The 121,159-nt window shown below is 42.5% G+C and overlaps 9 protein-coding genes and 1 pseudogene across 13 annotated transcripts; 5 read left to right on the plus strand and 5 right to left on the minus strand.

Annotated features, from left to right (window-relative positions):
* The first annotated feature begins 437 nt into the window (after nucleotides 1-437).
* Nucleotides 438-15,735, plus strand: LOC146631230 (integrin alpha-L-like). Its single transcript, XM_085356656.1, has 9 exons — nucleotides 438-441; nucleotides 1,149-1,288; nucleotides 1,493-1,639; nucleotides 1,752-1,949; nucleotides 6,924-7,048; nucleotides 7,137-7,276; nucleotides 7,374-7,504; nucleotides 14,566-14,682; nucleotides 14,868-15,735. The coding sequence occupies exons 1-9, from the start codon at nucleotides 438-440 to the stop codon at nucleotides 14,877-14,879; spliced, it is 1,014 nt and encodes a 337-aa protein (XP_085212782.1). The 3' UTR covers nucleotides 14,880-15,735.
* A 988-nt stretch (nucleotides 15,736-16,723) lies between these two features.
* LOC146631231 (uncharacterized) lies at nucleotides 16,724-23,003 on the minus strand (annotated as a pseudogene). The gene is made up of 10 exons (XR_014906242.1): nucleotides 22,735-23,003; nucleotides 22,591-22,657; nucleotides 21,669-21,959; nucleotides 21,329-21,439; nucleotides 20,905-21,231; nucleotides 20,666-20,802; nucleotides 18,844-20,366; nucleotides 18,672-18,764; nucleotides 18,489-18,562; nucleotides 16,724-17,170 (listed from the first exon to the last, which is right to left on the minus strand). The product of XR_014906242.1 is annotated as an uncharacterized LOC146631231 (transcript).
* Nucleotides 23,004-24,280: 1,277 nt separating this feature from the next.
* LOC146631232 (group XIIB secretory phospholipase A2-like protein) lies at nucleotides 24,281-28,672 on the plus strand. Its single transcript, XM_085355207.1, has 4 exons — nucleotides 24,281-24,620; nucleotides 26,283-26,371; nucleotides 27,663-27,828; nucleotides 27,963-28,672. Exons 1-4 carry the CDS (start codon nucleotides 24,353-24,355, stop codon nucleotides 28,079-28,081), a joined length of 642 nt encoding a protein of 213 aa, XP_085211333.1. The 5' UTR covers nucleotides 24,281-24,352; the 3' UTR covers nucleotides 28,082-28,672.
* Nucleotides 28,673-30,347: 1,675 nt separating this feature from the next.
* LOC146631233 (uncharacterized) lies at nucleotides 30,348-37,670 on the minus strand. The gene is made up of 7 exons (XM_085356446.1): nucleotides 37,515-37,670; nucleotides 36,673-37,160; nucleotides 36,176-36,313; nucleotides 34,941-35,093; nucleotides 32,201-34,759; nucleotides 31,055-31,155; nucleotides 30,348-30,424 (listed from the first exon to the last, which is right to left on the minus strand). The coding sequence occupies exons 2-6, from the start codon at nucleotides 37,138-37,140 to the stop codon at nucleotides 31,060-31,062; spliced, it is 3,414 nt and encodes a 1,137-aa protein (XP_085212572.1). The 5' UTR covers nucleotides 37,141-37,160; nucleotides 37,515-37,670; the 3' UTR covers nucleotides 30,348-30,424; nucleotides 31,055-31,059.
* A 1,586-nt stretch (nucleotides 37,671-39,256) lies between these two features.
* LOC146631234 (uncharacterized) lies at nucleotides 39,257-44,004 on the minus strand. Its single transcript, XM_085356447.1, has 4 exons — nucleotides 43,869-44,004; nucleotides 42,376-43,004; nucleotides 42,138-42,245; nucleotides 39,257-41,078 (listed from the first exon to the last, which is right to left on the minus strand). Exons 2-4 carry the CDS (start codon nucleotides 42,994-42,996, stop codon nucleotides 39,873-39,875), a joined length of 1,935 nt encoding a protein of 644 aa, XP_085212573.1. The 5' UTR covers nucleotides 42,997-43,004; nucleotides 43,869-44,004; the 3' UTR covers nucleotides 39,257-39,872.
* A 5,873-nt stretch (nucleotides 44,005-49,877) lies between these two features.
* Nucleotides 49,878-61,454, minus strand: scrn2 (secernin 2). Of its 3 annotated transcripts, none has more exons than XM_085356449.1 (9): nucleotides 61,407-61,454; nucleotides 60,123-60,285; nucleotides 58,520-58,701; nucleotides 57,922-58,121; nucleotides 55,585-55,800; nucleotides 55,327-55,492; nucleotides 54,066-54,246; nucleotides 51,793-51,949; nucleotides 49,878-50,258 (listed from the first exon to the last, which is right to left on the minus strand). In XM_085356449.1, the coding sequence occupies exons 2-8, from the start codon at nucleotides 60,282-60,284 to the stop codon at nucleotides 51,797-51,799; spliced, it is 1,260 nt and encodes a 419-aa protein (XP_085212575.1). In that variant the 5' UTR covers nucleotide 60,285; nucleotides 61,407-61,454; the 3' UTR covers nucleotides 49,878-50,258; nucleotides 51,793-51,796. The 3 variants fall into 3 exon arrangements, with proteins under 3 accessions (XP_085212575.1, XP_085212574.1, XP_085212576.1); XM_085356448.1 differs by lacking the exon at nucleotides 61,407-61,454 and adding an exon at nucleotides 60,972-61,015; XM_085356450.1 differs by lacking the exon at nucleotides 49,878-50,258 and having other exon boundaries at nucleotides 51,889-51,949; nucleotides 54,043-54,246.
* A 20,235-nt stretch (nucleotides 61,455-81,689) lies between these two features.
* Nucleotides 81,690-82,610, plus strand: sp6 (Sp6 transcription factor). Its single transcript, XM_085356451.1, has one exon. It carries the CDS (start codon nucleotides 81,690-81,692, stop codon nucleotides 82,608-82,610), a length of 921 nt encoding a protein of 306 aa, XP_085212577.1.
* Nucleotides 82,611-89,286: 6,676 nt separating this feature from the next.
* Nucleotides 89,287-92,764, plus strand: cwc25 (CWC25 spliceosome associated protein). Of its 2 annotated transcripts, none has more exons than XM_085356452.1 (9): nucleotides 89,287-89,423; nucleotides 89,910-90,082; nucleotides 90,179-90,415; nucleotides 90,507-90,576; nucleotides 90,708-90,868; nucleotides 90,974-91,046; nucleotides 91,742-91,950; nucleotides 92,217-92,384; nucleotides 92,493-92,764. In XM_085356452.1, exons 1-9 carry the CDS (start codon nucleotides 89,406-89,408, stop codon nucleotides 92,602-92,604), a joined length of 1,221 nt encoding a protein of 406 aa, XP_085212578.1. In that variant the 5' UTR covers nucleotides 89,287-89,405; the 3' UTR covers nucleotides 92,605-92,764. The 2 variants fall into 2 exon arrangements, with proteins under 2 accessions (XP_085212578.1, XP_085212579.1); XM_085356453.1 differs by having other exon boundaries at nucleotides 90,708-90,856.
* A 2,358-nt stretch (nucleotides 92,765-95,122) lies between these two features.
* On the plus strand, nucleotides 95,123-98,983 carry psmb3 (proteasome 20S subunit beta 3). The gene is made up of 6 exons (XM_085356454.1): nucleotides 95,123-95,243; nucleotides 96,462-96,646; nucleotides 97,271-97,378; nucleotides 97,604-97,781; nucleotides 98,024-98,118; nucleotides 98,792-98,983. The coding sequence occupies exons 1-6, from the start codon at nucleotides 95,241-95,243 to the stop codon at nucleotides 98,838-98,840; spliced, it is 618 nt and encodes a 205-aa protein (XP_085212580.1). The 5' UTR covers nucleotides 95,123-95,240; the 3' UTR covers nucleotides 98,841-98,983.
* Nucleotides 98,984-99,515: 532 nt separating this feature from the next.
* LOC146631239 (phosphatidylinositol 5-phosphate 4-kinase type-2 beta-like) lies at nucleotides 99,516-115,461 on the minus strand. The gene is made up of 10 exons (XM_085355208.1): nucleotides 114,888-115,461; nucleotides 109,429-109,526; nucleotides 106,875-106,971; nucleotides 106,635-106,787; nucleotides 105,453-105,599; nucleotides 103,661-103,699; nucleotides 103,191-103,304; nucleotides 101,922-102,183; nucleotides 101,704-101,807; nucleotides 99,516-101,312 (listed from the first exon to the last, which is right to left on the minus strand). The coding sequence occupies exons 1-10, from the start codon at nucleotides 115,029-115,031 to the stop codon at nucleotides 101,232-101,234; spliced, it is 1,239 nt and encodes a 412-aa protein (XP_085211334.1). The 5' UTR covers nucleotides 115,032-115,461; the 3' UTR covers nucleotides 99,516-101,231.
* Between the last annotated feature and the right edge of the window lie 5,698 nt (nucleotides 115,462-121,159).

Raw genomic sequence — 121,159 nt, forward strand, 5'->3', positions numbered from 1 at the left:
TCATGTTGTGGAAAATGTGTCACACTTTATCCTCCGATCCTCTGGATGCTCAAATTAGAACACAGTATTTGTAGTATGTTTTTGTCACAAGCTTCTTTGTATGTAGACAAAAGTTCGTAAGAAGCCAATACACTTAATCAGATGTGTATTGTGTATCAGGACCCCCTCTCACCACATCGTCCCAATTTTGATTTACGGCCTCAGTCGAACCGTTTCTGTAACTTTCTAAAACCGATGATCTCAAATTCAGTGTGTTACCATTGCCAACCAAACGTTTTACACAAGATGAAATCATGATATTTTTTTTTTATGACGTGCTGCAGCCACCTCCGTATGTCTGGCTTTCAACATTGATATGACAGCCACCCGCATCTTTACTACAGAACAAAAAGATTTCTTCCAAAACAAGGTGCTTCAGTTACTGTCTGACAAGAACAATGGGTGAGTATCAAAGCTAATCTAAAGATGCAAAGTATCAAAATATTAAATCATATTTGCATCATTAATGTGGTGTACAGCTTTTCTGTGCAAATCAGTGCATGTTTTTTGTTGTCTTATTTCTGTCTGATCAGATCTCACTAAGGCACAATAGAACTTTTTATTTAATGTTTCTCATAGAGGATGGGGACAGGAAATGGACTGGAAAGAAAGTAGGGGAAAAATTTAGCTGGGATTTGATGATCAGAGCACGTTTGATGTCCCAAAAGTGCAAAGATAAAATGAAAGGTCATGTAACTCTAGTTGCTGTCTTAAACTTGGGTAAAAGTAAAGATTACCTTTGTCCTGATCGAGGGAAAAATAAATAACGCCCACACAGCATATTTACTTTCATTGACCCCAAGAGTATTCGTGGTTGTTGTCAATGTGGTCCAGGGGCGTTTTCAGAGACGGTGCCCGTGTTGTTGCTACTGTCCAAGTAATTGAATTCAAATTCAACTGAAAGGTTAAAGTGACATACAGTGGCTTGCAAAAGTATTCGACCCCTTTGAACTTTTCCACATTTTGTCACATTACAGCCACAAACATGAATCAATTTTATTGGAATTCCAGGTGAAAGACCAACACAAAGTGGTGCACACGTGAGAAGTGGAACGAAAATCATACATGATTCCAAACATTTTTTACAGATAAATAAATAAATGTTGCAGGAAATTCCATTTCCATCGGAAAGAAAAACGGTGTTCCTTTGTATTTCGTGGGTTTACCAGAGTTTGAGCAAACAGGACAGATCGTTTTCAGACACCACTGCATACACTGGACAGAAGTGCAGAAAATTCGTGGAGAACAGGTTGGTAACTGGAAATATCATGATTTTTAAAAATATTCAGATTTGAGCTAAAGCATGGAAATATTTGTGCCAAAACTTTTGTAAAAGTTTGGATTTTGTGTCATATTAAGAGGACAGCTCTTAATAACTGTACTACTTTGAAGCTGTGTCTTTGGGTTTGGTTTTGACTTTCTAAATCATCCTTTACACTCAAAACATTTTTAGATTGGTTCCTACTTCGGTGCTGAGCTGTGCTCATTAGATGTTGATTCAGATGGGAGCACTGACTTCCTGCTGGTAGGAGCTCCACAGTTTCATCTGCCTCAGGTGAAGAAAGAAGGCCGGGTCTACATCTACTCTGTGAGTGATGAGGTGAGCTATAATAAAAACTAAGATCCAGTGTGACACTGTGTGAGCTTTAAAGCTGATAAAATACATGCATGTGTTTTCATAGTCCATTATTAACATCCTCGTTTCCTATTAGACTGTACTGGAAAGTAACCAGGATGTGACGGGACCATCTATGGGTAGATTTGGCACCACCATATCCAGTCTTCCAGACCTGAATGGAGATGGACTCCGAGACGTAGCTGTCGGAGCTCCGCTTGAGGATGATAAGAGCGGGGCTGTGTATATCTACCATGGCAACAGGCAGAGAGGGATAGTCAGCACTTTCAGCCAGGTGACACCGACAATACTACTGTGCAAAGGTCTTGAGCCACATGTCATGTCTTTATATTCTGCTTTTAAAATGCTAAGTAGGTGTAGTGATTTCTTGCAAACATGTGCAAAATACATGGAAATACGATATAAGAGGCAAAAATAGAGTTTGTACAGTTATAACAAGCTTTGGACTGCCTCTATTCTTTTACACAGCCCGAACTCTCTTAGGCAGGTCATTTCTTTCTTGCAATTGGTAGTCTTCAGGATTAGTTCCTTAAAGGACATTCAAAGCTTCTCTTTGGATGTTGGCTGCCTTTTGTTCTCTATAAAGATGATCCCACACTGCTTCAGTAATGTTGAGGTCCAGGCTCTGGGGAAACCAGTTGATGACTGTTAGTGTTCCACTGTGTGCTTTTCTATAAAGGTATACTTTTACTGTGTTGGCAGCGTGTTTGAGATCATTGTGATGCTAAAAAAAAAAAAAAGAAAAAAAAAAAAAAAAAGGTAGCCATCGGCAATCAGGCGCTTTCCAGGTGGATCAAAATCTGACTGTACTCTTCCGTGTTCATAATTCTGTAAATTGTGACAAATCGTGAACCCGACTGGCCATTTAACGACAGCCCCGAACCATAACAGAGCCTCCACTGTGTTAGTTCAAAAGAAATCTTTCTGTCCAACTCTGTTATCTTTGACATTTTTGAAGATTCCACTGAAAATATTGTGTGGAATTTCCTGCAACTCTAAAAAAAAAAAAAAAAAAAAAAAAATCAAACGACACGTGTCAAAAGAAATTGAATTAGAAGAACAATTTAGATAATTTCAGTCTTTGAGTTTTGTTTATGCTTTAATGATTCACAGGTCAGTGTTTGTCACGGCTGGCGGAGTGAGCCGTGTGGAGTGGAGGAAAAGGAGGACCCAAAATGCAGCAAACTGATGATACGAGTGAAGTTTATTTACACGGTGGCAGTGGCAAAAACAGGCAATGAAGCATGAGTAATGACAAACCTAAACTGGGAGAAACTAAAGAGCAAACCTGAAATCTTACAAAACGGAGAGCGGAGCAGAGAGACGCAGACCAAGGACCAGGATACCAAGAAACACAGACGAGCCGACAACGAACACAGACCGACACCCACTATACACACACACACACACACACACACACACACACACAGGAGGGAAGAACAGCTGATCTGAATACACATGATGACTGGAGGACACAAGCTGAACACAATGACAACAGACACAGACTTTCAGAACAAAACAGGAAATCTAGAACCCGAACCGGACACAAGGGGGGAGGACACAGAATAACTAGAACAGAGGGAAATAATCACAAAACACAAAACGCTGGGTCAACGACCCAGGACCATGACAGTACCCCCCCTCCAAGGGCTGGCTCCAGACAGCCCAAAACAAAAACAGACGACCAACCCAGGGCGGGCGGCGGGGGCCCAGGACGGAGGGACCAACACAAGCTCCAGCGAACCGGGAGAATTGTCCAAAACAAAAACACACATGCTGGAGCACGAGAACAAAACACAGTTCAGGAGGCCGGCCCGGAGGCTGACAACTCAGAAGTCCAGGACAGTTCATCTTCTGAGGCCGGCCACGTCGGCGACGTAGATCCATAAGCCGACCGAGCGGAAGGCAGCGGTGGCGGAGTGGAGGCAGTTCAGGGGGCCGACCGTGCACACGGCAGCGGCGGCGACGGGGAAACCGTTCAGGCGGCCGACCGTGCGGACAGCAACGGCGACGATGACACAAGTCTGGAGGCCGACCGCGCGGAAGGCAGCGGCGGCGTCTAGGAGGTCGTCCATATTGACGATGACGCTCCACCAGCGGCCTGGTAGATGACCGCCGATGTCGAGGCGGCAGTTCGGGACCCGAAGGTGGCGTGGCCGTCGCAGCACCAGACGAGACCGAAGCGGAGGCCGGACCAGACGAGGCCGAAGCTGAAGCAGAGGCCGGACCAGGCGAGGCAGATGACGAGGCTGAAGCAGAGGCCGGACCAGGCGAGGCAGATGACGAGGCTGAAGCAGAGGCCGGACCAGGCGAGGCAGATGACGAGGCTGAAGCAGAGGCCGGACCAGGCGAGGCAGATGACGAGGCTGAAGCAGAGGCCGGACCAGGCGAGGCAGATGACGAGGCTGAAGCAGAGGCCGGACCAGGCGAGGCAGATGACGAGGCTGAAGCAGAGGCCGGACCAGGCGAGGCAGATGACGAGGCTGAAGCAGAGGCCGGACCAGGCGAGGCAGATGACGAGGCTGAAGCAGAGGCCGGACCCGGCGAGGCAGATGACGAGGCTGAAGCAGAGGCCGGACCCGGCGAGGCAGATGATGAGGCTGAAGCAGAGGCCGGACCCGGCGAGGCAGATGACGAGGCTGCAGCCGGGCCAGGCGAGGCAGATGACGAGGCTGCACCGGGCGAGGATGAAGGCTCGGAGGCTGCAGCTGGCGAGGATGATGAGGCTGCAGTTGGCAGCTGGACGGGCTCCTCGGGCCCCCCAGCTGACGAGTCTTGAGGCTGGACGGGCTCCTCGGGCCCCCCAGCTGACGAGTCTTGAGGCTGGACGGGCTCCTCGGGCCCCCCAGCTGACGAGACAGGAGGCTGGCTAGGTTCTCCTGAACCTCCAGCCGATGAGTCTTGAGGCTGGACGGGCTCCTCGGGCCATCCAGCTGGCGAGACAGGAAGCTGGGCGGGCTCCTCGGGCCCCCCAGCTGACGAGGCAGGAGGCTGGACGGGCTCCTCGGGCCCCCCAGCTGACGAGGCAGGAGGCTGGACGGGCTCCTCGGGCCCCCCAGCAGGCGAAGCAGGAGGCTGGACGGGCTCCTCGGGCCCCCCAGCGAAAACAGTCTCTGGACCAGTGGGCACCGGGGCCCCTGGAACACACAGGTCAGAACCAGTAGGCGCACGGGCCTCTGGCAGGCACAGTTCAGAACCAGCAGGCGCACGGGCCTCTGGCAAACACAAAGCAGACTGCAGCTGCACAGAGCATCGACTCAGCTCAGGCAGCGACAGCCGGATACAGTCCTCAGCTGGCTTCTTAATCTCCAGGGGTCCAGAGTCGGCCGGGGGCTGGGACCCAGCCTCTGGGGAGGCCCTGGAGTGTGTCACAGTCTCTGGGCTGGCCAGCTTTTGAGGACTGATTACAATATTATGTGGTGTGTCTCTCTGCTTGACATGAACAGGTGAAAAATAGTTCTTTCCGGGTTGGATGGACTTAACTTGTTGTGCAGGAGGAGTTGGTGACAACGATGGCTGAATAGGTGATAATAAGGCGGATGAGTCTCTTGTCAACTGAGCTATTGACTGAGCTATGGATTGTAACCAAGTGTCTAATAGGTCTGGCTGTGACTGTAATGGGGGTGACGGTTGAGTGGCTAACTGAGCTAGTGGCTGCTGGGCAGCTAACTGAGCTACCGGCAGGGCAGCCGACTCAAAAAACACAGCCCCGGAATAAACAGACACACAGTCCAAAACAGAAAAAGGGTCCTTTTCACTCACCACAGCTGGCAGTTCCAAAGTCCTAGTCTTCGGCTGTGGGGTGATGCGCCGACGGCGCGATCGTCGCTTCCTCCCGGGCAAAACCTCCGGCGGGCCGGGCAAAACCTCCGGCGGGCCGGTTCGTTGAGTATGAAGTCCTGTGCGAGCGGGTGAAGAGAGTCCAGCAGCCAGGAGTGAGCAGAGATGAGCTGCTGTAGCCTGGCTTCTACAGCGCGGAGACACTCTTCCCCCTCATGCTCGAGCCATAGGTTAACCAACCTGGAAACAGAGTCAATTAGTTCCTTCCGAAGCTCCTCGGGAGGTGCGGATGCCGCTGGGTCCATGTTTGGTCGGCTCGTACTGTCACGGCTGGCGGAGTGAGCCGTGTGGAGTGGAGGAAAAGGAGGACCCAAAATGCAGCAAACTGATGATACGAGTGAAGTTTATTTACACGGTGGCAGTGGCAAAAACAGGCAATGAAGCATGAGTAATGACAAACCTAAACTGGGAGAAACTAAAGAGCAAACCTGAAATCTTACAAAACGGAGAGCGGAGCAGAGAGACGCAGACCAAGGACCAGGATACCAAGAAACACAGACGAGCCGACAACGAACACAGACCGACACCCACTATATATACACACACACACACACACACACAAGGTAATCGGGTAATCGCACACAGGAGGGAAGAACAGCTGATCTGAATACACATGATGACTGGAGGACACAAGCTGAACACAATGACAACAGACACAGACTTTCAGAACAAAACAGGAAATCTAGAACCCGAACCGGACACAAGGGGGGAGGACACAGAATAACTAGAACAGAGGGAAATAATCACAAAACACAAAACGCTGGGTCAACGACCCAGGACCATGACAGTGTTAGGTGGTTTTAAAAATGAAAAAAATGATCAGGTACAAGAACTGGACCGAAAATGAATTAAAAATGTTTTTTTTTTAAAAAAAGCCTTTAAAAGACCTTTATTACTTACGTTATTATCAAAGATTCAGGAGGAAAATTATTTCTATAACCTTCAAATCTTATAAACCATCAGAAAACTGAGGCACAAATGATGGATCTGCACAACACTGTTGCCCCTCCATGCTTGCCTCTTGATTGTTTTAGTAATGCTGTAATATAACTTCAAAGATATGACAACCTGCCCAAAGAACTTTGTGTCCAACACTAGTTCAAATGGTGGGTTTAGAACATGTAGAATCTCTGTTTCTCTGTCAGACTCCACAACCTGCCAGCCTAAATGTATTCAAGTCAAAATATTGTAGAATAACGACTGAACGACGTGCAGAGCCTTTTCTCTTTTTTGTCTGTGCTTATGGAGTTGTGTTCGTACACTCTCAAAACCCTCTGTGCATTTGCATTGAAGTTTAATTATCTGCAGCATGATAATATTATCAGACTTACACTTATGAGAGCACACAGACATGTAATGTCATCTGAAAGAGGTATTTAGACTCGGCTCTAATATCTTCTTATTTCAGAGAATCATGGGAAAAAATATCGACCATGGGCTGAAGTTCTTTGGAAGGGCCATCTTTGGGGACCTCGGGGAGGATGGACTCCCGGGTGTTGTGGTTGAATCACGTGGTGCAGCTGTTGTATTCAGGTGAATATTATATGAACACTGCACCTATAAAAGAAGCTAAGCGACAGAAGAAGCGACAATCTATTTAAGTTCATTCGCTTCCTTTCAGATCCAAGCCGGTCTTCAACGTCTTGGCTCGTCTGTCTTTTCACCCTGAGAACCTTGACGCCCTGAGTCCAGATAAAAATGTAGCTTTGGTTAAAATAACGGCATGCTTTGAAAAGGTCGAAGCAACAAAGAGCAAAGCAGGTAAGTTTGTCGTGATGAGCGGACAAATGTGGAACATTTAAACTGTTTTTTAAAAATCCAGATTAATGTGTATTTATTTAATGTGACTTTTTTTCAGGGCCAGTGAGCTCAGCATTGAACATCACATACACACTTAATGTGACGAGTCAAGCAAGTCAAAGTATGTTCAGTCAGACCCTGAAGCTGAGAGATGAAAACACCTGCGTCAGCTACTCCATCAACAGAGCAGTAAGAATGCTGAACATCATCTGTTTATTTATTCACTCTCTGATGACTTTAACACATCGTTCAATCACCACTTTTCCTTAAAGCGCCAGTTTTGTGAGCTGTTTTAAGCCATAGCACGCACTATGGACATGTCACATAAGATTCTGAATTTAGCCGAGCCTCAAAGGGCTTGGTGCCATATAAAAGACATTTTACATGATTATTTTACACTTTACATTTACCTGACTGACTGCCCCTCGCAAGCTTGGGGTTTAAACCATTGAGAAAAGGTGGGCGGGGATTTGTCTACAAGTCCTTTTCTTTTTCCACGCCCTTTAGGGTTTGCCACAGGAAATCATTTGACTGCAAGCTTTGGACATGCTTAATTAAAGGCATTATATATCGCCCTTAATATCAATAATCAGGTTTATTTATATTGTACCAAATCACAATCACCTCAATAAAGATCCTACAGAAAACACCAGCAATCATGCAGCTTCCTATGAGTTGGCACTCTGCAGCAGTGGAAAGCAACACTTCCCTTTCAACAGGAACAAACCTCAGGCACAACCAGTGGAGGGACAGCCATAGATCTCCTGTTACTGGTTGGGGGTGAGGGGAGGGAGACAGGACAAGCTGTGGAAAACAGACAGAGATTAATAATAACTAATGATTAAATGCAGAGTGCTGAAGAATGAAGAGGTGCTTGCGGAACAAAATCCCAGCAGCATAGTCCTAATGCAGCGTAACTAAGGGAGGATTCAGGGTCACCTGATCCAACCGTAACTATAAGCTAGGGGCAGGCAGACCCTGATCCTGTATCCAGAGACCAAAACACCACAGACAACAGCAGGATAATGTCGTCTTTTTAATTTAATTTAATTTAATTTAATTTTTAAAAAATCAAACAAATGGGTATTAAAATGGGTAAATCTGCTCATTTAGCAGCAGTGTGTGTGAAATGTTAGGTGGATAAGATGAGGCGATTTGTAGCTACATTAAAAAAATGAAATAAAAAAAAATCCCAATGAATCTACCTGAATGATGCAAACGGAAGTGAAAAACTCATTTTCATCAGTATTAATGCTTAGTTTTTAAGGGTTACTCTAAGCAGTGGCAGTCCTAGCCAGGTGGCGGAGGGCTTTCACCTCAGAATCTCATCTCTGCTTTTCGCGGATGATGTGGTTCTGTTGGCTTCATCGGGTGAGGGCCTCCAGCTTGCGCTGGAACAGTTTGCAGCTGAGTGTGAAGCAGCGGGAATGAGGATCAGCACCTCCAAATCTGAGGCCATGGTTCTCAGCCACAAAAGGGTGGAGTGCCCACTCCGGGTCGGGGATGAGTTCCTGCCCCAAGTGGAGGAGTTCAAGTATCTCGGGGTCTTGTTCGCGAGTGATGGGAGAAGGGAGCCGGAGATCGACAGACGGATTGGTGCTGCGGCTGCAGTGATGCGGACGCTGCACCGGTCCGTCGTGGTGAAAAGAGAGCTGAGTGTAAAAGCGAAGCTCTCAGTTTACCGGTCGATCTACGTCCCTACCCTCACCTATGGCCACGAGCTGTGGGTAGTGACCGAAAGAACAAGATCTCGGATACAAGCGGCGGAAATGAGCTTCCTCCGAAGGGTGGCTGGCCTCTCCCTTAGAGATAGGGTGAGAAGTTCGGCCATCCGGGAGGGGCTCAGAGTAGAGCCGCTGCTGCTCCACATCGAAAGGAGCCAGCTGAGGTGGTTCGGACATCTGACAAGGATGCCTCCTGGGTGAGGTGTTCCAGGCATGTCCCACCGGGAGGAGGCCCCGGGGCAGACCCAGGACACGCTGGAGCGATTATATCTCTTGGCTGGCCTGGGAACGCCTTGGTGTTCCCCCGGATAAGCTACTTGTGTCAAGCCAGCCTCCAATTCGAGACTTGCAGTCAAGCCAGCCTCCAGTTTGTTTTACGTTCCCTGTGTATTCAAAGTATTACGGGAATGGATGTGGAAACCGGATTTCAAAATAAAAGCCAACTTCGAGTGAATTAACAGATATGTTAAGAACATAATAACATATAATTTAGTTTTGTTTTTTTTGTTTTTTTACAAACTCTAATGTTAGATCTATATGACACAGCCTTGTACCCTAATTGTGCCCTGTCACTATCAAGGCCATCTTATTTTGGATTTCAAAGTAAAAGCCCTGTGAATCTTCATTTTTGAACTACTCTTTCAATGACTTAATAATGCTCTTAAAAGCAAAAGTCGTATTTCCAAATACTATTTGAACTTTATATCAACACTTTCCAACCACAGTCTTTTTCACAGTGATACCATATCAATATCAAGTCAGTCTGATTTTGCCTTTCATAGTAATGGCCCTTTGAAATTGCCGATATTTGACTTAATCTTCTAACGATTCAAAATGCTCTAAAATGAAAAATTCTTGTTTCCACAGGGTAAGTCCACTTTAGATCAACAGTATACAGACCCACAGTGATACCATATCAATATCAAGTCATTCTGATTATGCCTTCCAAAATAAATGCCCTTTCAAATTGAGCATATACGACCTACTTTTTTAACGATTTCAAAATGTTCTTAAACAGAATTTTGCGGTTTCCACAGGATAATTTCACTTTAGGTCAACAGTATACAACCTCACGATGTTACCATATCAATATCAAGTCATTCTGATTTTGCTTTCAAAAATAAAAGCTTTTTCAAACTGCCCATATCTGACTTGCTCCTGGAACAATTTCAAAATGCTCTAAAATGGCAAATTCCTGTTTCCACAGGCTAATTCCACTCCAGATCAACAGTATACAGCCCCACAGTGATACCATATCAATATCAAGTCATTCTGATTTTGCCTTCCAAAGTAAAAGCCTTTTCAAATTGTCCATAATTGACCTACCTTTCAGTGATTTCAAAATGCTCTAAAATGGAAAATTCCTGTTTCCACAGGGTAATTCCACCTTAGATCAACAGTATACAGCCCCACAGTGATACCATATCAATATCAAGTCATTCTGATTATGCCTTCCAAAATAAAAGACTTTTTAAATTGTCCATAATTGACCTAACTTTCAGTGATTTCAAAATGCTCTAAAATGGAAATTTCCTGTTTCCACAGGGTAATTCCACTCCAGATCAACAGTATACAGCCCCACAGTGATACCATATTAATATCAAGTCATTCTGATGATGCCTTCCAAAATAATGGCCTGTTGAAAATGCCCATAATTTACCTAACTTTCAGTGATTTCAGAATGCTCTAAAAAGGAAGATTTCAGTTTCCACAGGGTAATTCCACTTTAGATCAACAGTATACAACCTCACAATGTTACCATGTCAATTTCAAGTCAGTCTGATTTTGCTTTTCAAAATAAAAGCTTTTTCAATTTGCCCATATATGACTTACTCTTGGAGCGAATTCAAAATGCTCTAAGATGGAAAATTGCTGTTTCCACAGCATAATTCCACTTTAGATCAATAGTATCCAACCCCACAGTGATACCATATCAATATCAAATCAGTCTGATGTTGCCTTCCAAAATAAAAGACTTTTCAAATTGCCGATATATGACCTACTCTTTTAAAGAATTCAGAACGCTCTAAAAATGAAAATTGCTCTTTCCACAGGATGAATCCATGTTAGATCAAAAGTGTACAACCACACCATGGTACTATGTCAATTTCAAGTCATTCTGATTTTGCCTTCCAAAATAATGGCCTGTTGAAAATGCCCATAACTTACCTAACTTTCAGTGATTTCAGAATGCTCTAAAAAGGAAATTTTCTGTTTCCACAGAATAATTTCACTTTAAATCAACAGTATACAACCTCACGATGTTACCATGTCAATTTCAAGTCATTCTGATTTTGCTTTCCAAAATAAAAGCCTTTTCAAATTGCCCATATACGACCTACTCTTTTAACGATTTCAAAATGCTCTTAAATGAAAAATTCATGTTTCAACAGGAGAATTCCACTTTAGATCAACAGTATACAACCCCACAGAGATACGATGTTAAGATCAAGTTACTCTGATTTTGCCTTCCAAAATAAAAGTATTTTCAAATTGCCCGTAGACGACCTACTCTTTTAACGATTTCAAAATGCTCTTAAATTGAAAGATGCTGTTTCCACAGGATAATTCCACTTTAGATCAACAGTATCCAACCCGACAGTAAAACCATGTAAATTTCATGTTGGTCTGATTTCGCCTTTCAAATTAATGGCCCGTCGAATTTGTCCATATGTGATATACTCTTTGCAAGAGTAAAAACTTGTACCTCTTGTGCATAAGGTTCTTTTTGGGGGGGGTTGTTGCCGATGCCCATGATGCCACCCCCCACCATGATGCCGTCCTGGGCAACCGCCCATGTCGCCCGTATCAAAAACCGCTACTGACTCTAAGACTTATCAAATAACAGTGCTTGAGTTTGTTACCATCGTAGTATTTTTAGGCTTTGAAATACCGCGGTAAAGTGAGCCATCATTTGTGAGCCGCGGTCAAGCCAGCCGCCTCCTATCCGCCGCATAAATTTCCTTGCGCTTTTACACCAGTCTTTACGGTAGCGCCTTTTCCTTTATATCCCACACGCGCGCACACAAATTACAATGGAACAGCCCAATACAGTCAATACAATTATGGAAATTTCAGAAATTCATTAAAAATCATCCTGAGTAGTTGAGGTCCAACTTTCAACAGATTCCTTCTCTGGGACACCTACTGTACCTGTGTGCCAAGTTTCAGCCAGATTCACTGTAATATTCCTCAGAAATTAATGGAAACTTCTATTCAACCTAATACAGTCAATACAATAGGATTATGTCAATTTTCAAAAATTCATTAAAAATCATCCTGAGTAGTTGAGGTCCAACTTTCAACACATCCCTCCTCTGGGACACCTACTGTACCTGTGTGCCAAGTTCCATCCAGATTTACTGTAAAATTCCTCAGAAAATAAAGGAAACTTATATTCAATCTACTACAGCCAATACACTACAATTATGTCAATTTTCAAAAATTGATTAAAAATCATCCTGAGTAGTTGAGGTCCAACAACAACATAGACATCTATATTTGCTCAGAAACTCTACTTCATTGATAAGATGAATCCACTACAAATAGTCTTCTGAAAAAATATTTTTCAATTTGTTTCAATTTTTAAAAATATGTTCTTAAAGATTACCGCAAGGTTTAGAATGGAATATGTTTTACTTACTATACAGCGGGTGAGATGATGTAATTTAAAAGCAGACTAAAAAGCAGGACATAGAGGACAACAAAACTGTGATGAACTAAAAGAGAGCCCTTTATTGTGGCTGATGGAAGAAACTTGAACATACAACAAGGCAAAAGCAATAGGTTACAATAACTGTAATTAATCCTGAAATGGGCGAGACTAAAATACGACTGTTATTAATATTACTGTGACTATGTCAACACTACTACAGACCTGAACATGATGGCGACCAGCAGTATGAGATAAAATATTAAGGGGTACACCCAAGACTTGAACATGAGAAAGGAAAACAGACTCTTAAAACAGGAAACATGACGAATGTATACCTCACATTAACAAACAAGGGCGATTGGAATGAATTGTAATGGTAGGTGACACGAAACGATCTATTTAAACAAAGCAGTAAAGAATGAGCAACTATGAGCTGTCAGGGAGAATTAGAAGAACGTAACAAAGTATCGCCAAATTAAAAGTACTAACTAATAACAGCAAAAACAAGAATTACATACATTGATCAATAGTAATCTTAATCAACAAATACCAAAACTAATGCAAAAAGGGTTGGGTCACAAACCCAAACTGCGAGAATCACATTATTTTCTAAACTTAGTGTAATTTTTTAGAAAAGGTATTAAAATGAAAAAGAATGCAATACAAAATCTAAACGAACAAGCTCTATTTACATTTCTGAAATACATAACCTACATATGTACAGAAAAATCAGAATCGGAGAAGCTTTATTAATTTGACGGTGAAATTGAATAAAAGTTTCCTGTAATTTCTGTGGAATATTACAGTGAATCTGGCTGAAACTTGGCACACAGGTACAGTAGGTGTCCCGGAGAAGGAATCTGTTGAAAGTTGGACCTCAACTACTATGGATGATTTTTAATGAATTTTTGAAAATTGACATAATTCTATTGTATTGACTGTATTAGATTGAATAAAAGTTTCCTGTAATTTCTGAGGAATATTACAGTGAATCTGGATGGAACTTGGCACACAGGTACAGTAGGTGTCCTAGAGGAGGGATGTGTTGAAAGTTGGACCTCAACTACTCAGGATGATTTTTAATGAATTTTTGAAAATTTCCATAATTGTAGTGTATTGGCTGTATTGAATTGTATATAAATGTCCTTTAATTTCTGAGGAATATTACAGTGAATCTGGATGGAACTTGGCACACAGGTACAGTAGGTGTCCCAGAGAAGGAATCTGTTGAAAGTTGGACCTCAACTACTCAGGATGATTTTTAATGAATTTTTGAATATTGACATAATTCTATTGTACTGACTGTATTAGATTGAATAAATGTTTCCATTAATTTCTGAGGAATATTACAGTGAATCTGGATGGAACTTGGCACACAGGTACAGTAGGTGTCCCAGAGGAGGGATGTGTTGAAAGTTGGACCTCAACTATTCAGGATGATTTTTAATGAATTTTTGAAATAAACATAATTGTAGTGTATTGACTGTATTGCACTGAATATGAGTTTACTGTGATTTCTGAGTAATATTACAGTAAATCTGGGTAAAACCTGGCCCAGAGGTAAAGTAGGTGTCCGAGAAGAGGATTGTGTTGAAAGCTTGGCATCAACTTTTAAGAATGATTTTTAATGAATTTTTGAATATGCAACCAGACTGTCACGATGGCTGTATTGAGCTGTTCCATTGTAATTTGTGTGTCTAGGCTTTCAATCAGGATATAAAGCGAAAAGGCGCTACCGTAAAGACTGGTGTAAAAGCGCAAGGAAATTTATGCGGCGGATAGGAGGCGGCTGGCTTGACCGCGGCTCACAAATGACGGCTCACTTTACCGCGGTTTTGAAACGATGATGACAACGACTTTGTTTCTTACAGAACTATGTGGATGACACATCAACACCTCTCAGGATCAGACTTAACTTCCTTCAACCTGACAGCGAGAGCGCGAGCGCCGTCCTGAGCGTGGACTCTGAAAGAGAGGCTGCCCTTGAGGTAAGTTCAGTCGCCCGTACAGTCTGTATTTACATGCTTATTGTATACAACCAAAGATACAGCTATAGTCATGTCCTATTATATTTACCAAGAGTATTTAGTAGGATTTAATATGAGGTTTGAAGCTTTTTTCTGACCTGCGGTTTAAGTTTGACCTGTTTTGTTTTTTCTTTTACTTTTTACAGATTCCCATTTAAAAATAATGCAGAAGAAGAAGTGAGAGCTGAACTGTTCAAGAACGTATTTCTGATTTTTAGCAAGTAAAAAACATGTTATTATCATGGAGTAATTAAAAGACTTATTGATGAAAACAATGAGAAATAACTTTGTCTTTAAATGTAAAACTTTTCAATTCGTTCTTTCCTAATTTTTAGTTATTTAATTTAGATTCAGTTTTGTTTTATTTACACCCCACATAATCACAGCAACAGTCACCTAAAGCCCATAAAGACTCTGCACAAAATAGAGATGAATGCAGAGAAAACCCCAACAATAAAAACTACCCCCCATTAACAAGCACATGGCAACAGTTGGAAGGAAAAGCTCTCCTTCAACAGGAAGAAGCCTCCAGCATAACCAGGCTCAGGGAGGGGCAGCCAGCTGCTGTGACCAGCTGTGGGTGAGGGAAGGAGGGAAGGACAAAAGACGTGCTGTGGAAGAGAGCCGGAGATTAATAATGACTCATAATTAAAAGCTGAGAGGTGTGTAAACACACAGAGAGTGAGGAAGAAACATCATGAGAAGCTATCAGCAGCCTGGGCCTTCAGTTAACCAGAATCTATCGTTGTTTCACAGAGACACTCTGCTGATGTGTTTAAACGTTTGTCTTGTCAAATGCAAAAACAATAAAATAAAACATATCAAAGCCTGTCACATCACACAGCACTGTCACTAAGCTCCTGGCCCGTTTCTATGCATTAAAATTACTGCCATCTTGTGGCCACAGTCAGCTACTGTCGCTGAAAATCTGAACTCTAAAGCATAAACGTGTCAGTTCCTGCCTCTCAATATAAAAAAAGGAAAAACTGTTTGTGCACTAAATAAAACGTTACACTTACCTTGAGGATTTTTCATTTTGTTTTGTTCGTTCTTATTTTTCCACCCTTATCTTTATCTATCTTATTTCCCATTTACCTTTTTTTACTTCCATCTTGGGAATTTGTTTGTACCTTTTATTTATTCCTTTAAATTTTACCTTTTATAATAATTTTATTCAGACTTGTTTCCCATGTTTGTGTTGTAGAAGCACATGTGGTTGTCTCCTTTGATAATCAGCACCCAGATTTGATCCACCGCCACCCTGGTGTTAGTCATGTTCCTGTTCCACTTGGCTATCTTCAGTACTGGATGACAAGCTGGGTTTAAAGATTAATGAGCTTCATTTTATTTATTTTACCTGCATCGTTAGGATTGAATGAAGAATCCTCCAGAAGGGGAAAAAAATGTCTTCCACCAAGAATACCCATATGAACACGTGTTTTATGTATGTTTTTTCATTTAACTATGCACTTAGTTGCATAGATGTTCATCTCTTTTTTACGCTTCCTGAATCATGACCTGAACTAATGCTGTCAACATTTTATTTGAGAAAAAAACTTTTAAAAAAACTGGCAAATATTCACTGAAAATGGAAACAACAAATGCTAAACATCAGACAATTTGGAATATATGCATAAAGTTTACTTACAGTATCAAAGTAGAAGATTTTACACCTTTACCAAAACGTTTGAGGCACAAATGAGTGTTTGGGGTTATTTAATTAAAATAAACACGTTTTTAATAAAAAATCTCTACAGTGAGCTAAATTTAAGTCACAGGAATGTATAAAAATGTTGAAAGAAAATAACACACAATGAGCCTGTTAAAACACAGGATTTACTTAAATGTGTCAGATGCTGAACACAGTTACGCGACTGATCACAAAGCAAAAAATAAAAAAAACACTGCAGGAAAAAAGTGTCAGTTTTAGTGTCATTTTCAAAAAAAACCCAAAAGACTGACAGGACTGTGCAAACACTGGTAATCTGGTTTGATGCACCGATGTGATTTAGTCAAAACTTTGGTGATGCATGGATGAACAAGCAAACGTGCAGGTTTAGTGCACACTCACAGTCCCATCACTAGTATGATTTTCGCTATGATTGCATCTAACAGAGGAAACCCAACGTTAACGTCCCAGGTGGAAAACAGCGCTGTCCAGAGTCTTAAAAAGGTCCTTCAGTGGAGTCACCCCCACCCTCCCACGCCCCCTCTTTTCTTTCCTAGAGCAGTGCATCTCTCTCGGGTCGGTGTGGTGGTTGATCTCCGGTGTTGCTGGTTCCAGTGGCAGCTTGTACGTGCCAGAGTTTCTAACCTGAGGTTCGGTCACACCTGGACTGCTGAGGGTCGGCCCTGCTGTTACCTCTGAGGAGTTCTGAGGAGTTTGAAAAGAAAGCTGGTCGTCTGTTGAGCGTGCAGACGCCTTCACGGTGGGCCGACTGCTGGACGTCTGAGGAGCAGAGCACAAAGAAATAAATAGAAAAACTCACAATATTCAGGTGTAAATCATCTCTGATCAGTGTCTGTGTAAAAACTCTCACACGAACACTAAACCGCTGAAATAAACAGACTTCAGAGGCCAAACTGCTTTTTTACAGCAGTAACTACCAACTCCAAACAGGGCCCCTCACCATTTGAAAAATACTAACTAAATACTAACCAAACAATGCTGAAATGCAGTATTATATTTGACTGCCGATGAACAATAATATGAAAGGTGAAACCTTTTTGGATTTTGAACAGTTGGCCCTGCAGCCATGCCAGCCCATTGTGACCAATTTGTCACATTTTTATTTTGTATTTTTCTCTCCAATTATTCGATTAGCTTAATGCATACGTACCTAAATCTTAAAACAGATAAATGTGTACAATCACCACTGAAAATAAACAGACAATAAATGTGAGCAGTAACAAAACTTAAGTTAAAAGCTGTATTTTCTTCCTACCAGTCTCAAAAATATAGTCTTTCATCAAATTTATGGGAAATTTAAGTCATTTTATGCTCTTAATTTTGTTGATTTTTCAGGCTTTAAAACTTTTGAAGAACTCTCGGGAACCTTGTCGATGTAAAGAATTACTGCCTGTGGAGGCTGATGAGGCTGAAGAGAGCATCTCTGGACCCAGTGGAGGTGGTGAGTGACAGGAGAACGGCGGCTAAGCTGTCATCCCTGATGGACAACATCTCCCACCCCATGCAGCAGACTGTGACAGCACTGAGCAGCTCCTTCAGTGGGAGACTGCGGCACCCACGGTGTGGGACGGAGAGATTTCGCAGGTCTTTCCTCCCCACTGCTGTCAGACTCCATAATAAAGACTTTAACTGATCAAGCACACACATCCATACATATGCAATAATACTAAGTGCAATAATCCTTTCTGTCATCGTTGTATTTTTACTCAGTTGTATATAGTATTTGTATTCTATTTTTATCTTATTGTATATTTATTTTATTTTATTCTATTCTGTACAGTTGTGTACTGTATTTATTCTTATTGTATTCTAATTTTTGCCTCATAACTTTTGCACTGTCCACTTCCTGCTGTGACAAAACAAATTTCCCACGTGTGGGACTAATAAAGGTTATCTTATCTTATCTTATCTTACTTCTCTTCCACACTAACAGTCTTGCAGATAAAGAAGTACAGTTTGAACTGATCCTGATTCTTTGAAAACAGCAGATTCTTTCTGCTTCTTCTTCTTCTTTCTGCTCAGTTTGGGGGCGTGGCCTAAACCTAAACTGTTTTATGTTAAACATGCATTCACGTACCCGATGCTTCTTTTCTTCGTGCTGTTGTTTTCCAAAAGTGTGCCCGACGCGACCTTTGTTGCTCATTTCTAGTTCTGAAATTTAAAAAAAAACAAAAAAAAAACAAACAGATTTCTGTTTCATTCCACTAAAATTTTATTTAAAGTATTTAATGTTTTTAGGGGGCGTGAATAAACGGCGCACCACTGATCTGAATGCCGCCCCGCTGCTCTCCATCCTCCTGGTATGGGCTCAGGCTCACAAACAGGGATTTCAGGACTGAATCCTTAGGCGCCCCTATGGCAGACGTTAAGAGCACATTTCAGACACACAAATGGACATTAGACATTTTTGTACGTGTTGAGCGCATCCTTACTTGTGGGCGATGAGACGTGAGGCAGTTGCTGCTGTGCCGGAGTTTCAGATGGATTCGGACCACCCGGAGCTGGACTGGAGGAAGTCTCCTTGATTGAATCCTGCACGATGCTGCAAGCTGGATCTGCTGGCTGCTTCACAGGATCAGGCTCAGCTTCAGAGGTTGTGGAGCAACTATCAGGACTTTGTTTAACATCAGTTTGGACCTGGCACGAAGGAGCCAACTCTACATTAGAAACGCTTTGAAAAGGACTTTCAGCTGACGCCTGACTGCAGGGAGGCAAACTCAAAGTCTCAGAGAGGGGGTTTGCAAAAAGGCTGAGGAAGGAAGCAGCAGAGGTTTTCTCAGGTTTGACTTCAGTTTTTAAATGTCCTTCTTTGCTGGTGAAATGTGCAGGCTGTGAGGCTCTCACTGGGTCAGGTGTCGGTGTCACGCTCTCAGCGATTGGGTTTTTAAAAAGGCAACTGAAGGGGATTTTCTGAGTCTTTTTACGTCCAGCTGAACAATCGGATAGAGTTGGAGTCTCCCCGCTGCACTCCGGTGACATTTTAGCAGAACAGCGTTTCTGTGTACCGGGTTGGAAGACAGATTTGGTCTTTCTTTGGTACCGAGGGATCTCAGCAAGCTGCTTTGCTGCAAAATGGTGAACGGCAATGTTTGCAGAGTCACTCGTCTTAATGGAGCCATCTGCAGGTTCAACAGGAGCAGAAGTTCTGCTTTTAAACTCTGAGACGCCTGAAGAGGGAGAAATACCCGAGAGATGTTTAGGAGGACGGGTGTTATCTGTAGGAAGCTGTGAGCTTTCATTCATGTCCGATTTGCTTTTGGAAGATGCAGGATTATCTTCATCTATAACAGGAGGATGCAAACGCTCCAGTTTAACTTCATGAAAAGCCATTTCAGCAGATTTCAGGGACTCTGGTATAGCTCCACATTGCTGAGTACCAGAGGAAAGAATAAGATCAGAGCTAGAAATCAGGCTGTCGTGCACTTGTAGGGAAGACAGGCTCTTGTACATTTTCTTGAAGGGTTTGTTTGGCTCATGTTTGATACTCAGTGAGACTTTTTGTACTTGATGTTGTGAACTTAAGAGAGGATCCTGGATTTCCTCAGTTTTTACACTTGAAGCAGTGAGTCTTTGACCAAGGGTGTAATTTTCCACTGATTTTAAGGACCTGAGGACAGCATCAACAGAATAGGGAACTTCCTTTTGTGTTGTGGAGCCTAAAGTGGCCTCGGTGGTGGTCTCTGCGGCAGAAGGGGTAGTAGATTCTTTGCTTTCAGGAGTATTATAGAAGCTAGGGAAAGACCTGTACAGCTGAGGTCCAAGCATGGCTTCCACTGAATAACAAACTGGCTCCGGGCAGTTACTGCTGGTTGATGAAGGGCTGTGAGGTCGGGCGGTGTCTGCTGCACACCGAAGAACAGCTTCATCTGTAACTGTGGCCATTTCTTGTATCTGGTGTACTGAGGGTTCCCCTTCTGTAGCTGTAGCTGCATCTGCGCTGCGGTAAAAGTTAGGCCTGAAAAATAAAAATGTCCAGTGAAGGTAACGTGCATGGATTATCAGAAAAATTCCTGTTAAAGGCTAAAAGCATCGTAACAACTTAAGTTCCTCTTAGAATACAGCAGCGAGTCGTGTTCAGATTAATGTTTGCTGCTCTGTAGTCCAGAGAAAATGTAATCCATCTTTTATGTACAGTCTATGCCTGCACATAAAAGCCCATCTTCTGTGTCGTCGGTCTCATATTCATGAACTAATCCTTCAATTACACTTACTGCACGTGAGGATGAGGACATGTTTAAATTCAGAGGTGCATACCTGAGCGGGTCCATGAAAACACTGGGGGTCCCCTTTGTTTCTGTCATTCCTGCCTCCTCTTTGCTCGCCGGCTGTCCCGGAGGCTCATGCTCAGCTTTTTTTGCAAGCTCAGAGAGGTCACGTTGCCATTTTAATAACTGCAGTGAAAAGAAGCAAAGCATTTACATTTGATTTCAGCACAAAGCAATGCATGCAAAACATTTTGAGACCATTTTCATGCCTGACTTCTCCGTGCACACCTCATCCAACAGTTTTCCTGTGACGTCAGTAAGCGGCTCGTGAGAAAACTTGCAGTCTTCTCCTTGATAGCATTTTCCTTTTCTATGGAAAAACTTGCAAGGAAAAGACTGTGCAGCTTGGTATAGGAAATACAAGACAGCCAACAACCTCCGCTTTCATTTGGTTAACGAGATGTGTTTGTGGCAGCTTACAACAGTATATCAAAGGATATTGTGCATGTACGGACAGCTCTCCCCTTTTGTGCAGAAGCCTTGGATGTAAAATTTACAGACTTCTTTGATGAGATCGTTGTAACCCTGAATATGCTCCAGCTGGCAACTCTCAGCCTGTATCCAGGAAAGGAAAGAAAGCACATTTTTCATTTTTGCAGTCTGAAAAAAGAGATTCGGGTAAAGTTAAATAACCAGCTGTGATGCAACCTGCCTTTAGGCATCGTCCGTAAAGAAAATGTCGACAAAGTAACCGCCCGTCCACCAACAGCGCATTCTGGTCCTTGAACTCCTGAGTCATGAACCTTGGCTTCACTTGAAAGTCCTAAAAGAAAGGAGACGAGTTAAATTTGATTCCACTGAAGGATTACTTGAATTAATGTGTCCGCTTCAATAAATATTCCAACTAACGCCGAAGGATCCGAGTATCTGTTTGTACTGATGGCGTGACATGAAATGGCAAGCCAATCCATCATAAACTCAAGCTGCTGCAGCTCTAACCAGCTGATGGTGGATGGCGTTTGTAATTAAAGCCATCCTGGAGTCTTGCTTACCATCATGTCATTTTCATGTCCTCTTCCGCCTCTCCCACCTCTTCCAGACATCGGTCTTCCTTGTCCACGGGAAAATCTCCCTCTCCGTCCCTCCTTGTGCTGATATGGATCTTTCTGTCCATCCTTCTTCTTCAGATGTTTCTGCCTTTGAGATTGACGGCCTCTGTTACTGAAGCCTTTGCTCAGTCTTTGCTCACCATCGCTGTTCTGCATTAAACACACTTTGTCCTTTGTGTTATCAGCTTTGGCGTTACTTCGAGTTCTGGGTCCCTGGGCTTGGACACACGGCTTCTGCAGAAAAATAAACACATAAAAATTTGATATAAAAAAAAATAAAAGTTCTACATTTTATTTTATTAGCAGCTACTGGCTGCTCCTTGGCCACAAAGGCTCACCACAGCAGGTAGGTTGGTAGAGTTTTACACCAAATGTTCACATTATAGCACTCTTCAAGCTCTTCCCTTATCCTGCATGTTGTTGAACAGCGAGAGATCATGCAAACCAGACACTCTTCAAGAAGCTCCTTTCCACCACTCCTTCAGGCACTACCCACACCAAAACAGAGCGTCTACAGCATCACTGCCAGTGCTTCCCCAATTCATCTCCTGTCTTCTCTTTCCCTTACTCATGAAGGAGCAGCTCATTTTCATCCCAGCTACCACACATTTGATACTAACCCCCCAACACTTTGATGCCAAACCCACCAGTGGAAGCTGGAGGTCACCGATTGATGAAGCGAACACATCTACATCATGATACATTAAAAGAAACAGCGCTTATCTGACACTGGCCCTCCTGTTTTTAAGCAACTCTCTTATGATTGGCTGTCGTAGAGACAGGATGGGTTGAACTCAAACTATGACAAACTAAAATATATTGTTTTAATGTGTTATGTCAAACCTTAATGCCAAGGTTAGCTCACCTTTTTGTGAGATCCAAACAGCTCGCACTGAGTTTTCCTCTTTCTCCCACCTCCCCCAGGCTCATTCCTGCCAAACAGAGAGAGTGAGTGATGAAGAGGAGGCCATAAAAACAGATCTAACCCCGGTAAACTTTCATTAAGTACCGCTGCGTGACGGCAGGCTGACCCGCACTCTTCACTCCTTCATCCACAGCGGAGAGCCTCGAGAACAGGTTCGCAAAAACCATCTTACTCCTAGTAATGTGCGTCTCTGTGTGTACAGAGCTCGGTCCGGAGTTATAAAGGTCCGATATCGAAAAACAAACAGGAAATAAACGTCTTTCACTTTACGCCGTCACGCGGATCACTTTATCAGAGGTCGCTCCAGCGATCGGGGTTTCGCTTGTGTACATGACGGGACGTTATTCAGCCGTTCACATTTAATTCCGTGTAAAAAAAAACAAAACCATTTAATTCCGTGTTCGATATTTACGTCACTCCACGTCACTTCCATACGACAGGGTCATTGGGTTAACGCTACGGACGCTTGTCGCCGCCTAGCGGTGAAGATTTGTATCGTCTTGTGTTAAACCTTGCAGTAATGGCACAGCCCTGAAACCTTTTGGATTCTCACTTGATAACAGCGCATTTTTTGAAGTTATTTACCATATTTGATCGGACAGTAATATAAAATACCAAGCCAAGTGTGTTAGACTGTCTCTCACAGAGTGATACTGAAATAAACAATCAGTGCAATCTGAGTTATCCACCTTTGTTACTTTTTTTAAAAATGTAAGATACATTATTAAAACCATGATGTTATGAAGTATGTAAGATAGTTGACAATTCAGTTTAACTGGTCCAACCCTGGTCTCAGAGGTTCAAGGAGTCCAGCAGGTTGGGAAATCAAGAGAGCAGGAAGGATGTAGAAGAGCTGAGCATCATAAAGACCAGACAGAGGTGACAGCTTAAAAGTGGTTGTTGTGGCACACTGGCCCTAACGTTTAAAAGTTGAATTAACACTGTCAGCATGTGAGCGTGCCAGACAGAAGCGGGCTTACATCATCATGCAGGTGAATCAAAGAAAGCAGTACTTTAGACAGCATTGAACCAATACGTACACACACCTAACCTCAGATCTTGTGCCACATAAAGCACCTGGCCAAAAATATTAACTCCAGCTCAATGTACAGGGTGGGCCATTTACATGGATACACCATAATAACATGGGAATGGTTGGTGATGTTAAAGTCCTGTTTGTGGCACATTAGTATATGTGAGGGGGCAAACTCCTCAAGATGGGTGGTGACCATTTAGAAGTCGGCCATCTTGGATACAACTGTTGTTTTTTCAATAGGAAGAGGGCCACGTGACACATCAAACTTATTGGTAATGTCACAAGAAAAACAATGGTGTGCTTGGTTTCAACGTAACTTTGTTCTTTCATGAGTTATTGACAAGTTTCTGACCACTTATAAAATGTGTTCAATGTGCTGCCCGTTGTGTTGGATTGTCAATGCAATGTGTCTGCTTTGTGTGTGATTGGATCACCTTGTGTGAGCTACTGAACAAACGCACTTTGTCATCCGTCAACAGGAACAGCACAAGTTCAGATATGCTAAAAAGATGAGATAGAAGCCGGACTTTGTTCCTCCACATATGAGGCCGTCCCTGAGTCAGGTTTAAAGTTCAGGTCACGCAGACAGTTTCAGTATTACCTCACTGAGTGTCGCTCCCTCACTCTCTGAACTCTCTGTTCACACTGAGCTGCCTGTATCACAGGATGACCCGCTGGGCTCTTCTCGCTCCCGTCCTGCTGCTCCTGCTGGGCCTGTTCATCCACAGCGCTCTCAGTCAGGAGGCCGGAGACCCAGCAAATGCACCACCTGCACAGGGCCAAGCAGCTGACAGCACACAGGGAGAGGATGAAGATGGGGACTGGGGACTAGGGACCCTCCGCGACAGCTTTGAGGCCGTCGGCGGATACTTTGACTCCATGCTGGAGTTCATGGGCGGACGTGACGGAGTGTGCCAATACCGCTGCAGATATGGTAGGTCTGCTAGGTGAACATGTGGTATTACATAGTCTGGTATAAGGCCATGTATGCATCTGTGTTTGTATTATTGTAGGGCCTTTATAATAAAAAGCATACATAAATAAAATTATTGATAAACAGCAAAGCTAGATACCTGCACTGGAAATGGTCAGAGTTTCAAATTACGAGGTCAGTAAAGATAAAACGCTTCAGGCTGCTCTAAACATTCAGTTTCAGGCAGCTTTTTTTTCTACTGCTGGCTCTGTATGATGTCATCCCTCATCTGCGGTCTGTGACGAGCAGCAAATTAAATCCCCGATCCTGAAAAAGTTTGAACAGCTGTGTAAAGTGTACATAACAAGAGAATGGAAGGATTTGTAAGTCTCAAAAACTCCTATTATATTCAGAATAGAACATTTGACGCTGAACGTTACACATTTTTAAACTGACAAAATGCAACATTTTGAGAAAAATGTTACGTTCATGTTAATTTGGTGGCAGGAACAAATCATAGAAAGGTTAGCAGTTCAGCACCCGAAGCCATGCTGCTGGAACAGCTTGTGGTTTAGTGTTGTTTTGCTGAAATATGCTTGGCCTTCCCTGAAAAAGGCATCATCCTGATGGGGGAAGCATGTGTTTCTCTATAACCTGTCGATACCTTTCAGTATTCATGGTGCATTTCCAGATGTGCAAGCTGCCAGATCCAAAGCCACTGATGCACCTGAGCGTCAGAGATGCAGGCTTTAGGACTGAGCACTGATGGCTGAACAAACCAGACAGTCCTGTCCTCTATAGTGTGGAGGACACGGCATCCATGTTTTCTAAAAATAATGTCACATTTTGATGAATCTGACCACAGAAGAGTTTTTATCTTGGCCTCAGTCCATTTCAAACGTGCTCTGTCCCAAAGAAGACAGCAGATGATGTTCAGCTTTGCCCCTTCCCTCCTTATTCTCTGAATGTTTTAATGATAATCTGAGTCGTCAAGATTTTATGTTGTGTACATTACTCTGAGATTGTTTCAGACTGGCGCCCCACGTTCTTACACGTTCTTGCATGTTGGAGAGTCTCTGTCTCGAGCAAGTAGACAACGGTCTTAAACGAACTCTGCCTCCTTTTTTGAAGCATTTAATATTTAAAGCTTGAACAAAGCCGCTCTTCACCTTTGAACAGCCAGCTCTTTTAATTGTAAGAATGCCCTAAAACTGAACCCTTTATGAATACGATCATGATTCCAGTAATCATCTTATGATATTTCTAATAAACACAAATCAGCTGATTACAAATGTGCCCAGTTAGTAAGTATGTACGCACAGCTTTTGCAGATCCTCCTCTCTCACTCTGTCAGTTATCTCACCTGATAACTTCTTGATCACCTCCTTCTCTCGGCGCTAATAGGATTTATTCAGAAAGGTCTTGTACACGCTGATATTTGTCGCGGTTGTTATCTGAGCCTGGAAATGGACTGTGAACTCTGATAGGAGAGGTTTTATGTGCTGACTGGGTCAAACATCAAGTGATGTGCAACATGTCATCTATGTGCAAACATGGATCTATTTTAAATCCACGGGGGTATCAAACAGAGCCCAGCACAGTCCTGCTGGCCTGTTGCAAAACATGACCTACATTTTAATTAATTTTAATTGATTTATTTATTAATTGCTATTTCTCCCTCAGGTAAAGCTCCTGTTCCTCGTTCGGGCTACCAGATGCCAGAACCAAATGGATGTAGCTCCTACTTCTTCGGTCTTCCTATTCCAGAAGGGGTAGGTCTCTTCTGTCTGTTTAGAGCAAATTTATTTGGAAATCATCAATACTGTTATGAAAAGCTGGATCCATCTTCACAAGGCGCTTATAGAGTTTGGGTGGAGGACAATCGAGGCCCCATAGAGAGTAATGAGCATTTGCTTCTAATCAGAAAAAGTGTAAGCCAGTTTCAAGAGCTGCTGGAGCTTCGTCTTCTTTAGACTTCATGTGTCTCTCTGTGAATCTTGAACATTAGAAGCCTCTGCTCTGTTTCTACACATTTTATTGTTTTCAGTAACCAGGACATGATTTTAGAAACATTGTTAGTGTGTTGCTCGTACATATCTTAGGATTGAGCTCCGCGCGGTGGGGCAGGCACCAAAACAGATGAACAAACAGCAAGAGAGCAAACCTTAAATTAAAAAGAGCACACGTTTAGGTTTCAAACTCCAGGAGCAGGTTTCTGGGTATTATTGATAATAAAACAAAAATATGTGACTTTCCATAACTGAGCTGTGTACAGTTAATATTTTGTCTTATCCCTGTTCTTTTACAACGCTGTGTTCGTTTGTGCAGCTCGGAGGAAATCTCGTTTTGATGAAAAATTGCTTCCAGCTTGTTATGTTACTTCAGCACAGCTGGAAACAGGAGACTTGTGATTTTTACACTTTATTGATTCTGGGAGCTAAATGTCTGCTCAGCTCTACTCAAGAAAACAACTCGAGCGACGCATGATGCTCAGTTCAGCATTATTTATTTATTTATTGGTGTCTGCTAAAGTCTACATCTTTACTGTGTCTTCTAAGTAAAGAAGTGAAGTGATGAAGTGACAGCAGTTAAGACAGGAGGAAGGCTCTGTCTGCAAAGTAGTATATGCACTACATACATGCCAACACCGACTGTATATTACAACTATTAATTAGTGGAGTTTCCATGAAGGAACAGCAAAGCAGGAGGCTGTGGGAGATGCTTTTAAAATCCAGGAGAACTTGGGAAAAACAGGAGTGTATGCAAGTAGACTGGAGGAAAAAGAGGGTGAACTCCACCTTTAATAAAGGCACTCAATCTAAAAGCATCTGAGGTGTTTACTAAAGAAATATTACTTTGTTTATGTAATAAAAAAGTACACAAAAAGTCCACACAGAGAGGCGACAGCAGAGCTGTAAAAATTCGTCCGATGAAAACCAAATAAAACCTGATCTCAGAACAAACAACAAACCTATTTCTGATGGAGCTAATAATGTTCAATCATTATCCAGTGTGACCCTGCACTTGTACACAAACACATTGATCTTTCCTGCTGTGTGTCAGATGGACATGGGCATCCCTGCCATGACTAAGTGCTGCAATCAGCTGGATATGTGTTACGACACCTGCGGCTCCAACAAGTATCGCTGCGACTCCAAGTTCCGCTGGTGCCTCCACAGCATCTGCTCGGACCTCAAGAAGAGCCTCGGCTTCGTGTCCAAAGTGGAAAGTCAGTAATATTTTAACCTTCCTTTCATGCACCGTCATGTTCTTCTTCGTGATATTTTAATCACTGATCTCTGACTGTAATCCGAGTACATCAGCTTCCGTTGATCCTGTGCTGTCCTGTTTCTTATTTCTCAGCATGTGAGACTGTAGCAGACACCTTCTTCAACACAGTGTGGACTTTAGGCTGCAGACCGTACATGAACAGCCAGAGGGGAGCATGCTACTGCCCGGGAGAGGAGAAGGACGAACTTTAGATGAACAACTGGATCTTCTGTGTTTATAAAACAGTGTCAGCAGCGACCGCATTCCCAGGTGATTTTGCTCTGAGTTGTGGTGTTGCAAAGGTGGAGTAATTTATTAGGAAGTTCTTGCTTTTATCTTTTTTGAATTCCTCATGAAAACTGTATTTGTGTACATGTAGAGTTGGTTTAAAACAGTCTTTAACGATACATGACGGAGTTTCAGAGACAGTAACTGGTTCACAGCACACAGCTGCCATTGAGTGTGTGCTGCCTTCTTTTATTTGATGGCGCATTACTGACAAAGTCAGCCCTTAGTTAAAACCATAAAAATACAGGAGAAATTTTGTCTGTATGTATGTGAAGTTTCTTCCTGTTAAAAGGGAGTTTTCCCTTCCCACTGTCACCAAGTGCTTGCTCACAGGCTTTAATGCGATTGTTGGAGTTTCTTTCTAACATTGTCGGGTCTTTACCTATAATATAAAGCGCCTTGAGGCGACTGTTGTGGAGAATTGGTACTGTAGAAATAGAACTGACGTGAACTGAATTTCTTTTGCATTAAAAACAGTTTCAAAGATAAACAAACACTAAACCTTTTGTCGTTCCATCATTTGCTTTGCACACTGAAGGACTGGACAGATGTTTTCACACATCTATTAGTGCTAGGTGTAACTTGCCACTGTAATCACATTACATTTTTTGGTCAGGCAGTAATATGATTCTGCATGAGCAGTGATAAATTACAGCAATGCAATCACATTACAGACACTAGTAATCAAGCAATTACGTTATCACTCACAGTGCGGAGGGTCTTTAATTACCTATAATGGACGTCAAGTGTGTCAAGTTTGTCCTTTTAACACAAAGAGCACATTTATCTCAGTTTTCATCTTATCTGTTTAATTTGCTGATAAAGTCTTGTGTGCTGAAACACTTCAGGTCAAACACGACAATGCTGTGATTATAACGGTATTCTAAATTTTATTTAAAATGTGGGTGACTTGGAATTTTGTGATGTTTTCTTCATCTCAGGCCACTTGTTAACCAGTTCCCAAGTAACTCAAGTTTCAAACCTTCCCCGAACATGAACACGACTCAGGTTACTTCCTTTATGAAAGACATGTTCAACATAATGTGAAAAACAGACCAGAAGGTGGCGCTACATAAAAAGCCTGAGGATCCTTCCACCATCAGCTGTAATTTATGTTATTTAGGAACTCAGCCACAAGCTGTCAGACCATGTGAAGCTACAGAGAGGAGTCAGAGGCTGTGTCCCAATTCAGGGTCTGCACGCTTGAAGTACGCGCACTACGCGTACTACGTACGGTGCGTACTATAAGTACGAGAAGTGCGGAAGTGAGAGGCTTGTGAAATGGGACGCTTCGTCGCGCTGTTCAGGTTGCCTAGCAACCATGATACTAACCGCGAGACACGTTACATACAGCTTTGTTTGACAGAAATGAAGGAGAAAAATGTTTTGTTTGCGGCAAAATTATCCACACCCACCGCCGCGCTGTGAATTGTGGGATATATGGGACCACGAAGCGTGGACCGGACCACGCTTGATATTTGGGGAAATCGACGGCGCATTTGGAGTATGCATTTGAAGCACACTTCGAATTGGGACAGCCGTCGTCGCGTGGCGGTGACGTAACCGCACTTGAAATGCGTACTTCAAGCGTGCAGACCCTGAATTGGGACACAGCCAGAGTCACCAACACCTTGCCAACTAACCGCAGAGGTCCAACCCTCCTCTGTATGTCTCAGTGTTTGTGCAGCTGCTGTAGGTCTGTGGACTCAGTGGACGTTTTTATTTGTTCTTTTAAGAAACAAATAAAAACGTTTTTGTTTTTTTAGACTTGCATTTAGCTAACACTTTTCTTTATGCTTTCTTGTGAAGCTGGCAAGTGATTCTTGTCTTGAAGGGTGCTATATAAATGAAATGTTCTTACTATGTGGCCCAGTGGTTTTGTCCATATTGTGTAAATGTACAGTTAGTTATGGGTCATCAACATGCACGCCTGTTTTTGTAAGATTTCTTTATTAGTGTGACAGAGTGAATGTAAAACTGGAAACTGTACAGGCTGAAACATTTTTAACGATGAAAATATAAATTTCTCATTAACAAACTACAGTACGGCCTACAAAAAATAGTTCTTGTAATCAACATTAAACAAAACTGGTGACATTCACAGAAGCACAGAGCTAAAACATGAAAGCAGACCAATAATGAACTGTGCAAAAATCTATTTCAGATGACAGAAAGGCGTTGGAGGTCAGGGACAAATGTAGAGGAAGAATTAAACATTACATGTGAACAAGGCTGAAAAAATAAAAATCTTCACCGGACACAGACGCCTGGAAAAAGGGGGAAAAATAGTTAGCAGACAGGATCAAACACATTTACATCAGCAAGCAGTTAAAGAAAAATGTAAATTCAACAAGAATTTTTCAGGACTTAAAGACATGCAGCTCTTTTTCACTGAAGCTGTGCTAATGCTGAAACCACTGCTGATAGTGGCTCTGCTGCATGAAATCAGCACTTGCTGCCAACAGATTTCATTAAAAAAAAATTGAACCCCAGTTCTGCAAACAACTGCACGTAACCATCAGCACGTAAACCTTTGGAAAAGTGAGCTGGTTCTCTCCAAAGGAAGAACTGGAGCCGCACTGGGACATGCAACGCTACTGAGAGCAATAACCTGCAAAAATATGCCGGCTGTAACAAAAGTTGATTTTTTTTACAGACAGAAGGTTCAACAAACATTCCAATTTCAACAAATTTACATTTCTGAAATGATTTCATGGTTCAGGCTTTAATATTACAGTCACGCTGCACGAGCTGTGCGTGATTGTTCAGCCAGTGCTCAAAAACAAAGATGGAGAACTGTAACCTGCAGAACCAGAATAACCTTTTAACTATGAATCATAGGAAACGTGCCAGGCTGAAGTGGAATTATCCTTTAATTTTCCTTTGAATATACTTACTTCGTTCAGTCTATCTCAGAGATCAGGGAGTTTGCCGGCTGCATGACTTTGGACTGAGGCATCTGGCTCGTGTTCTTTACCTTCTGGTTAAAAGCTTCAAGCTAGAAAAATAACCAAAGAGAAAAACGATTTATGATGACACGATGATGACGGCTGTCACAACAGGAAACTCGGAGCATAAAGCAGGGAAACAATTCCAGATTATAGCAGCGATAATGTAAAACATAACGAAAGACTGAGATCAGGATTATGAAACTGAGATTCAGATGAAGTAATGATACTCAGAAAAGTATATCTAAGGTTTTAAATGACATGATTGACAACTGTTACAGATGCAGGGCATCAGTCATGTCTTCAAATGTTTAAAATTCTAAAAATGGAAATGATTTTAGTGACGTGTGACAGCGTCTGCTTATGCTTAAAATACATATTGACACATCTTAAGTGTCTCAGACTGAGTACTGGGAATTCTGCTGAAGTTGATCCTCAGACCAAAAACACACATCAAAGAAATACTTTGAGCTTCCTACAGTTTTAGTTTTAGTAAAGAAAAAAATAAAGTAATAATCCATCCCCAGAATTAGATCTTTTTTCATTTTTTGCATAACAAAATTTAATAAAGTTGGGCTAAATTTTACCATCGTACTACTAAACGTTTCTGATTTAGAAGAATCTTAAAGTATATATGGAGCATTTTATTATGTAAAATACATTCATAAGTACAGGAGATAAAACACATGAAATTTTTAGGGCTGATAAAGCAGACAAAGCATCCATGGTACCAATACTCTGTTCCTCTATGCCACAGATATCACATCAGTGAGAATCTGACACATCCAAGATACTGATTCTCACACTGGGATTAAGAATTCCATGCTGATATCTCCTGCACTTAAGAAGTTATGAGGGTCAAAAATATATTTTAAAAAAAGAAAACAAATTTGAACCCCTTCTAACTGAAAATGTTCACTGGATGAAGGTAACAGCATGCATGGCTTCATTAAATATACTGAAGTAATTGTGCTCAGTGTCCTCTGAGTCACTACATTTCATTATCAACAACAACAAGCAAGGCAAATAATGGCACAACCTAACCTCTTAGCATGGCATGGCCTCAAGAGCTGGCCAAACCGACTGAACACCAACCTTTTTCCTCAGGTTCGCCTTTATTTCCTCCTCTGTTAGCTGCGGCTTCTCCTCTTTTAACTCCTCAGTGCAGGGGTCATTACCCACAGTCTTGGTGCATACCTTTGAGTCCTGTGGTGCCAGTGGTGTCTTCAGTGCATTATTGTGTTTCTCTAAAATACTTTTGGGATTCCTGAAATCTCCCATAAGTTTTTTGCGACCCCGTCTCCAGTTGTGTCCACCTGTGAGGCTCTGAGAGGATGCCTGCTCGGTATTGATGACTCTCAGGCAGCGAGAAACAGAGGCTGACCCATCTTGGCCTTCGCTCACAGACAGGTCCGGGTTTGGAAATGAGGCACTGTTTGTAAGAAGGCTGGGATCAGGGAAAGCCATGTTAGGTGCCACTACAGAGCCAGGAAAGTGCGGGTAAGGTTGGCTGCTGGCAGAAAGAGAGGGAGGAGTGTTGTACTGATTGTATGACCAGTAAGGATTTGTAGCACCGCTGTAGTGGCCACTCTGGCTAAGAGCAAAATGCGAGTACTGAGACAAAATGTAGTCTGGATATGGAGAAGCAGCAGGATGAGGAAACACGGGATTTTGTGAATATGGATAAGCAGAAAAATGTTTTGAGTCTTTTCGCTCTCTGTCCCTCAGTGTTTCTCTGCTGTTCCATCGATCTCTGTGTTTCAGTCTCTCTCTGCTTCTTTCTCGCGAGCGGCTTCGTTCGGCCTTCCGCCTCCGTTTCAAATCTCTGCTGCGAGAGCGTCGACGGCATGAGGGGCTCGGGCTAGAGCTTCTAGAGGTTGACCTGGAGGAAGATGAGGACGAGGAATTTCTGTGATCTCTAAGAGAGCGCCTCTGCTGTGTCTCGTCCTCCCCTCTGCTCTCAGTCCTCCTCCTCCCTTCACTCTTCCTCACCCTCCCTTCGCTCTTGCTCCCATGCATTCTCTCCTGACTCTGGTCTGTTTTGCTGCTCCGCAGAGGAGAGCCTGATGAGGACTTCCTGCGATCTCGGTCACGAGAGTGCTTCTGGCGGCTCTCGTGCTCCTCTTTGCTGTTCACACGTTCGTTTTTTCTCCCGCACAGCCTCTCCTGAGTGCGGTTTGCCAGTTTGCTCAGCTCGTCCACGTCCAGGTTCCATCCCAGAGTTTTAAGAATGCTCTGCAGCTGTTCATGCTGCTCACTCACCGATGAGGTTTCTTCCTCCTCCTTCTTCTTCAGTGCCACCGGAGACTTTAATCGATTACTAGAGCCCAAACTGTGGTCTCTTTTGCTCTTCTTCTTCTTCTCCTCCTCCTCACCAGGTAAGAAGAGCCTCTCTCGAGTAGATGAGTCAGTCTTTTTCTCTCTACTGTTGGTCTTGTTGAGGCCTGCCAGCAGGTTTCTACCATTTGACTCGCTGTCACTGTCATCACCGAGCCCGGGAATTAGGGCACCACTCTTTAAATGCTGGCTCTTACTGTCCTGGTTGAGACCCTTCAGCAAGGGTCCACTTTTCAACGACTGGCTCTTGCTTGCCCAGTTGAGGTTCAGCCTAATGGGCTTAGTGTTTGAGAGTTGGTTCTCACTGGGTGATGTGGCTCCAGTATTTAACTGTTGGCTTTCATTGGCTTGGCTGAGGCCCGTCAGCCGGACTCCACTGTCTGACCGCACACTGTCTTTGGCTTTGTTGAGTCCAGGCTGTGGAGCACCACTGCCAGTACCTTCACTGGACTGGCTGAGGCCCCTCAGCGAGGCTCCAGTATTTAATCGTTGGCTTTCCTTTGACTGGTTGAGGCCCGGTTCACCTTCATTGGCTGTACTGAGTAGACTCTCATTTTTCTGACTGAGATCCTTCAGTGAGGATCCACTCTTCGATCGATGGCTCTCACTTTCCCATCCGTGGCTTAGAAGAATGGGTCTAGTTTTTGAGTGCTGGTTCTCGCTAGGTAGGCTGAAGCCTGACAGTGAGGCTCCGGTATTTAACTGTTGGCTTTCACTGGCGTGGTTGAAGTCTGTCAGCAGGGCTCCACTGCCTGCCCGCTCACTGTCACTGGTTTTGCTGAGTACTGGCTGTGAGGCACCGCTGCCAATACTCTTGCTGGGATGGCTGAAGCCTTTCAACGAGGCTTCAGTCTTCGACCACTGGCTCTCACTGGCCTGGCTGAGTAACAGAATGGCTCTACTGTTTGAGCACTGGTTTTCACTGGGTGGGCTGAGACCTTGCAGTGAGGCACCACTAAACAACCGTTGGCTTTCCTTTCTCTGGGTGGGGCTCGGCTCAATGTCATTGTCCATGCTGAGTATACTTTCACTGGGCTGTCTGAGGCCCAGCAGCGAAGCTCCACTATTCAGCTGTTGCTTCTCAGTCCTAAAGGGTGGATCTGATTTGCTCTCCATGTCAGGGATCTGAATGTTCAGGGGCTCCTCACCTAAAGGAAGATCCTCTCTATCATTGCTCATAATCTTGTTAAACTTTTCGATGTCCACGCCTTTGTTGAGGATGCTGAGGAAGCGCTCAAAACCCTTGTTGACATTATTTTCATCCTTTGCTGGTGAAGAAATGCTTCGGCCGAGAGGTGGCAGTGACACACCAGGGACCTGAGAAGGAAAAAAAGAGATTACTGTGTCATTACTCAGAGAAGAGTAGAAAAGTAAAGCATTCTCATGTTGATCAAAGCTTCTTCTTATTTTATGATTCATTCATATAATACTGCATGTAAGTGGAGGTATGGTGTGGTTGAAATACAAAGAAAAAGCAGAAAAGCATCAACTGTACAACCTCGCCACAGTCATCCTCAGGTTTGAGCAAGTTGATGTCGACTCCTTTGTTGAGCACGCTGAGGAAGCACTCGAAACCCTTGTTGATGACGTCCTCTCTCTTAGCCGGTGATGTAACGCTTGGGCTGGAAAGAGGCCACGCAACGTCAGGGCCCTGAGAAAGGTCAGAAATTCACTTTACTGTTGAACCAGCAGATTCGTGGTGAGAAGCTCAGATGCTGTCATAAAAAGTATAATTACATGCTGCCATGATCCAGGTCTCAGGTAAACACGTCTGAAATTGTTCTCAGCACTTCCAAATCATCAGCCACTCAAAAGATAATGGCCATATTTCAGCGTTTTATAGCACATTAATAATGTTAAGACAAAAGATAACATTAGCATTTACTACTTCATTGCCATGACACAACAGAAAGACTGTCAACTGCTGGATCAACAACATAAGGACTGTACAGTAACAGCAGCTGGTTATTCCTCTGTTACAGAGGCACCTTGAACGCCTTCGTCACAAACAAACACTAACACCACAAACACATTGTAATTTGGGGGAAAACACTGTTATTCACACACATCCTGGTGGCGGTCAGAGGGCCTGGTGGCGCCAGTGTCCGGCAGCCTCGCCTCTGTCAGTGCGCCCCAGGGCAGCTGTGGCTACAATGTAGCTGCCATCACCAGTGTGTGAATGGGTGAATGACTAAATGTAGCGTAAAGCGCTTTGGGGTCCTTAGGGACTAAGTAAAGCGCTATACAAATGCAGGACATTTACATCCATCCGAAATGTTTGTTCCAATCACTTCAGCTGTGAGGGCTTTGTGTGGCACGATATTAACCCCCGATTCTTTTGTCCCTGTGATAGAACAGAGAAAACCGACTCAGTGTGTTAAAACATCTATATTTCTTTTTATTCAATAATCTTCCGGAAGAGAGAGACCCCTGCACAGCTCAAACGCCAGCTGCAGGATCTCTAACATTAGAATCATAAACTGTGCCTCATATAGGTTTTATTTTGGTACTTTACACGTCACACAGTTTCAAACATTGCTTATATGGAAAGTTCCTCTTTTCTGTGTCTTATCTATTAATATATCTGTGCACTAAAACTTCCTGTTTTTCAGTCTGGCTGAGCACTTTGTGAGTCAAAAGTGGCCTTGCTCTACAAGACTTCATTATTAAAGTACATAAAACAATATAATAGGAAAATAAGGATACTAAGGATATTGATTTCATGACACATACCTGTTCACTGTAAGGTGGTACAACAGTGTGTCTCTTCTTCATTAGAACCTTCACTCTGAGCTTCAGAGGATGCTGTTCCTGCAGCACACCGCCTTTGCTCGGGCAGGAGGAGCTCCTTCTCTCTCTGGCCGACTGCACCTGAATAATAGAAAAAGAAAGCTTTACACATGAACGAGATTTTTGAAATTGTGACAGTGAGTCAGTACGAGTCTACAAGTGATGAGGTTTCATTTCTTTTATTTTATATTAGGCCCTGTGTTTTTCAGCACTGAAAATCTCATGTAGATATTCCCTGTATAAAAAAAATAAGGCAAAAATCCTATGTACCCTACTTCATCTAAATCTCAAGTATTTATAATATGAAGGTCATATTTTTTGTTATCCAAATAAACAAAAACAAAAAAAAGAACAAAAACATCTGATTCTAAGGGGATCAGGTGGGTCGTGAAAAAAAAAGAAACACACTTTACTCTGAGAGTCTATTCAGTGCTCCTCACCTTTGAGAAATAGCTGAGGTATTGTCGCTGCATCAGAATCTCCTTCACTCTGTCTCTTAGAGTTTGACCTACACACATAGCCGGAGGCTCGTCACCGGAAACACCTGGTGGTGTCTCCACAAACCGCGTTTTCGTGGCGAGTGTAGCTTTCTTGTGCATAATTCTCTCCTCCATCTCTCTGAGGAGCTGCTTGTTTCTTGCTAGCTCTACATCCTCTTCACTGTATGGCAGCGGCTCTCCGTCCGGGTCCTCCACCTCTGGGACTTTACTATGAACATGATGAGATGAAGAACTGAGCTCTTTCCACCTCACATCACTCCTATGTGGTTCAGGAACAGTATATCTCGAGTGTTCGTGGTAAGTGTCCCACTCTCTGTAACCTCTGGAGGCATTCCCCATGCTGTGGCGGCTTGGCTCCAGAAGTCTCTGGAGTCTGTGGACAGCATCTTTCCACTCACGTTGATTCATTCTGCAGTCTCTCCAAGTGTCTAAAGCAGAAACAGTAAGTAAGAAATATGCAGCAAGTATGGGTAAAGATAGATGTGTATGTATATTGTGAAGCCATTACATCCTCCCATAATGTAAACACAAAGACATAAAGGCTATTTTGGACCAGCTTCGAGCTTTCATGTTGTCTTTATGCTTGTTTCACAGCAAAACCCTCAGCGTTAGCTTACATGAACGCTCCTAATGAGCAAACACAGAGCCAACCAAAGTAACCAAGTAACAACCAAACCCGGCAGCCGTCACATCACACTCGTTAACGTGTGGACAGTCGGTCTAACATACTGTAAGGTGTTTACACAACTTAGCATCGTTGCTAAAAAAGACTGGTCACCTACTATTGCCGTGGAAAACGAGAGCTTCTTCTTTTACATCGTGGAAAGATTTTTCATTTTTAAGCTAAGAGCCACTCGGACCAAGAACAGTGAAACTCCAACATTAATGACGTTTCGGTAGAAAAAATGGGAACCATTAAAGCTAAACGAGCTTTTGGTGTTAACAGAAAGAGGCCATTACTGATCACATTGCTTCGGTGGTGTAGGTGAGTGAAATGTGACAGCAGCGCCCCCTGCAGGACAGAGTACTGACACTGCAGGAGAAAAACAGGTCAGGTGGTCGTAAGCGCCCCCCTCCAAAAAAAAAAAAAAGATTCCTGGGCTGCAAAGAATTATCATTTTATAAATTTACTTACCAAATAAAACTATTTATAAAAATAAATGCATTTAGAAGCAAAAACATTTCACTATCGCTGTTTAAAGATTGCCCTTCAGACTCCAGCCTCAGATGGTTTTAAACTAACTACTCCGCACCTTTTAGCTGTTTGTAAATGCTCTCTACATCAGTTTATTTTTTTTATTTTTTAACTATGACGATGTATTGAACCATTATTCCTGAGATTAAACCTTAGAGAAAAAATTGCAGTTGCAACATGCCTTTTTCTTCACTCAGTATATTTCCCTTCATTATATACACACATTCATTCAGTCATTTATCCTCTACTGTCCTCCTTCAGGGTCGTGAGGGTCTGGAGCCTAAAAGCTCTGATTTGATCTTTTCTGTTTGAAGTTAGTATTTTGCTTCAAAGCATTTTGTATACACTGTTTTCTCCATAAATAAGGCTATCATCATCATTATTATTATTATGATTAACTTCACCTCACTATTATTTAAAGTTACATGTTGAGTCTTGGCTCTATTTTAAAAATCACATTTTTAGAAATATATCCAAATACTTTATTCAATATTACTGCTCTAATTTTATATTGAAAATGCCATTATTTATTAAAATTTGTTACTTTGTGAGCTAATTTGTTATATTCATTTCTTTTATTGACCAAAGTACTTTCATGTTTTGGCTGCTATAACGGTAATTTCATTTTTGAGTAGTATTGCTTATAAAGCATCTATAGAGCATCTTATACAGCCTCTATAATTTAAACCTTTTAACCAAAATAATTCTAAATTATTATTTCAAATAAATTTCCCCTACCTTAGACATTTTAACATGATTTTATAAAGCTTTTAAAAAAACATTTGTATTCCTATCTGCTGCTTGTGGTTGGACTAAACTGAAGGTTAACAGCTGAAACCAGTTTTGCCTCTCTCGTTGGCCGAAGGCTTTTTTCTCCTGTAAAGGAAATGTGCTCTGGGTTTAAAACGTCAGTCAAATTCATTGATTAAATCATTGTTTAAAAACAAAATTGGAAATTCATATTTTCTATTACAGAGCCTTTCAGGTTAGTTGTGGCGAGAACAGCGCCACAGTAAATCTGTACACGTTCAATAACTCAGCACACAGTCAAAGTATTTGCTTTTTTGTTTAATATTATCCAGTTCAATATTTATACAGCAAATTTCTGCATGTTTACAGAATAAGAAAAATATGTAAAGAGACAGAAGTGTAGAGCATGTCTTGTAGTTGTAGGTTGGCCTTTGAGCTAATTAATGAACATAAAGGCTCCTATATAAAGACAAATATGATGTCCACAAAAATAAAATGCATCAAATTTTAGTAAAACGTTAACAAAATAACACATTTTTGTACTTTCAGTATTTGTTTTTGTTTTTTTTTTTTCCTAGAGTGACCGGGCTATTATAAGCTACACCAACCAAACAACATTAAAACCACCTGCTTCATACTGCCTGAGGAGTCCAGGCATGCATGCAGGACCTCCGAGCGGACGCTGCAGTGGATCCTTTGGGTCCTGTGAACCTCTGAGAATTACAGTGGTCCAGCTTCGTAGGCTGGCTTAATAACTTGTTGTAGTATAACGGGCTGCACTGCCATACAAGAGGAGGCTGCTGCCATCAGCCCAATGCCTGGTCTGCATCAAAGCTGTAACAATGTCAAAATAGCATCCGTGTGAATTCAAGGACCCGAGCTGTTGCTACTTCCACTGTCTGCAGTTTTAATGTTGTGGCAGACTAGTGAATGTGTGATGGGTATGAGAGCAGACCGAGAATCAAGAAGAGCTGCAGCACCACCTACAGTTTGTCATCAAACTCACGATACAGTAGCTGATAATGTCATTGTGTTGTTCTCTTAGTTGCTGCTGGACTGATTGCTTGCAAATGTTCACTGTGATGTTCTCTGATGCTTCAAATGCGTGTTTTGTGGTTAAAAAGAGACTCCCTGAAGGCCCAGCTGTTTCCATCAGTCAGTTTCAAAGTCTCACTTCCACCCTGCGCAGCCTCGTTTATCTAGGCTTTTTTTTGGTTTGAATAACCTGCAAACAGCGGGGCCTTGTCAGTGGTTTGGATTTTTGCGTTGTGTTCACTGGCTGAACTGCACTTACATTTGATTGGCTGAAATACGGCGGCTGTGGATGATTAACGTGATGCGGGAACATGTGGCTCGCTTGCGGGAGCATGGTTGGATACATGTTCATAGGCGGGATGCCGGGGTACGGGACGAAGGGTGGCATAATAACCCCCGGCCCAACATGGGGCATTGGTGGAGGCACAGGAGGTGGGTATGGCATCGGTGAGCAGTTGACCGGAGGGTACGTCGGCACCACCGGAGCAGATGGAGGTTTGGATGAAGGGTATGAGGAATTAGGAGAAAATGGTTGTAATGCAGCAGCGCTCTCCTGAGATTTCCCTTCGCAGTTCTTACTGTCCTGTACTGTGCTGCTGCTCGTCTTCTGGTCATACTCAGCAGATTTGTATACTTGATGCACATCTGTTACATCCCTCTCTGCACTGTACGAGTCTTTTTTACTGTAATAATTCTGATTTAAGGGGCTAAAACTAGATCTGCTTGATGATGATGATGCTCTACTTTGACGTCTCGGGGAAATCGGTCGCCCCGTGCCCTTCTCCCTCACAACTTTACGAGCCAAATCACCATCCTTCTTCCCATACAGCCGCTCCTGGATTCTATGAGACATTTGGCCAAGCTCTTCAAATCCCAAATCCATGCCAATGGCCTGCAGCACATCCTGCATTTGCCTACGCTTGTGTTCATCCTCAGGTGGCAGCGGCACCCTTTCCACCACCAAGGGGGACCTGGATCTGCTGCGGAAGTAGGCTTCCCTGCCATCATTCCCCTGAAGGGGCTTTTCATCAGAGAGTGGGCACCGTTTTGGGCTGATGGACCTTCGATGAGTCTGCGGGGAAACTGGTCTGCGGGACCTTTCGCTTTCACTCCAGTAGCTGTTATCCTGGTGGCTTCCTTGATTCCTCCCAGCATTGTGAGTTGGAGACCACAGATGATCAGCAGGGCTCGGTAATAAGGTTTGAGAAACGGGTTGATCGTCGTCATCCGAGGTCTGAGTCACAATCTTAGTGAGAACGTCGACATTCACGCCCTTGTTTAGCACGTCGAGGAAACGCTGGAAGCCTTTGGTTGACTTCTGCTCAGAAACAGCTGCACTTCGACTGGGTGCATCACTCTCAAAAGACTGATGGGAAGCACACAAACGTCACAGGTATAAGAGTCAAACAAATCTCTGGAAAGTTAAACATTTTCACACAATTTTCTGAGACACTTCTGAAAGCAAATCAAACACGAAACAGCAGTGTACGTGACATCTGAGAGCGGATTTGTAAAGCTACTGCAGAATAATGAGCAAGTGAAATACAATTACAGCCTATTACACCTTGTTTTCTTCTTGTAGCCGTTTATTGTGTTAATCAATATTCTGTCTGCTTTGAGGCCAGTTTTGATGTGCATCCCGTTTTGTTGTCACACTCATATTGATAAACCGTTAGAGTGGTCATTTCATTTATGTCAGGTTACAGGTGAACAGGGCTATGGGATCAGAGCCCAGATATACTGATATTCATGGTGGTGTTTTTACTGTGTGTTTTGTGCTGCATGTGTTGTAGATGTTGTAAATGCAGACAAAATTAAAATGTTAAAAGCGTTTGGCTCGGTAGACTTCTATTTCTGCATCATGTCAGAAATTTCACAAGTTCATAAAGAATAAGAAATACACGTGTGCTGAAGTGAAGTGCCAAGCTATTACTAATAAATAGGCCTATCAACTCGAGTTACACTTCTGAGAAGGTGCCAATCTACAGCAAGGTGGCTACAGCATGAGTGTAACGTTTCATGCAGTAGAAGTATTCAAGAAATATTCAAGAAGTATTTGGGATAATGCAAGAATACAATAAACACTCTCTGCAATTAGCCAAACTGCAGGCTGAGGAGCACCGGTCCTCCTCCTCCTCCCTCAGATACATGCAGGAGTGAATGCAGTGTGGTAAATACACTCAGCATTTACCACACTGCAGTAATAAAACCTGTCTTATTATGCATGTATTAATTATTATTGTTGTTGTTATTCGGCTACCCAGCAGCGTATGATGTAATGAATATTTGCTTCTTTTATTACAAATCAGTAAAACCACACAAGGGGCCAGTAAAGCTCTGATCTGGTGGCCAGAGACAAGTGGAATTACAAGGCATAATGTCTGAAGTGATAAAGATTTATCAACATGTGTAACGTCAAACCCACCTGTCGGTTCGAACCATTCAATGGATATCTTGTTCCAGCTTGGCGATAATCCTCATCATATACAGAAGTGAGAGGACTGTCCGTCCTCTCTCTGGGATTGACATAACTCTGTTTGACATGGATAAATATTTTTAATCAAACCACAAAATGATTACTTGGAATTAAAACACTATTCAAACTGATGCAAACACACAATTGAAACCTGTCCAACCCTCATTAAGCAATCATGTAAACTTACCCTCTCCTGTGATCGTGCCCTCTCTTGTGATGGATCCCGGCCCCTCTCATATTCATCTCCATCTTTGTAAGACCCTGACAGTCGTCTGTATGTTAACTCATTTAGCTGCCTGTATGGGAACTCCTCATGCAGAGGCCTGTGCCTGGAGTCCTGAGGTGTTTTCCTGTACTTGAAATCCTCATTTTGTGGTGACGCATCTTCAACATTCCTGGTTAGATGCGACCGTGAAAAACTGTCCGGTGAAGGCCTGTACGTTTTCTCCTGAGCCTCACGCCTGTACCTGTAATCCCGCTCGTCGTCATCTGCAAACCTCTGCTTTTTGTTGTCAGAGGGGTCCCGCACTGGTGAAGACATGCGTCTCCTCGCCGGGCTCTTCCTGCTCCGGTCCCTGTTCAGTGTATCTTTGCTGTACAGCCTCTTCGGAGACTCACTGTACTCCCTACTTCTTTTCCTCTCTGTGCTGCTGCGTCCATCCCCACCATATTTATGATACGACTCCCGTGGCATGTCTCTGGGAGGGTCACGCCTTTTCTCCCATCTGTTGTCATATTCATCCCGTTGCCGTGAACTTCTCTCGCTGTACTGCCGCCTGGAACTGTGTTCAGATCTGTTTGAGTACATCCTCAGACCTGAGTGATACAAAAAGAGGATAAACTTGAATAATGTCCGACTTCAAATAAACACAACCACTTATCTTGTATTAACAAGGCAAACAAAGTGCTCTCCACTTGGAATATGTCAGGATTTCTACAGTTGTTCTGTGCCTGTGGCGGTACTCCAAAGAAATTGGCTCCAAAAATTTGTGATTCTAAACTGTGTGTCTCTGTGCCAGTTATGTGACAGACGCATGTATACTCCTCAGGTTAAATGTTTAGCATCAGTTACCATGGTGATCGAGTCAGGTTAGAAGAAAGCCACATTCATGCTAAACCATTAATAGCGTTCTGGTAATAACTACCCTCGCAATTCTTCTAAGTCGGGGTTAAACTGAAGATAGCCTCATATGCTGCCTGCAGAGCTGGCCTATGAGGTGGTAAAACAGGCCAGCTCACTGTTCAATGCTACTACGGTTTACATTCAGAGATCACACTGACAAACATTCCCCCCTAGATCATAAATGCTTGATAATCACAACAGGATTGAAAGAAACAAGCAAATGTAGGTCACAATGCGTCTACAAAAATATCCAGCAAAACATAAAATAAACATTTTTTTTAAAATATGAACAAACAGCAGGAGTCACAAACCAACAGTATAGGCGCGGGTGTGTCTTTAAATAGAAACTACGTGTAAAAGCACCTGCTGTAGAATTCTCTGAAAGGACGCTCAGGCATCCCAGAGCTTAGATAGTTGGCTTAATGGAGCTTTCGGTATGCCGTGACCGAGCTAACGTTAACAGCGTTGAACGTTAGCGTTCGCTGCAGCAGCTGCCTGTTAGCAGGCCACGGAATAGCTTCAGTTGGCTTTAGCAAAAGGAGAAATATCAAACTTACAACTGTATCATCGACGGGATAGTATTTCCAGCTAAAATCGCTGCGTCTGTGAAAACTTTCTCGTCCTAAAGTGCAGTTAAATCAGCAGGAATTAAAGCTTTGCCCCTGCTTTTGATTAACCTACTTAGCAGCATTCGCGGTGGGCTAACGAGCTAACGTAAAATTACCATTTCCGCTGGATGACTCCACTTTCATTGCAAATCAGGAAACACACACTCCCTTGGGTAAATTAAACCAGGGAAAACTGCTCAAAATATGTTTAGCAGTAAGTACGTTTCCTAAAAACATTCACAAAATGTTAAATACAGTCGGACAGCATTTTAAAAAACAGGCACTGACTGAATTCCAGGAGGTTTGTTTTTCTAATCTCCCCCCGGGGATGAAGAAGTGGGTTCGGCTACTTTTTAACGCAACTTTATTGATAACATTTAAACACAAGAAATTATCGTCAAAAAGTAAGAAAATTCACATTTAATTGTCTTTTTAAAAAATGTTTTTCTTTATTTTCTTCAGTTACACAGAAAATACAAGACAACAGAGGCACAGAGAGGCACTGTATACATAAGTACATAATTGTGGGGTACGTACTGGCATACTGTGAAAGCACAGTATGTAGAAGAGGATGATGTATGGTTTCTGAGAGGACCTTTAAGTCATTCCTTTTTGTTGTGAGATCAAGGTGACTGGTCAGCCAACACATCAGGCAAAAACAATCCTCTGATTTCCTGATTCAGCTCTGCAGCCACAAGGACAGGAGGCTTTTCCAACATGTGAGACTGGGCGCTGATCTGCAGTACAGGAACTCCACAGGGCACTGTGCTGTCTCCATTTCTTTTTACCTTACACAGCTTCAGAACAACTTCTCATCATGCCATCATCAGAAATACTCTGATGAAAGTTCTACAGTGGTTAGATGTGTTAGTAATGCGCAGGAAGAGGAGGAAGACAGAGCAGAGGGTGATTTTGGTCTGGAATGTTCTGAATGTGGATAAGATTGGAGAGATGGTGATTAACTTCATATGCAGGGAAGAGGACAGCTACATTAAGCCATATAAAGTGCTTTTCTACTTTAACTGAGCACTCAAAGCCTCAAGCCTCGTTCACCCAATCACACACTTTATTCTATCTAGACACAAAACCCCGAGGCTTTCATTATTATATCTGGAGACTTTAACCATGCCACACTGGATTCTACTCTGGCTGCTTTTCACCAGTTTGTGAATTGTCCCACAAGGAGCAACAGGACAATTGACCTACTGTATGCTAATGTGAGAGATGCATACAGAGCCACCCCCCTCCCCCCACTAGGGAAGTCAGACCACAACCTGGTTTACCTACAGCCACAATACACACCCCTCGTCCAAAGGCAGCCTGTCACAACGCGCTCCATCCGGAGATGGACCCCAGAAAAGGAGGATGCTCTGAGAGACTGCTATGACACCACAGACTGGGATGTGCTCCTGAGCCCACATGGTGAGGACATAGAGGGGGTGACACACTGTCTTACAGACTACCTCAACTTTTGTGTGGACACAGTCGCCCCTGCTAAGACGGTACGGTGTTATCCTAATAACAAACCGTGGGTAACACAGGAAGTCAAAGCTGTCCTCAACATGAAGAAGAAGGCTTTCAGGAGCAAAGTGAAGGAGGAGATGAAAGCAGCACAGCGGGAGGTGAAACGCTGCCTGAGGGAAGCAAAGGACACCTACAGGAGGAAGGTGGAGCAGAAGTTGGAGAGGAACAATATGAGGGAGGTCTGGAATGGTGTGAAAACCATCACAGGCCACAACACCAAGAAAAGCACAGTGGGGGGGACTGTGGAGAAGACAAACGAACTCAACAACTTCTTCAACAGGTTTGACCAGCCCACAACCCCCCCACCCTCACCCTCACCTTCACTACAGAGTCCTCTCCCCACTCTCCTGCCTCCCTCGCTTCCCCCCCTTCCTGACACCATGACACCCCCCTCCTCCAATCCCTCTCTCAGCAGCAAGACACCTCCCCCCCTCCCCTCCTCCCAAACATCTCCCAGTGTCACAGTGGATCAGGTCAGGAGGCAACTGAGGAAGCTTCGCCCCAGAAAGGCAGCAGGCCCAGACAAGGTGTGTCCTAGGATGCTAAAGGCGTGTGCTGCTGAACTTGGGGAGCCGCTACAACGAGTCTTCAACCTCAGTCTGCGACTGGGGAGAGTGCCCGCCCTATGGAAGACATCCTGCATCGTCCCGGTCCCCAAAAAGAACCGGCCCAATGAGCTGAATGACTTCCGACCGGTGGCACTGACGTCACATCTTATGAAGACTCTAGAGCGGCTCTTCCTCAACTTCCTCCGACCACAGGTACAACATGCCCAGGACCCACTACAGTTTGCATACAAGGCGGGTGTCGGAGTGGAGGATGCCATCCTGTACCTCCTACACAGAGCCCACTCACACCTGGATGGGGGAAAAGGCACGGTCAGGATACTGTTTCTTGACTTTTCCAGTGCCTTTAATACCATCCGGCCCTGTATGCTTCAGGAAAAACTGAACAGGATGGAGGTGGACCCCTGCCTGGTGGCTTGGATCTCCGACTACCTCACCGACAGACCACAGTACGTCAGGCTGAAGGACATCACGTCTGACACTGTGGTCAGCAGCACAGGAGCACCACAGGGAACTGTGCTGTCCCCTCTTCTCTTCACCCTGTACACCTCTGACTTCTGCTACAACTCTGAATTATGCCACATTCAGAAGTTTGCAGATGACACGGCCATCATGGGGTGTATCTGGGATGATCAGGAAGAGGAGTACAGAAGTCTGGTGAGGAACTTTGTCGCATGGAGTCACACAAACCACCTGCAACTCAACACCTCAAAGACTAAGGAACTGGTTGTGGACTTCGGGAGGTCCAGAGAAGGTCCACTGCCGGTTCAGATAGAGGGGGAGGAGGTGGAGGTGGTCAACAAGTACAAGTACCTCGGGCTGTGGGTGGACAATAAACTGGACTGGTCATGCAACACAGAGCACCTGTATAAAAAAGCCCAAAGCCGACTGTACTTCCTCAGGAGGCTGAGGTCTTTTAACATCTGCAGGAAGCTCCTGAGGATGTTTTACCAGTCGGTGGTTGCTGGAGTACTTTTCTATGCTGTGGTGTGCTGGGGGAGCAGCACAGCAAAGAGGGACTCATCCAGGCTGGAGAAACTGATCAGGAGGGCTAGCTCTGTGGTCGGCATGAAGCTGGACACTCTGGTGACAGTGGCAGAGAAAAGGACATTAAAGAAACTGATGGACATTATGAACAATGCTGGGCATCCTCTGCACACGGCCATAAACAATCAGAAGAGTCTGTTCAGTGACAGGTTGCTTCTCCCAAAGACAAGAACTAACAGACTTAAAAACTCCTTTGTCCCACACGCCATCAAACTGTTTAACTCCTCTCTGGAGGGGAGAGGGAGGGGAAACAGGAGGACAAAGGAGGGGGGAACAACTAAGCTGTAGTGCCTCTTCACCTCACTGTACAATACCTTGTGCAATACTTTTTGTAAATAGTCAACAGTGCAATAGACTCAATACTTGAAATGTGCAATTCACTTGTATTTTTATTTTTTATTCCTATTTATTCTATTTATCCCCTTTGTATATTTTATTTATATTTGTCTCTGTATTTATATATGTGTGTGTGTGTGTATATATATATATATATAACAATTCTGTAACTGTAACTTCGGTCGTTGCTGTGCTTTTTGGAAGTCGAATTTCCCAGAGGAACCCACCCGAGGGATTAATAAAGTTCTATCTTATCTTATCTTATCTTATCTAATATTGTCTTATCTAAAATTCATGCACACTTACAATACTGGGGTTAACTCAACATTCCAAGGGTACTTTGACATGCAGCCTGGAGGAGACTGAATCCTTGACCTTCCAATTAGTATACTTCCCACTCTAGCTCCTGAGCCATAGTTGCCCCAAAGGACAAAACCAAAGCATCCACATCAAAAGTGGGCTGAACTGGAAGTTGGCACACAAAAGTGAATAAGCAAACTCTGTTCCTAGGGAAGCCGAGACCCTTCAGTGTGTGCAGGTAAATGACACTGAGACTTTCTACCACTCAGTTGTGGTGAGAGTATTATATTTCCCTGTGATCTGCTGGGGAAGCAGCATCAAAAATCTTCAAGGAGTCTTGCTCCATTGCTTCGCAAAACTCCTCCCATACTTGAGTTTTTGCTTTAGCTACCTTTTAGAACTGCTTTTGCTTTCAGCCTGCCACAGGAGATCAAAAGGCCAGTCACTCTTCCGTTTCACCTTTCACCCTACAGTTGCTGCTCCAGTCGCCTCAGCAGACGTGTGGAACATTTAGTATTTTTTACTATTTTCACTTATTGTCTACAGCCATCCTGCTGTCAGAGTTCTTCTGGAGAAGATCTCCCTGACTGAGGTCTCTGACAGACGGTGCACCCTCAAAATATATATGTCAACTCACAACCTGGGGGTCCTGTTGTCAAGCGCACTTAGGGATACCCGTATGCTTGAACATGGTATTCGTTACAGGAAACCTGTCAAAGAAGTCCGATAGCAAAGCAGGATACAGACTGAGTAGACTGCACGTTTAGGAGTTCCCAGATGGGGCACCTACCACCACCCCGTCCAAGAAGGCCAGGTAGTCAGGACACATTCTCCAGGAACTCTGGCCCCTGTGCTCATTCAGACTTACCTCAACTGAGCCCTTCAGCCAAAAGGTGTTATTTTTAGAGTCCCTTATCCAGGCCTTGCTGCAGGGTGGGACCCTCGGTAACTCCATCCCAGAGAAAGTCATATATACCACTGTTATTAGGGAACTTCTCTCTTCTCTTCTCCCAGAACTGCAACGCTGAACAGAGGCCTACAAACCCCTCCACAGTGATAGGGTCCTCCTAGAAATAAACTGTATCAGCTTTTCAGTTTTGTTAGTAATAAAAGCAGTTTTTAAAAGAAGCAAAATATCTTTTAATTTAATTATTCAATTTCATTGTGGTTGTTTTAGTTTTATTAATTCATAAACGTACCAAAACATGGGGTTACTGTCATGCATAAATAGACCATTGGAAGGCAGTCAGATGTGGTTAAACGCTTTAAATATTTACACCCATAATGCTGATAGGCTCATTTATACTAATGCTCTTTATAACGTCACCCTCATTATAACACTTAATTATGATTTGGGGCAATCGTGGCTCAAGAGTTGGGAGTTCGCCTTATAATCTGAAGGTTCTTGGTTCGAGCCCCGGCTCGGACAGTCTCGGTTGTTGTGTCCTTGGGCAAGACACTTCACCTACCGCCTACTAGTGATGGCCAGAAGGGCCGATGGCGCGATATGGCAGCCTCGCTTCTGTCAGTCTGCCCCAGGGCAGCTATGGCTACAACTGTAGCTTGCCTCCACCAGTGTGTGAATGTGAGAGTGACTGGGTGTGTAAAGCGCTTTGGGGTCCCTAGGGGGGGACTAGTAAAAGCGCTATACAAATACAGGCCATTTACCATATTTTTTGGGTGGTCAAGGTTACCAAGCTCTTATTTTGTCAAAGGTGGAGTGAACTTAATTGCAGTAAATCCAATCAACCACTAGATGGTGGCAAACACTGTTGCACACACACACACACACACACACACACACACACACTGAATTTACATATTCACAATAGAACATTGAATTAAATTGCAATATCTAAAATATTTCATGCAGCGTCCAACATCCCAATAATATTTTTGCTAGAACAAAGCGATACATTTTTGTTTTAATGAGAAGTACATTATAGATAGATCACCATACTATAATTGCAGATTTGTTTGGGTTTTCTTTTCTTTTTTTTTCTTTTTTTACACAAATTTATATTTTAATCTTTGTTTTCACTTCACTATGAGTCAATGCAGCTTTGCTGACACAGTTTTTATTGTGCAACCAAACCCTCCTTCAGCTCAGCCCCTGCTGACCGTCCAGGCAGACCCACCATTAGTGCAAATGTGAACAAAAAGCTCACAACACACTCAGGACTTTATTAACTTTATTATATCCTTCCCTACAGGGAGCCACCAAACGAATGACAACCCGTTCATTTGCAACATGAAACAAAAAGTTAAACGAATGCCGTACTCACAGTATTTGTGCAACGTCACACAGCTCTACATAGGCGCCTGTGTAGTCTACATCATATTTCTCACTAATGAGGTGCAGTCATTGTTCCCTGGGCGACACGGATGATAAATATGCTCCAATCACATGTGCTGTTAAGACATTCTGTGTTAAGGATGGAATGGGGACAGAGATGTGCGGTGCAGAAGTGAGGCGGAAGCCAACACGAGAAACGCTGGAGTCTGCAACAGTCCCAGGGCCTTCTCCTGCCACTCTGTGAGCACAAAGAGTATCCACCTGAGGGCGCTGTAACAGAGAACCATGAAACACAGCAAGTTAGGAGCTTAATTAGCTTTGCTGTGAGCAAAGCAGCAAATCCCACTTTAACAGGAGGATATTTCAATAAGTAGGAATCACAACCTCTGAGTTCTCTGACCGTTTATATCTCCTCCTAAATGAAAGGCTTTGTGTTCGTGTTTGACCTTCACGACGCTGTCAAAGAATTTATCTTTCATCAAAAAAGGGATTTAAAAATGATCATCTCAATACCTTAAATTACATTTTAACCACTGCAGACTATATGATTACGGTAAGATGTGTCCACTTTACCATTAAAACTATTGCAAAATTCTCAACTTGAATATGTGGTACTGTGCAAAAGTCCTGAGCCACTCTTCATGTCTTTATGTTTTACTTTCAAGGAGCCAGAATTTCTTGTAAATAGTCTTCAGTGATAATTATTTGTAATCTGAAGGTCATTCCAAGTTTTTCTTTGGACATAATAATAATAATAACTTTATTTATAAAGCGCTTTCAGACAAAGTGCTGTACAGCTATAAAGAGATACATAAATAAAAGTGATGCATAGCAATACAAGTTAAAAACGCAATAACGAGTTAAAAACATAACAAAAGTTAAAAACGATAAAAATGTAGAAAAAACAAAAACAAACTAAAAGGCATAGAATTAAGACATGTAGGACAGGGTGAACAAGCGGGTCTTTAAAAACCTCCACAGAGCATGCCTGCCTGATATCTTGAGGGAGGTTGTTCCACAAAAATTGGGCATGAAGAGAAAAAGCACGCTCTCCAACAGTCTTTGTTCTGGCTCTAGGAACTTTTAAAAGGCCAGAGTCCTGAGATCGGAGAGCATGGGATCGAACATAAAGGTGCAAAAGATCAGAGAGGTATGAAGGTGCCAAACCATTTAAAGCCTTGTAGGTGAGCAGCAGGACCTTAAAATCTGCTTAAACCTGACAAGGTAGCCAATGAAGGGATTTCAGTACAGGGGTAATGTGCTCAGATTTTCCAGTTTTAGTCAAAACGCAAACAGCTGCATTTTGCACCATCTGTAAACCTCTAAAACTTTTCTTTGGTAGCTCAGAAAGGAGAGCATTACAATATAATATATGATATGTGAAGGCAAAAATGCTCATTCAAATCAAATAAACGAGATGTGTGGAATTTTATCTTTAATTCAACATGTTTAACAAAACTATTGCTATTTTTAGCCCGCCATTTTCAGGGGTACAAAAGTAACTGGCAATTGAATAACAGGCAAATTTGATGGTAAGTGAAGCCTGTTCTCTTCTTATTTCATGATAAATTCCCAAAGGTTGTGGCATTATCCGAGTACTTATGGACCTAACTGTCTGCAGACATGAAAGAAATCACCTTTTGTAGCAGGTCTTGCATGTTTAAAAAACATCCTGCATATACATGTTAAATTTGGTTTAAAAAGAATATATTAAGACAGTATGCATTCATAAGAGACAATAATCCCAGCCTAAAGCTCATTCGTGCACATCATACAACACTAATACATCCCTGCAGCCTCCCACCTCCTCACTGGTAGAACTTAATCTCAGTGTCCACGCAATCAAAAAATAAGTCCCCCAGTTCCTCTCCGGGTATCTCTCCGCTGAGCATGGCTGCGATCTCGCTCAGACACTGAGACTCCAGGTCCCTTAAAATGTTGTAGACAGCTAGACCTTCATCCTGAGACAGAACAGAGAGAAAACCCACAGAGATGCCATGAGAATAACAGTAACACCCAGGTTAGATCATACAAAGCTGTGAAACCTGATTTGATGTGACACCCTACTTTCTCCTCCTAAATTGATGCGTCTTTCATCATCATAAGCTTCAGTCAGATTTTAAAAAGGAGTCAGATCCTGCTGAAAACAGTCCTGAATCCAGTACAACCCCACGTCTATGGTGGGAGATGCAGTCTGAATAACCGCAACTACAGACCTGCTTTTCTTTACCCAAATCCCACTGTGGTGTACAAAATGCACTTTGTATTCACTCTCGTGGCGTATTTATATTTTAAAATAACAAAATAATAAATCAGCGCTCTGTACAAATGTGAAATGATAAAATATTTACACCAACATCCAATCAACCATCAAACAATGATTGAAAGAGTGACAGAAAAGTTATATTCAATGAATTATAAGAGAACTGAGTCTCTGAGTCAGTGGAGGAAGGTGCACTGCTGATGAATACTGTGTGGAGTCCAGTGAGAGGTCAGCGAATAAACTCCAAGGAGAGTCTGTTTGGTTAAAAGGAGCCTTACAACTGTGCTCCGTTTCATTGTTGGACTCTAGTAGAGTAGAGTATACTGGGCCGTATACTGGAACAGGCTTTAGACAAGCTAAACAAAGATATTTTAGCTCCACCCCCATTAAGGTGACCTCCCTTTAAACCAAACTTTCCTGATTGGCTTTACCTTCCAAACAAAAGTTTGAATATACTTTAGTTAACTAACAGGAAAGAAAAAACTAACACAAGTATGAAAAAACATGTTTCCTGAGACGTCGACACAACTGTTTAGTTTTCATAAAAACTGCACTTGACGAAAATGTAGAAAGTACCAAACTATGGTAGCAACAGAGTTTGCAGAATAACAGAAGTTAGGAAAATTTTAGCAAGATATAAATAAAAACTAAACTAAAATGCACAGCCAGAGCCGATGGCCATATAAGTGCTCAACCTTTTTTGCACCACGGACCAGTTTATGTCCAACAATATTTTTACGGACCGGCCTTTATGGTGCTGCGGATAAATACAACAAGATAAAACCAAAAAAAGAAAAGAAAACTTATTCATTCACACAGGAAAAGACCCAGAGAAACAGAGTTAATAATAAAAACTATTTTAAGCCCAGCCGAGCCTCAACTTTTGCGGCTAAGTACCAAACAGCTCACAGACTGGTACCGGTCTGTGGCCCGGGGGTTGGGGAGCGCTGATATAAGGGATATCCACTCTCTATGACATCATACAGAGACAAGAGTTTAAAAAAGAGAGAGAGATAGAATAGGATTACTTGTGCACATGCTGAGATAATAATTTGAAACTTTGGCCATTTTTAATATTAAATATAACAGAATATATGCGAATACTAAATAGATCCACGCTGAATAATTTCCATTTAATTCTTCATCTTCTGGATCTTTGTCCTAACGTTTCCGCATTGGAACAGACCAATTTTAAAGGCGGGCTTTGTCACTTTTTAAAGAGAAAAAACTGTTTCCTCAAACTACAAAAGAAAAGTTGAAGTCATGAGTAAAAAAAGGAAACAACACTTATTTGGTGTAATGAGCAGCTTTCGATAGCTAACATTAGCAAAGCTACAAAAACATTTTGTATGCTCATTTTGTGCCGAGCCAAAATTCCAGCCCAAACAGGGCGCTGACCTTCCTCTGACTTCAGGTTCAGCTTGTAATCACGCACATAATGCCAGACAGGAAATCAGCTAAAATGTCTAAATGGAAAAACTGTTTGGAAGTTCTCTGGTGTCAGTTTGAAACCCTGCTCTTTGGCTTTGAATGTGCACTTGTAGTGTGTTTATGTTTAGTCTGCACTGATGCCATGTGTCTTGTCTGCACCATCTGTGAGGTGCTGCTGTGTTTGGCTCTGCACTGGGAGTGTCTACTCTGGGTTGTGCAACTCGCCTGTAATTTATCAGCAGCAACTCATCCGGATCGACTCTTTAACGAAAATAAATAAAAAGTGATCCTGCTGTGAATGTTTACTCAGTGAACCGGAACTTCATGCACTGCCATTATCTGTGCAGGACTATCATTGACCTAGGTCATCCATCAGTGCCCACCGGGTTGGTCTCCATGGTGTTGAGTGCCACCTGATGGGCCTTGTAGAGGTCGTGTCTGCGGTCCACCTGGCTCTGAAAGCGAGGCTGCTTCCTCGCAGGGTCGTCCGGGCCAAACTGTGGGGAGACCACCCTCGGCACTGGGGTGGGACAGTCCGAGAAGATAAAAGGCTTGAATACAGACCTAGCAGGGTGGTAGGATTAGACAGGGAGAGAAAGAGGAAAGAGAAAGAGGAGACTCAGAAATTCCCATCAACCCAAAGAAGATACAGAGGATAGAAAATTAAAGATTAGAAAGGAAAGAAAACACTTTTCACACTTTCATATCAGAGGAGCTCATAAAGTTCTGTCGCTTAAGATTTCAATTTGTTCAGTCTCCCTTTCAAGATCATCCTCTAAACTGTTTCCAGCTCTTCTGCTATTTTATTGCCCACTACAAGTCCCACTCACACCACTTGCCTATCTGTGATACACGTGAGGGGCAACGTCAGGCTCTGAGAAATGAAAAGTGAACATGCAAACGGCAAAAACTGCAGTCCTCTAATGGCCACTTGATTCTGTCCCCAATCTCAACAGACTCCCATGTAAAAATGTCCAAATATACAGAATCCAAAAAATGCGCTTTAATGAACTTAATATTATTAGTGGCCTACTTTAAGACCAGGAGAAAACATAAACCCAGCCTCCGAGGGTTGTAAGTCTGGGTAAGCGTGAGGGTTGCGTGAGGAAGGGCATCTTGTATAAAACCTGCACCAAATCAAACATGAAGATTCGTCCACTGTGGCAACTCTCAGGGACCGTCTTCATTTAATTAATATTATTACGGCGTGCTTCGTGGAGCAGACCAACCAAAAGTTGAGTGAAAATCGGCATAAAATCTACGTAAAAACTCCTCCGTTTAAGTAAACTTGATGTTTGCTCTCTGGAAGTTTGAGATCACAGATGGTCAGAATTAGACTTCCACAGAGGCTTCTGGAATTAATCCACAGGTGCACAAAGTGACCACCTTGAGGGACGTTTGGGGAATTTAGATGTCTTTTTTAATGGTCAGCACATATTCATATTTTATGCTTTTTAAACATTAACTGGTTGTTACATTTAATTTTCTAAAACTTACTTAATACTAAAGTTGTATAAACAATTATGAGGAATTCCAGACCTTTAATCTCACAATATTATAATCGTTCCATGAACATATAGTGGATAAAACAGGTTATTCAAGTAGCATTAAGTGGAGGAATTCTTAGTTTAGTGAGTGGCAAACCTGGATGGGTCTGGGGTGGCAGTGAAGAAGTGGATGCAGGGCAGAGCGGTGTCTCTGGGCAGGATGGAAACCATGCTGCCTGTGGTGCAGAAACCTCCAGAGTCCATGCAGATGCCGCTGGGTTTGTCCCTCAGAATGGACATCATCACCTCTGCCGTCACTGATCCTGAAAGCAGGACAGACAAAGAGCTGAGTGTCTCTGTAGAGAAGTTATCGTCATGTTCGGCAGCTCTACGCTCCGCCGAGCTCTGTACCTACCATCGTGTTGCTGGAGCAGCTCCGTGCCTCCCCTGTAGCGCTGCTTGGCCAGCTCCATCCTGGCCGGCGGGTTCTCGGGACTAAACACATGCGAGAAGTTAAATTCTCCCTCACCGTCCCACCAGCCCTGAGCCTTGGCCACGCTCCGCAGGTCCGGGTGCTCTGTGGAGATCTCGCTGCCAATGGTGAGCTGGTTGGAGATGTTCTTAACACCCTCTGGAAGAAGCAGGTAGATGTCAGTCTTTGAGATACCAGATCAACTGAAATCCTATTTAGCCAGAAAAGCTCTGTTTGTGTGTATGTTTCACACAAAGCAGATTGATTGCAGCTGATAAAAATCACTCCATGAGGATTCCCATACATGCATTCCCATACATGCATTCCCATACATGCATTCCCATACATGCATTCCCATACATGCATTCTCAGCTGCTAGAACCTGATTTCAGCCAGGAGGCCAGTCTTATCACAAGAATGGACCTAGTTTACTTTTTTTATTTGAGTTTGTTAAACACACAGACTGCTGCAAACACACAGTCACAAACAGTTTTTTTTACACTTGGCTCTGTGTGATGTGATACAGAGCTGAGGGGCAGCCAATCAGAAGAAAGCTAGATTAACAAAGTGGATCTAAAGCTCTGGGGTGGGATCACCTGGAGTCACTGCAGATGTGTAGCACATCTATCAGCTAAACACTTTCTTTCTATTCATTAAAGATAGACACTGAAACCAGAGAAAAAAAACCATCAGAGACAAAAACCCCACAAAGACAGACTTATTAAAAGCTCATGATTTCGTCTTTCTAAAAGCAGTTTGCCCAAAAAAACTAAAGCTGACGTCCTGTTTTTCACACCGATTTCTGCTCAGTCTGCTTTCTGGTGCATTGAGGGGATATCAAAAATCAGGATTTACTTTTCTGCCCACCGGTTACGGTTTACAAATGCAGATAAATTCATGTGAACTAATAAATAGCCAATCGAAAGCAATTAGGCAGTGGCATTCCTAAAGGTTTTAGCTTTGAGTCAATACATCTTCTTCCTGACTCAAACTGGATGTTTGTGAGCACAGTGAAGTAGAGTAGTAGACCAACGCTGGTCTCATTGTCCTGGAGCTGACTGACAAGAACAATCCCATCTGCGTACTTTAACATGGTCCTGTTATCATCATACTCTGTAACACATCTGTGCAGAGGATAAATAACAGAGCACACACATCCCTGTGGAAACCAGCAGAGGAGCAAACCTGAGAACTCCATTTAAACTAAATTTCTGTGCCCACAAGTTTTAAAAGCAAACTGTTAAAATATAAGGTTAAAAAGTTAAAAGCAGAGGAAAAAAACAGGAAGTCTAGCATGAGACCCTTTTCCCTCCAAGTGTTTAAGTGTTTAAGCTCTGCTCCTCTGTGTGGTCTCTAAGCAATCTACAGACCACACAGAGTTTAACCTCTCCTGTAGACGCTTCTGCCATGTTAGCAGCATGGCAAGGACAGACTGATAATCAGTCGAGACAGACGTACGCATAGATATTCATCATCCTCAGAGGATGAAACTGTTGTTCAATATCTCTGTTCGAGAACAGGTTTCAGGATTGTTCCCCTCCCCCCTCTAAAATAAAATCCTTTAAGCAAGCATGCAATAAGAGGCTTTATAAAAATTTCACTAAGGAGATGTTGGTGCATGCACACCATGAACTTTTAAAGACATCCTCGTCCTTGTTACGACTGTTACTAAGGAATCGCACCTGCTTTCAAACACAAAATCTTTGCTTCAATTATAACAACCGGAGAAAAAAGCTGGATGTGGTTATAAATGAAGCACATTCAGTAATTTTGAGCTCTATGGATGATCACCCCTTCATATCAACACTGAGTGGGGTGGAAATTTTTTTTAAACTCATCTACTTGGACCTATATTGGGGACGTGGTTGGATTGATGAACAGGTGCCCTGATAGAGACCTGAATGGATTATCTGACCAACAGTATGGCAACAACTGTGTGGTACAGACCTCCAAGACATTTGTACTTCAGTTCTGGTGAACAGCATTCTTGTTCTTATTAGTATGTTACTGCACTAATTACCCGATAGGTGTCTCCTTACATTGGACCCATACAGTCTGTGAATGTAGCTTACTAATCACACTGACTAGCATTAGCTGATAAATTAGCGGGATGATCCCTTTGATCCATATAAGGTAACTTTTGGCTGCCATACTATACTGCAGTGAGTGCACAGAAACAAACTCTTTTAGCACCTCCCCCTTTAAGCCAGAGCAACGTGAGGCCTGAACTTTTGGCTCACAGTTGTTACTTCTTTAGTCTTTTCAACCCTTGGTCCTTACCTGAGACTTTCTGTGCCACCCAAAGCCTCCCGGCTGTCTCCAGCACCCAAGCCTCACTGCGGTCCACAAGGAGGAAGGTGTTGTGGTAGCTGAAGGGTTCGGGAGCCTCCCTGCACTGCCCGCCCTGGCCATGCTCTTCCAGGAGGCTGGTGATCACCGTCAGTGCTGCCCGGGCACTGTCACCACGCTCCAGCCCCAGTCTGATGATCAGAACCCATGCTAGGTTATGTGTGTGCCAGGTTTCGTCTATTTGTTTATCTAGTGTTTGATCAGTTTCACACACCATGAATTCACTTTAACTGCTCTGAAGTGTGCATTGGAGAACAGCTGATCAGTTAAAGAGTCTCTCTTTGCTGCTTGAGTATTTTTACACAGAATAACTTCAACAGTCATCTCTACACCTGCCATAACATGCTAGTGACAATCTACACACCCTTCTGATCAAAGCCTCAGAGGATTAACTTAGTACTTCTACTGAATACATGCAATCCAACTTTAATAAGGTGCAGTCAGCAGTTGGATTATTTTCCCTTTATTGATATCCTGTTCTTAATCCATACAAATTTCTGAGAAATATCAAAAGTTTTCAGCAGCTCACCGGACAAGGTCCATGCCCAGCAGAGCCTCTCCCGGTGCGACGGGCTCTCGGGTCCAGACTGCCTCATTCCCAATACAGACCCCTTTGTCACTGGCGCCCATTTCAGCTCCCCACATCCATGCAGGTTTGCTGAGGACCACCGCGTTGGTCTGCTCCACCTGAGGGATCTGGATGTACGTGCACTGCAGATTGCAAAGAAGAAGAAAAAAAAAGGATTGTAGCTTCAGGTATGAACAGTGGAGCATGAACAACATTTTCTTACAAATGTGCACATATTGATGTATAACAGTGGAAGAAAAGGAAAAAGATATCTTAGTACCAAAATCCCAAACAGATGTTTCGGGTCATTCAGATCAACGATGACAAAAAGCAGTACAAGCACACGATCCAGTGTTAGATACAGTTCACTTACATCATCACTCATTTAGTCAGGCTCTTAAATATCCAGCAATTGTCAGGATACAATGAAAAGGTAAAAGATTTGTATTCTACCTGCATGTTAAATTATCCTAAGGCTAATTTAACATTAGGGTCACCAGGATTGCAATACACTCTCAGAAACCTGGACTTTTTTTTATAATGTTTTACTTTCCAGTAATGCATTCAACAACTTATCATAAGGACATCATTAGACCCCACAGCACCATCAGATCACTGTGATGCATACTTTGCTTCATGAGCTGAAAACAGCTATAAACAATGTATTCAGAGCACAGACACTATACAAGACGGATAAAGCCAGTGCGCCATTACCCACTGGTATCTGAAGACCAGTTTTGAAACCCAGTGATGAGCGTTTTTTCGCTGTGGTTTCAAAGGGGATGTGAAAACCGAGGGACGATAATGCCTGTGAAACCAAACACTAATCGGCTGTTATCGATCACAAGTTGTTGACCAACGAATAAACCCAAGATATCCCCTTAAATTAACAAAATATACAACATCTACTTAACTAAAATCTATTTGTTTTACTCTGTATGACCTGAAATTAGTGGCTGAGCTCAGAAACCCAGCAGGAAAGTTGTTACTGACTTCTGTAGGACTGTAAATGTTTTTGCAACCACAAGTATCGACCCTGGTTCCTATTAAAAACAAACTGCATTAATGTGAAGCTTGGCTGCGCTGACCTAGCTGAGCTAACAGGATAAAGTATTTATTTATTTATTTATTTATTTTTATTTATTTTTTATTCCTATTTATTCTATTTATCCCCTTTGTATATTTTATTTATATTTGTCTCTGTATTTATATATGTGTGTGTGTGTGTGTGTGTGTGTGTGTGTGTGTGTGTATATATAACAGTTCTGTAACTGTAACTTTGGTCGTTGCTGTGCTTTTTTTGGAAGTCGAATTTCCCAGAGGAACCCACCCGAGGGATTAATAAAGTTCTATCTTATCTTATCTTATCTTCATCACAGTTGCTTCTCTTTAATTATTAACAGGAAAGGTTTCCACATGAAGTCCGTGTGTAAATATTCAACATCCCTGCTTCAGACTTCAGCCTTGAAAAAGGTTGTTTTGAACCCAACAGATATGAAATGTATTAGTCAGACGGTGTATTTAAAACACAGCAGCAGCTGCGGCTTTTCCTGCGCTGCTTTACCTCCAGCATGGAGCCTGGAGGGTGGGAGGCTGCAGGGTAGTGGACCACCTCTTGCACCTCATCTCGAGGACGGTCTGAGTTCTTTCCAAAAATCACATGGTCATCACGAGAGCCAGGGGGCAAGGAAACAAAACAGTCACATGACATGGGGGGCTCTGCCATCCTGCAACAAAGACACAGAAACAAAAAAAAAAAAGGAAGTGTGGCTGGCTGTGGGGAACAGCGGCGTGATTGACCCCCACCCCCCCGCCCTACCCAAACACGCACTTAAGAGTAGTGGTATCCAGAAACCCGACTTGGTACTGTTAATCTCACAATGCCAAGTGACATGACAGAATCAGCGATAAAGCTGCTCAAGCAGTTATTAAAATCACCTCCAACTTTAACGTTAAAGTGATTCACACATTAATGAATCATTCATTATAACCCAGTGATTAACCTTTTTGGTATTTTAAGCATATTTCTGTACTGTTTCACCACTTTTCTGAACAGTTATTGAACACAAAATTGTGTATAAAGTCTCGTGCAGCCACTTTTCACCAAATACCATCTGATTAAGAGCACGAGGATCCACCATATTTTCAATACGCTCTACTTTCATCTGATCCAAGTATTGTGATTTCCTGTCGTTCCTTCGTGACACCCCTAAAAAAACCCGTAAACGCCCCTGGTGGGGAGTGAACTAAAGAAGCACCACGAGCAGCACTGATTTCACGGCCTCATGTAAACAAGCTGATTTGAAACTAATCATAAGAGTCTGACGTTGTGTTGGATCTGCAGCACTACACCCTGCTGTAACCATAATGTGCATGTGTGGATCAGAGAGGAACAGCTCTCTCCATTCCCCACCCAGCTTTCTGCAGAAAGTCAGATCCAGCCGGTGCACTGCCCATCCCTTTCACACAGGGATTAGGAGGCAGTCTTGTGCAGAGCACTTTATTGACTGTAATCTTCACAAATCCGGCCGCCACGTTGCTCTATTGTCGCTCCTTTTCTCTCGTTTGCGACCACGAATCGCTCACATTCCGGAAACAATGTCACCCAAAGTGCCCCGGCTAATCGCAGCTGTAGCCTGTGACGGAGCTCGCTTTGCGATCAGTGTTTATTTCAGAGACAAGGCCCACACTATCAACTCCCCGTCCCTCTCTCCGGAGTAGCGACGCGCCTGTCTCTTCGTGTCCTTTCGCTTTTAATCTGGGGGGTGAGAATGGGGCTCAATTTCGGGGATAATAGTGCGTAAAGTAGAGCTAGGCAGCGGCGGGTGGTGCTGGAGAAAATGTTTACCTTTGTTTTTCAATGGTGAGCGCGCACGGCCGGCTGGGAGAAGGCAGGTTGTAGATACAGAGCAGTCACGTGACGAAGAAATCCAAAGGTCTGTACTTAAAGGTCTCGTCTCGTCTGGCCACAAGCACAGCTCACCGTCTCACAGAGTCCAGTCCACACCTGTGCAAAGCTGCACAGCAGGCCTGAGCGATGAGGTAGCTCTTCATCATGAGTCTGCCTCCCCTTCGCCTGTTTATCTGCAAACCCGCAGTCAACACGATCATAATTACATCCACCTTCGAGGAAATCCCTGCAAACACTGCAAGTTTTTACAATCCGCTGTTTCCACCGTGGAAGCAACAAATCAAGTCTGTTTGTTTGTTTTTTATTTATTCGCTCAGATACAAACAAAGACTGTAAACAAGTATAATTAAATGCAAAATGCTTCTGAGCTACACTTATGACCTCATGTCTGTGTGACTTAAAGGATGAGCCGGACAAACCTCTTAGCTTGCACTCACTAAAGTAAACAAGTTAACGTTTTCATAAGAATCACAGGTCAGTAAAAACTGTTTGCTTTACACGAAACTTTCACAAGCCTGAAAAAAAAACAAAACAAAACAAAAAACATATAAGCCCTATGATGACATCAGTGGCATCGTGGGAAATGTAGGATCTACTGTTTTAAACCCAGGATATCGCAGCCTGTGGTGTTTTGATTTTGAGGGCTGTTTTACGAAATATGTCATATATACAGCATATCCAAGCACACATCAAGTACTAACTACAGACTACATAAAAGTGGTAATTACAGACTGACCAGCAGGGGGCGACTGCTCTGGTTGCAAAACAACTTCTGGTTAATAAATGGGGAAAACAGCCCCCAGCTCCCTCTCTGTGTGACCTCAGTGAGATCTCAGTTCCTAGTTTTAAAGTCTCAGTGATGGATACTTTATAAACCATGGATTTGTTGGTCACAGGTTGTCAGCCAATCAGTGTGGCGACTTTGTTTTCCCAGTCAAACTCACCCCTTGCTTTTCAAAACTCCAAGATGGTGATGGCTGAAAACATTCGGCTAACTAATGGGTGATGTTACGTTACGTCCATCTGTTCTGGGAATCCATCCTACCTCACAAATCATTTCTGCACATACGCTGCGCATATGCACAACACAAAACCCAAATTAACTTCATTTTTTAACCCATTGTAAATATTTCTTATGGTTATGGTTTGGATTAGTCAGAAGTCACGGTCAAATTATAATACAGGTAGGACGATTTGCCAAAGTAGGACGGTTTCTTAGAACACCATCTTTTATATACAGTTTGTAACCCCAACCTATGAGACCGAAATGAATTAAGACTAAAAATTTGGGTTTCTGTAATGAGCACTTGAGGCTGAATCCCAACCAGAGTGTATCAGACAAATATTTGAAGTATCACACAGCACTACCTTTACCTCCACTAACTGGAGTCACTGAACTGGACCTGTCTGTCAGACCTTTAATGGAAATAGCTGACAAATAATTTGACTTGCTGTGACGTAAAAGTGCATCCAAGAACTTCATGCTTCAGTTTTTGGTGGCTGATTTCTAGTATTTATTAGCACTTAGCACTTAGCACTAATTAGCATCTGTTTGTGCCATTGTGATGCACTTGTAAACGTCATATATGCAGCTTCCTAACAAAGCTTATTACTGTTAGCTGATGATTTTTACATTCCAGCCTATTGTTTAAATACAGCCACTTCCACTTCAGTAAAAATGCTAATAGTGAGGCTTTAGAATGTAGAGTTTAGAAACAAAAGGGCGACATCATAGTAACTAGAATTAGTCCTTTAGATTAGCATGTTTCTAACATGGAAAGGTAGGTTAATATTAACTTCCAAGTAATATAAATGGTGACTTTTTTATAACCTGCAAAGTCATAGCTAAAAAGCTGAGGCTCATCTTAAACACAGGTAAGTAGAAAAATGGACGAGCCAGCAAGCCACAAAGCTAATAAGATAATTTAACTGACAAAGACTTTGGAGTTTATATGAGTATAAGTCTATATTTAGAGTTATATTAGGACATCAAGCTGCACAACAGCCTGTGTTAATCTTATATTTATTTCCCCACCTCACTGGTTATTGGCTTCCAGTTGCCACCACAACTTTAAATAATAATCCTGAAAATCCTCTTGTTTAATATCTCTGTACAGAAGGACCGGGTGCATCATGGACAGTCCATCACAGGACTTTTTACAGTGTTTCTCTACTAAATGCAGTGGAAACATAAGGTCAACAGTGAAATGGAATCAGAATTGCTGTTTACTACATTTGAGCAGTGGGTGAAAAAATAAGATGTGTAAAGACATTTGTGTTTATTTCGCAGTTTAACAAGTCACCTTCTTTGGCGCTGTGACACCAACGCTGTGTACGCCACTGCTTTTTAGCAGCACTCTGGCTCACATGTTGGCTAATCAGTGTAATTAAAGTTGGGCGAATTCATGTGTGTCAGTGGTTTATAGAGTGGGTGTCTCCCATCACTGGTGTTTCATTGAATTATGTCTCTGACACTCCCTGTCTCAGTCGTCGGAGACAAACTCACTCCCCACCAGCTTCCACCTGCTGTTTGCAAAGCATTGATTGATGACCCATTTCTCTCTGTTGGTTTTCTTGTTTCATCAGCAGAAAAAACCCCTCTGCACTGACGGCAGGAGACAAGTTCTGTATCAAAGCTTCCCAGTGAGTCCTAAACCTCCCTTATATTTGTTTTGAAGCTGTTAAAATACATCCATTATTGTGCTTTTTGCTTCTGGGCCCACATGTCAGGCTGGAAAACTTATAATGTTGCCTTCAAGTACCAGAGATAGAAAGTTAGGCACAGAAAATAGGTACAAAATAAATTAAATTAACCTTCCAACCATATAAAGATACAGGAGCCACCGTGATGTCATCACTGAATAGTGAAATCCATTTTCAAGCCTCATTCATTGAACTTATATATATATCACCTGTTTTATTCCTTTAGTTCTCAGACTAAACAACGCTTCAGGAAATCATTCCTGCCGTTGCCTGTGAGAGTGTACAATAACTCATATTTCTGTGACAGGTGAACACACCTGTCTGGCATAAGATAAGAATGCAATTTGTATTACTTTCTTAGTTTGAGCAAGAGATTAATGCAGATCAGTATTATTTTTTAGTCTTTTTTAAGTTAACCTCATTTTTATTAATTATTTTTCTTTGGTTTTTCTCACAATATAAGGCCCTCACTATGTCATATGTCTATCTGTCTAATCTAGAAGAAATGACAAATCAGTGCACTCTTTTACTTCGCAACATCTACTTTTTGACTCTCACAGGTACTTATAGTTACCTTAAATAAGCTATCATACCTACAGTGACAGAAAATGAATTTTATGCAAGCGTAGTTTGAATAAATGTGATGGACTACAAACAGATAATCCATCCAGCTTCTCTCTGAGCTGTAGTGAACACGTTGCCTAAAAATGGTAAGATCTAGCTGAAAACAACAACAACAATAACACAGAAACACTCAAAATGCTGAAGTTGAAGCTTGAAAAAGGTTGAGTTCAGAAGTGAGCTGATGGCTTCAAAGTGGCTGTCAAGTACGTATATGTTTGAACACAGCCAACAGAACTCCTTTCACTTTTTCTCTATTTGTACAGAAAACTGTAAAACAAGATATCATAATAACTGACAACTCAAACTGGTAACACAGGTCCCAGTCGCCCAGCCAAGTGAACACAAACGCACAGGATGTGCTAAAATAATAAAGAGAACTGGCTCTGCTGCATTACAGTGACTGACATCTTCCATCATAAGTCATTTCCAGCATCAAAACCAGCGTGTAATTGTGTCATTGTCACTCATCAATATGCATACCAGCAGATCCCATTCTTAAAACTGACTCATGCTGGCATCTGTAAATGTTTGGTGACGCAAGTTATTGAAGTTCTTAAATACATAGGTGAGCGCATAGGAAACAAGGAGTGGCCGCTAATCCGCTCCAAACGTTCCACAAAACGTCGCGTTTTGAGCGCGCACACCTGGGTCCTGCTGTTGCTGACTTATGTCAGACTTGGAGGAGGTGTTGAGTTACTTTTTGAAGCAGGACGGTGGTGAGTGGTGTTCCCCCGTGGCTCACGAGGAGCGCTGAAGGCAACGCGAGCTGAATTCTTGAGAAGTTTCCTGAGAAGACAACCTGTTACCTGAACGGCAACCGACTACTTCCACTCCCTCTCCGGCCTTTCATCTCCTGGAGCGTGCTGACAAGCATCGCACATCCTGTCTGCCCTTACACAAAACACCAAGCAAACACCTACCTGAGCCAAAAGCGGACACACCCAAGCAAGAGCTAGCATATGTGTACAGTAACACACACACACGCACACAAGCACATGGGTGCAGAAACAAGCAGAGACAGAGTGAAACTAAACAGATGAGTGAAAAAGAGAGCTTGTAAATACACCCACACATTACACCCCTCTGACAACAATATTTGTGTTGACTGATGATGACTGATGAAGAGTGATTTAGGACACAGATTCAATCAAGCAGAGCTGAATACAAGATTGGCTCTGGACTTTTATTTTTTATGCCTTTGCTTTGCTTGTAAAAACTTCCTGTTGCATGTTATTTAACATCGCTCTTGCTCTGAGGTGCAACTTTTAACCAACAAAAAAAGTAACTCTGATAAAATTACATCTGTCTGGGTCTGTCGTTCTCTAAGTGGGTGCAAATAAGATGGTGTAAACCACGCACGTTCGAAGATTTCATTAACTTATCAACATGGTGTCTGGGCACTGTGATGGATTTCAAGTTGCGTGGACACCAGACCCAACCTTTACCTCACCTATGTGAACACAGACACACACAGCGCCAGGCGGCGGGCCTCATCTAAAGCCACGCAGGCCAAGTTTGTAATCCGTGCCATGTGAAGCGGAGGGCCGGCCGGAGAAAAATGAGGGGTGTTAAGGGACGGAAACAGCTGGTGAGAAGCCCAGAGCATATTAATCTGACGGGGGAGACAGGATGGCAGCAAAAGAGGACGTCTAATAAAACATGGTATTAAAGGTGTGTGTGTGTATGTGTCTGTGTGTCTTCCTGGAGGATTACTGGTGAGTTATTGCAAAAAAAAGTTGGGTGTCTGTGTCCATGCGGCTACTACACATTTAAAAACTTTCTGCATCCTGCATTCAATCTGAGAGCATTTTTGGGGGCCGTGCGCTCAGTTTAAAGCTGTTAGGAAATCTGTGATTATCTCAGCCGATAAATCCAGCAAGGGAATTTTTAACAACATTTTTACAACCCTTCGCACACAGCACACACACAAAAAAGGGGGTTTTGAAAATTAGATAAAATAAAGCAATCCAAATTTTCTCTGAGCAATTAAAGTTCCGGTTAAAAGGCAGAGGTGGAAGATGGGAGGGGAAGCTGGGCGGCATCAGTCGCACAGACAGTAATGACGGCGCCACTGCTGTTTAACAATCAAAGATGGGAGGCGGGGGCTCGCGAGGAAGTCTGTCCTTGAAAAATACAGGTGTTTGGTACAATCAAAGCTCAGCTTGCAGAAATGACTGGGTTTGAAGTTGAAAGGGGAGGCAGGAGGGGGGGGGGGGGGGGGGGGGGGCCGTGGTGGTGAGTGAGTCCATGCATGAGAAAAAAAAGTGAGTCAGAAGACAACTGTGGGCTGGTCTCTCCTCTGGGATTTTGAATAATTAACAAGGATGAGGAAGTTGACTACTAGGTGCTTACTGTTTACTTTGCTTGGATTTTTTGTTGCATGTGGAGGGGAAGTGAGGCTTTAGCTGGCCTAGCTCTCTGGAGGCTGGCGTGTTCGCAGGAGGATTTGTCTGAGACACGAGTGTGGTTCCCGTGGGACTAGAGGCAAGTCAATCAAGCCACAGGCCAGTAAATCGGAATCAGAACCAGCTTAATATTGTGGAAATTCTGTATACAAAACACGTGTTCTTTAAGGAAAGTCCCACACTGAAATAAACTCACACACTAACTGCGAGCCCCAAAATTCCAAGACTGCTGTCTCATGTAAACTGCTTTGACCTTCAGAAAGCTCACAAAACTAGTTCCTGCCTAATTACTGTAATTAGAAATACAATAGATGCTAACAAGCAAGAAACAGAATGTTGATACGGTAAAATAGTTATAACACACATAGTAAGAACCACTTACAGACATAAAGAAACTGTTTTTTTAGTACAGCGTATGTGTTAGATACTACAAACTCCAACATGCAAAAATGACAGTCTGTGGGGATTACCTTCTTTATTTAAACCTCCTCTAAGCCCGAGGCTATTTTTTAGAGTTCCCACATGAAAAAAGGAAAAAAAAACATTCCCAAATTGAGGCTCCACAACTGTGAGGCCAAATTTGAAATCTCTGGCTTTAAGGATAACAGAGAGTTCAGAGAAACATAAAAAGACTAAATGACTGTATTAAAAATTTATATTTTTGTAACATAATCTACCTCCACCAGTCAAAACTCACAAACAGGGGTTCTTGAGCGTATCTCTGCCAGATTTGATGCAATTGTCAAAAAACACCCTGATTTAAATCAAAAGTCTCACATTTTATAGTTAAAATAAAACTGTAACACTTTTTTTATTTACATAAACTATAAAGAAAAAAAACTAAACAAGCCCATTCAAGCAAACCACAGCATGATTAGATTAACTGTGTATAAAACTGCATCTCTGTTGGACACAAGCTCAGAGACTTTTACATCCGTTTTCTTCCACTTAGTTGAGTTTTGGCTGGAGCCTATCCCAGCCGCCACAGAGCGAGAGGCAGGGTACATCCAGGACAGGTCGCCAATCTATCACAGGGCTAAGACAGAGACAGACGACCATTCACAGTCATACCCAGAGTTCATTTAGAACCACACCTTTGGACTATGAGAGGAACCTCAGTTCCTGGACAGAACCTATGTCTAAAACACAAAACACCACATAGAAAAGAACCAGCCAGTGGATTAAAACCAGGCCATTCTTACTGTGAAGCGATGGTGCTAACTACCGCACCATGAAACCTGAACCATAAAATAACAGCCATGAAATACAGGGTTGTTCTTTTTTCTGACGAAACAATTAAAAATGTGTTAAATATCATTTTACACATATGAGTTATAATTTGAATCAATTTTGCAACATCTGGCATTTTTATGCACAACAACTGCATTAAATATGATCCACTTGGCATGCTAGGGTTAAAGCCAGTCGTCCCAGTCCCAGGCACAGACAAATGAGGAGGATTGAATCAGGATTTTAGCCAAATCACACACGCCAATCATCAAGAAGGAGATTTTCATGCTATGTCAGTCGGGGTCTGGGTTAACAATGACCTCCACTGATTGTGTCGACAACAGAGTGCAGTGGAAACTGTGCTACTGTTGGTGAAAAGCCAAATATGAGGAAATGGGGAACGCATAGCTAGGCAGCATCGGTTGGCAGTCTGTAGGATGACTTTTAAAATCAAGAAGAGGAAACAAGTGAAGAGTCAGTAGACTTGGTGAAATCAGGAAGTTTAGAAAAGTATTCAAAAGACAAGATTAGCAAAGAAAATGTGGGATAATCAGGGAGAGAAAGAAAATGACTAGGCAGCAAGATTGAGCTGCCTAGTCATTGTGCAGCAGGTTAGGGTGATTAAGGACAGAGATGGAAAGGTACTAATGACTTAAGAGAGTCTGCAGAGAAGATGGAAGGAGTACATCGAAGAGTTCATGAATGAAGAGAATGAGAGTGAGGAGAATAGACAGAGGAGAGTTAGTGAATCAATACGTGGAGGAAGTGAGGGTAGCTGTGAAGAGGATGAAGAGTGGAAAGGCATGTGGTCCGGGCGGCATACCTGTGGAGTTATGGAGATGACCAGATGGCCAGATGGTTTGATACAATCTCAGAGAGTGAGAGGGGCACCCGAGGAATGAACAAGGGTCATGTGCAAAACTGCAGGAACTACAGAAGGATAACGCTGATGAGCCATAACATGAAGACATGTGACAGAGTTGTTGAAGCTAGGTTATGAGAAGAGGTGACCATCAGCGACCAGCAGTACAGCTTCATGCTGAGAAAGAGCACAACAGATGTGCCGCTTTCTTTGAGAGTGTTGATGGAGAAGGTCAGAAGGCGCTTCACTGTGTCTTTGAGGATCTACAGAAAGCATATAGGATGCCAAGAGAGGATCTGTGGTACAGCATGAAGAAGTCAGGACTGGCAGAGAAGTATGCGCGGGTGGTGCAGGACATGTAGCAGGTGGAAAAGAGCCTGGAGAGAAGAGGAATGAACCTCGGTAAAAGCAAGACGGAATACATGTTCGTGAATGAGAGGGAGACAAGTGTAACAGTGAAGTAGCGGGAAACAGAGGTAGTGAAGGCAGTGGAGTGTAAATACCCATGCACAAAGGAGGTGAAGAAGAGCATGCAGGCAGGTGGAGATGAGTGTGGGGGGTAATTTGTGATAGAAGGATGGGAGCGAGAGTGAAAGGGAAGGTTTACAAGTATGGATTGAAGAGGGTGGCACTGATGAAAAGACAAGCGGTCGAGCTGAAAATGTTCAGGTTTTAACTGGGAGTGAGCAGGACGGACAGAATTAGAAATGAGTACATTAGCAGGACAGCTCGGGCTCAGGAAGACAAAGTTAGAGAGATAAGGCTGAGATGATTTGAGGAAGAGGAATAGTGGATATATTCATGGATGTGAAGGAGGGTTGATGTGACGTAGAGTGATGCTGGGGACAGAGCTGGAGGACGATCATTTGCTATGGTGGTCCCTACGGGGGGCATTCGAAAGAAGAAGAAGAAGATGTAGAAAGTGTGATGTGGTTGGTCTTTATCTGACGCGTCAAAGGTGCAGCAGTGGCTCAGAAACTCAGTAATAAAGTAAAACATCAACACTGGAGGCAAAGCTTCCTTTCAAGAATGTTTAAGTAACCAAAAATATATTCATGTACACACAGCATAAAGTCACACACATATACATAAAAATAAAAAGATAAAAAATATGTAAGCAGTGACAGAAATAAAAACTGTCAAACAAGCTATCCAAACACGTTTAAATCATTAGGAGAATTTGTAAGCCCCCGCTCGAAATCTCTCTGTAATTAAATGTTATTAAGCAGTCTCTTTCTAATTGTGCTGCATTGTATTCATGAGGAAATATGCTTGACTATTTAAAGATGTCGGTAAACACCATTTAGGCGTGGTGTGTGGTCTTCAGTTTAGTGGCCTGATTTCTTCTGTGAGCGTAAAGGATACTGAAAAAAATCTGCAATATTATCCACATTTTAATAAAGATTTATCAAAGCAGGTTTGAGATGTTGCACTTGTCCCTGAAGTTACATCAAAATAAAACACGTTCAGATAAAAAAACTTGTGTTAAAATAAGAACACTGAGGGGGAAAAGCCCCTGATCTTTAAAGCTTCGAAATGTGCTTAAATCTAACAAGCTGTGTCCTGAATCAAGATGTTCTCAGTATTAGTCAACCACTCTGTGCTTCAAATCCACGCCGTGCTTTCGAGCTCAGCGTTTGTAGAGCGCCATTCTAGAGAAAAAGGGAGCAGAGAGGGTAGGAAGTCACTTCCCGCCGGCCTGTCTGTGGTCTGTGTTTGTCAGTTGATTTGAAGCTGCTCCACCAACATGCTGTGACAGGAAAGGAATTAACTCAGAGAGGAGACAAAATTTAAAATAACACCTCAAAGGCAGAAGATGTTAAAAACTATTAAATGTGTGATGCATGTTCAAAGCCACAGACTGAACTTTGACATGTTACAAGAAATGCAACATTTAGCGTGTTCTTTAAAGCTTTTGTTTGAGTTTAATCAGCATGTTAAAGAGAGACAGAAAAGAGCTTTCAAGTAGATCTGTGCAGTTCCCATGTTTTAGTCTGAGCCAAACCAGCTTTAGCAGGGTGACCTGATCCCGCCTGGCCAAACATGAAGCAACGAGCAAGTGGGTCTGAAACAATGTGCGACGCAATAAAGACAGAGAGTCCTTATAAAGAAAAACCTCCACTAACAAACGGGAAATGAAGTGATTTTTAGTATTAAAAGGCACATTTTCTCATACATTCATACAGAGTCTGTTTTTATGTATTTCTGCTTCACATCCACACACAGTTAAGCAGTTAAACCTGAGTACCTGCAGACAACATGCAAACTCCATTTCATGTTCTGCATGACTATAAAGTGTGTAAGTATGTATCATGTGTATCGCTCGCGGTTTAGATTCAGCGTTTTTCTTTAACATTTGGTTTCATTTGTATACATCAGAACTGCGTGGTTAGGTTTAGCTTTAATTATTCTTAAAGTATGATGCGTCAGGAGTGACAGCGGCCTCGCTTTTCTTGATGATTGTGTGTGTCACCGTGACGTAGGTGTCAGTATTTGATGCCCTGGGAATTATTAAGCAAATCTTACTCATTTTTCCTGCCTTGACCGTCGTGCGTCTCTTTATCAGTCAGAGCTCACTTCACCTACTCCGGGTGAGTCTGCTGCCCAGAATTTAAAATGTATAGAAAAATATGACCATACAACTCCAGTATGTTCACATTTACACTGAATGTCTGTTAAATCCTGTACAGATTATAAACTCTTACAAACCACTTTTAAAGCGTTACTTGGCCTCAGTCAGTGGAGGATTTAACCCCATGCATGTTTGGGTCTATGATGACCAGTCTTTGCTTTTGTTTCCCCAACTGTGAATCATAACATTAGATGAAATTTATTGTCTTTAAAATCTCTTTTTATTCTTTTATTGCCTTAATTTTTACTTGTAGCAGGTTTTTGTTTATATTTGACTTCTTTATTCCTCATTATTTGTTTATTCACTTTATCATTTCTGCTTTTCTATAATTTAGTTTTTTTTTATTTTGATGTTGTAATATATCTTCTTTTTTTGTAAAAGAACATTTTAACAGTGTTTAGAAACTGCTATCAGTTTATTGCTGTTATCAATGTTTTTTTAATTACAAAACTCATCACACATGCTTCCAGTTGTAATTTTTTTGTCCAGTTGAACTGACAGAGAAAAACTAAAATACTGATTTGTTACACGTAATAATTATAACCACATTTATTATTCTTAATTAACTGTATCATTTATTAACTGTTGTTATCATAATATATTTATAATTTTTTGATATTTTGATATAAACACATAAATAAAAACAATGGAGGTTTTTAGGTTTGGACCTCAGGAGGACAGATCTATTTATTTGAATTAATTTCTGTAAAAAATAAAGACAACAAAGACAGATTTCATGCTTTAATGTTTTTTTGAAAACTACGACCAGTCAGTCTATAAGGAAGATTTTAAAATAAAGGTGTTTTTCTGGCACTAACAGGGCATTTGGGGAAGGGGATGGTTACATAAACCATTCCCTTAGAGTCTGTCTAAGCTGACTTTACAGAAATGTGTTTAGTTTATTTCTTATTTCAACCACAAAAAAAATCTATGCTTTAATTTTTAAAAATAATTTATTAAAATGCATGTGATTGTCCTTGGAGAGAAAATCAAAAGCAAAGACTCAAAATATTTTGGATGCAGGAGAAAAAGTCTGTGTGTGATTGCCCTACGTGTCACGAGTATCTGCAGTCACAGGATTCGTGAGCTCATCTGTCTGACTGAAAGGCTGCAGTCCGACAGTAAACCCAGTTCTGTTTTAAACAGATTGTGACTTCAGACATCAAAGCAATTAAGATAAACTGTGGTACATGTGTTTGATATTTGTGTCAAGTAACAAACTGTCAGCAAATTTTGAATGCTTTTGCAGATTATTATCAAAGAAGAACAAAGCTTCTGCAGGAGGGCAATGAAAGACCTGGTAGAAGATATAAAGTGGACCTGGAGCTAAGCTTATTAGTCCATATATACATTTCTATATGTTTCTCTGTGTAATTTCTTACAACACATCAATGTTAAGAAGGAAATGCACATAACATTTTAGTACAGATGCAGACATACATAAATCTACTTTATTTACAAGCATCGTTTTTTGTATCTAAATAAATTAGATCACTACAATTATTTTTTCAAGGCTTAACAACTGAGTATATGTAGCATTAACTAAGAATCGATTTATTTAGTTAGTTCTGTTTTTCTATACGTGCATACTAATGAAACAAACCTAAACAAATTAAAAACTGTTCTTAAAGAGTTAATGTTTTCAGTGTGGAGATTGTTTCACAGTCTTTACTGTTTTTTTAAAGATATTATTTTTGGTGGCAGATACTTTTGCATTGTTCATATTATGGAAATGCAGCTGTTAGAGAAACAAATCTGTAGGTGAGTAAGAAGTCGAAATGTAAGAATATAGTTTTGTCTTTTAACATTAAACACTGGGGTAGCAACACAAAGTGAAAACAGCTGATCACAAGCATAACATTTCTGCAAACTCCATTAAGGTCAATGCAAAAAAGAGCACAAAAGCAGTATATATTATATATATAGTAGTATATATCATCAGAGCATCATTGGTAATACATTATCGTGTATAGCTGATTCATCAGGGGCCAGTTTATGTTTCTATGTGTCTGTCTCTTGGTGGTCTGACTGATCTGTAGCTGCATAATCCCACTGAAGTAATCAGAGAATAAAAACTGCAGTATTTCCTCTTAACTGTTTTGGAGGATGTATTAATACGCTGATGAGTAAATTGACTTGTATCCCACCACTGCAGCTCTGACAGGCTGTTCCACTGATCCCCTGTTTTCCTAAAGCGAGTCGTTTCCTCACCTCCAGCCGCCGAGAGCACATCTTCAAAGGGAGGGGTGTGGGGGGGCAGAGACGGAGCACCGGCAGGAGGGGGCGGAGCCTGGAGGGGCTCAAGACGCGCAGCCTATCATAGACTGTGTCACAACTGAGAATGCTGCTTACCTGTGCGCCAAAACTCTGACAGCCTTTCGCCTCACCTGGACCGTCTGCGATGGAGAAAAGCAGATGAAATATGATGAGGATTTTACTTTTCTGCGCGCATTTTTCCAACAAGGGCAAGAGCAGCGGAGCAGAGCCGAGACAGAGTTTACTTCCAGAAGAAACGCACAGCGGCAGCACCTCTGTAGGGCAGACAGGTAAGGCTGTATTTTAACTTTCTGACATCTGCTGCGACCTCCTGTGTGGTACCGTATGTCTGTTATATACAAAAATCACAATGAAGTGTTTTAAGTCTTCATCAGGCTGATGGAAAGTCTTCCAGGCTTCAAGTTAACTGGAGGGTTTTATTTATAAATTGAAAGTCTCAAAATACAACATGTTAGGTAACGTACGCAGGTTACTTACTGGATAAATTCACGTTATAGAGGCTAACCAGCGACTGGCACTTAATTTTAGGTTATGTATTTAGATTTTGGACAATAAACACCAGTGTTAGAAAATAGAAATTCGAGATTGTTAAATTGTTGTTTTACAGCCGTAATTAGATCAGAATATTTCTGCAGGAAGAAAAAAACAACAAGTTGACCCAGTCTTGTATATTAAATAACTAATGTGATGATGAAATAAAAGCATAAAGTATTTGACCTTAAATTTAAGACCAAGATTTCACTTAATAAATTAGAGGGAAATCAAATCAGACTTTAGTCTAATCTCCGTGCCATGAGTCTGTTTTTCCTATTAGAAAATTATTGCCTAACTAAATAAATGATGATACTGTAAATCCCTAATTTCCTGCAATCCAAACTGGGGGATTTTTAAAAATATATATATATATTTTAAAAAAGTATAAAAGAGTGGAAATTAAGTTATAAAAAAAGTTTTTAAAAAATGAAAGATATCTTTCCACGTGAAGCTTGATTAGAGTTTTTTTTTTTAATTAAATTAGTTTTACTCTGAAAATGCCAACAGTGCTGAGAAATCAGAGCTTCAGATTAAGATCTTTGTTTGATTAAAGCAGCTGAACCACACTGTAGGTAGAGTGTTACTCAGAAGTGTTGATTTGATTTATTTGACATAGATATTGATGTCATGAAGAATGTAATTGGCAGTTTATTGTTGCAAATGATGAAAGTGCTGCTAATTTAAAGTGTTTGATAGACTTATGACTATTTTAATGTAAAACAAAGCGTCATATTTTACTTTACTTTTACTTTACTTTTTACTTTTTTACTTTGTTAAAAGTAAAAACTATTATATCATATACATTTTTTTAAAAGTCCTAAAAAAGGGAGGGGGGGGGGGGGGTGATCTTGAATAATATATTAGTAATTGCACAGTATATGACTACATTTTGCTGGACACTAACTAAGAAGCAGAACAGGTCTGATCTTTTTAAATGATTTAAAATTTCTTTGTCTAATTATTTAAAGTGTATAAAGAGAAGTTTGTGCTGAAGGACAACTTGTGACTGAGAAGATCTGAGAAACAAAACACTTTATAAAGTTTGTCAAAATCACCAAAAATAAAGTACCTTGTCGCTTCTAGTAGAGCGACCAATTCTAAAACCTCGGTGGAGTCACTGTGAAACAGATTTTTGATTGAAAGTACCAACAACAAAAAAAGTGTTGCAGGAAATTAATTTTACGCAACTGAGTATGAATCAGTGTCTCACATGTAAAGCTGTCACTCATATCTAAAGCATCTCTGTGATTAATAACACAGTTAAAGTGCAGAGGGAGAGATTAGCAGCCCCCACATCTCAAGCTTTGCTCACCGCACAACTTGATCCTTCGCCCAGGTGTGCAAATCGTCTCGGACTACGGTCGCTGCATCATTGTTTTCACATCTATTTGTAGTGATGGGGAACATTCGCTCACGTACGGCCACTCTGCAAAGTTCAAAACATCTGGTGTTGAGAGAAATGTGTTTGAAGCTCATTTTTTATTCACCCTTCTGACAACAGCCATGACTCCTGCACAAAGGTGGTCTCCTCTCTACCCACGATGTATTTAAACAGGTTAAAACAAACTTCTTCTAAATGTCATTTGACACTGAGCTTGTCTTTCTGGAGTGCCAGGATGTTGTTGTACATCTGGACTGCAGTTAAACTGGACCACTGCTCAGGCCACTACACGAGATTTTAATGTTTGTTTCAACATTGTTTTCTACTAATGGCAAATGTTTTTCTCACATCTGGTCACTCTACAGAGTTCAGAATGTTTTATTTTGAAGTTTGCCATTTATATATTCTCTGCCATAAACATGCACTCCACTCTGCATGTCATGCACTTCTTGCAGGTTAAACCAAACTCCTTGTGAGTGTCAGCGTTACCGTTTTAACTGTGTGGTTCTACGTCTCTGATGAGATGGGAAAGCAGACGGATGGTTGTTAAACTGGATGTGTAAATGCCATCGGGTACTGGAGAAGTCAAACTTTTGTCCCTAAAAGAGTTTTTAACTTTTGTTCTGCAGCTGAACAGCACAAAGTTTAGAAACGTTTAATTTTGATAGACACGTGTTTGAATCATATATTTTATTCCGTCTTCTGAAAACAGATGTGACTCCTGCCACAAATCTGAGCTCCTCTCCATTTATAATGCACCTCATGCAGGTTCAAACAGACTGCTCTAAAAGCCCTCGCACTGAAACTGGTCTTTTTGGAGTATAGACGATGTAACTGTTTGTTCTATATCTCGGATAATATGGGACAACAGATTAAAAGGGACAGCAGATCTTCCACAGGTCTGGAGTCAGACTTTGGACTTTTAATTGTTCGTTTTAACATCTTCTGTGGGCTAAATGCTATTTGACCCACAGTGGAAACAGAATGGCTATTTTACCTGTTTTATCCCCGTGTGGGAGATGAGATGATGGACTTTAAATTTCCAGATTTTTGGTCTAACAGTGTAAACAACAAGATAGTCCGTCAGTCTAGGGGACCTGTAATCTATGGAAGAAGACAGTTTGCAAGGCCCACCACATCTTTTACATGTCTGGAGTCAGACTGTGATCATTACAGGACTTTTTAATGTTTGCTTTAATGCCTTTTGTAAGCATGGCAATCCTTTTCTCACATATCCGCTATAACTGTTTGAAACACATGACATGACCTCCACTCAGACCTCCATTCCCAAACTAGTCTTTTTGGAGTACTAACATTACTGTTTTTACAACTTTATTCTTAAATGTGACAACAGACTTATAGTTAAACCAGGCCTGATGAAAACGTCCAAGATTTGTTGATTCTCAGTTACATTTTCTGAGTAGAAACAATTAGAGAAGCGCTTTCACGCTTTACTCATTTAATTTTGAAAATCACCAGCTGATGGACTAACAGTAGCGAGTTCTGTCTTTCTCGTCACTGCTTCAATCTGCCTCTTGTTTCTCAGTGGCAGGCTCGTAAATTGCGGCTCTGCTGAGTCTTGGTCAGACAGGTTTTATGACCAGAACTCTGTCATTGCTCTGAACCATCCTCCCCCGGGGGCCTCCTCTCACTCCCTCCCCATGCCAGCTGTTCCTCTTAGGAGCCTGCAGTGCTTCCAGCACTTTAGCAAAGAGCTTGATTTGTTTATGTCAGTAAGAGCAGTTTCGTGGAGGGACTGTGCCGCTGTGCCGCCATGTCACATTCTCAAAAAATTACAGAGCAGTATGTATCTCTGGCTCCAGGCTGACAGGAACTAAATCAGCTGGACTTTTTAAGACAGACGTTTCATGTGGGAATTCCAAACTAATTGCTTTACGATTTCATTGAGACAAGAAAACATCTCTGAGTGGCTTTGGGTGAGCTTTTGAGAAGGAAATGTAGTATGCATGGTTTGACTGTAGTGCTCCAACGTTCAGGATGCACCACACACGCAAAAAACGTGCAGAAAAGACAAGCAAAGGAAAAGGTCTAAAACGGTCTTTTTTGCTCATTGAAAAAATGTCTCTTTATCACTTTTGATATATATTTGTGGATGTTTATTTATAAAATGAATTTTAGCAATGATAAAGAATCTTTAAAAAAAATGTTCTGGATAGGGTTTTGTATCCAGATCAACTCCAAAAACAAATTCCTCTGAACTCAGGCTGAAAATTGTCATACTAACTTGTAATCCTGCTAACACACAATCTGAACCAATCACACGGAGTCTTTAGTAGAGTTAAAAAGTGCAGAAATAAGAAATCATACATAAAAATAAAGAAAAGAGAAAAGAAAAGTAAGGACTCAATCACACTTTACCTTTACCTGCACTCTGGAACAGCTACCTAACCCACCTGTCGAAAAAATTCATTTGCAGGTGTCTAAACGCTTAATAATTTAGACTTTACTCTGGACTATTTGAAGCGTACGATGCAGCCTGTTACCAGCATTCACAGCTGTGTCAGTGCAAGTGTAGTTACATCTACATCAGGTTACAGCTACGGCTATGAAATAAGTTATAGCTTAGTGTTTCAGTAGAGTTTGCAGTTATGACGTACCTACAGAAAAAATCCACTATAATGCTGAGTAAATAAAATAAAAGTAAATAATATAAAAGATTTCACATAAAATATAATGAATACAAATATTTGGTAACATCTAAAAAATACCATGTAAGTGTGACTGAAATATCTACTATGATGTACGACTCAACTTCTAACCACTGAAGCATCCTCGGTGGTTGAAATTAGGTCAAATTCAGATCTTCGTAAGAGCCAGAAAAGATGACTTTTAAACCAAATTTAGATGTAAAGTGACGTCTTTTTAAAGCAGGGGTAGGGAACTCCAGGCCTCAAGTGCCGGTGTCCTGCAGGTTTTAGATATCACCCTGGGTCAACTCACCTGAATGATTAATGATTAGTTCATTACCAAACCTCTGGAGAAATCCAAGACATGTTGAGGAGGTAATTTAGCCATTTAAATCATATCAGCTGTGTTGGATCGAGGACACGTCTAAAACCTGTGGGACACTGGCCCTTGAGGCCTGGAGTTCCCCCACCTCTGTTTTAAAGGCTAAAAAAATCACAAAATAAGAAAATCACAGTCACAGAATAATGTATGTGGAGGAGTAACTCAGGGGATACTTCACTGTCGGCAAGCCCAGCTTCACCTACTTGCTACATCTGATGCCAGTTCGACCTGCTGCTAATTGATCTGCGCATCAGACTGGATGTCCATGAAGCTCGTGTTTTCACACAACCTGTCAGATATCACCAAATGATCTCCAGACTGCCATACCAGCCTCTACAGCTTCAGACTACTTTATTGTTTCCTGCTGTAAAGATAATTACAGATGTTCATGGTTGAGTTGAGGTGCGGGGGTTAGTGGAAGTCAACAAGATCATCTTGGGCCAAGGACAAACCTCACAGGCTGGTAGCTTCTTGTCAAAGCTTCCACAGACTTGTCCACCTTTAACAAGCTTTGTGTCACCTGGAAATCTGAGCCCATCCCACTGACGCTGCTGCGGTTTGCATTCCTGGAGCGTGTTGGGCGCAGGATGCTATTTCAGCGCGTGTGCCTGTGATTATGGACGTAAAGTAATTGTTCTCATTTTGTCGTCGACTCCCATTCTCAGGCTCATGAATGTCGTCAGTCTGTAACTGTTGATGCTTTCTGCCTCCGGTGTGTAAGGGGCAGGGCGCTTCACGGGTCTCGCCTGGAGAGCTGTTGTTGTAAATCATGTGTGATTCATAAAAAAAACTGGTTCTCCTGTCTGCCAGGTTTCATCTCCAAAACCTCAGAGACGTACAAATAGACCTTGGCCTGCAGCCATACCTCCCTGGAACTTCTTCCTTTACCAAACTGCTCTCCTGTCAACACCCCCCTCCGCTCTCGTCCCTCCCCCCATCTAACCATCATTATCCTCCCCCCAGCGCTGCCTCAGTGCAGGCCGATGATGTTGTTTTCTTTGTACTTGTCTTTGACCGTCCTCCATGGGAAGTACCTGGCAGCGGATGCACGTAGCAGGCCTCTGCCTGGACACGTCCGGCTCCCCCCTCTCCTCCGTCTCCACGGCCATGCAGCGTGAGAACTGCAGTATCCATGGCGACGAAGGGGGTGTGCTTAGGGTTGGTTATTTAAATGTTGTAGACAGGCGGATTTAGGCCTGAACGTCAGCTCTTCAGAGGTTCAGAAACACACATACACACAATATGACAAACAGAAAAATGGTTTCCAACAACTCGGGAATATTCTGAAGGTCAAAGAAATGTTACAGAAGAAGTTACTCTTGCTTTTATTTCCTCCTTAGCGAGCTGTTGAGCTGTTAAGTTTAGCTCAGCTTTAGACTGCAAAACTCTGCAGCCTGACTTCTGATAAAAACCACACGCTCTTCTTACATTACCCGGTTTTGGCCTCCTTGCACTGGTTGCTAATTTAATTTTCAGTCCATTTTAAAATTCTGCTCATGACTTACAAGGCTTTACTTTTTCAAGCGCCTGAGTTTATTGATGAAGTTTTAATTTCTCATTACCCTCTTTGTTCTGCTGGGTTCCCACCACCATCTGGTCAACCAGTCAACCATTACGTTTCATTACATTTTTCCTGGTTGGGCATCCAGGTAAAGGTCTGAGCGTGTCCTGGTAATTTAGCTCTGGACCTGTCTGCTTTTACGTTATCCTAACGTCATCCTTAAGACACAGTTTTACAGACTTCATGTCTCAAACTTTTTTAGAAATAGACTTAAAATAAATCTTAATTTTGTGCTTCCTGTCCGAGCAGAAAAGGTTTTTGGATTGGTTTATTTTTTAACAGAGGTGGGGCTTTTGACCTGATTTGAAAGTGATTAACATATGGAGTCTTTTTTCAAATCCAGATCCAGGAATTTTTGGACAGATTGATTAGAATTGTGTGAAGGAAGAACAATTGTATCCTCGTTGCTCAACAAGTTTTACGTTTGACCTTTTTGTTATTGTTAGAACGTTAAAACAGCAGAAGTTGAATCCTCTCCCAGCTTTTTTGGAGTCAAACCCTATGTTTAGTCAGGTCTCACTCTTTTGGGAACGGCCTGAAAAGGTCAGACTCGGTGGAGCCTGCTGCATCACAATGACGTGTTTTCTATCTGTTTGACACAGGTTGTTTTTTTCCTCTCTGAAGGGCGTCAAAAGCAGCCAGGCTGCTTTTAATAGTGCTTTCAATTTTCTTTAGAAGGCTAAAAGAAAACTCATAAAGATATTTAGTATAGAAATGCTTGATAGGAATGAGAAATGCTCATTCCTGTCAAGCATTTCAATAATAAATGTCTCCATATTTTAGACTTCTCGTTTGTGTCTCCTGAAAAATAAACTTGGTCTCGTTAGTACTTCCATAACAGTCTTCTCTTTCTTTCTGCAGGTTTTTAATGCGTCACCATCCTGTCATGTGGTAATCATCTCAGCGTAACCCAAAAGACACTGAACAACACTTTGAGCAGGTGACCTCATCCACAGATTTGCACCTGCACGAGCTGCTCACATGGCCCACCCATACGAGCCCTGGTTACGGACAGCACCACCTAGTGGCAGCTCAGACGACATGAACATCGCTTCCTGGTGGGACCTTCACAGAGACGTCCAAGCAGGCAGTTGGATAGACCTACAGACGGGTCAAGGTGTGGGCCTGCCTTCAGTGAATCCAGGCGGCTCCATGGGTTTGCAGCCTTCTCTGGGGCCCTATGGCTCTGACCCACAGCTGTGCACCCTACCCCCGGCTCAGCACGCTCCACCCTCGCAACCATCCCATCTCTTCCCCCAGGACGGCTTCAAGATGGAGCCACTGGCCCCTGAAATGCTGCAGCAAGAAACCTTCTCAATGGAGGAACCTCAGGAGACGTCTGTGTCAGCTCGCCCCAAGCCCCAGCGCCGCTCTTCTTCCAGAGGCGGCAGCCAGGCTGTGTGCCGCTGCCCTAATTGCGTCCACGCTGAGCAGATGGGCCAGAGCACTGACGACAGCAGGAGGAAGCATATGCACAATTGCCACATCCCCGGCTGTGGCAAAGCCTACGCCAAGACCTCCCATCTGAAGGCTCACCTGCGCTGGCACAGCGGAGACCGGCCGTTCGTCTGCAACTGGCTGTTCTGTGGCAAGAGGTTCACGCGCTCTGATGAACTGCAGCGACACCTACAGACGCACACTGGAGCCAAGAAGTTCAGCTGCGCATTATGTCCCAGAGTGTTCATGCGCAACGACCACCTGGCCAAGCACATGCGCACCCATGAGTCCCCGCCAGGACAAGGGGAGGACAGGCTAAACGGAGATGGGAGGGGGGATAAGAGCTTTGATGCATCGACACCTCCCCAGTCGTCCGCAAACGTGTCTGACAGCACAGATCCTCCACTGAAGCTGAAGTGTGAGACAGACGCCTCCGTCTCCAGCGTGACGGGGCAGTCAGGCTAGCTGCGCCGCGTTCAGTTAAAGGGTTGCCATCACCTCACAGAGGTGTCATAGTTTCACGATAGATTAGAGAGTAGAAGGAAGGTATGAACACTCTTTCACTGATGAACACTGGATGGAACAAAAAATATGTATGTGTGATCCTGTGAATTTATCACACAAATGTGATAAACCGTGATGCCATGGCACGCTGAAAAGCAGGAATCCTATTGATCTTGTGTGTAAACCTTTCGTCTGTGACTACTAAAGGTGAAAGGTGGCGAAGGAGGCGACGGAGCTGAAGCTGCAGCTTGTTGCTGGACTTCGATTGCTGCTAGCGCTACAGCCACCAGTAGCCCAAGAGACTGACCTGAGTTCATGAGAAGGTGGTTGGGTAACTTGTTTACAATCAGATCAAATGTGTAACTGGAAGAAAAGAGCATTAAGTTTAACAGTTTCAAGGAAAGCAGACAGTAATATTGATATTTTCCTTATGTTCAGACTGTTACCACATGTGTGTGTAGCCTACTGTACTGGAAGAAGATGTAGGTTAGCAGCCATTTGAATGGGTGAAAGTGCAGAAGACCAAAGAGTGTGACAATAATTAAAATGGTCTGTAATTCAAAGGAAATACAACTTTAATGTTGTACTATGGCCAAAATAAGGCTGGTGATAATATAATATAATATAATATAATATAATATAATATAATATAATATAATATAATATAATATAATATAATATAATATAATATAGAAAATTATGCACTACAATGGCTAGTGTTTACCGAAAATACTGTGTTTATGTCACTGCCATAGTGGCACTTATTAACACACAGTAGGAGAATGTGAAGAGGTGTTCCACTGGGAGCGCAACAAAGAAAAAAACTACTACAGTGATGTGAAAAACTCACAAGGACGGAGGCTGAATGGCAGGCGGACGGGAAATGCCGGCTGGTGAAATGAAGCCCGGTTTCTGTCGAGACACGCCGATGAGAGAAGTCACATCTGGCAGCAAGACAAACACAACTCCACAGATCAGCCCTGTCAACACGACAGGCTTGCACAGAGAAATACTCCTTCTGCTACATCTGCCATTTAAGGTTCAAGTTCAAGTTCAAGTTCAACTTTATTGTCACTTCAACCATATACAGTTTAAAAATACACAGTGAGGCGAAACAACGTTCCTCCAGGAACCAAGGTGCTACGGATAGAGCTGATGTTCTTACTTTTTTATGAGTTGTGGCTAAAACACAACCAAACCGTGGCCCCAACATTAAATGGGTCACTGACGACGACTGCTAAGAGGTTAATCCGGAGCCCGATGCAGTCCCGCCGTTTAAAGCTGCATTTAACTGCAGCTTTTGTAACAATGGCTCAAATGTGTAATGTGAAAGAGCTCACTTGATGAGTCACCACTCATTCATCTCATCTGTACTCTATGTTTTAGCATCTTTTAGGTCATTGTTTTGATTTATCTGCTCTCACCTTTACTGTTGTTTCAGCTTCACCCATGAATCATGCTTCCAGCTCACTGCTGCCTCTAAACAGAGAGAGTGAGCAACTCGCTGCAAAACATAAAACTACAAAACTTTATTTTATTTTATTTTAATAAAAGGGAGTCAATATTAAACTCACAATATTCAAGGGACAAAAAATACACTATATGGATAAAAGTACTGGGCCACCTACACATTGCATCTGCAGGAGTAAACTCGTGCCACGAAGCTCCCGATGTACAGTTTTTGTGCTGACGTTAATGCCAAAGGATGTTTGGAGTTACGGACTCACTGGAGCGTTCAGAGTTTTTTTCAGTGTCTGTAAAAGCAGCCTGCCTGTCGTGGTGCTTGATGTTACACAGCTGTGCCAATGCAACTGAAAAAGGTTAAGACGTGCAGCTCAATACTTTTACAAATATAGGGTATAATTCTAAAAATCAAATACAGCTTTAAAATACACCAGCATTTACTGGTTTTCCTGCTACCCCCAAGTGGCCAAAATTAAAATAACACAAAAGAAAATCTTTAAAAAAAACAAAAAAACAAACATTTTTTAAAAGCATAAAGATGGACTTTGCCACCGTGATAAAGTAATGGTTTTGCACTCATTTTTAAGGTGAAATTAGCACCATGTTGTTTTTTGTTTTGTTTTCGTTTTTTTGTTTGTTTGTTTTTTAGCTAGAAGTAACCGTGTATGGATAAAAGGGCGGAGTGCTAAGTTATCAGCAAACTGTAAAGCTCACGTGTCAGTCAACACAGCTGCACCATTAACTTAATTAAACAAGTAGATGAGTTCTATAAACACATTTTTTTTATGAAAAGAGAGAAAAAAACACTTTTGGAGTCCCTCAGGTGGACATTAGAGGTACTGCATTTTTGCCTTTTCCATGTTGGCTTTGTGTTTCAGCTCTGGAGGCTCCCCCTATTGTTTTTCACACAGATATTCCACCTTGAGGCTGTCAGGTGACACCCCCGTCGTTATGACGCCTTTGCTTGTTCACACTGAACCACAGCGGGTCAGTGTGGTTAAACACAGACCGGCTTAATCAGAGGGCCATGACGTCTTATGTGTCCCAGCGAGTTTTCGGAAGGGCTGGCGCCACATTCCAGCATTTGACACTTGATGAGTGTGCTGTTAGGCAGTGTTACGGTAGATGGTTGATAACTGCTCACCTTCTCAATAAAGGTGCTACAAACACACAATGACACACCTCTCATGGGCTTTCTGTTCCAAACTGGACCGACAAGGTTGCTTATTTGAGAACTTGTGTGCCTTTGTTTTATATTAAAGAAAAAAGTGTTCTAGACCTCAGCTTATTGCAAATGAGGAGCAACCAATGCAGTGCAACATCTCTCAAAACACAAGCGGCCTACACTAGAATATGTTGCACAGGAAGGGTGGAAATAGTGGATCGTGTGGACCCAGGTTCACACTGATTCATGATTACTGTCTGCCGGCTTGAACGTGAAAGCCCTCCGGTTCACTTTTGCACCTTTAACACAGAAGGTGTCCTCATACTTGAATCTCCCTGCTGTGAACAGGCAGTACATAAAAGAGGTGGAACATGACGGTCATAAATGTCATAAATATGTAAAAGAAAATGTCAAAATGGCTCAAAATGTTCACGCTGTCATCACATACATCATCTGACAGAGGGGTACACTGCTGGATTTCCTCATTGAGTGGCTTCATATAGTTCTTCCAAATGTTTCCTGCCCCCATTTCCATTTCAATAAGAGCTGCTGCAGTTTTGTTTTCATTTTCAGAGACACATCATTTACCAGAACACGTTGTTGAAACACGAGCACCGTTCGACTCCTTTTTTCTGCAGCGTTGACATGGAGAGAAAGGCTGCGCCGGCAGACCAGCAGCAGGAAGAGCTTTGGTTACTTGTTTTGGGTAGTTTTCATAATCGATATTGTATGATTGGTAGTTGTGTAGCAAGCAGTGCGAGCAGCTTTACAGTGTAAAACACTTTTAGGATGTATGTAAACCGTCATAGACGTTAGGCAGATTTTTATATATTAGAGAGCTTGAATTACTGGAGGCTCACAGTTGCTGTATTAATGTATAGAAAATAACAAATGAAAGACAATGCTTAAACATTAGTCAATTATTGTGTATTGACTATTATTATTATTAATAATAGTAATAATTTCTGAGTTCTTTCCTTTTATGGACAACATTTTGAATTGGTTACTGTAGTAAATGTAGTAGTTGTGGAGACTGTAATAAAATAAGTTCAAAAACTTTTAATAAGTTAAATATCTTGGTGTAATAACGTATTTAATCTATTATTGCCCTTTATTAAATAAAGATATATGTATATATTCTGTGTTCATGTTTAACTTTTATTTATAGGAGGCAGAATTTCTGAATTTCTTTTCGTTTTAATTTGCACTCAATTAATAAGAGACAAATAATAATAATAATAATGCTCTCACTTGTTCCACTGCTTGTTAATGCAAATATCTAATCAGCCATTCACACAATAACAACTCAGTGCATTTAGACATTTAGACATTGTGACGACAACCTACTGAGGTTCAAACCGAGCATCAGAATGGGGAAGAAAGGGGATTTAAATGACTTTGATTGTGGTATGGTTGTTGGTGCCAGACGGACTTATCTGAGTATTTCACAAACTGCTGATCCGCTGGGATTTCACACACAACCATCTCTGGGTTCATAAAGAATAGAGAAAATATCCAGTGAGCGCAGTTGTCCGGGTGAAAATTCCTTGTTTATTCCAGAGGTCAGAGAGGAATGGCCAGACAGCTTCGAGCCAATGGGAAGGCAGTATTAATTCAAGCTTTGCAACCAAGGTATGCCGGGAAGTATCCCTGAGCATACATGTTGAACCCAGTAGCAGAAGACCACACTGAGTGCCACTTTTGTCAACTAAGATAAGGAAACTGAGACCACAACTCACAGCCTCTGCAAAGTTGGACCATAACAGATCGGAAAAACTTTACCTGGTGTTATGAGTCTCAGGTAGTAGAGTCATTATTTGGTGTAAACATCATGAAGCATGAATCCACCTGCTTTGTGTCAATGGTTTGGGCTTCTGGGGGTGTTGTGGGGGATATTTTATTGGCACATCTTCGACCCCTAGTACCGACTGAGCATTGTTTAAATGCCACGGCCTACCTGAGTATTGTTCCTCACCATGTTTATCCTTTTAGTTTTTTAACTTCTAGTGTCGGTGCAATTACATCTTTCTTTCTTTCTTTCTGAAAATCAGCCCACAATTTCTGGCATTCTTATGCTCCATATTTGCTCCATAACTACATGAAATGAGAGAAATAAGGACTAACCAAACATAAATAATAACATCCGCCAGGGGTCATAAAAACACTCTGAGATCTAACAGTATGGATCATATATCTATCAATTAGGGACAAGAAAGGTGGTGGTGGGAGTAAAAATCAGAGGAATTAAAGAGGAAGTACCGAGGTTCATTGTAATGAAAGTAAATTTGTAAACCTCCTTCACCCTCTCCTTCTATTGACCCACCATTGAGGACTGTGGCCTCAGCCAGGTTACTGTGATCATCTTCTTAGCAATGAATAAAACAACTTTCAGTAGGAATATCCAATTGTTGCTTTTTAATCCATCTGGTGCCCAACGTATTGATCTAATAGCTCATTTGATTGTTAACATAAAGAATTGCTCCATACTTGGTGGTGTGGCACATAGCTTGTCCCGTTCTTTGTGTTTCTGTACATATAGGCTCTCAGCTATAAATACCTCTGAAAAATCATGTGCTGCATGTTTGAGCTGAAGCTGTTCAGAAGACATCAGCTCGTCTGCCTCAAATAGCTGACCCAACATTAGAAGTCCCTTTCTTGCCACCTTCTAAACCCCGCCTCTAATTTGGAGGAAGGAAAGTGAGAACGATGTGCAATCATCTTGCTTACGAGTCTTAATTTCTTTTTCACAATGGACCATTTTTAAAGATAGGTTTTTCACAACAATTATTTATTTGATTTCTTCTCCAGATGACTTTACTCATGAAGGGGATTGTATCTGAAAATATATTTGATCATTCATTCTGTTCCACCCTGACATAGATGGTTTGTCCATCCACAGTGTACCCATTTTCTGGCGACTGCTTCGTGGGGTATATCACACCTTGACACAAAATATTTGAACATGACATTGAGTTTACTGTAATCAAATGACCTCCACAGTCATCAGATCTCAGTCCTATAGAGCACCTTTGGGATGTGGTAGAACAGGAGATTCTCATCATGTGCAGCTGACAAATCTGCAGCTTGGGATGCTATCATGTCAACATGGACCAAAATCCCCAAGGAATGTTTTAAGCACCTTGTTGATTCTACACCACAAAGATTTGAGACAGCAAAAAAGGGAGTCCAGTGATATTAGAAAGGTGTAACTAATAAAATGGCCAATATGCAAATAATATTAAGCTTTGAAACAAACAAACAGTTGTTTGGCCACACAACCTGACAGAAGGTCTGTAATAAAATACAGACATTCTTTAAATCAAACTAAAATAATAAACTGTAAGGCAAACATTGATTTAAAAATAAAAATTTCCTACTAAAGGATTAAAAACAAAATATTTTAATAATTAATTGTGTGGAAATGGTTACTTTCAGAACTGTCAGTTTGACTGGTAAAAAATAGTTTTTCTGGAAAATATAAAAAAAATTACTTATGACTCACCTTTGATGGGAGATTTTATTACTTTGAAGTTTTAGTCATATTTTACACCGTAAATCTTGGTAAGACGCATCTAAGGATGAAAGTCTAAATGACCCAAATTAACCCCCTGAGGGTGTTGCGTTCAGGGACAACATACGGCTCTTAGATAAATATTTAAACAGGCAGAACTCATGGCAGGATTTTAATGGCTTCATTAAAGGCTTCTTAGCTGGACAAAATATATTGTTGTAATTTTAAGTCAGTTTCAGCAGTAGACTGTATATCGGTTTCATTTTCTTTTAAAAATAACTATGTATAATAGTGCCTTTAATATAGAAACCTATATGTGTAACATAATAATACACACATATATAATTTTAATAAAGATTTTACACATGTAGTCTATGCTTGCCACCGAAAGCACCTTATTTAACTGAGTTTTTTAAAGGACCAGTGAAAGCACCATGAGCTAAAACCGGAAGACGAAATATTAAAAACAGGATATACACAAAACGCGTCACACTCAAGCGTCGGCAGCTCCATTTTCCAGCTGGTGAAAAACTTTGGTGGTTTCACCTTCAGTCGCTAACGGTCAGTTTTGGCCATTTCCATTTCTCTTTGGGACTGAAAAGAAACGTTTTTCAAGATGGGAGGCGGCGATCTGGTAAGTCTGAGTCTTAATCTTTTACTACGGGCGCATGCGCCGGGGAAGAAACAACGCTAATACCAAACTCCATTGAAATTAATGGTTAATTTATAGATGTTTGCTTACATGTCATACACAGACATTTAGGGCTTGAATTAAAAGCTTTTGGAATTCTGTAGGAAGCATAGTTAAGTTCGGCTATAATTCCTTTAATTTCGGTCTTCTTATTCTGAACTAGTTGAGGATTATAAATATGAGTACATTTTTAGATCAGAAACCTTTAATAAATATTTTACTTATTTTTCTGTGTAGAATGTACTTATAGATATGAAATATTATAGATTTTGTTGTCAAATAACATTTGGATCATTGCGGTAGAATAAAATAATTAAAATTAAGAACTATAGATATTAAAGGCTTCGGCTAGTTATTGTCTACTAAAAGGGAGCTCCTGGTGGTTTCCAATGATGTAGCCGTTGATGGTTTTGACGTGTTTTCTACCAGAACTTGAAAAAGAGCTGGCACCCCCAGACTATGAAAAACATTGAGCGTGTCTGGAAAGCTGAGCAAAAACATGAGGCTGAACGTAAAAAGATCGAGGAGCTCCAGAAGCAGCTGAAGGAGGAACGAGCCCGAGAGGAAATGACAAAATATGCGGAGGAAACCGGCGTCTTAAAGTGAGTTATCTCCTGTGTTATGAGGAACGATAAGTTAATGGTTCAAAGAGGAACGTTGTGTCTGAGATATGCTGTACTTTTATTGGATGGTGACAGAAAAAAAGATGATCGGTTGGACTGGATGTACCAGGGCCCTGCCGGTCAGGTGTCCAGGGATGAGTACCTGCTTGGGCGCCCCATTGACAAGCAGATCACTGACCAGTATGAGGAGCCAGAGAGCGGTCCCTCAGCTGAGACAGGCCTCCTGCCTGGGTCCATATTTAACCCCGCCACCCCTGCCTCCAGCCTCGATTTGGCTGCCAAGATCAGGGAAGACCCCCTGTTTGAAATCAGGTGAGTGAACGTGCCATTCTCTTTTGATTTGTTCTGAAGATATTGTTAAATTTGCAGATGATCATGTTTGCGTTTTGTTGGTGTTGTAAAGGAAACGTGAGGAAGCAAAGAAGAGAGAAGTCCTGACTAATCCAGTAAAGATGAAGAAAATTAAAGAAATGGTAACGTTAAGGTCCAAAAAGCTGGTATCGGTGTAGGTTAATGAGATATAACATCCTAAAAAGCATTATTATTACAGGCTGATGATTTCTATCATGTAAATATTTGTATTTGTTTGGTTGTTTTTAAATAGCTTCGCCAAAACCTTGACAAGAAAGACAAGAAAAAGAAGAGGAAGAAGGAGAAGAAGGAGAAGAAAGGAGACAAAGACAGAAGGAAGGAAAAGAAGCATAAGAGGAGTTCAAGTTCGAGCTCGGAGGAAGACGATGAGAAGAAACACAGGCTAGTAAAGAGGTTGTTTCAGAAATGATTGCAGTATGTTATGAGACTTCTGTGTAAACCAGCAAATTGCTCATAAGTACCACTTTTTTTATATATAATTTTTTATTCGTTTTTCAGGTCACACCCACGAGACAACTCCTCAGACACCAAATCTCATTCTCATCATCATCATCCAGGCTATGGTCTACAGGTCTGTACCACAGCTACTGTGATCACACACATGCACATGACTTATCCTGCATTTTCAGCATCTGATCTCTGAGACATCCACTGTGTGGGAAACAGTCCTAGAGCCTCTAAAGGGAAAGTCTGCGGAGTGTCTTAAGTTCAAGCTTGTATTTGTGAAAAGTAAAGGTGCCATAACTAAACAGCAAAGCTCATCAGTTTAAAGGGTAGAGTCATGCTTTGCTTCATTAGTTCCAAATTAAGGGAAACTCTCTGCATCATGAGTGGGTTGTAACTGGTGTGGAAGTGATTAATCAGATGTGCACTGGCAAAACCAATCGCTTCATCTTTAAAGTGTTTTTAGTAAATATGCTTATAAATATCCACAAAATATTAACCTTCTTCAGCATGCCTGGAAAACTTTAATATGCATGCATGAGTGTGTTCACATTCTGCCATTCTGACCCACAGTTCTCTGTGTAAGCTGCACACACAGCACGAGAGTAGAAGTTGAAAGCCTTCAACAAGTAGAAATAAGGGACTCCCGGTGACCAGGGAGCTAAAGTTTCTTTGCAAGTGTTGTTGGGTTTTTGTTGTTTCTTTGTTTTGTTTTTTAAAAGCAGCATGCAGCTTTTCTTTTTCTTGGGGGTTTCTGGCCCAATCCACTGTAAGGGGAGACCCTCCTGAAATGTGTTGCTGATTATTGGTCTTTTCCCTCAGCTCCCAACAGACAGATATCAACAGACCTCGACCTCCTCCGGTCACTCAGGGCGGCGTGAGAGGAGCCGATCCCGATCACCTCACAGGAATTACAAGGACAGCCGCTCCTACTCTTCATCCTCCTCACATCGGAGTGAAAAGAAGCAGGAACCTAGAGCTCCCAGCCCACAGAAGGACCGCTACCAGAGACAGAGGAACCACGTGCCCAAGTAAGAGTGTACACATCTCCAAAAAGTATGTTTGTGAACGTATTTGTATGATAACTGATTAAATATTGCAATAACTGCTTTGATCTGCTCTTTTTTTTTTTTTTTTTTTTGCAAGCACTTGTAAATATTATCGATGTTGTAACTGTGATACGTGTGTTAAGATGAGCAGATGAGCTGCTTAAATTGTAACATGTTACATAAAATCTCATCTTTATCACCACCCAGGCTGAACTGGTTAATTTTCCATGTTGTTCTGTCTGATGTAGGAAGCTCTCTGCAGAGGAGATGGAGCGAAAGAGGCGTGAGATGATGGACCAAGCCAAGCAGCGGGAGGAAGACAGGGAGAATAATGTGAAGCGCTATAAGAGGCAGGACGAGCAGGAGAAGCAGAGGGAACAAAACGCCAAGCATGACCGCCACGCTGGCTTCATCCAGTAAGTTCAGAGTGTGATGTTTGTGGACACAAGTCTGATAATCAGATCAGTTATTTGTGTGTGTTTGTGCATTTTAAGTTTCAGTAACTGACCTTTGTCATCTTGCAGCAACATGAAGCTGGAGAGTGCCGCGAGCTCCTCCTTAGAGGACAGAGTGAAGAGAAATATCCACTCCATTCAGAGGACGCCAGCCTCCCTGGAAAACTTCATGAAACGATAAAGACAAAAAATCACATTACAGTCAATGAACTGACTAAAAAGACTGCCACACACCATTTTTTGACTGGGGCAGGTGAGCTGCGAGCCTGTCAGGAATTCAAACACAGGCTTTTAATTTGAAAAGCAGATGTCATAGTATTCATATGTACAGTACAAAAGGCCTGTTGTTACTTCATGTGTTTTAGCTACTTTCTTCAAATCAAATAACTGTTTATAAGGTTAAAGTAAGTTTGTGCAATTTACTGTTTTTGTTTTTACATATTGATAGGACCTCTTATCTCAAATGCTTTTGTAATATTCGTTTGGTACTGTGAGTAACAAATGGTATAAAAACTACATTTCTGGATTTGTATTATTCATTCTTTTTTAAATGCCACTTGTCACTGATCATAGACTGTTATTTAAGAGAAAATATACTTTGTATACCCTGAAGTGGGGAAATTCCTTTACTTAGCACCTGAAAGTTAACATCAAACAGATCAAATAAAGAGAGTGGAAAGAGAATAAAATGTGACAAAATAAATATATTAGCATGGTAAAGCTCATTTGAAATCAAAATAAAGCAGTTATGTAACTATATAATAGTTAACTAGCTTAGTCAATGAGCTGTATAAGCACATCACACAGACCAGCTAATTCATGCAAACTAACCAAGAAAATGTTAACAGTTGCCCAAAACCAAAGTTCTGTATCTCACTGCAAACCATAAAGGTTGTCACAATTGCATTAGTGGACCAACAGCATCAAGAGCACTCCGTGAAGCTCAGCAGACACAGCAGCAGTACTTGCATCATTTTTCTTTTCTGAAAGTTGCTGTTTAACACAGACCCAGCCACACACTCAGACAAAAATGGGTTCATCCCAAAGACAAACTTAACAACATAGTATTTGCTGTACAGCAGCGAGGAATGCTCAGACCTCTATGTTGGAGAGACCAAACGGCCACTTCATAAATGCATGGCACAACATAGAAGAGCCACCTCAATGGGACAAGACTCGGCTGTCCATCTGCATCTAAAGGACAAAGGTCACTCTTTCGAGGAAGCCAATGTTCACATTTTGGACAGAGAGGACAGATGGTTTGAAAGAGGAGTGAAAGAAGCCATCTATGTCCACTGTGAATGGCCATCTTTGAACAGAGGCAGTGGCTTACGGCACCAACTGCCTGCCACCTATAATCCAGTTTTGAGATCCCTTCCTGGAAGCCGTAATGCCCACAAACATCCTGGGCCATTTGACCTCAGGAAATCACATGATAGGGCGGGCTAGGTTTCACAATGGGTTCACCGGAAAACTTGGCTGATTTTGACCCACACCAGTGGGTCTTGGCTTGTATGATTAGGTAGAGGATCAATAGGAAGTCCATGACCCTCTTGGGGACACTCGCATAGGGCTTAAAATCTGAGGCTCTCTACCAATCGCTCTTAGAACTGGAGAAGCTTCTTGGATGAGAGGTGAAACATCTTCAATAAAAGAAGTCCAGATGCTTTTCTTTCCAAGCTCCTAAGAGTTTAACACATACAGCTTTACCTGTTCTCCCCTCCACTAATTCAAGTCCCAGGAGCCAAATCAAAAACCCAACTTTTGACTTCTGTGAGGAATCTTTGTAGAGGCCATTGATGTTGCCAGCATTCATGCTTTTGCTGCTGCATTATGTTTTAATTACTGTGTGGTCATATCCTTGTGTCTTATATACAGTGCCAGCCACGGCAGATACAAATAAAATCCTGGGACTTTTTCCCATCTTGGATCCCTGTGTGATCAGCGTTTTCTCAGGAGCAAACATATTTGTCCCTCAAGTTTTTCCACTTCTTTTTACCTCCTCTCCATTCTGGTATTTCAGAATTTCCCTCCAGGAATTTGCTGACATTTGTGAGTCCTTATATGAAATCATTATTGGTGCCATTCTTATTCATTGTGGGCTGCGACCGCCAAAGGTGTAGTTAGATTTCCTGGAAAGTCAGGTTATGCTGTAGTTTGCAGCATAGACTGAAGCATAAATCTCCAGTAAGGCCATGTGTTTGCTTTCACCTTATGGCAACTATCCTCAGCTGGAATAAATTGTTCTGCAGGTTATGTGGCGTATGATGAGCAGCAAAAGTGTTATTGTATGGCAAAATAATAATAAAAAAAAGATTAGCTGACCTCTCTCTATTATATGGTGGCTGTGTCACATGAAGTGATTGTACACGTGTAATTACAGTGGATTCTTTTTTTTTTCTCGTTCATGATCAAATAAAATGTAATCTTTAGTTCACGACATTTTTAGCTCTGGGTTAAACTGTATGTCTAACTGCCTAAGCCTTATTTTAACCTGTTGTGTTTACAGGGGAGTGACAGCACAGTTTTAAACTACCTTACCGCTCCGCTGTGTTTCAATTTCGCTTTAACGCGCCTCTACCAAACTATGCACGCTTTGGTCACGCTGCATTTCTCACCCAATCACAGTTGCACATCGCTGAGGATGTCAGCCAATCATATCTGAAGGCTTCCGTTACGTATGTAGATAGTTAGTGTGATCTCGTGTTTCTAAATCGTGTAGTCACTGTCGGAAGCTAACGGCAATCATTCACAAAGCTGGGAAGCAGCAGAGTTTGTCCGTTTTAGCAGTTAGGAATCTAAACCAGCGCCTTCACAATGGTAAGAACATTAAAAATAAGTTAACATCCGCGCGGCTGGTTGGATAAAAATTATATTAAACTGAGTTTGTAGGCTAACAGAGACTTGAGCTAACAACGGTAGCATCAGACATCTTTAGCATGGTCACTAAAGTTACCTACCGGTAACATCTGAATTAATTCTGAGGAAAATGCGAATTTAGTTTTACAGTAAATCATTATTTAATTACTGATAATGTCCTAATGAATAATTTAGCTCTCGATTCTGGAGAATAAAACTAGAGAAAACCTGAAAGCTAAATGCTTAGCTTCTGCTACTCTTGAGCTAGCGTTGATTTTTGTGCAGGATTGTTTTTTTTTTAACTCACTTTTTTGGCTTTGGTTTTAGTGTATTTCGTTTTTCAACGCTAGTGAGCGTGTTTAGTCTCAGCCAAAGCTCACTAGACACTGTAAGATTAAACAGACACTGACAGATTAAACTTTAAAGCGATGAAAACAGTTAAAACTGGATTTTCTAAAGCTACTGTCAGAAGCAAGCATCAGCAACCTGCATCTCAGGAGCGCTGTTCTCCACTAGAAAACCTCATGAATTGACAAATGTATACATGCAATATTTCACACACTTTCTTACTGTTTATGTGGTAAGATGGTAGCTCTTGTGAGAGTTACACTTTTTGGTGTTAAAAATTTCTGCTTAGTCAGTATACGTTTTGCTTTTGATTTTATAATGTATTAAATAAACGCTATTTTTCCACTGTAGCCAAGTCAAGACTATTATTTCTACAGAAAAAACAGAATACATTTAGATACTTTTTAGACACAGAAAGGGAGAAAATACGAATATGACAAGTTATACCACAAAAACAATATCAGTAGATGTCAGTAGATGGTCTAATCCTAATAGAACAAAATCCAGGACTTTTTTTTTTGGTGGTATTCTAACTAAAACACAGAAATTGATTTGTTATACATGCTGTATACATGTTTGTCATTTTTGATACCCAGTTTTTAAGCATGTACATTCCCCTGATTCAGTTTTATGGTAAGAGGAGACAGTGAAAGTATGAGACTTTTATCTTTAGTAGTTTTTCAGATATTCATGTTCATCCAAACTTTGGACCAAAAAATCTTCAGGCAAATCTGATGACCCCAGTCATTTGAGGTGATGTGACCCTTTTATAGATTTGGTTGATCAGGTGATTGATCCATTTTTGTCCTCCATCCTCTTCTCCTCTCCCAGTCTATTATGTCATATAATGGCGGGGCTGTCATGGCCATGCGGGGGAAGAACTGCGTGGCGATCGCAGCAGACCGGAGGTTTGGCATTCAGGCCCAGATGGTCACGACAGACTTCCAGAAGATCTTCCCCATGGGAGACAGGCTGTACATCGGGCTGGCTGGTTTGGCGACAGATGTTCAGACAGTGTGAGTGGGAATCTCGTCCTCTCAAAATGTCTTTTTTATGCCTGTATTTTATTTGCTCTGCTCGGAATCAGCTCATTGGTTTGCGAACTTTCAGCTCAGTTTCTTAAAGTTTGAAGTGAAGCAAAATATGTTGAAAGAAATTAAATACAAGGGTAAAAAGTGATTTTTCTGTGTCCTTTCCTCATGTTTTATTCTCATCCACCTGCACACAAGGAGTCTTAACTAAATGAGACACCCTCACTTCAGAGACCAATTTTTTTTTTTTGAATGATGTTAAATATATGTGATATTTGGCACAGCTGGATCATCTCTCAGCCTGCTGCTGATGTATTTTATGATCACATCTTAACAGTTTGGCAGCAGCTCTTCCTAAAGGGTTTGTTCCTGCTGTCTCAGCCTGTACCTGGGAATAACTACAAAGTCATGTCAATGGGAGAAAAATTAACCAGGGTCCAGTTTAACCAGACTAAACATTGAGTGTGAAACCACCCAAATTTAATTACCACAGTCTTCGTGTTTGATAGCAGAAGATGGTAGTAACAGACTTTACTGAACTAATTTCTGATGCTGAATCAGGACAGATCAGTGGTCGAATGATTTCTTGTCATCCATCCCTTTTTGCAGAGCCCAGAGGCTGAAATTCAGACTCAACCTGTATGAGCTGAAGGAGGGTCGCCAGATCAAACCCAAAACCTTCATGAGCATGGTGTCCAACCTGCTGTATGAAAGGAGGTGAGTACACTGAACTGCCGAAAGCATGAATACTAATTTGTCTTTTGTTTCTGCCAGTTTGTTTGAACAATGAACTCAAAAGGTCACCTCAGTGATGTTCTGTGTTTATACTTGCACAACAATCTATTGGACGACGTACTCCTGGAGTCTGAGCTCGGTCCAGTCAGTACTTTAATGCGAATGTGGGAATGCTGGACACTTCTTCATGTCTGATTCTCTCATTAGGTTTGGGCCTTACTACATCGAGCCTGTGATCGCCGGATTAGATCCTAAAACCTTTGAACCCTTCATCTGCTCCTTGGATTTGATTGGCTGCCCCATGGTGACAGAGGACTTTGTTGTGAGCGGCACCTGCTCGGAGCAGATGTACGGCATGTGTGAATCTTTGTGGGAGCCGGATATGGTCAGTATTAAACCTGAAACCACCTGTACTTGGGTTTAGTTTATTTGTGTTCAGATAAGTCTGCAGGATTGTTAGTGAGCTTACCTTTTCTTTCTTTTTAAATTTAAATATCTGTAGTTTTAACTTACACTGTTCAACATCCAAGGAATTTAAACGCAACATGGTGATTAAAGACGCAGTAATTCTTCTGAGGTGTTGAAACTCTAATGAGTGTTGATTTGAATTTTGTTCTGGTCGTGCAGGAGCCGGATGATCTGTTTGAGACCATCTCCCAGGCAATGCTGAATGCAGTTGATCGAGATGCAGTTTCTGGCATGGGAGTCGTCGTACATGTCATGTAAGTATGGCGTGCAGGTTTGCATCCACACTGTCTTTCAGCCATGGCTGGTGTAACAGGTGGGGCTTTCCCTGAATGAGGGGTCCGAGAAGAATTAATCTTATAGTGGTGGTACACATCCACAAGATCCATCATTTCTATGCTGCTTGTTCTTTGTCTGTAACTAAGCAACCAAGAGACAGACCTCAGTCTCCCCTCTTAATACTCCTCATTTATTTCTTCACCTTTCCTGCGTGGCTTTAACTTTTTTCCCTCTCCTTTGTGTTTTGGTAATTGTCTAAATGACCAGAAGTTTAAATCTCAATATGATTTAGACTTCCAGCAATTATGAAAAAATGACATGTTTGCACTAATTTTTGCTACAAAGATCAATTTATTTTTTGCTATAAATCACACCGTTGGTTTACAGCAGTGTTTTCACCCCTCCCTGACAGCTCAGTCTGTTTAGTTCAGCTCAAGACAAGATGACTGACAGAGGGTTGTTGGTCAATGAGGTCCAGAAGTAGGAAAAGGTTAGATGAATCTGTAGAAGTGTTACCCAATCAGCAGTTATGTGCATACAAGTCAGTCCACATGACGAACATAACAAAGTATGTATTTTGAGGCTGAGCACAGCGCAGAGCTGCTGGGTGGAGTCTGCAGTGATTGACAGCTGTTTTCTTTTGTCTGGCAGTGAGAAAGACAAGATCACCACACGAACCCTGAAGGCCAGGATGGACTAGAGCTCCTTCTTCTCTTCATACGTCATTAACTCAGATATTTTGTACAAAAATAATAAGAAATCCTTGTATTGTGTCTCTTTCCTCATTCGCACTGTTCAATAAATGAACTTAGGTTTAAACAATAAACACGACCGATGTCATTGTTGGAGGATCTTGTTTAAAGTTGCTTCTAATCTTAGAAATCGAGTTCACTGTCGAAATCAATGCCTCAAAGTGAAATCGCAAACTGATTGAATGAGCTCATCAAAATCCTTGATGAGTTGTTAAAATGCTCTAACAAATTACATTTTTAAGGATTGAGGGTGAACCACAAAGTTTAGACTTCACCTTTGACATTTGTGCCACTTGTTCCTTCAGACCTTCACCCTTGATAACACACCTGTGTGGAGTAGTGGGAGAGCAGTTGAGGGTTCAAGTCCAATCAGGCACACCTTCCAGGAAAGCTCACCAAGAGCACACAAGTCTCCCACAGAATATGATGATGTAGTTTAAGGCACCAGTGGGAAAGATGTTGAAAAAGCACAGAAAGAAAACAAGCCCCTTAAAATGCCATTTACAGAATATTAAACTCACATAATGTCAATATGAGCTCAAGAGGGCTGGACCAGTAAAGCCATTACCTATAAAAAAGGAAAAAAACTTTTATTTGTTAAAGTAGTACACATTTAATCCCCAAGTTACAAAAAGTGCAGTTTCAACAATTTTTTTCCACATTATAAAAGAAATACTGCTGTAGTAAATCACAGGAAATGCATACAAAAAATGCAGAGACTGCCCAGTAATCAAAAACGTTTCATGCCAATTCACAAAAATATCCCGTTCTTACTGTGAACCTACTGTATTTTTATATGCATGTAGTAAATACTCAAACATGAACACTTCTGTCATTTAACAGTTTTTCTTCAGCTGAGCCACAGGGCATGTAAGGCTGTAGAGTTGACAAAACAAAAATACTTTGCCCTCCTAATTTTCACATTTTCCAAAATCATCCAAATGACCCCCAGACCGTTGGGATGACAGCCTGGGTTTAAAGCAAACTGGAATTTTTCCTGGTTCCAGAGTCAAAATCAGGCAGGAAGTTTTCACCTGCCATCCAACAGCATGTTGGATTAATGGTGCCCATCTGGCCTCTGGACACGCTCACAAAACAGCTTCTTAATGTAAAGAGTTTGTAACAGTATAGCAATAAGAAAAAAAGCATAATAGATTCACTAGTGTAAATGCAGTCTGGACTAATAGTTCTTATTGGTATAGTAATCAGATTACATGTAATCCATTACCCACCAAAGCCAAGTGTTACAAATATGAGACCCAAGAAGCAGAAAGAAGCACAGCCAAACCACAAAAACAAGATAAAACTCCCTTTAATATGCAATGAATCATTTTCAAGTAACCTTTTTTCCTAATGTCTGCTGGTAACAAAACAATACTGTATACAAACACAAAGTTGCTACATTAATGTAAACAAGATATAAAAATGATCCTTATGGTAATAAAACAAGTATTTGCTGCAGAATTCCCCTTTTTAAAGTGAATGTTTTTGTTGTTTTTTTGTCCTCTTTGACCGACCTCCACCAAGTTCACGGTTAAATTGGAAAAATATTCAGAAACAATATGGCAACAGAACATTCAAACACGGATTTTTTTTTCCTTTTTTTAAAAAGTTTTAGTCGTAACACTCAGATGCCAAGTTCAGTGGTTCGATGTTTCAACTGGTGGAGTCTCATGTACAAGTCAGCCATGCATTTTTTTGATATTGCATTCTTTTACTTAATACACCATTATATATTCATGTGTTCATCACCCTGTCGTTCCAAATCCATCAGAAGAACTTGTAAAAAAAACAAAAGAAAAATTGTTACCGAGAGAGAAGCCTGATGGCGACTGTCGAAGAGTTTGCCATGCAATCAGACCTTTCTTCATCTGCGTGTGTGCTGCATGTGTGCGTGTATGTCTAATAGAAATTATAGGAACAACAACAACATGAACAGAAACTAAAGAGACTCTACTAACGAACTGGTAACTGCTGAAGCTGACACACTCATTCAAGGCATTAGTGAGACAGTTTCCGTGCTGGCGTGAGGAGCAACAAGGTGGCTGAAGGAGAGCAGGTTCTTTTTTTGTTGTTTGTTTATTTGTTTGTTTGTTTTTTAAGAAAAACACCACAGGGAGAATACCAGGAACCAAATTCAGTGAGAGGGGTTCACAGGTGGAGTCGGGATAGTGTAACAGGCTTGATGCTGAGGAGAGGTGGTTTAGTTTTAACGATGGGAGACTGACCTACACTGAGGTGAGGGAGGAGAGAAACGTGTGTGTGTGTGTGTGCGCGTGGGCGTGGCATCTGACAGATCTGACAGGGAGAGACCAGCTGGCTGGACTGGAAGATGATGTTTACGATAAGATGTTGGACATGAACTCGTAGAATCGTTTGGAGTACTGCTCCGGGTTCACTGTCGAGATCTCGGCCCCCGCCTGGGAACAAAAAAATAAACATAAACACAATTTAGATGAAGTGACACATGTGATAAAGTACACAGCACCACACATTTCAAGAGGAAAAAAAAACCAAACCTTTCAGGGAAAACCACACACAAAATCTGTTACCACGGTGACTGTGTCAGACAAAGCGATAATAATTATAAAAGCAGTCTTTAAATGACAGAGACATTAGACTACAGGCTGCGGCGATCAATCGCGCCATGTGATTAACGTCATCAGGAAGGAGGTGGTGGTTAGAAAGAAAGGCTTTCAGTCCACGGGGCCACGCCTGGGCAGCTTTTGTCTCGTCGTGTTTACAGCGGCACACAGCTGAGCAGCAAAACAAACAGTCGGTGGCGAGCAGAGCGCTAATCTTAACACTCACCCCATGTTTCACAGTTTTGGCAGCATGTGCAGCTTTTTTCTTAGCGTCATAGTGTGTGAGAATGTCGATGATAGCCATGAAGTATACCTCCTTCTTCACAGCACCTGTGGAGAACGCCACAAGGAGATTTTATTAAAACAAACAAAACAGCCGATAAAGACGGCGTTAATCTGCTGGCTGCGAATTTCAATAACACTCATGTTAAAGGCGGCGCTCACTGTCATGGCTCTTGATCGCGTAAACATCCACAGAGGGGTCGAACTCCCCGGGGCCGAAAAACCCGCCGCAGTTCAGAGGGTTTCCGGGACTGTCGGGAGGCGTGCCGAAAGAGCCCGTTAACACGCCTCCTCCCATCCCGTCGTTCTCGTACTCCTCGTCCTCCCCCGTGCCCTCCACGTCCATCTCCTCTTGCTCCGCCCGCTCCACATCATGGATGCCCACCAGGAGACTGTAGTCCATGATCTTCAGAGTGGCCAGGAACTAAAACACACAGGAAACACTTGGTTCAAAACCTCTGCATCTCTGCACAGAGCAGTCGCCGTTCCGGTCTTTCAGACTAACGTTTGGAATCATTTTACAAATTAAATTTCAAGTAACAGCTGTTAAAATATTCATCTCACCGGTGTGATGGTTAAATAAGTGAGGCATGCCGTGTTTACAGACAGTAAGGTTTCAGAAACATTTACTGATTATACCAGCAGGAGGCTGATTTGAACTTTTAGTTTTTTATCTTTAGAAATACATGTTGTAGCCAAGGGGGAAAATAAAAGTCTTCGTCAGGCTTTATGCAGTCATGTGGAAAATTAAGTACACCTCATGAACCACTTTTAGCAACAATAAGCTGAAGTAAGAGTTTTCTGTATGGCTGCATCCGTCTCTGACATCGTTTCTTTAGCTACAGCTCTCTTCAGGCCCCAGTGCAGCATTTCAACCAAACTGAGGTCTGCTCGATAAAAAAAGTTCTAGTGGCCCGTCATCATTCTGATGTAGATTTGCTGCTCTGCTTAGCATCACTGTCCTGTCACTATGACTCTAGAATACTTTGGTATACAGAGTTCACGGCCCACTCAATGACTGCATGATCACCCCTGCACCACCACGCTGACAGGTGCATTTCTCCAAACACGGTGCAGAGCATCAGAACCTTCCTCTTGGCAACCCTTCGAAACAAGCCACACTTGTTCTGTCTCTTCCTGATGATACTGTCATGAACTTGTGCATTTAACATGCTAACTGTAGAGCCTGAATTGGAGCGCTTGGGTTGTTTTAAGATTACAAGCTAAAATGAGAGCGCATTAACAGAAAAGATCCAAACTGGAGTTCAGACTTTACATAAACGAATCCATAAAATAAATTATATTTAGGCTTACTCATGCATAACGTTTTAGCGCAGGGAGCCTGTTAACAAAAACAATCTCAGCATTTATGCTGGGTGAAGCGGTTTCATTCCAGAGCAGGAACAATGAAAGCCTGAATGTGTGTTTTACCTCTACATCCCGTTTTAGCTTTTCCAAAAAGTACTTTTTGTTGTCGTCTCCTATCTGCAGCTTGTGGCCTTCATTCAAGAAGTCGTTGTCTTTGAAAGTGGGGAGCTCTTTCGCCTGAAGAGAAGAGGGGGTGGTGTTATGAAGCTGCAGCAGGAGCCGTGTTTTATATTCAAACCAAACCTGTTTTTAAATGCTAATGAAAAACTCAGAGGTGCCGGGGCCCACCTACATCATCGGCTGCTGACTTTCAGCGTGCACTGATGTTAACATTCATATTCATGCAGTCATGATTACAACCATGTGACAGAGAAAATACACAAATTTAAGTCAAATCATGCTGACAGCATCTGCTTACATACAAGCACTTAATTTTAGCAGCAGTATGACAGGTTTGCTTGTGGGGTGAGCTAAGGCCATCTATTTTTATCCCATCGTGTCAGCAGACATCAATGCACAGAAATAAAGCCCACCTTCTCCTTGTCGCTGGCTTCCCTTGAGACTGTCGAACCCTAGAAAAGATGCAAAATAAGAATAAAAATAGAATGAGCGAGACACATCAGAGGAAGCATTAGCATATTTGCACACAGCTGTCAGTATTAGAAACACAAAGATGCTTTCTCCTGAGGATACCGGCATGAAAGGAGGTGTGTGCCGATAAGCACCGATTAAAGAAGTGAGCTACATCCACAGTCATCTTCATACAGACCTAGTTCAATCCTTGGGTAGCAATCAGGGATGCAAATATCGAGGAATCTGTCTGGTTAATAGTTACAGAAAAGCCAAAAGCAACAGAAACTGGATGTTTTAAGATTACATTTATTTCTAAAGTTTATAAATTATGGCCTTCAATTAAAAAATACTTCCTTAAAAGAAAAATTATCAATCATTTCTTCACCTTCGCACAGATTGTGATTAATCCTTTATTGTTTTTTATATATTGTATTGTACCCACAGACAGTATAAAAGACAAGTGAGTAGAAGATGAAGACACCGTGCCATTTTTACTGGCCACCAGGGGGCGATACTTGGTTCCAAATAGACTCCAGCTTGTGTGGAAGTGGATGGTAAAAAGTCCCACAGCCTCCTTTCTCTGTGACTTCAATAAAAATCCTTCCTGAGTTTATGGGATTAAGTCTTATTCAGCAGATCATTAATTCCATTTTACTAAGCTATTGTCATTTTAAGAGCCAAAAAAGATTATCTGGGGTATTCTTAATGGCTTCGCTGTTAGTCACAAGCCATTAATCGATGATTGTGCAGTTTCTCAGATGGACCTTTCGCTCTCACATCCGGTTTCAAAACACCAAGATGGCAACAGCAGAAGTTATAAAGACAACCGAACTGCGTTGAAGTGTTTCAGCTCTTTGTCATGGCTTTCATCGTTTAGGGCTGCGCTAATGAACAACGATCGGCGGAACTGATGACAGCAGGATTGCTAATCAAAACAGCATTATCAGTTAAACATTACATTTAATCTCCCTCACTGTAGCTTCATCTCAGCATCTCAACAACACTTTGGACACAATAGTTTTATATTTTTATGTTGCTTTTATAGTGAGTTGAGAATTTGTCATGATTCGGGGGGAGATGTTCCTCGCTGTTGGTCTGATTTGAAATGAGATGGGTCTCATGGGCCTGTGTATTTGCAGAGACACTCGTTTATCTCTTTAACCCTGCATGTGTTGGTCAAAGAGTCTGCTGTGTGTGGGGAGGGAAAGGCATTTTATACCAGTATAATCACGAGCATGGATCCCCAAACAGTGCTTTCGTTCCCAGGAGACTCCTGGCTATATGAAATTGATTTATTGTCTAAAAACATTTTACTGCCAAAGGGAAAAAAAAAGTTCAGGAGGTAGAGCAGGTCATCTACTAATTAGAAGCCTGGCGTTTTGATCTCCGATGCTCCCGTCTGTATGCCAAATATCCTTGGGCAACATACTAACACCCAGCTGCTCTCTGATGGATGGAAATGTCAGAAAATACTTGAGCATAGAAAAAAGCTTGTATGAATGGGTGAATGAGGCCTGTTGTAAAAAGCACTTTGAGTGCTCAGAGTAGAAACGCACTTTACAAGAACGGGTCCATTTACCACAAGTGCTTAAATTAACACATATTGTTAAATAACCCTCAAGTTTAAAAAAAATGAAAGCCAAATTATGAAACTGAGTTTGAAGAACGTATGCGAGACCGTAAATGTGGCGTAAAGCTCTCTAAAAGGATGATGAGACTCGTGTGCATGTGCGGCGTAGCCAGCGTACCTACCTTCAGGTCGTATTTGCGGTGTACGGTGAGCCGATGGCTGAATACATTCCGGGTCACCACCATGTACGTCTCCACCCCGTCCACCGTTAGCCTGTACATGCCCAGGAACTGAGGGAGCAGCGTGTTGCCATGACACTCCACTATAAACTGGAGACGGCCAGGGGAGGCGAGCACAGAGAGAAACAGGAAGTGTGGGGGTGAGGAATCAAATACACGCAGAATACAAGCTGATTAAAAGTGAGCGCAGCTTCGTTTCTGTGTTTAACTTTAAAAGGCAGAGATCACGCTCTCCTCCAACACTCCTGTTGGGACGGGAATTATTCTGCTCATTTCCAGCGCCACGCGTTTATTCCTGGACTCTGCTAAGCTAGTTTTGCACAATTCACAGCTCAGAATAATCCTTCTTTATCTTATGGCCATGCTGCAGATCCAAGCAATCCGTTTTAGCTCCTCCTACTTCAGGCTTAATTTCCTCCTGATCTGCTGGGGCTGATATGTCCCTAAACTTTTATATTCTCTATGACATCATAAAAAATAAATACTGGTGCCGGAGTGTATAAACACCTGTGCTATCAATTTGAAACTCCTACGTCGCTTCATTCTCGAGTTCTTCCGTTCACACACCTGTGTCCACTCCGCCCGCCCTGCAGGGCGACAGCAATAATCCATCAGCCTTTTACGGCCGAGGGGTAAAAAGTGAAGCTGGGCGTTTCACCTAATTTGTTGTGTTATTCTTCTTTTATTCTTCACCACTGACTCACACCAGATTTTGCTTGACAACAGGCTTCAGCCCTGCATGGCTTTAAACTGACAAGCCAATTGTTTTACAACATGTTTGACTTATTGGTTTTTAATCTTCTGTCCGTGCGTATATGACTGTATTTTACTGTGCGCATTATCTGTGGCTTAGCGAGAGCCACCTAAATAATCACAGGGATTACTTGTACAAACGCGACCTCGTTATTTAAAACCTCGACCATTTCTGTAACAATACATGGACAGAAAATAAATTAATAACAGGTTCTCTTTATCTTTAGATTCAAATCTAGATTAGAAATTATTTAACAAACTGATGCTCCTGAATTTTTCTCCTCACACCCGACACGTGAGCACATTTCAATACTAGGATAATGAATCACAATAAAAGTCTGGCTCTGCAGTTCCTCGCAGCGGTGCCTCTACCTGGTGATATTTCTTTAGGATGTTGTGCATCTCAGCGATGTCCTCACTGGACACGGTTTTGATGACGAAGCGGTGGTCGTAGCTGGACAGGATGCGGTTGCCGAAGCGGCCCTGGGTGTCGCTGTTGAGCGGGGCGCTCCTGGTCAGAGAGTTCTGCCAAACCAAACGCAACAAGGTGGATTAAGCTCCTGTGAGAGCGAATGAACATTTCTGCTTGTGCGTCAGTGTCTGAGGTCTCACCTGGTAGTCCTGGTCATCAATGCAGAACCTCTCCCTCAGGTTTCTGAACACCATGGGGCAATACTCTTTAAACTTAAAGCGACTAGGCAGGTTTTCTCTGGCAGGAGAGACGAACAGAGTCAACACAATCTAAAACGAGGAATTAAAAATCACTGACTTCAACTTTTTTTGCTCGCTGTTGGATTTATTTCTGCTTCTCTGGAATCAGACTGAACAAAGAGATGGTGTGAAGTTGTCATTTGCAGTACAGCAAAGGGCAGAAAACAGAGAACTCACTCAAACTGATTTAAATGTAAAGATCTCAACAGCATTATTGCCCTGATCACTTATGAAAAACAAACAAAAAAATAGATTTTAAAAAGCTCATGTATAATGTGATGCGGCTACTAATGCAGCCACAAATCAAATATTTCTTTATGTTGCACTGCTTGTCCTCACACTGAAACCACTGCAGAGCCTGATGCACTGGGATATGGACCATCACAGTTTACAGCTTATAAGTGAGAAACGAGCTCTCCTGAGTAAATAAAGCACTTTGGAAACTGAAATGAAACTTAACTAGTTCAGATCTTCTGAACTTTTTCGCTGATGTTGAAAAAAGAAACAAAACACCACACTGATTCATTTTAGTTTCACTGAAGGCTCAACCCAGAGCAAAGAAATGGAGCCAATGTGGAAGTGCCAAAAGTTACAGTTCCTCTAAGAGCCTTCCACATACAATGCACCGCTGCACTCTTACATCTATTCTTTTCTACTGTTTGCGCCACACAAGAACAGTTTCCTGCTGGGAAACACTTACATGTGCCGCTGCCAAATTTCCACACAGGTTGAACTTTGACTCCAAATTTAAAAGTTTACAGCAAATTTAAGCATGTTGGTATGAAAACCAGTTTCAGCTTCTATGGATAGTTTTCTAACAACTCTGAATATTGTGAGGTTTTGTAACGTATCCACCTGGATGCTGTGGTTTAGGGGTGTCACCACTGTGATTCATAGAAGCAGTTAGAGCCGGTCTCTGTCTGCTGGAGCAAAACTCTGCTACTCCGAGTCAAACTGGACCTTTTCTGTGTGCGTGTGCTGCTGGTGCTTTCTGAAGCATGTCTTAATCAACTATCAGGATAAAATTAAGGCTTGCTGTGAGGTACAGACTATCCAATGAGTGAGATCACGGCGTCCAAGTCCATCTTTTATACAATCTGTGGCTTTCGCGATAAAAGCCCTTTTTCCATTAGTACCTACTCGGATCAACTCAACACGGCACGACTCGGATCGACTCGTTTTCCATTACAATCTAGTACCACCGAATGTGCATGGGGTCGTTATAGCAACGCAGCCAAGAGTCCCACAATTAGCATACGACACGAAGGCTGAACATCGAGGCAACGATACACCTGCTGCTCGGTCGGCTTTACGTCAGACTCGGGCTTTGGTTGTTTTTTTTTGCGATTTCCCTCGTTGTTGGGTTTGATTTTCGCAAACGACATTCATGACTCATCGAGGCATGACACTGACTAACCAATCGGTGGTATGCAGTCTGTCGATGTCACACTTTTGGATCACCTCGGATTGCGTGGAACCCCAGCAGAGTAGGTGCTAAAAAAAGTATCTGGTACCAAGTACGATCACTTAAAGAAAACCCTGAAAACTGAGGCGAGCCGACCCGAGTAGGCACTAATGGAAAAGGGGCTAAAGGCTCCACCTTCAGCTGATCGATCTACAACAATGGATCCAGTCCAGGTGAGGTGTGTCAACACTGTGAAGGATACTGGCCAATGTTTATTCCCTAAAATCAACCAGTCCTGTAGTATAACTTGCATATAATGTAATATGTGATACTACAAGGATTTTAGGCATTAAAAGTTGCTGCTGTTTTAGATCGACTGTACAAAATACATTTTATAACAGCTGTAAAAGCGCTCAGGCAGCCCTTAAAGGACGAGCATACCTGAGCAAAGAGACAAAACCATCTGCACCTTAATAATGAGTCAAACGCTCAAAAACAAACAAACAAAAACCTACACAGAATTCATTAGTGGGGGTGCAAAACACTGCTAAATGTGAGCAACAAAGTGACTCATCTTTGGGGCAGCATTGGCTATATTTCAGTGATGTTTTTTTAATTCCACATTGTTTTGTCCACTCCTGCATGCAGGACCGTGGGACACATTTCTCTACCTCAGCCGTGCAGGGGTTAAGAAAACAGTGCAGAGTTTCAGTGTTCCCAGGTTGGTACTTTGCAGTGAGGATGATTTAAAGCGTTCAGATGAGCTTCAACAATAATGTGTCTAAATGCAACCTCGTCCTGCAATAACATCCTCACCGTGGATTCAGATACCAGGGCGTTCGGAGGGCTGCTTTGTACCTCTGAAAGGATTTCATGAATGCAGAAAGTTAAAGCTACAACCTGCAATCTCTGACCAGCGAGCAGACTTGCAGAGTCCTTTTATGAGGAGTCAGTCTATCAGAATCAGAAGGTGTTCTGAACCCTGCTGGAGCCTTGACACTTTTGTTTACTTGTGGATTACGGACTGTGCCTAAGCTGTGATGTACCTACTTGTTAAATAGGTGGTTGTCCACTTTGATCTTGCTGTAGGCTTTAAAGTCATCTGGCATCAGCATCACTGGTACAGGCACATTACTTAACTCGTTAATCTGAAAGAGGGAAGTGAGAACGAGAGAGAGAGAGAGAGAAATGAGGAAAGAGCCTGAAGAAGAGTGCAAACAGCTGAACAAACAGACTGCACAATTACTGAGGAATAACACAAACCAAGGGAGCAATATTGGCTTTTGCAATTTTGATCTGAGCACAAAACCAAAAAAAAACCCAAAAAAAAAACAGACTCCTACACAAAGTACTCAGTGAGTAGTGCAGGTTAATTTATAGAACAAAGCCACGACTACCTGTAACACAGCTCAGTATTTCAAAGCCGTTTCAAATCTCTGACAGTGATTAACTCGGGGACCAAAGAACACGCAGGCAGGTTTTCTTGCTGCTGCTGCGCCTCCAGACACTCGGCTCATTTACTGAAACTCATCCAGAGCAAAAGCGCAGTGATGAGCTCCGGAAAAAACCTTGCAAATCGCATAAATCACTTTATAGAGTGATGAAAAGGGACAGCACACAGTCACGGTGCTGCCATTTAGAGGAAATAAGTTCTTCTCATACTGGAAGTAAACAACACAGTCGGGTATGCACAAATAATCAGCTGATACTGGCTCTGCTGACTGATTATGGGATGTTAGACGCTGAAATTTGTTACCAATTTTGTGCTTCCTTAAAGTTCAAACGCTGCGATCAACGTTTTAAAGGTCGTCTAATTTTAGTTTTTCGTCATGCAGAAAAATGAATATGTTTGGTTACTTTGTAACTTTTTTTTGTTTGAACCCATGAAGTGCCAACGTCGCCTGTGTTCAGTTTAGTGGAAGACGATCCTCTTGCTCTTATTTTGAAAGTTCAGCTCACATTTGGTTTAAAGTTCCCTTTAAGCTGCGACTTTCTGGAGGAAATCAAAAAAACCTTTGGGCATGGACAAGAGGCATCAGCTTATTACAAAATGCTTTTATTAGCTTCTGATCCTAACACACTGTCCCTCAAAAGAACGTGGGAAATGGACTTAAATCTCAGCTTTACAGTGGAGGAATGGCATTCTCAGGAATCTGAAAACATGTCACGTGAATTGCGTTCAAGATTGGTCCAATTTAAGATTTTAAATAGAGTTTACTGGACACCCTCACGGTTGCTGACGATGCATGCTGGAAGTGCCAGCAGGTAGGGCTGCCACGATTAGTCGACTAGTAACGATTACGTCGACTATTAAAATCGTTGAAGACTAATTTAATAGTCGACGCATCGTTTGAAGCTTTGTAAGATCACAAAAGATGCAGGAATGAGTAGCAGGATTTAAGAGTGTAATAACGGACTGAAACAGAAGATGGCAGCACTGCATGTACAAGGATGCCAGCTGCCGTTAAACCCCGAAGAAGAAGAAGCTGTGTCCCAGAATTCATAGCGCGGCCCAGCTCAGTTGTCAACAATGGCGGCAGCTAGTTAGTTTTAATGTTACTCTTATTATTCTTTCTGGGTCACAAAATAAACGATTAACGTATTTTCAGGCGAGAATGTAGCTGTGTAAACCTCAAATATCTGCTCAGTTTATCAAGACACCACATATTTTCAAAAGCGCTCCGACGTTTTCAGAGACGTCTGTTACCCACCGCTAGCTCGATAGCTAGCCGGGGGCAAGGCTCACTAGAGCCGTGAGAACACCGGACTCCCGGCAAATCGTTTTCAAACCCACCGCCGTCTTTCGCTACTCAGGTTAAACATGATATATAAGTCACTTAGATAACTTAAAAATGTTGTTGTTTGCCTTTTTTTAAGTATTTTATTGGTTCCTGATTAAATCTGTTTGGCTGAGATTAAAGTTAAGAGTTTTTACACAGCTGAATAAACGTCAAGCAGATTAAACTCCATCTAAACAATCTGAAAATGTCATTAAAATTTAATAAACTCTCATCTTGTCTTTATTTTTAGTTAGCACATACCTTTGGTGTGGCCCGCGAAGCCACACCAAATTACTAGAGCTGGCCTACTGGTATTATAAAGCTAATATATATATTGTTTAGTATTAAGCTTTGCTTGTTCCATATTCAGTTTTTCAGCAAAACGTGTTTGAGTCCATAAGAAAAGATTCATTCTTATATCTGGAGGAATAAATATATTTCAATAAATATTAATGTTAGCCCGCGACTTTGTTCCAGTTTTGAATTTTGGCCCACTGTGTATTTGAGTTTGACACCACTGCCTTAAACACTTAAAGCTGTAAGCTAATGATAGTTATATAAGAGCAGATGCTGCTGGTGCAATAAGCTGTATGTTTTACGTCCAATGGATGCATGATCTGATTAGTCGACTAATCGCAAAAATAATCTGTGACTAGTCGACTATCAAAATAATCGTTTGTGGCAGCCCTACCAGCAGGGAAGCGGCACACTTTTACATTTGCTTTGGGGGTGCGTCAAAGTCCAAGATTATTGGATTCATATTCACACCGTAGTAGAGAAGGTTGTAGGTCAAGGGGTCCCATTTATGAACAGTCTTTACGTATTAGGAGACCCTTCAGCTTTGAGTCACTTACCCACTCCTCTTGCTCATTGGGTACAAACAGCTATTATGCTGGAGAGGAAGCCGTTGGTGAAAGAGTGGAAGGCCTCATCGACTCCTCAGTGGTATACCTCTTTGGGACAAGTGGCAGCTTATGAAAGATTATCATATAGATTGTGGGCGACCGTGGCTAAGGGGGTTGGGAAGCGTATCTGTAACCGGAAGGTCACCGGTTCGATCCCCGGGCTCTCTGTCCTGGTCGTTGTGTCCTTGGGCAAGACACTTTACCCTACTGGTGTTGGCCAGAGGGGCCGATGGCGCAATATAGCAGCCTCGCCCAGGGCAGCTGTGGCTACAACCGTAGCTTGCTTCCACCAGTGTGTGAATGCATTGTAAAGCGCTTTGGGTGCCTTGAAAAGCGCTGTATAAATCCAATCCATTATTATTAAATAGACTGGACGACTATAACGACAAATGGGCTAACTACTTTTCATACACAGGTCAGTGACGTATTCGGCTAAAGTAGTTAAGGTCGGACTAAATAGGATAGCTGTAATTGGGTCTATGTGAAATATTGGCATCATTGTGTATTTATGTTATTTTGGATCTTTTTTTTTTTTGGATGGAAACATGCATCGATTCTCAATTTGTTTTGTTGTTGTGACTGGGAATGTCCACTCTGTTATCTTCTGGGTGTTTTTTGTTGTTGTTGTTTTAATATTAAAATCTAATAAAGTTTGAGTCATAAAAAAAAAGAAAAAAAATTAAGTTCAGCTCACCCCAGCCCTTCCCGCCCACATGATCCCCTCCCCTCCAGTGGATGTTTTGCCAAATGGTTGGACATATTTCAGCTCAAACTTCTTAGACTCCAGCTCACATCAATAGTGCTCCTCCTGCTCTGGAGGGCACAGTAAACACAACCATGCACCGCTACAACAATCTCACCAAGGCTGCAGAGCACAACTCAGACCACTGCAGTCCAAGATGGGGGAGCTGGACTTCATCCGCAGGGGAGAGACTCACTGAAGAAGCTAGCACTCATACCGATCAGTAATGTATTTGCAGAGGAAAAACTTACAAAATTGCTCAAAGAGCTGTACATGTATGCCTCCCCACCATAAACTGAATCTATATTTGAGAGAATATAATGTTAGTATAAAATATTGGTATCAGCTGTAGGTCATACCACTTTCTGCTATCTGATCACACGCAGAGATTAGCTTTTACTTGCTGATTTCTAATTTTAAAAAAAGCACTCTACAGTCTTACCTCAAGCCACCAAAGATAAGTCCAATATTTTCAATTTGACAGAGGTGTTTGCCCATGACGATCAAAGTTTCCAAACCAGATTTTCAACATGCAGAGAATCCAGTTTGACAGCTTCCTCATACCGGAGGCCTTACGTGTGCGCCGATGTGATGCAAGAAAATCAAGATCAGCTCACGCTGTCTTTTAAAAATCAGTGTCGCGCGTCCATGTCAGTGAAGGAGTTTTGTTGGGGGATTAATAACATCACACAGGTGATGTCTCACATCACCTCATACACAGAGCAACAGTAAATCCTGCAGCATCACAGCTCAGGCTGCATTAAAAATGCATACGACTTCTGAGTGGAAGACGAAGGCTTTGATGAGAAGTCTGTTTGATGTCTTGAATCGGCTTCCCGCCCACACCTCAAATCGTCAGGACTTGTGTGCTGCTCCCACACACACACACACACACACACACACAAAGTTCACCAGCTGAATAATGGAGATGCTGCAGTGATAGCCATATCATTAGCAGCTCACTTAATTCCATAGCAGTGTGCATTTATTTGCTATTCCAGGCAGGCACAGGCACTTCATGTAAATAGCATGAAGTGGGATATTCAGTCTCCCTGTCCGGATCGCCAACATGTCCCAGGGATCCTAACCCTTCTGTTACTACCTGTTAGACTTTGTGTTTTGTTAGTCTAATAATGAAGAATTCAATCAAGTATGACTGGAGCACAAATTAACAGGACCCCGGGAAGAAATGACAGCTTTGTGTGTCAAACAAGCAACATTTCAGCACCAGGAGTTCCCCAAGTCGGCACAATATTTTTCAAAAAACTTCTGTGTCACACCTCAGGGGGTTGTTTTTCCGCGCATCAATCAAGCAAGAGTGCAACCGCCCCTTCACAGCAGGCAGAACTAAACTGCTGGTGCATAGCCCACTCCATCCATCCATCACTGGTGTCCAATCTGCCCCTTCACTGAGCTTTTCATAGGCATAGGCAGCCTCGTCCAAAAGCGAATGCGATAGATTTTCTGCTCTATTTATAGTGAAATGATGTGATGGAGTAAACTGCAGCGAACTGGACGCAGGCGCGGAGTGCGGTAGCTGCAAACGCAAGTCTCAAGAGCAGGTTTATTTGAACAATAGGCAGGCTGCTGTGAGCAGCTGTGTGGAGCTGAAAATCTGTGTAACCTGCTGCTCCGGCTGCCTGTCACACCCCTCCCACCCCACGCCTGCACGCACTTACAGCAACAGCTCACGATACAGCAACAAGATACCGAACACGATGGCAGCTCACTGAATGATCCCTCTCTCTCTTACACACACATACAAACGCAAAACGTATCACAAATATGCACATTTTCTCAAAAGTTAACCAAATAAAATCCCCGCAAAACTCGCGCTTCAGCCACAGCCACCCGTGGAGGCAGCGGCGGCAGCAGTCCGCTATTAACTGCACGAAAACGGCTGGATTACAGCCCAAGTACAGTGTCATATACTTGGCTGAGTCCACGCATGAAAAAGATCAATTACAGGGCATCAAAACTGGCTTGACAGATGAAGGTAGCTGGCTAACAAGCTAGCATGCTAGCTAAATCAAAACAGCGGCGTAAACAAACAGCACACGGGCAGACTGCACAGGTATTTACCGTATGGTTGACACCCCACATTAAAACGCTGAGTATGGGCTCACTGGCGCGGAATAATTTCACTTTCTGTCCTATAAAATGCTTCTTTTTCGTCTTGGTTTTGCTGGCGCTGATGGGCGCTGCGCTGGTGCAGTTGGATGACATGTCTCCGGCTGGGGATTCAGGGTACGCAAGACGGCGGTCCGGGTCGTTCACACAGCGATAAATAAAAACTAAATCTGAAAGTACAGAGCGTTTTTCCTTTTCGAAGAAATCTATAAGTGCATCGTGCTCGTTGACCAACTCGCAGCGAGTCTCTGGGCAGGATGACTGTCTGTTTGGGAGTCAGCGGTGAAGCATTTTGCGCCGTCACCACCCTTCCTCCTCCCGAGCAGGCCGCGGCGTATCCACACAGCAGCTAGCCGGCCATCGGGTTACAGCGCGGCCTCGCTCTAAAAACAGCCTGCAGCGGAGAACCGTCGCCGAGGCAGATCCTCTTCTCTCCGCTCAACGCCTGCAACCCAACACTGATGCCGTTTTACTTGGAAGTGAGTAATCCCGTCATGATGAGCGTGTTGTCACCAGCCCAGCGCTGAGATCGGGGTCTCCTCAAGATGGCGTCCGTGCTGCACTTCACAGTCAACAGCGGCCCCAGCAGGCCAGCGGGGGAATTGCAGGGATTCCCACAGTGTACCGCTCAGGGTTTGCTGCTCGAGCAGTGGTTCTCCCTTTTTTTTCTTCTGACGTGCCCCATTTAAAAAAAAAAAAAGTTCATGTAGACTCCAGAATTTTCTTCGTTTTCTTTGATGGCTGTCAAACAACACTGAGGTGTTCTGTAGCCACTCCTGCTTGGCCGGAGTAATGAAAGGAGACTCCAAAACGCAGACCTGCATGCAGCACGAACTTGTGCATTTAAATTTACACCCAGCTTCACAATATCCATTTAATTTATAGTTTCTATTTCTTTTTCGTCTTCTTTTGGCTGCTTCCTTTCATGGTCACCACAGCAGATCATCTCCCTCCACCTCACCCTGTCATAGAGGGCATGTTATCCCAAGCATCCCCTCTGCATGTCCTCCTTTGCTACATCCATGCACCTTCTCCGAGGTCTTCTTCTCGCCTGGGAGCTCCACCTTTTTTTGGGGGGGGGGGGACAAGAATGTCCGATGTTGGTAGTGTAGCCAGATGGGCTACTCGCCTTCCGTTGTTTTTCTTCTCTCATTCTCTCTCTCTCTCGCTCGCTCTACCACCCTCGCTCTCTTTCCACTGCACTCGCTCCTTGTATCAGGTGATCGGGTTAATTGGGAACCCACCTGCACATTGATTGCAGGGTGGCGCTAGCCTGTATAAAGCTAAGCCGATGTCTTGTTGGATTAATTCCTCCCGAGCTTCTGGTACGATACAGCAGTAAATGCTGGCGTACTGCGACGGACTGATCAGCAAGAGCCGATTATATGACAGCTACAGCGCAGCAGTCTGTTTAATTCTGCCATTGCGGAGAGAGGTGTTCGTGGTATCTCCACCAATGAGAGTATAGTGCCTCCGGTCCTGGGGTAAGCTGTTAGAACTACTTTTATTAGCATTCATAGCTATAAGAGTTTAAGGTTACACTTATCTGTTTCAGGGTTCACTGCTGTACTCACCTCTCCATGGTAAATTGTCCAACCTAAATTGGAAGAGTGGACTGCCTTCTCAGTTGCTGTTGTGAACTCCTCCTTGGTGGAGTCTGCTGTCTTGTCTTGTTTTGTCTTATCTTGTTTTTATTAAGTAGGCTTACCTTTTTTTTGGGTTCGCCTGGTGTTCTATTTTACCCTGGACTGTTGCTCGTACCCACACTTCTGTGATCGGGCTGAAGTGATTCTCTGCCCGAGTGTCGTGCTGGGACTCTAAATCGCCTGGGTGGCCGGTCTCAGCCGGTGGGGAGCCAGACCGGCCTACGCCTGAGAATAATTATTACCAGCACGAGTGGTAGTTTGACCCGTGGGGAATAAGCCTTTCCCGTGTGTGTGTGTGTGTGTGTGTGTGTGTGTGTGTGTGATTTCTTTTATTAAAGTGTGTTTTAGTCTTTTTATGATTTGTAGCGAGCCTGACGCTCAGTGTCCTTTTATTCTTTTAACATTTCTGTGTTTTATTTCAGTGAAGGAGGACGAGCCAGTGGCCCTGGGACCTCAGGTGGTGGGTCGTTTTCACACTTTCTTTTGTACAGCACTGGGTGGTCTGCAGTGATTCTTTTGGTGTGATTTTTCTTTTGGTTCCACGGCTGCTGGTAAGTCCAAGTTCCACGATTGTTTATTTTTACTGTAGGACACTGTCAATAATGATGCTACATCTTGACTTTTAATATTTTATTTATAAAATATTATTTATAATATTTTATTTCTATAAATAAAACTGTTTTAATATTGGAAGCCAACCTGCCTCAGTGTGCATCCTTGAATCTGTGCGGTCTTCTTTTATTCCTTTTATTTATTTTTCTTAAATATATTTCCTGGGGGTGTAATTCCCCTAGGTGGCGTTGTCAAGTTTATTTATTTTGTTCATAACCCTGCCGACCACTTGGTCACATACTTGGCGTTGTCGACAGGATGCACGTTTGAGGTAGATGTTTGGTTTTGTAAATTGTTTTATTTTTTTGCAACGAGTCTAGTTCACCTGTTTGAAGGCTCTATTTGTTTTAGAGTGTGATTATAGACAAGACAGCAGTATCCAGGTAGAAGGAAGAGTAATAGGATTTTAGCACCTTGCTGATTTAATTTTCTCTTTTTTTTTTTTTGGGTCAAAATTTATTATGGAGGAAGAATTGCAGCAACTTAGAGACTTGGTAGCGCAGTTAAGGGCAGATAATGAGCAATTGCGCCGGGATGGGGGCGCTGTGCTCGAGTCTGGTGGCGGGGCCGCGTCGTCCTCTTTCGTACCAGCTGGTTGCATACCAAATGTTGGTAGCCAGGCCGCCGTTACAGAGCGTCTGGTGGTGGTGCCTAGGGACCGTAAATGTCCCATGTTCAATGGTAGAACAGGCATCAATATAGCTGAATGGGTCGAAGAGGTTCAAGCATGCATGCGTGCCCGGCACCTGTCTGTTGCTGATCAAGCTTTCTTTATTTTTGACCATTTAGAGGGAGAAGCAAGGGAGATCAAATTTCGCCCTAATTTAGAGCGAGGGGATCCTGCTCGGGTGTTGACCATTTTAAAGGAACTGTATGGCAATGCGCAGTCCTGTCACTCTGCAGCAGGCTTTCTTTTCGAGGAGACAACGGGAGGAAGAGACTTTGCAGGAGTTTTCCTTAGCGCTAATGGCTCTGATGGAGCAAGTAAAACAAAGTGCACCTGATGGTATGCGTAACGCAGAGGTGCTGCTCCGAGACCAATTTGTAGAACATGTTGTTGATAGTGGTCTCCGCAGAGAGCTTAAACAATACGTTCGCCGTGTGCCCACTGCCACCTTGTTAGAGGTGCGCGGGGAAGCAATTAGATGGGAAAGAGAAGGGTTTTCAGGCGGTGTTCGCGACCGTGGCTATTCTCAACCATCGGCATATGGTTTTCAGTGTGGAGTGCACACTAGCCCTAGGTTCGCTCCTGTTGGTACACCCAAGTCCGAGTGGCGTGAGCTAAAGGAACTCCTAAAGCGCCAACAAGAGCAGTTAAATCGGCTCACTGAGACAGTGGCTTCTTTACAGAACCCCCGAAGAAGTGTTCGGCCTTCACGGGCTGGCTCGCTGGTTTGTCGCCGGTGTCAGCAGCCAGGACACTTTGCTAGGGAGTGCACTGGGGAGCGGGCTTCACGCCGCCCTAGAGCAGGTTCTGATTCAGGCCCTCCTTATGCCGCAGTTGGCAATCATCTTCCCGCTACCCAGTCGGAAAACTAACGCCATCTGTGCTGCAGAGTCACAGTTCAGGTGGGGAGTTCACTGGCTCACAGAAAGATAGGATTGGCAGGCTAATTTCATCGTGTCCAAAGATGGATGTGCTTATTAGTGGGGTAACTGTCCCTTGTTTGGTGGATACTGGGTCCATGGTTTCCACCATCACAGAAAGTTTCTTTTTGGCACATTTTGCCCCTTGGGGACAAGAACGCCTTCAGTCATGTCATTGGCTACAGCTTCGGGCTGCCAATGGGCTTGCCATCCCTTACATTGGCTATTTGGAGCTCAGTGTACTCCTGTGTGGCAAGGAAATGCCCTCTTGTGGAATCCTTATAGTGAAGGACCCTCCTGGGGCTACGCCCTCTGTCCCTGGCATCTTAGGAATGAACGTAATCCGCCGCTGTTATCAAGAACTGTTTGGGGCTTTCGGTGGCTCCTTGTTTAATTCTCCTTCTGTGTCACAGGCACCGAGACCAGTTTTGGAGGCCTTACATCAGTGTCACCAGTCTGCAGCCCAAGCCCCAGAGGACCCTGTCGGTACCGTTAAGGTACAGGGCCCGCGGGCCGTGCGGATACCTGGTGGTGTTATGCAGCTGGTGGCCACTACTTGTTCTCAGCAGTTGTCAGGTCAGGCTGTGCTTTTTGAACCTTCTGAGTCCGGGTTGCCAGTTGGGTTGCTGGCCTCTCCATGTTTGGTTCAGGTGGATAAGGGCGTTGCCTACATCCCAGTCACCAATGTAGGGACAGCGGAAGCTGTTCTCCACCCGCGGACCCGTTTGGGAGTGATAAGCAAAGCTACTGTTGTTAGCCTCCCTGCCGGTGTTAGCGAGGAACACTCTTTTCCCGTTACCGTTTCCTCCCATACAACCAGCAGCCCTGCTCAAGAGATGGTGGATACGATTGACCTGTCTGCTCTCGCTGAGTCAGAGCAACACGAGGTACGGTTACTTTTGCGGAAGTACCGCTCTGTTTTCTCCACTTATGAGGGAGACTTGGGCTGCACAAACCTCATTTCGCACGACATACCGCTACTCGATGACGCACCTGTCCGGCAGAGGTACAGGCGAATTCCTCCTGATTATGAGGCTGTCAGGGCTCATATCAACCAGCTACTGGAGGCCCAGGTAATTAGGGAAAGTAGCAGCCCTTATGCCTCTCCCATCGTGTTGGTCCGCAAGAAGGATGGAAGCCTCCGGCTGTGCGTTGACTATCGTTTGCTGAATAGCAAAACAAGGAAGGACGCCTTCCCCTTACCTCGCATCGAGGAAAGTCTGGATGCCCTAGCTGGCGCACGCTGGTTTTCTACCATCGACCTGGCCAGCGGGTACAACCAGGTGCCAGTTTCTGAGCAGGATAAGCCCAAGACCGCTTTTTGCACGCCGTTTGGCCTGTTCGAGTGGAATCGTATGCCATTCGGGCTGTGCAATGCTCCTGGTACCTTTCAGCGCCTAATGCAGAGGATGTTCGGGGATCAGCAGTGCCAGTCATTACTGCTGTACCTAGACGACATCATTGTGTTCTCCTCGTCTGTCTCTCAGCACCTGCAACGGCTAGAGATGGTGATGGCAAGGCTGCAGCAACAGGGGCTCAAGGCTAAGTTAGAAAAGTGTGCCTTTTTCCAGCAGAAGGTTAACTACTTGGGCCATGTAATCTCCTGTGAGGGTGTCTCGACCGATCCAGCCAAGGTTGACGCAGTAGCCAAATGGCAGTGTCCTCGTTCCGTGTCAGAGTTGCGATCCTTTTTGGGTTTCGCCAGCTATTACCGGCGCTTTGTGGAGGGGTTTGCCGCATTGGCGGCTCCCCTGCATCAAGTGGTGGCTAAATCGGCTGGCACAAAGAAGGGCTCGGGACAGAGTTTGAGTGCTATTTGGACCCCTCAGTGTGAGGAGAGCTTTGAGGCCCTGAAAGCAAAGCTTGTGTCTGCACCTGTGCTAGCATATGCTGACTTTACGCGCCCATTTATCTTGGAGATTGACGCCAGCCACAGTGGTTTAGGTGCAGTTCTCTCCCAAGATGTAGAAGGTGTCGTTAGGCCAGTGGCTTATGCTAGTCGAGGTCTTCGGCCACATGAGCACAATATGGACAATTACAGCTCCATGAAGCTGGAGTTTCTTGCACTCAAGTGGGCCATGGCCGAGAAGTTCCGGGAGTACCTGCTGGGGCAGAAGTGTGTGGTTTACACCGATAACAATCCACTCAGTTACCTCTCTTCAGCTAAGCTGGGTGCCACCGAGCAGAGGTGGGCCTCCCAGCTGGCGGCATTCGATTTTGAGATCAAGTATCGCTCAGGCCGCAGTAATAGGAATGCTGATGCTCTCTCTCGACAGTATGAGACGAGCTCCAGCTTGGCCGAGGGTGTGTTGCCTGAGACTTGTGTCCCGACTTCACTTCGGCAGGCTCAGTGTCCAGCCGTTTTGCCCTCCGTTACTC

The sequence above is a fragment of the Diplotaxodon limnothrissa genome, linkage group LG6 (genome assembly GCF_057381915.1).
Source record: "Diplotaxodon limnothrissa isolate DT_005_m linkage group LG6, D_limnothrissa_male_GT1.1, whole genome shotgun sequence".
Lineage (NCBI taxonomy): Eukaryota > Metazoa > Chordata > Actinopteri > Cichliformes > Cichlidae > Diplotaxodon > Diplotaxodon limnothrissa.

Coding starts and splice junctions, on each gene's coding strand:
- psmb3 (XM_085356454.1), top strand. Junction 97,379..97,603: donor AACCTGCTGTATGAAAGGAG/GTGAGTACACTG, acceptor TTCTCTCATTAG/GTTTGGGCCTTACTACATCG. Junction 98,119..98,791: donor GGAGTCGTCGTACATGTCAT/GTAAGTATGGCG, acceptor TTTGTCTGGCAG/TGAGAAAGACAAGATCACCA.
- LOC146631230 (XM_085356656.1), top strand. Junction 1,289..1,492: donor AGAAAATTCGTGGAGAACAG/GTTGGTAACTGG, acceptor AAACATTTTTAG/ATTGGTTCCTACTTCGGTGC. Junction 1,950..6,923: donor TAGTCAGCACTTTCAGCCAG/GTGACACCGACA, acceptor TTCTTATTTCAG/AGAATCATGGGAAAAAATAT.
- LOC146631239 (XM_085355208.1), bottom strand. CDS start 115,031: ATGTCATCCAACTGCACCAGCGCAGCGCCCATCAGCGCCAGCAAAACC. Junction 109,527..114,887: donor TGTGGGGTGTCAACCATACG/GTAAATACCTGT, acceptor TCCCTCTTTCAG/ATTAACGAGTTAAGTAATGT. Junction 103,700..105,452: donor ACCGCAAATACGACCTGAAG/GTAGGTACGCTG, acceptor CATCTTTTCTAG/GGTTCGACAGTCTCAAGGGA.
- LOC146631232 (XM_085355207.1), top strand. CDS start 24,353: ATGACCCGCTGGGCTCTTCTCGCTCCCGTCCTGCTGCTCCTGCTGGGC. Junction 24,621..26,282: donor CCAATACCGCTGCAGATATG/GTAGGTCTGCTA, acceptor TTTCTCCCTCAG/GTAAAGCTCCTGTTCCTCGT. Junction 26,372..27,662: donor GTCTTCCTATTCCAGAAGGG/GTAGGTCTCTTC, acceptor GCTGTGTGTCAG/ATGGACATGGGCATCCCTGC.
- cwc25 (XM_085356452.1), top strand. Junction 90,869..90,973: donor AAACACAGGCTAGTAAAGAG/GTTGTTTCAGAA, acceptor TTCGTTTTTCAG/GTCACACCCACGAGACAACT. Junction 91,047..91,741: donor ATCCAGGCTATGGTCTACAG/GTCTGTACCACA, acceptor CTTTTCCCTCAG/CTCCCAACAGACAGATATCA.
- scrn2 (XM_085356448.1), bottom strand. CDS start 61,015: ATGGGCAGTGCACCGGCTGGATCTGACTTTCTGCAGAAAGCTGG. Junction 58,702..60,122: donor CTCCAGGCTCCATGCTGGAG/GTAAAGCAGCGC, acceptor TGCAATCTGCAG/TGCACGTACATCCAGATCCC. Junction 58,122..58,519: donor CTGGGCATGGACCTTGTCCG/GTGAGCTGCTGA, acceptor TCTGATCATCAG/ACTGGGGCTGGAGCGTGGTG.
- sp6 (XM_085356451.1), top strand. CDS start 81,690: ATGGCCCACCCATACGAGCCCTGGTTACGGACAGCACCACCTAGTGGC.
- LOC146631234 (XM_085356447.1), bottom strand. CDS start 42,996: ATGTACTCAAACAGATCTGAACACAGTTCCAGGCGGCAGTACAGCGAG. Junction 42,246..42,375: donor GGGCACGATCACAGGAGAGG/GTAAGTTTACAT, acceptor CATGTCAAACAG/AGTTATGTCAATCCCAGAGA. Junction 41,079..42,137: donor TGAATGGTTCGAACCGACAG/GTGGGTTTGACG, acceptor GCTTCCCATCAG/TCTTTTGAGAGTGATGCACC.
- LOC146631233 (XM_085356446.1), bottom strand. CDS start 37,140: ATGAATCAACGTGAGTGGAAAGATGCTGTCCACAGACTCCAGAGACTT. Junction 35,094..36,175: donor TACCACCTTACAGTGAACAG/GTATGTGTCATG, acceptor GACCTTTCTCAG/GGCCCTGACGTTGCGTGGCC. Junction 31,156..32,200: donor AGGCGAACCTGAGGAAAAAG/GTTGGTGTTCAG, acceptor TTATTTTTCTAG/CTTGAAGCTTTTAACCAGAA.